The sequence below is a fragment of the Elgaria multicarinata genome, chromosome 4, assembly GCF_023053635.1.
Source record: "Elgaria multicarinata webbii isolate HBS135686 ecotype San Diego chromosome 4, rElgMul1.1.pri, whole genome shotgun sequence".
Classification (NCBI taxonomy): domain Eukaryota; kingdom Metazoa; phylum Chordata; class Lepidosauria; order Squamata; family Anguidae; genus Elgaria; species Elgaria multicarinata.
This window is the reverse complement of record NC_086174.1, coordinates 80,642,271-80,786,449: the sequence shown is the minus strand read 5'-3', so window position 1 is coordinate 80,786,449 and position 144,179 is coordinate 80,642,271.

Genomic DNA, 144,179 nt, shown 5'->3' with positions numbered 1-144,179 from the left:
CATGCATAAGTTATCTACATACTAGTCACATCCAGGCTGGACTACTGCAATGTGCTAATCGTGGGGCTGCCTTTGAAGGCAGTCCAGAAACCCTAGCTGGTGAAGAATGTGCCCCTCCTAGTGTTGGTGGGAGTGAGAACATAAGATCATATAATGCCTACACTGTGTCAACTGCACTGGTTACCAGTTCATTTCTGAGCTCAATTTAAAGTGTTGGTTTTGACCTTTAAAGCCTTTAAACGGTTTGGGACCAAACTACTTGAAAGACCACCTTCATCCATATTAACCTGCACTTTAAGATCTCTCAATTGCCCACCTGTGAGATTAGTTAGGCAGGCAGCCACACAAGAGAGGGCCTTTTCTGCAGTGGCCCCATAGCTCTGGAATTAGTTGCCATTGGGGGTCCGGCAGGCCCCATCATTGCAGTCTTATAAGAAGACCCTTAAAATGTACTACTTTACTCTGGTTGTCCCCTGTTTATCTTTTATCGAACTGGATTGTAGCTGCAGTTGTCTGTTGCATTTTATGCTGGTGTTTGTTGTTTTTATCATGTTTGCTGCTCTTACTGTTTTCATTGCGTTTTTACTGTTTTTATCACTGCAACGGTTTTTATAATGTGCTTTATTGTTGTGCACTGCCTTGGGTACCTGAAAGGCAGCCAAGAAATATTTAAAATAAATTAAAATAAAATAAAATAATAAAGTCAAATGACCAAATAATAAAATCCAGCCATGACCAAGGCAAATTGAATTCAAACACCAACTACCAGGAATCAAATACCAACTACCAAATAGAAATAAAATGGAATCAAATACCAACTACCAACAAAGGTCTGGGTATGTAAGTAGGTTTTTAAGAAGCACTGAAAAGATCAACAATCTTTATTCTCATTTCTGTTAAGAAAGTGCACACACTTATTTTCTGCACCCCACTGAATGGTTGCTGGAGAATGTTCAGTGATTTGAATCATACCCTTACACTCCACACGTGCCCCTTTGCACATGTGCCTCTTTTGTCAGTGAGAGCCTTGCCCAGAGTATTGTCACTGCATTGTTACAGCGCGGTTGGGACACATGGGCTGTTTCTGGCTTAAGGATCCATTTGGTTCTGGAAGCAGCAGCAGAGCCACAAGCTTGGGAGCCTGCCAAAGACAAGAATAGAGCCCTGGCTGGCTGCAGAAGGGAAAGAATAGTTGCATCTGTGCTTCCTCCACTGCTTAGATTAAAGGGAAGTCGCTCCCATGGAGCTATGGGAACATGCAAATGCCTACTGAGCTGCCAAGTCACTGCCCAGCTAGCTAACCCATGAGGAAACCTGTAAAGTTGGCCAGTCCACAGCCTGAACATTCACACCCATCAGACAAGTCAACAGGATTAGAAACCGCTTGGGCCTTTTGTTTAGATACCACATGACACCTTTTGTTTTGTATACCAGCAGCTACTATCTTCCACCGTATAGCCTTTGAGGTGTATTCAATCATCATAGCAAGGAAAGTCCCTGAGGTTTCCTTTCATTCCCCAGAATCAAGGTATGATCTGCCATGTTGTGAGTCCAGTCTCAGACCCATGGAGTCCTTCAGTGTCAGCTCCAGGTTTTGGAGGGTCCTCAGGCAAAACAACTTCAATGGGCCCCTTCCTCGGTGAGTCGACCTTCTCACTGCCATTGTCACCAGCTGCTATTGCTCCTGCTCTTCTTTTTCATCATTCATGCCGCTTGCTTGCTTGGTAGGCAGAGAGCCAGTGAACAAGTACACAGGGGCATCTCCTGCTCCTCCTTCTCACCACCAAGATTGACTAGGCCAGAGTGAAAGGCAGGTAAACAAGCAGGTTGCAGTGGTGAAGAGGAGGAGCAACTCCAGGGGGCTCTTGTCAGTGGGCTCTTGTTGAGGTGTGGGCCCTTGGCCAATGCCCAAACATGCCTACCCTTGACACCAGCCCTGGAGTCTTTTGTACTCTTTGTTTGAAAACCTATAACTGCCCTTGACTTTCGGCATCAACTGTTCTTTCTTTTGGCTTGGGCATCCTTCACAGTCATGTGAAGATTAAACTGGGCTTTGCATGGCCTCCAAGAATATTCCTCATGATTCTTTTCTAGCACAATCTCCCCCTCCACTGTCTCATGGTTCCAGGACCAGAGTCCTTCTGTTTCTTGCTTTGAACCACCTTGTTGCCTTGTTTGTCCAAAGAGATCCATTTCCCTCGCATACACAGAGCTTTGCCATCTGGTAAAGTGTCCTTTGAGTCCAAAGCTGGGTTCCATACAGCAGAACCTGTTAGCTATTAATTCCATTTTTGATGCCTTGCAGAGGACGGCAACCAATGTAAGAGTTGGCAGATTTCAGTTCAATATGCCCTATCCTCAGGCTCCATGGCTCAGATAGGGCGACCGTGTGTCCTCATGTGTCCTGTACTTGAAGAGCTGCCAGAGGACTGTCTTCAATTTGAAGGCTTCCTCTATTTGAAGGGCTGTTGGGTCCAATTGCAGTTTAAAAATACAAAACCATAAGAACTGCTGCCCATCAACAGTAGGCACCCAGAAAGATGACTGGGCAGGCAGGCAAGCACCCAGGTCACCTACATCAGAACCTTCCACACTAGCGTGAAATGGACAGTATGTGTTTCAATTTAAACTATAATGATCATTTCTAAATTTGGCATCTAAGCATTTAAATTAGCCTATGCAAATTATATGCACATCCATGTTGTCTTTTGTGGTGATGCATGTCCTCTTTTTTTTGGAAATTCATAAGTGGCCACTCTACCAAAGAAAGAGTCAGAATCTAATGAGTTACTGGTTGCCCCACTTCAGGAAGAACCCATGGCACCCCCTGAAATACCTTCTAGGCATGACATACCCCTCCCCTCAAACTCAAATTCTGAGGATGACTCCCTACGTTTTCCCAAGGGCATTGCTTTTTAGTTCCAGGATACTTTGGTGCAACCTGGGAGCTGTCTATATGGCTAATTTGCCCCATGGTGGCTGCACAGTGGTGCTGCGTCAGTTATACGACACAGCCACCAACTTGCAGCCACTGGGGGGCTTTTCCTCAAAGCTCCACACTTAAAAAGTCAGGGACTTACCCCAACTTTTTCCATTGAAGCAAGGTCACCACAGTCCTTACACTGTGGGGGATTCTACACGCCGTACTGAGGGCGCTTCCATGCGCCCCCAGTGCGACCCCAAAGCGATCGTGTAACTTGCCTGGAGAAGAGACGGGGAAGAGGCGTCCTTGCCGCCGCCGCCGCCACCCACCTACCTCCTCGCCGGCCGGGTCGGAGAGCTCGGCGGAAGAAGGTGGGGTGGAGAGCTTCTTCCACTCTCCACCCCGCCTTCTTCCGCCGAGCTCTCCGACCCCTCCGGCGAGGAGGTAGGTGGGTGGCGGGAAGGACACCTCTTCCTCGTCTCGTCTCCAGGCAAGTTACACGATCGCTTTGGGGCCGCACTGGGGGTGCATAGAAGCGCTCTCAGTACGGCGTGTAGAATCCTCCCGTGTGACTTCACTTCGGCGTTGAGCTGGGGGCATCCCTGGGCAGATGGTGATCACTGATAAGTCGCTGGAAGCTGGGCATAGGGTGGACCCAATGAGTTGAATGGCTGCTGGAAGGCTCACTCTCCCTTCTGCCATGGGGATTTCCTGCCCCCACCCTGCAGGAGTGAAACCATGGAGGTTTCTCTGAAGGAGCAGCAAAGTGGTGGCAAAGCGGTGCCGTGAAGGCAGCTTCCAGGATTCTTTTGCACTAGTCACGTTATAACTTGCAATGCAGTCCCACATACGTTTACGAAAAGTACGTCCCACTGTGTTGAAAGAGATTTATTTATACCCTTGCAATTATGCAAAGGATTGCAGCCCCAGCCTGCAAAAGAGCTTCCTGAAACAAAGTCTTAGGACTGTCACAGAGTGCAGATTAATCACCATTTTATGATTGTCATATAATACCCTTTTGCCAACAAGGTCTTTTCTTTTCTCCAACCCCCGCCCCCCTACACACACACCATCTAGCGTGAGAAAGAGTTCTGTAAAACTTAAATGCTACCTCACATTTGAATGTTAGTTGTTCCTAATAATGGCCTTGTGCTACTTTTGCCATGTAAAAAAGAAACAAGAGAATCTAGTGAGATTATTTGTCTGGCATGAGAAAACTAAACGGGGGTTTAGTGTTATAAGAAATATGATTAATGCATTGGTTAGATCCACACTAGTGTTTTTTTATCAGTGCTGGAACGCACTGATTATGGTTGGGTCATATTACACATTCTTTATACCACTTTTCTAGTGCTCTTTCAAACTTTTTATTCCATATTATCCAAAATACTGCAACAGATGTCATTGTGCGTGCTACGAGGCATACATGCGCGAGAGAGATATAGTGGCACCAAGATGGGATTGTATTAATATGCCACGAAGCTCTGGCAATTGTTTCTTGAACAGCAGTATCAAAACCACCTCTTTACAAGACCATCCAAATTCCTTTCACTGTCCAAGAAGTATAGCACAGAAGATGGCCATGCCTTGCTCTCGGCTTATAGCCTAAGATGTGAGTTCAGCTTTGAGGGCTGGATGATTGAATGGCAAACTGCATTGTAGGTAGCACACGGTCCCAGGCAGACTGAGAATTCTGTAGCCATAGGCAGCATTAGACAAATTCATGGAGGCAAGAATATGAACGACACTTAGCTAATAAGATCAGAGCATCCATTGAAGTGTACTTTAGATTGCAAGAAGCCAGAAGTGAATCACGTGGAGCTGATTATTACTACCCTGTGCTCTCATTTCCTCTGAAGCAACTGCAGTCAGCCACACTACAAGCCACGGTGTAGAAAGGACTTCAGGCTGTTTTCAAAAGCAATGTGTGAATATTGTGTGCTGGAATCACACCCCTCCAGCTGGGGTGGGGGTGGAGAGAGAGAGAGAGAGAGAGAGGCAGAGTTGGGTAGAGATGATAGTTTCTTGCTGGAGTTGACAGAATTTGGCAGTACATCCTGGAAGGGAGTGCCGGCTCCAGGTTTTGGAGGGCCCTTGGGCAAGACTCTTCCGGTGGGCCTTCTCCCTCAGTGAGCCCACCTTTTTGCCACCAGTGTGACCAGCCACTATTGCTCCTCATCCCCTTTCTTCTTTCTTTAAAAAGATTGTATTAGTTTTCAAAACAAAATCAATAGAGAAAAAAAGAAAGGATAAAAATAAAATAAAATAAATAGTAATACATTGAATTAAAATCAAATTATTGACAAAGGGTAGTACATTTAGCCTCTATTCATATTTTACAGACCAAGCCGTACATGGAATCCATGGGCTGCTTAGACATGTTCTTTATAATTCTCCTGTATGACAAGCTTATACTTTTCCAGAATTTGAGGAAAGGCTTTGAGAAATACTGCTCTGTATGCTCCTGACCAGTATATAGAATGAAATCCTGACATGTTTGATAGAAGTCAGATGTTTTGACTTTGACTTTAGCCAGTTTCAGTTGGTGTGTCCATTTTTCCTCATCCTCTTTCCCATCCTTTGTTTCACTTCCGTACTTGACAGGTAGAGATCCAGTGAGCAAGGAGCCGGTGGCAGCTCCTCCTCCGCCTCACCACCACCATTGTCCAGGCCAGAGGAAAGTGAGCAAGCAGAATGAGGAGGTGCAGCTCCAGGGGAACTTGTCAGTCGGCCATGCTGGGTTTGGGCCCTCGACTGGTGCCCAGCCATGACTACACTGGTCACCAGCCTGCTGGAATAGCTGCCAAAATGGTTTTCTAGGGATGTCTTCTCTTGTAGAAATGTTCATTGACCTCCACTCATGTATATTTGAAAATAAAACACAACTTGCAAAGACACCATGTATCCAGTGCTGTCTTTGTGCAAAGGAATCCAAACCTGGGTAGTGCTGCAGCTGAAACTTCGCATTGCTCAGGGAAGAAGGATGCGTGAAGCAATATTTTTTATTTTAAAATTCTCCCCCTTTTTTTTAAACACTGTGGGTGGTTTCCAATGCCAGTTCAACTTAGAACAGAGTGAAATGATGTACATTAGACTAACATTGGATAAAGCCCATTGAATACAAACCCATATTAATGAAGTTTGCCAAAAAATCTGGATCTCTTCACATGTCAGCACTAGCTCATAATCCAACATGGGCAGGCTCGCTTCAGTGCTTTTCCTGGGGCTGCCATTACAGTTCCGCGAAAGTCACTTCAGGCTGAAATGTGGTAATGAATAATTAGGACATTTGGATTTCTCGTGACACCAAGGCTCATGTACTATTTGACATCGAAATACCTGTGAGAGAGAACAAAGGCATTCCTGGAGCTGTATCATAAACTGAAGAATGTTTACAAGAACAATAGGTGAAGGGCTAGTCACCTTGTAAATTTAAGACACAGGAAATAACCAGGGATGTATAAGAGGGTGCTTTGTATCCAGGAATGGAAGGAGCGCACTCTCTCCAGGTTGCCAGTAAGCAAAGAGTGATCTAATTAAAACATCAGCTTAACATGTGATTTCTGTTTTCTAAAAAGTATATTAAGGAAGCCACGTATAAGAAAAGTTGTTATTCTGCCATTTTTGTGTTTATCTGTGTTTTAATGTATTATTATTATTATTATTATTATTATTATTATTATTATTATTATTATCATCATCATCATCATCAAGGTTTTATCTATTTTAAAGTTGTTGTTGTTACATTTATATTAGGGGTGTGCACGGACCCTCCGCTCCGCCCCGCGGGCCGATCCGAAATTTTCGGATCGGCCCGCTCCGCTCCGCCCATACGCCGCTCCTCTTTGCTGCGGAGCTCCGGCTCCGAATTGGAGCTCCGCGGTGGAGGGGAGTGGTGCCAGGTAAGGCCGGGAGAGGAGGGCGGGGGGGGGGTTACCGGGCCCTGCCACCGTCGCCGCCCGTGCGGCGACAGTGGCAGAACCCGGTAAGGGACCAAGGGGGAGGGGGGCCTTACCTGCCTCCATCCACGGTCCGTCGGCTTCTTCAATTGAGCCTGCGGTTCAACCAGGCAGTCTGGGCCACAAGTGCAGCCCAGACTTCCTGGTTGAACTGCGGGCTCAATTGAAGAAGCCAATGGACCGCGGACGGAGGCAGGTAAGGGAGAGGAGGGCGGGGGGGTTACCGGGCCCTGCTGGCAGGGCCCGGTAAACCCCACTTACCTTTCCGGCGGAGCTCCGGATCGAGGCGAAGGATCCGCCTTCACCTCGATCCTCTTCGCCACGCTCCGCCGGCCCCCCAATCCTCTTCGCCTCCGCCTTAAGGGGAGGCGAAGCACCCCGCTCCGCTTCTAATTCGCTGGTCCGATTAGAAGCGGAGCACATCCCTAATTTATATCCCATTTATATTATATCCAAGGAGCACAAAGTTGCTTACATGTAGGGATGTGCACTGCTTTGGGCCTGAACCCAGAATCTGAACCAAAGTGGGCTGGTTCAGCCCACTTTGGTCTGAATCCAGATTAGGACCAGATTGGGCTGAGGTGGTCTGGAGTGGAGCAGATCAAGTCCAAAGTGCTTTGGGCCATTTCAGCCCAATCCAGGGCAATGGTAAACCCCTACCTCTGCCTGCCCGCAGAACCTACCTCTCCTATCCAGCATCCACCAATCCTCGATAAGTGTCACCATTTTAAACAAAGATGGGTGCTCCGTCATTTCCTAGATCTAAGGTTGAAAGCCACGGTGGCCATAAAGAGCCATTTCCAATCTTTATTTAAAAAGGCAACTCTCATAGAGGGCGGGCTGCTGCCGGATGGGTCAGGTAAATCCTGTGGACGTTGGCAATGGTTCAGGGTTTGGGGTGAGTGGGAAGGCGCCTTGTGTCTGGCTTTCCTGGAAGCCCACCAAGCATCTTGCTTTGGATCTCGATCCGAGACAGATCAGCCTGGACACAAAGTGGCCTGAGTCAGATCGGGGCCAGTTTGGGAACTCATCTCCGTTTGATCCTCACAACCTTGTGATGTAGGTTAGGCTGAGACTCAGTGACTGGCCCAAAGTCACCTACAGTGTGCTTCATGGCCAAGTGAAGACTAGAACCCAGATCTTCTGAGTCCCAGTCCCACACTTCAGCCACTACTCCACACTGACTGATTGTTAGCTGCCTTGAGCACCATAAGAAGAAGAATTATATCAATATCTACTTGTTTTTGATGTTTTGAGGTAGAAGACGGATTGAAATAGTGATTACTGTCCAGAAGAGGTTTGTCAAATATGTTATACTTACCAAAAATGACAGAAAACATTTATGCCGACAGCTTACAATCTAAAATCAAGATGTGGAAAGTTATGGTGGTGATGAGAGACATGAAGTTGTGTAGTATATGAAAGGAACACATTGCACACAGAGAGATCTGTGAGTCACTCACATTCATACCATAGAACAGAGGCGATGACCCAGAAAGCAATATAAGGAACTGATTATATTTTCATTTTCTGTAATCTCCATCTCTGGCACTACTTCCTTATTTTGTTACCCGTAACAAAAGCATTCCAGATCTCTAAATCATAGGTTAGAGGTCCATTCCAATCTGGGTTTAGGCCCAGTTTGGGAGCTGAAACAACCTCGGTTACCCTGAGCCCTGACTTCATGGCACCAAGTTGGTGACGCTGTGATGCCAAACCCTGCAGTATCGCTGCTATCTGGGGACAGCGAGTTATCTAAATGAAGGGAGGCAGCGCAAGGTTTCCAGCCACTTGACTCACCAAGCCCACCCCTCCCCCGGCTTCTGGCGATCAAAGGGAGGTCACCTTCAGCTGGGAATGCACCCTGGCATGGTGTCGGAGCGAAGACGGACAGCAGAAGAGCCGTGCTGACCTCGCTCCGGCAGGAAAAGTCGGGGTAAGTCCCTGATTTTTCCAATGCGCATGATTGTCTCTTTGCCCTGCAGTGTCAGCAAATTGGTGGCTGCATCATATAACTGACACAGTGCCAATTCAGAGCCACCATGGGGCAAAGACATTGTTTAGACAGCCCCCTGGTGGTTCATATATGCTGAAGGAGAGAACCGGATAAGGATAGTACAATAAAGAACACACACCACCAACCCCACCCCGTAGCCCCTTCCTTACAGTAAGGTAAGCATGGAAGCCCTGCAGCCTGAATAATGTCTTTAAAATTCTCAACATCCCTGCGAAAGAGGCCCCAAAATGATGGTCTCTTTCACAGGGAAACAAAGAGATTCAAAAAGGGCGGCTGAGGAGGGGGGATTGGTGCAGCACTAGCTGCAATCCTATTGTCCCCGGGACAGCACCCCAAAGCCATGGGAGGTTTTGGCTCTCCTTCCCCCTGGGCCAGAAGAGAGAGGCTGACCTTCAGAGAGGGAGATTTGACCTTCTGAGAGATTACGGAAAGGTCCTTAGCCAGTGCTCCTTCAACATTGGAACTCTGATGTCTGAGAGGGCAAAAGGGAAGTGTTCCAGGAGACACTGTGGGATCCAAAGTCCTCTTGTTTCCTCAACATGCCCTCACAAGAAGGGGGCTGGTGAAGTTTATTCTCCCGCCCCAGCCAACTGGAATCAATGGGAGGATTTTTTTTATTTTTAAGTAGCTCCCAAAGTGGTGGAGGTCCTCTCTCTCCTTCCTCATGCATTGCTCTACCTGTGAGGTGGAAGCCATTTACTGTAGGACACACTGGAAGCTGTAGGAAGCCAGGTACATATTCACTGTATAAAAATACCATTCCACTGTCCTGGCAGTGAGGTCTAGTTTCTGTTCAGTATCTTCTATTCAAATCAATACTGTTCCAGCAGGCATTGTGCCAGAAGAATCCTCCAAATGCAACTGAACCTGAACTGCTTGTATTCATTTTAGATCATAAAAGAACAATCAATCATTGGTTGAATGTTACATTCTCAGGGTGTGAGTGGCCTTGGAGAAGTGGCCATCGGTGTAATCCTATCATTAAAGAGGTGCTGTTGATTAAAAATAAAACTCTTAAAAAGGCTATTTAATGATATTTGATGTGTTATCTTTTTTTTCTTTTCTTTGTTTGGCATGTTGCATGAGTATTGTGGTAGATGCAAACTCTTTGAGATAAATGTAAATTCTAAGGTAGATGCTGCCTGTGGAACTCTATTCCTTTTTGAACTGGAATCCACCAAAAATTACAAAAGAGATTTTGAAGTCTGAGGCAGAAATGCCAAAATGGCACTCCCATCATAACAGTGGTGGTGATAGTAGTAGTTTCTATTGTTACTACCAAGAATAAAATTAATAGTGCTCTGCCAAAAATTTTGACAATTTTTGGCATTTCATGGCAGGGGGCAATGAAAATTCAGGCGAAAGAGGTTGGGAGGGGTGAGATTTTTGGAGAAATTTCTCCTTGGGGAAGGGGGGACAAGTTTTCCACATACCTTTTTAAATGAAGCCAGTTGTTAAGGGAGTCTTCTTTCTTTCTTTCTTTCTTTCTTTCTTTCCTTCCTTCCTTCCTTCCTTCCTTCCTTCCTTCCTTCCTTCTTTCTTAACACCCTGGCATTTTCAGGAGCCCAAGAATGATTACTGGATGGTTATTGGAGAGAGCGAGGTCACATGGTCTCCAATAGGCATTCAATAAGAACTGCTGGGCTCCTCCAAATGCTGTCCTCTACAGCCGAGCCTATAGCAGCCTTCTGGGGTGGGGGGGGGGAAGATTAAGATTCTGGAAATAGGGTGAGGGAAAGGGTTAAATCTCTCCTCCTGCAGTGTCACTTAGGGTGACCAACTGTCAGGATTTCCCCAGATTTGTCCTGGTTTTTGTTCTTTCCATGGTGTCAGGGGGGATTTTCTATAATTTTCAAACATGTCCTGGAATGACACACCTTCCCCTTTAAGGCTGCCATTAGCATGGCAAGAGGGAATGACATGCTTTCTTGAGGCACATCATTCCCCCACCCCGAGCTCTAATTGAGGTCTTAAAGGGGAAAGTGGGTCATTCGTGGACATTATAGAAAAGGCCCCAATTGGAGTGGATGGTGGTGGTGCAGAATGAAATCCTTTCCCCTCCTCCACTCCAATCGGGTTCTTTAAGGTGGCGAGGGAATAACGTACTTTCTGTAGGACTCAGAAAGCTGCTTCCCCACACACACACTAGGTGTCCTCTTTTTTGGTTTCCCAAATATGGTCACCCTAGTACTATGACTGTTGTGGTTGTTTATTATGTTATAAAAAATAAAGAAATGGTTTTATATAAGTGTAAGTTCCTTTTTTAATATTTAGTATATTATTATAGTAGTTGTGTGCCTTTGCTACTCATTGGTTACTATCATTTACTTTCTGTGAACCACCCAGAGAGCTTCGGCTGTTGGGCAGTACAAAAATGTAATAAATAAATAAATGTGACCGAGGCCACGCCCCCTTGAGGGCTGGACATGTTGAGTTGGCACCACCTTGGGGGTGGGCATGTTGGGGTGGCCACACCTCCTGAGGACGGCCATTTTGTCCTCCTTTTTGGTTTCCAAAATATGGTCACCCTAGTGTCACTGCTCTGATTTAAATGGGAGTCCCTCAAGGATGCTTTAGAGATTTTTTAAAAAGTGAAGGAGATCTTGTATAAAGCATTTGTTTTGGCCAATTGAGGCTGTCACTCAGAGAAAGAAGGAAGGGTAGCTCTGAAATATTTTTCAATTTCCAAAACATAGTCAAAGTTGTCCTATATGGGAAAACAGAAATACACAAAGGAAGGCTTAATGGGTAGATTAAACACACACACATATATACTAGTATCTTCAGGTTTTTTTCCTCCCCTGCACTAGCTCTTAATTTTGCAATGCTGAATGGAGTTTCACAACCCTATAATAGTTATTTATGTCACACAAGTTCAGCAAAGCTGTTTTTATGGTGTGCCTATCTCCCATCTATGGAAGGTGAAAACCCCATGAGGAAGTCTGGTAGTCAGATTTCTGGAATCATTTAACTGGCTCAATTAAAATCCTTACCACAAACAATGGCATTTCATCTCCAGGCATTTCCACACACATGTAACAGTGTACGGAACACATGCCTTGAACATGGCAACAAAACAACAGACATTGGGTCACCCTTCCTTTTGAATGACTGGCTTGTGGTTTATGACACAGTTTAAAAACACCATAATGGGCGTGCCAATGTCCTTCTTCTAGCAAAGCAAAAGAAAAGGCAATTGACTTTAAGAGGAGTTCCAGATGAGAACAGCCTGCTTCATTCACAGGAGTTTATGGGGTGGGTAGGGGATAGTCTAAATGTTGTTGTCTCCTACCATGTTTTTCTACCACTTTTTCCATCTGCACAATGTCTTCTGGTTGCTAGTACAAGGAGCCCTCTTTCTGGAGCACCCTAAGACATTGGGCAGTATCCAATGGTAGTCCTACATAGACTGTGTCTTCAAAGGGGTCTACTCTTTGTAGGTGTACCTGCCCTGTGTGACAAACCAGTCCATTTGGGGAAGAGTTCTAGTTCAATAGCAGAGCAGATGCTTTGATGTCCCAAGTTTAATCCTGGACATCTCAAGGTAAAACCGGAGGGAACCGCCTTTCAGAAATCCTGCAGAACCACTCTGCCGATCAGGCTACACAATACTGAGCTAGAGGGACTATATATACAGATTTGCTTAAAAAGTGACTAATGATCCACTACTTAAAAATATATATTGAGTGGCAGACCTAATGTCCACATTTTTCCTGAAACAGAGGTGAAAAATAGGTTTTAGTGATAATCAGGACTGGAAGGCGTTCAGCTGAGAATCTGAACAAAATTCTTAAGGAAATCAGGTATGAAAAAGCATAACTATTAACTAAAATATATATTTGACATCAGCTTCTACAAACAGACAATTAGAACATTGCCATTAAAAAAACCCTATTTCTAATATTTTACTTTGGTTTTCAAATAAAGGATGTAGGATGAATCTACTTAATTGTCCAGCCTAACTCTCTAAAAGCATTGGCCAAGCTAGAGCTGTTAAACATGTATAGGAATATGGAACAGTCATAACTACAGCTGTTAAACATGTATAGGAATTGGAATAGTCATAACTAGAGCTGTTAAACATGTATAGGAATATGGAATAGTCATAACTAGAGCTGTTAAACATGTAGAGGTTGTGGAAGAGTCAATCTTGCATCTGTGAAGGAAAGTAACATTTAGGAAATACAAGAATTTTTAGGGTATCAGTATGTATGACAACAGAGATGATACATCAGAGACAGATACTAGATTTCAAAAGGCTTTCAAGAACTCCCTAACCTTATTGAGCAGTCAAAGAACATAATGCACTTATAGTATTTATTGCTGGGATGTTGAAAGTGTACCTGATGTTTTTTTAGAAGTTGCTATAAAAGAATGAAGAATGAATCTTTCAGCTCCTATTAAGCATCACAGCCAGAAAATGCCCAACTTACTGTCAGAGACAACATACTATGGTAACATATCGTGGGGGGGGGGGGGGGTAAACAATATATAGCCATCTTCTTCTGCTGGGATGTTTAGCTGACTTTTGTTGAATATTGTATTGTGAACCACCCAAAGAGCTTCGGCTATTGTGTGGTATAAAAATGTAATGTATAAATAAATAAATAAATCTAGCAAGACATTTCTTCACTTTTATGTTCTCACAGAGATAAGCAAGAAGCATATCAAGTAAGTCATTCTTCATTCCCAGAAGTGTTACATGTACTTATTTAAACACATACTTCCATACATTATAGACAAACTTTTGCCATAATTATATTTTGAACGCTATGTTGTGTAGTGAAAGAATGAGTAGCAGAACACAATGTCCCAGGCTGAATTTTTCTTTGACTTCAGTATCTGTTTCTGAGTCATGGCCTGATGCATTCATCATCCGGAATGTGTGACAGGTCAAGTGGGAAGATGTTGGGCTAGCCATTCCCCAGCCAGGGGACATGCATCAGCCATGTCCCCTGGCTAACATGTGATTGGATCCCTTTGAAAGGGACCACCTTCTATGCACATAGGGTTTCCTCCCATGGGCTGAGAACCCTGATCCACCAGGGGTCCTGTCCCCATTTGGAAATCCGATTCTAGTAGAAGGTGTCCCCATGCAGACTGTGTTGCTCATGCTTTCTGCAGGAAGTAGGAGCACATGCATGGTCATTGGGGGGCAAGGTTAGCCCCACACATTCCAGCATGCCTGTGGGTACCAAATGCCTGATAGGGCTAGGCTTTCAAGGAGTTGAATGCATTTGCACAGCTGTGGCCCAATTTACTGGATTTTTCTGGTTTTACACCTTTTGGCAACTTGGATGATGCACACAAATGGAGGCAGGAGAGAAGATGTGCCACTCCACCACACTGCACCCCTTTCTGGTGCCAAATTGCACCCCTTCCTACCATCATGTGTCTCCTTCCCCTTACCTTTGCCACCGCCATGTCAGCTCTTCTGGTTGTGGGGCTCTCATGAGATCTCAGCTGGGTCTCATGGGAGAAGTGCTAGCCAAATCTCATGAAAGTGAGTCAAGCTAACCAAGATAGGGGGAGTTATAGCCATTTTATATTTCCCATGATAGTCAATGGGAAGCATGAAGCCTTGGTTTTCCAAACCTTGACTCACTTTCAGTACGAAGTCAAAGTTAGGGTGACCATACGAAAAGGAGGACAGGGCTCCTGTAGCTTTAATAGTTGTATTGAAAAGGGAATTTCAGTAGGTGTCATTTGTATATATGGAAAACCTGGTGAAATTTCCTCTTCATCACAATAGTTAAAGCTGCAGGTGCCCTGCCCTCTTTTAAATCTGGTCACAGTATAGCTGCAGTATAGCTCCTGCAGCTTTAACTGGTGTGATGAAGAGGAAATTTCACCAGGTTCTCCATATATACAAATGACACCTGCCGAAATTCCCTTTTCTATGAAACTGTTAAAGATACAGGATACCTGTCCTCCTTTTCATATTTATTTATTTATTCTGTCCAATAGCCGGAGCTCTCTGGGCGGTTCACAAAAATTAAAAACATTCAAAGTGTAAAACAACAGTATAAAACCATACTATAAAATACAATATAAAAGCTCAACCAGATAAAAACAGCAGCAATGCAAAATTACAAATTTAAAACATCAAGTTAAAATTTATTTATAGACTGTTAAAATGCTGGGAGAATCAAAAGGTCTTCACCTGGCGTCTAAAAGCATATAATGTAGGTGCCAAGCGAACCTCCTTAGAGAGCTCATTCCACAGCCGGGGTGCCACAGCAGAGAAGGCCCTCCTCCTGGTAGCCACCTGCCTCACTTCCTTTGGCAGGGGCTCACGGAAAAGGACCCCTGAGGATGACCTTAGAGTCCGGGCAGGTACATATGGGAGGAGGCGTTCCTTCAGATAACCTGGCCCCAAGCCATTTAGGGCTTAAAATGTTAATACCAGCACTTTGAATCAGGCCCGGACCTGGACTGGCAGCCAATGAAGCTGGAAAAGGACTGGTGTGATGTGGTCTCGTCGGCCAGTCCCTGTTAGTAAATGTGCTGCCCTGTTTTGTACCAGTTGAAGTTTCTGGACCATTTTCAAAGGCAGCCCCACGTATAACGCATTGCAGTAACCCAAACGAGAGGTTATCAGAGCATGGATAACTGTAGCTAGGCTATCTCTGTCCAGATAAGGGTGCAGCTGGTATAACAGCCTAAGCTGATAAAAGGTGCTCTTTGCCGCTGAGTTCACCTGTGCCTCAAGTGACAGTTCTGGATCCAAGAGCACCCCCAAACTACAGACCTGATCCTTCAGGCCACCCTAGTCAAAGTGGACCGAGTCTGAGCAGCAGTGGGCTGTTTTCCAAAGTGCCAAAAGGAGCCTGAGTCAAAGTGAAAGGGTTGTTGGTGCACATCTCTAGCAAAAAGAGATATGTCAAGGTTCAAACGTGACTTTGCCAGCTGCCCTGGAAAACTTGTTCCTTAATCCCAAGCATGCTGGAGAGAGCTGGCGGTCACCATGTCATGCTCTGATGCATTCTTCTGTACTATTACATCACATATTAGTCCCCAGTAGCGCTGAGCTGAATATTTTGATTCTCCCATTTTTAGCAGTTTGGGGGGGGGGGCAAAATGAAAAGTTTTGTGAAAGGGGCTGAGGAAGTGAGTATTACGAATATATATTGTTCCCCTTGGGGAGGAGGACAGGATTTCTGCTTATTTTTTAAGTGGAGGCAGTGACTGAGAGATCTTTCTATTTATTTTTTAAACTTTAGAAATGCCCCCTGCACTTGCAGCAGCCTGGGAATGGGTTTAATAACACCAACAGCATGTTCGCATTTCAGCCAAGATTATGTTCCTTCTTCTTGGTATTCTCACCTTCTCTCCATCTACGAACTTTTGAATAGGGCTGTGGGGGGCTGTGGGGAGGGACCCACCCAACCCACCCAACCCACCCCCAATCCACCTTGGAGGCTGATCCAAAGCCCCCGAAGCAGCCCCGATCCACCTCAGGGCTGCCTCGGGAGTTCCCGATCTGCCTCGGCGCCAAAGCCGAGGTGAAATTCAGGCCCTCGAAGGCAACTCAGAGTTTTCTGGGTGCTGGCTGCGCAGCCGGGCTGTGCAGCCGGCACCCAGAAAACAATCTCCACTTACCTGGTGCCTCCGCCGTCTGCCGCCGCTGACAGTGAAAGGGAGTAGGCCACGTGGTAACTTCAAATCATGCGGCCTACTCCCTTTAATTTCTGGCGGCGGCACCAGAAGCTGCCAGAAGAAAGATGGCAGCGGCGACAACGGGGACAGCAGGTAAGGAGACTGGGGTGGGTGGGGGCTGAAGTGACTCCGAAGCGCCATGGTGGCCCGAAGCTTCGGAGCCAATTGGCTTTGGCTTCGGGCCTCTTCGGCCTTCGCCCAAACTGCCTCAGATCCTGTTCAGAATGGTCTGAACCACCCTGATCCGCTTCGGATTCAGGGTTCGAATCCGAGGCGATGCACAGCCCTACTTTTGAACCTGTTCTAATTTGTGTGAGCTGTGCTTGTTTATCTTCTTTGTTTCTGTTGTTTTAATACCCTGGTTCAGCCTTCCCCAACCTGGTGTGCTCCAGATATTTTGGACTACAAATCCTATAATGCCAGACCATTGGCCATGCTAACTAGAGCCAATGGAAGTTGTAGTCCCCAGCAACTAGAGGGTGCTAGGTTGGAGAAGGTGGTGTTAGTTTTAAAAGCCTCACCGCCCTACTGCTGAAGAGTGAAATGTGGTTTCTAAATGTGCGTATTCCCCATGAAAATTAAATATATCCCCCCCAACTCCACCAAAGATGAAGTGTTTGTGTGTAAAAAATATGAAGGGAAGCCTGAATTATTTAATGGCATGCTCAAAATCCAAGAGACTAAAGAAAGCTGGTTTCTCCTTGGAGGAGCTTGAAGTTACGTAGGCATACGGATAAAATTTCTATGATTTTTGGCCTCTCCTTGTCAGCTGATTTTTATCCAACTTGTCCCCCCACCCACCCCCCAAAAATGTACTCTGTCCTTAGCCTTGTTCCTCAAACCATAGTTCCTCGAAATACTGCATGTTGAACACTTGCTAATGAGAACTAATGTTGAAATATAGATGAAAGAAATTAGCATTGGCTCATAGACAAAAAAGGGAACACTCCCTTTGGCTCCTAAGGAGTGGTGCATTTGCCAAACATTTAACTCTTGAGGGCCTTTTCAGAATGCAAATACTTAAAGCCAAGAGGATCAATAGAAAGACACAGACAGTTCCACAGAGGACAAGGTCAGAAAAGCCTAGATGGCAAATGAGATAATGAGAAGAATTTTTCATCTGGGTTCTGAATTTTTAGAATAAAAGCCATAATAGGCCATTTCAGTCTAAAGTTGGCAGTTGAAGCCTATGCTAAATATTTAATTGATGCTGCTGACAAACAGATTAGAGTTGCACATGCTTCTTTCCCATTTTATTGATTACCATATTTGAAGCTGTTAGGATAATGTTGCCTAAGCGTTGTGTTTGGTTGGGTTTATTCTTCCTTCTTCTGATGCATGTACGTAGCTGGATTCTCTGGCTAAAGAACATAAGAAGAACCATGCTGGGTCAGACCAAGAGTCCATCTAGTCCAGCACTATGTTCATACAAAGGCCAACCAGCTGTTGACCAGGATCCCACAAACAGGACACACGTGCAACAGCACCCATTTTCAACAAGTACCTTTGCCTACCCAGATGAGTTTTAAACCTAAGAATTGTAATATGCTGTGATTGTTATTTTAATATTGTGTTGGTTTTATATGCTCTTTTAACTAGTTTTATGTATTATATTGTATATAATGTTGTTCCCCGCCTCGATCCAGAGTGATCCAGAGGGTAATATTATTATTACCTCACACATTGAAAGAACATGGTAGTGGGTCATGGGGTCATACTGTTTACCCCACCTCTTCTTGCTATGTGTGAGTTCAGTGGCCATGTGAAGTAATAGAAAGTAATTCAGCAGTAACATAGGAAGAAATTGTAACCATGGCCAAAACTGGGGAATAAAAAGTTCTTCACATGTTGCCTAAAAGCCAATGAAGTACTAGATATCCCGGGAAGAAAATTTCACAGCGGGAGCACCATCACCAAAAGGGCCCCTATCCCTGTTCATTGCTTCCTTTACTTCAAGGTGAGTGAGTGTCTCCCAGAGTTTGAAGAGGACCTTGACTAATGGGTGGATTGATATTGCAGCTGTAGTTATGCAACCCCTCACCCCATGCCTTGGTTTAGTGTTTTCATCTAGTCTGCTTTGGTCTACTAGGGTTTTGGTCTGTTGCCAGAAAATCAAAAGTCCTCAGATCTTTCCTTCATAAGCCAGACTTCTGGAACTAGGTGCTCCCAAGATACATTGGACTACAAGTCCCATTTCTCTGAGCCAGAATAGCCACCAGGTTGGAGAAGGCTGTTCTACATCATCAGTCAACAGACAGATTTCATGCTGAACTCTGCACCCAAAGCCATCAAGAACTGCTGGAATCCTCAGGCTAGACTCCCATTTGTCCCACCAGGCTGTGCTCTCTCCTGGCTGTGCTCAGTTCCATTTCAGGAGTTGGAAATCCTGCAATTCTGGATCACTTTTCATGAGTTCCCCTTGACAGTTTACCAAACTCTCCTCCCAGTGAGTGTTCTGGCAATTGCTACTTTGAATCTTTGATTTCATAATTGGGCCCTCTGTGCATGTAGGCCTCACAGCATTTTATGATTAAAAGGACATAAACATGAAGGACTTAGTAATTAAGCTTGATGTATATGCAACATTCATGAAACAGGCTTTTTTTTAAGCATTAGTAATTCCATTTTTGAAGGCTACTCCTTCCATAAAGTTCAGGACCAAGCTACATCTTACTTTGGCCAGATCTACACTTTGTGTCAAATCATTATTAATGTGGAATAAAAAGCAGGATATAGCACTATGAAAGCAGTATGTGTAATGTGTGATCCTGTGAGCCCTGACTTCACTACACCACTGAACACAACCAGTACTGACAATGGGCTGGGGGGAAGGATGTTATGCTGGTTAGGCTAGATTCTGCCTGACATGGTATCTGTCATAATTCCAAGCCCTCCTACCTAGATGTGACATGATAAAGAGGTCTGCTGTGCAATCCACAAAAAGCTTTATTCAGTAAATAGACACCTCTTCACAGCTGAAGGGAGCGTGAATGCTGGAGGCTGTCTTCTAAGCTTAATTAGCTTAACAAAGCAAGTCAGTTGCCTATCAACAAATGGATGGTTTCCCACTGTGCCTGACAGGCTCTTACTGGACCCCTCCTTCAGGGAGGCTGTTCTAGCCATAACCTCTGCTATGTGTCAAGTCTAGTGGACCATCTCCCACCTCCTCTCAACTCCACCTGCTTGACCCTGTAATGGATTCTGGGATTTATCAATTCCAACGCTCCCTCACCCTCCAACAAAGACTGAGCTCCTGGTATGGGTGTGGGGGAGAGATGGGGGAAGATGATACCTGAGCCTGGGCCTCTTCTTCATTAAGACCCTGGGAAGATTTCTCCTTGACCCCTGGAGAGTCTTGGGGAATTTCCTCTTCCACTTTGTGTCTTGGCTGTTCTTCTTCAGCCTCTGAATCTGATTCGGGGTCCATACTAGGAAGACCAAGCCTGATCCTGACATTGTCCTACCCTGCCCCATTCAACTTTGAGAACCGATAATAATAGGTTTGGCTGAGAAAGGATGGCTTGTGCAAGCCCACCAAGTGAGCATCATAGCTGAGAAGGGACTTGAAACAGGATTTTCCACTGTCCCCATCCAGCCCCAAAGCTCTAGTCAGACATTTCAACAATCCCTTGAACCTATCTTCAACACCTTTCTATATTTCTCATTTTGCATGCTTTCCCAGAGCCCATTAGGGGATTTGGAAATCCATTCCAAAGATAATGGTAAAAGAATAATAATTACTACTCCAACTAATTTCAGTATTTCTTAATCACAATTCAATAGACAACTTCACGATGAGTTTCCATAGTAACCTCACTGACTTCTTCATTAGCATGGCCTATATTTGTCAATGCTTAAACATTTGAGGCCAGTCTCTGGGGAGAAATTCTCATTTGTGAGGCTCCTGCACTGATTTTGAGTTACATTATTTCTGTTAAAAAGAAGCAGAAGCAGATTTAGCATTTTGATTAGTTTGCAGTATAATTCATGAACCAATTAAGTCACCATATCCAGACATACTGAGAGCCAGGGAATTCAATTAGTAAATGAGCATGATGTTTTAAAGTTTGTTTGTTTGTTTGTATGCTTATTTATTTAAACCTTGGCCTTAGCATCTGATGCAAAATAATAATAATAATAATAACAATAATAATAATAATAAAAACAATGTGTTTCCTACTGGCAACACGGGGCTTTCTCCTCTGTTGCCCTCAAACTAGGGAATGCAGTCTTTCTAAAGCTACAACTGGCTGCCACTCTCTTGGCCTTTAGAAAGGGTGTGAAGATGCAACTTTTCAATTTAGCCTTTTAAAATGTGTGGCTTTGATGTTTTTACTGTTCTCGTTTTTATTGTTTTAAGGTTTTATTGTTTTATATTGTTGTACACTGCCTTGTCAGCTTTTTTATCAGAAATGATAATATAGAAATGTTAATAATAAATATAAAAAATAATAGATGACCCATCTATAATAGATAAAAGAAAATCAGTTTAACCACTGAATCAGAAACTTTGGCACGTGTTACGGTGTTTGGGGGAAACTATCCAGTTTGCAAAGTGCCATCCAAATGCAATCTTGTTTGGGATAGCAGATGGTCAGTGTATTATAACTTTATTTTTATGTGTGTGTGTGTTTAGTTTGTGATTTTAGGCCATTGTTTTGAGCCACTTTGCACATCTGGGATATGAATGTATTCGTTATCGTCGTAAAATCATTCAATTAAAAATAATGCAATATGTCAGGAATGCTTCAAGGTAGTACATAAGGCAGTCTTCTCAATTTGGTGCCCTCTAAATGTTTTGGACTTCAACTTCTATCAGCCCTAGCCAGCACGGCCAATAGTCAGGAATGCTGGTAACTGTAGTCCAAAACTTCTGGAGATTGGGGAAACTGATTAAACTGAGTCAAACTGAGGCTCCCACTGGAGAGTTTGGTCTTGATCATTTGTAGGTAAGATGTGTGAGTTGAAGGAGAAATGTTAATTATATAGAGGTGATAAAGAACATTAGGCACCAATGGATACTGGAATCCAGTAGCTCTTGAATACTCACAGTTTGCTTTTCTAACCAAAGTCCCAAGATTATTTTTCATTGACATTCAGAAGAGCTTTATTTTGTTTTTAATGCATATCATAATAATTGTGTTTGCAATTCCTCTTGTGCAACATTTATTCATGGAACATTCTGTTTGAGGCATTCAGAATTTTGCAAAGGAAGTAACCTTGAAACTGACCCAGTTCTTCACTGTACTGTATGTAATGACACATCAAATGAGAAAAGGGAAAAGAAGGATAGCAGAGTTCTTGAGTTCCAGGAACATAAAAACATAAATGCTGTGATGTCATTTTGGAGCGCATTTCATACATCCAACAATGACATGGAAAATATGTGCATTACTCCAAGCTAGCCAACACAGCTATGTAGTTGGGTATCATTAGGTACACATTATGCATTAGCAAGTGCAATATAAAGTATAATTTTGCTTTAAGATGAGAATGTTGTATGGGTTCCAAACTTGTTTTGGAAATCTTATTCAATGTGAAATATCCTTTGTTTCATACATTAGTATATGGGAATCTTTGGGAAACTGCAGGTCTTGTGCATGTCATATACACCGTCTGGCACGATCTGGAGATGTTTATGTTTTAAGAAACATATTACTTGTGCCTATGTTTCCTCATGACCTTTATGATGACATGGAAATAGACCCTTAGGTTTGCCAGCTATGTGCTTGGTCAGGATCTCAGCACAGGGCATGCAGAGAAGTGTGCTCAACTCAGGTGGCATTCACCACTCTTCCCTGCTCCACTGCCTGATGCAGGCACTTGACCCTGCATAAGGGTGAGGTCAGCCTTGGCAGTAGACTACATGCTTTGGCCCCGGGTTCAATCCCAACCAACTGATAGGAAAGAACTTTGCCTGAAACTTTGGAGGGAGAAAAAAGGAGGAACGGGTTCTCAGGATGCAAATAATTTATTTCCACAAAGCCCAACCCGTTTCTCCTTTTTCTGGCTTCGCAAAATAAATTGTTTGCATCCTGAGAACCCATTTCTCCCTTTTTCTGACCTCGCTTGGATGTTCTCCTCCTTTTGTTTTTGAAACTCTGGAGAGTCACTGCCAGTCAGTGTTGACAATACTGGGCTAGATGGACCAATTGTCTTCCAATAATAGTATTCAAATTGTGTTTTCCAGTAAGAGCATTTAAATATTTTCCTGGTGGCTTAAGACAGATCAGGACAGAGCAAGATGGAGTTTAATCAATGTAATTGAACAATTTTATGATTAACAGATTTCTACTTACTCCAGGCCCAAGAATGTTTCAAATATATAATCTGGAAAACCACTGGTACTATTTGTCTGTTCTGTGAGCGAATTCACATGATCCACCCTTAGAAGTCGACAAAAGCAGCTTTTGGGGCCCATGAGAATTTTTGAAATTTTGTAAAATTGTTATGGGCACCACCACAAAATGGCTGCTGAGAAGGTATGGTCAAACACAACAGGAATTACTTCAGAGTAGTCCTAGATTGCCCTGTCCATCCTTGCCTCGCTCTCTCTTACACACACCACAAAGGTTTTCTACTGCCATCTCTGCCTGACTCCTCTGGATCCCTGGCTTACACGGGGCAGTGGTGCTGAGAGAGGGCAAGAAGCAAAGGGGGATAAAGAGGGAAAGGGCAGGACGACAAAGGCCTAATCTACACCAAGCAGAACATTGCACTATGAAAGCAGTATATATAAGGCAGGAGCCACACCAAGCAGGATATACTGTAACACTATGAAAGTGGTATGAAAACAGTAGATGGTATGTGACAATGGGCCCTAACAGTTGTCAGTGCACTTTAATACCACTATAAAGCACCATGAAAACTTGATGGTGCTATATTATTATTATTATTATTATTATTATTATTATTATTATTATTAATAATAATAATAATAATAATAATAATAATAATATGGCTCCTGCCTCTTATATATTGCTTTCATACTGCTTTCATAGTGAAATATCCTGCTTGGTGTAGATTAGGCCAAAGAGTGATTGGGTGGGGTGAGAAGATCACTTTCAGTCTCTTCTACCCAGCTGAACAAACTTGGAGCTCAACAGCCCCCTCCACCTGTGCCTGCCAAGTGCAAGTGCCCAGTCATACCACCTGACGAATGTGATGGGTCCCCTGAGAAATGTCTGGCTTCCTAACCCAGTGCAATTTGTATATGCAGCTGTCCTGAAGTTTTCCCCGGTGACCAAGTCGGGGTGGCATTTGTAATCAGTCTTCTGGTCCTGTGACTAAATGGGAAACCCCCTATTTGCTGCAAGCAAGTCTGATTCTGGCTAATTTCATTGGTTTTGTAGAACAGATGAAGGCCAGATTTACACCAAGCAGGATATGACACTCTGAAAACGTTTTGAAAACTGTACAGTATATGGAGCGTGTCCTGGGCCCAACAGTTGACACTACTGTTACAAATGTTTTAAAGCAATAGTGTAGATCCTGTTGAAGTCCACTTATGATGACTGCCAGAAGTCAGAGACAGCCAAAGGCATCACAACCACTAGTCCTGCTTCGCATTGCCCCCAAACAGCAGTGCAGTGTTGCTTCCAGTCCAGTTAACTCCGGGTAAATACTCTCTATGCTTCTGTCTGTGTCAAAATTCAAACAAACTCTTTTTCATTGTCTCTCTGTCACTCTCCCAACTCTGATGGATGTCACATTTCCAAGACTTCTAGGATATTAAGGACCATTAAAGCCCCTGTGTTACCTCTCTCATTGCAAATCAAGTTTATTTAGCAAAACCGTAATGAAAGGCCTGTCCATGCTAATTGAGATGGCCAAATTCACAACATCATCTCATTCTGTTCCTTATGTGAGGCATTAATAAAAGCTGAGGATCATTAATGTTATTGACTTCCTTTGCATGGGTTTACAGAACCACCCTGAATAGATTAGTAAGGCCTATACAGCCAGATCCTCAGTCATGCTGGTCCTTCCTATTCATCCGCTCAGGTTCATCCTACTAAATGCAGACGTGCGTTTTGAGTACATGTCAAGCAAGGATGTTTACAATATAGATGCCAAAGAATCAGTTGCCATTGTTTATTCAATGTAAAAGAGAACTAACTGTGAAGAACATCTGGGGTCAAGGCCTCTGCTTACCCCAAAAAAGGGTTGCCACCCTTCTAAATCAGAATGAAATCCAGAAACATTTATGAAAAAGGTTGTGGAACAGGAAGTGAAGTACCAAATGAATTGGCACTAGATATGGGGAAAGCAAGTTGCCATTTGCAAAATGGAACTAACAATAATATGAAAATTAATAATTATAAATAAGAAGTAGACACAAAGGATAATTAAAAATAAAATAAAACCAATTAAATGTCTTCGGTTAAAAATACTCACTAATTAAAAACCACTCTCATACTCAGATCAAAGGCAAAAATAACAGTATATATGTCTATTTATTTATAATTATTAATTTTCATATTATTTAAAGGTACTGCTTCTAAGGGCGTTCCTAGACGAGGCCTTAGCACCCCTTGAGAGCCGGTTTCCCTGCTGTGCTTCCACATGACGCACAGGGGAATCCGGCACTGAAGCCTCCTCTAATGCGCCATAAGCGAAGTCGCTTATGGCGCGCCTTTTTCGCAGCTCCGGCCTGAGACCTCCGTGGCTTTTTGCGGCTACTCGCTTACTCGTGAGTAGCCGCAAAAAGCCGCGGACTGGCCACAGCGCTGATCACTGTGCCCATCGGGCCAGGAGGGAGGATCCCGGGGGAGACAACGGGGGCTGGCACAGGGCGACGACGGAGGAGGGTGGAGGGCGGCATGGGAGACAACGGGGACTGGCACAGGGCGACGACGGAGGACGGTGGAGGGCTGGCACAGGGAGCGAGGGAAAGGCAGCCGGGCATGACACAGGGGGCGAGGGAAAAGCAGCCGGGCACACGAGGCTGGCACAGGGGCGAGGGGAGGCCACGCATCGGGCACGGGGGAGGAGGATGGGCGAGCGAGGGGGGAGGGGGTCATCAGGCATTGGGAGGGGGGAGATGGGGTGGGCAGGGGGCCTTAATTTTTTGTAAAAAACCCTTTACATTGCCTTCGGCTTTGGGCCGCACGTGGCCCCTTTAACCAAAAAAAAAAAAAAAAATGGCCGACGCTGCAGGGCTTGCGTCGTTCCTACGCGTCGGCCGTCTAGGAGGCTGGGCAGCGCGCTTTAAAGTTAGCACGCCATCGCCCCGCCTCCCTGCCGGCTTATCCCAGCAGGTCTAGCAAAGCCCTATATTATTGTATGTATTTGACAGTTATGTCTGAGAGGAAAGGTTCTATTTTCTAAATGTGTGTGTGAGAAATGGTGAGTGTGATACTATAAGAGCACTGGAGAACGTCAATTTGTGGCTGAAACACGTTTGATATCTGTCTGTTATATAGGAGCACTTTATATTATTCACTTTAGAGAAACATCAAATTGGCTTTTAAATTTTGAAGTTATAGAAGTTCTTTTTTTGCATCTGTATACTATTCATTGAATTTATTTATTTATACATTTGATAGTATATATTTCAACTTATTTTTGTTGTTGTTGTTGTTGTTAGACCACAACTCCCAGCATCTCCAAAACTGGCCATGCTGGCCAGGATGATGGAAGTTGTAGTCTAAAACATCTGGAGGGCAAGCACCTTATTTTAGGTTTTAAAAAACAAGCACCTAAAGAGTTTTGTGAAACTGAAATGCTTATTACTACCATTTTGGACCTGAGCTGGCCCAAAGTAGAATAATCTCACCCTGTGCTTTTTTGTTATAGGAATTTATATAACAAACTTTAGGGCTCTGATGTAACAACAATAACAAAAATTCTGTACATTTTTAGGCTTGTGTTTCATGTTGTGGCCTGAATTATCTGACAGGGCAGCTTTTTTAAATAAGAAAGAAGGGTTGTTTTTTTAAAAAACTTGCAGGTATGACGTTAATTCTAGCCTAAGTAGGTGATGGGGGCATCATGAATTATAATGTTGTGACAAAGCAAGAGCAGTATTTGCAGTCTTGCTTAGACAAGCATTGGCCAGCATGCTGGCACATGCAGTAATGCCTAGGATGAGGTAACAGTGTGTGTGATTCACCCTTGCACAACACAGCACAGCACAGCACGGAAAATGTGTGTATTTTGCGTAAAGCTGCTGCTGCTGCTGCTGCTGCTGCTGCTGTTGTTCCCTGGGCGGCAGCGCTCTTAAGATCCTTTGCATACCAGGAAAAAGGTTTAAGGGGGAGAAACGTAAAAAATCAACGGATGACCCAATCTGATTCAAATGCTTAAAGCTCTCCTTAATTAATATCTATTACTGTGCCAATTTCTGATGCCTTTGTCTTTAAAACTTACGCAGATGTAAGCATTTGTTTAATTTGTACTTTAAACATATCAAATCATCCTCCTGCGCCCCCAGTGGCCGCTCAGAGAACAACAAAAGATTTGCTCCTAAAGGGGTAGTAAAATAAGTCAGTTCTTCTGGCTAAGAAGCACAATTAAAGCAGGATGCATGGGAGTGCTTCATAGTCAAAGCAGATTATAAGCTGGAAAACTTTGGAGTCCTTTGCACGCAATTCACAGTGATTGCACAGTATAACGCTGGTGTGATGAAGCAATCAAGGGGAAGCAGGTTCAGTCCATAACCTAATGATGTATTTCACATTCCTTAAACTCAGCCTTTTGGACTGTAGTTCTAGGCAATGAATGCTTTGAGAATGGGCAGAAATGGACCGGTGAAGCTTTGACACGGAGGTTCAATGCTTCAGCACTTCCACAGTAAAGCCGTTTAGCACTGCTGAGACATTCTATTAGAAGGCCAGCCTGATTTGCTCCACTCTTTTATACTTCCGCTGCTTAGCCAGGGGACTGACTATATGTTTATGACTCAGTAAAGTTTCCCAAGCCCTTCACTTTCTGGATTCAGTCTGCTTCATTCAGCCACTTCTGCTAACATACCTCCAGAGGCATTAAACTTTCCCAAGGATCATGCACATTGCAAAAAACAAAGGTAGTCATGTTGCCCATAAGAAACATTCCAAAATCTCTATTAGTGCAATGTGTTTATTAGGCCAACTCCATAGGAGTGTGCAGCAAATTTCATTAGGGTGTACACCCAGAGATTCTTTTTTTAAAAAGGCCAACATTTATTGAATACCCGATCATAAAGGACATTATTTTTATTCATTTATTACACACTGTAGACACTGATGCCCTACTCTGCATGCAGCTTACCTGACTGCAGGAGGGCCATTGCAGTTGGGGGGGGGGGATGAGGAGATGCTCCTCAAGCCCCAGTATTGGTGGGGCACTGTGGTGACACTAGCTGAAGGAGGGGTTTATGAGGCAATTGAAGTGCGGCTCCAGGCAGAGAAGCTCCTAGCAGAGCAATTTCTTTTCAGTCCTGCTGCCAGGTGCAATGGTGCTCTCTCGGAGGCAGCAGGTCTTTGGTGCAGTGGCAGAGCAGCTGGAGGACAGCCAAAGGACTATTCCTGCTGCATCTGGATCCTCCTCTGGATCCAATCCCCCCTCAATTTGGCACTTATTGCTTGAGACATTAGGTTGTGCCTGTGCACATCCAGCACACCCCTTGCACATGCCTATGGCAATGATCACCAAAATTGTGCAAGCTTTTATGATTTCCAGATCTCTTCATCAAGCAAGATGTTACAAAAAGCATTGAGGGTGGTGGGGTGGGGGGAATAGGAAAATAAGAAGGGAATAGGAAAAGGAGGAGGAGGAGGGGTGACTTGATGTTGTAGTCATGAAGTCCAAATTATCAGCGTCTTAAGATGAAATGGGGGAGGAAGGTTTGCAGACGTTCAGATTGTGAACCAGTAGGTGTTGTGGTGGTACCAGGTTTTACCTGGAATTGCCCTATTTCCTTCTTTCAAGACACAGAAATGCTGAAGTAGAAAGTTCAGGATGTTGGAGACAATCAGGCCAGGCAGCCTACAAACGCTAACCTGGTAGGGCATGGAAACAGAGAATTATATTGCATTGCACAAAATAAAAATATTTTCCTTCATAGCTGCATGGCAATATAGCAAAGAATCAACATAAACACTAATAGGGTTTTTGAAAGTCAGTTTGTTATTGTCCAGTGTGGTGTAGTGGCTAAAGTGTTGGACTGGGAGTCTAGAGATCTGGGTTCTAGTCCCCACTCAGCCATGAAAACTCCCTGGATGACTTTGGGCCAGTCACAGACTCTCAACCCAACCTACCTCACAGGGTTGTTGTTTTGGGGATAAAATGGAGAGGAGGAGGATTATGTATGCCGTCTTGGATTCCTTGGAGGGAAAAAGGCAGGCTATAAATGCAATAATAAATAAATAAATAAATAAATAAATAAATTTGCATTTGGGTGATGGATGGAAAGTGAGAATAACCTGCTGTGCTATTGTCAGTGTTGAAGATTCAACTGCCAGTCCAGTCAGCCTTTTGTACATGTAACGGGAGGGGTGTCATCTTGTTCTTTGCTTCAGGCAGCAAAATGTCTTGTGCTGACCCTGGCTGCACACCTGTATTCTTGGACAGATATAATTTCTGAAGCCCCTATAATACTTGGGCATTTACAATGAACAAAATAGTTATGTAACTGAAGGGGGGGAAATATCCTGTGACTCATCCTATCCATGAAGTAGAAATTGAGGGGAATCAGAAAAACAATGAGTTTAACATGTTGGAGCCATGTTTTAAAAGTAAAAGAGTAGTGAGATACTGCATTAGCAAGGCATTGGCATGGAAAGAGATAATTAGTATACTGAGATTCTGTTGGATTAACTGGATGGACATAGATCTGGGAAATAAAAATATTTTCCTTCTTAGCTGCATGTCAGTATAACAAAGGGCCTTGCTAGACGAGGCCTTAGCGCGCTTTGAGAGCCGGTTTCCCTGTTGTTCGTCCACATGACGCACAGGGGAATCCGGCCCCAGGCTGCACTAAAGCCTCCTCTAACGCGCCATAAGTGAAGTCGCTTATGGCGCACCTTTTCTGCAGCTCCGGCCTGAGGCCGGGGCTGCGGAACGTCTAGAGACTTCCGTGGCTTTTTGCGGCTACTCACTTACAAGTAGCCGCGAAGAGCCACGGACTTGGCACAGCACTGATACGAGCGCTGTGCCCATCGCGCCAGGGGGGGTTGATCCCAGGGGGGAGATGGGGGAGGGAAGGCTGGACCAGCAGGAGAGGGGGATAGCGGAGGGTGACACACGGGAGACGGCGAGGGGATGGCGGAGGGCGACACATGGGAGACGGCGAGGGGATGGTGGAGGGCGACGACGGGGACAGCGAGGGGATGGCAGAGGGCGAAGACGGGGACAGCGAGGGGGGCGGAGGGCGACACATGGAAGATGGCAAGGGGGGCAGAGGGGGGGCTTAAGTAAAAAAAAAACGTACCTTCTCCAGCGGCTTCGGGGCGCACGTGGCCCCTTTAAAACAAAAAAAAATGGCCGACACTGCAGGGCTTCCGTCATCCGTGCGCGTCGGCCATCTAGGAGGCTGGGTGGCGTGCGTTAAAGTTAGCGTGCCGTTGCCCCGCCTCCAGGCCGGCTGAGCCGGCCTGGTCTAGCAAGGCCCAAAGAATCAACACAAACACTAATAGGGTTTTTGAAAGACAGCTCATTATTGACCAGCTTGTAACAGCAGGGAAGTGGGAAGTTCCCACAGGCAAATTTGAAAAATCTTCGTTTTTTACTCTTGGAAAGTTTATGGATCTGTGCTCCACACAACAGGATACACAGAATAACACAAATAATTAACTGAGCCCCAGGAATATGAACAGGTAGTTTTGATTTGGTTTTGGTTTTAAATGTCTCTTAACGAGTACATCTCTGGAGTTGGCTTTTCCCTCTCTTGTCTCTGAGGGTCTAAAATAAACACATCAACGTGATTGGAAGGAATCTCAAGAAGTCGTTTACCTCAAATGAAATGTCGCCTTGCTTTCCAGCCAGAGTGGAATTAAAAATAGCTCTTGGCATGATGGGACACCAGAAATCATTGTAAGATGTTGTCTGGGCCACTGAAATGTGACCAAGCTGACTCACATTGGTTTGTGATTATAGCACTGGACATCAGAATTCTGCCACCTAGCAGGGGAGAAGAGGGTAAAAATAGCATATGTCTGCAGTACACTGGGAGGGGAGGCATATATAATTGCTGCTAGTGGTGGTTGGAAGGAGAAGTTCACTTCCCAGTCAGGATTATATAGGTTGATCTTAAGGAAAGACATTGGTGGGTGGATGGTTCTGCCTTCAAGTGGAAGTGTGGACTAGATAGTCCTTTCCAACTCTATAATTCTGTATATTGGTGACAAAATATAGCTTGTGAATGTATATATATAATTTCTTGGGTAGCCCTGGAAATCTCCCTTATCTCCGATCTGGAGGTTGTTTTACATGAATTGGGAACTCTTACATGCTTCCCCCCTTTTTTTTTTCTTTGCATATGTGGCATGTACTGTCTTTCAAATTACTTTCCTAGATGTCACTTGCTTTGTGTTATTTCTTCTGAGGTGATAGTTTGCACTATCCAAGAATTGAGTAGAAATATTCTCACATACTCATATCCCCAGCCCTTCACTTGTATACAAATGGAGGCATCCACTTTGTTGTTCAGAGGAGGGCAACCAGGATGATCAGGGGTCTGCAAAGAAAGCCTTATGAGGAGAGACTAAAAGAACTGGGCATGTTTAGCCTGGAGAAGACAAGAGTGAGGGGAGACATGATAGCACTCTTCAAGTACTTAAAAGGTTGTCACACAGAGAAGGGCCAGGATCTCTTCTCGATCATCCCAGAGTGCAGGACACAGAATAATGGCCTCAAGTTACAGGAAGCCAGATTCCGGCTGGACATCAGGAAAAACTTCTTGACTGTTAGAGCAGTATGACAATGGAACCAATTACCTAGGGAGGTTGTGGTCTCTCCCACACTAGAGGCCTTCTGTCAGGTATGCTTTAGGGTGGATTCCTGCATCAACCAGGGGGTTGGACTCGATGGCCTTATAGGCTCCTTCCAACTCTACTATTCTATGATTCTATGATTCTAGTATGGGAATGTGGGCATGCAAGAAATGGATGTCTTAAGCAGGGATTACCGTTTAGACCTGCGCTTGAAGCTGAAATTAAAATGCATTTGTGTTGCCTTTCTTGAACACACATGCATATCTATACACAAGTGTGGATCTTCCTGTTAAAAATTGACAAATCTGTCAATCTCAGTTTCTCATTTTCCCAATCTTATTTTGGGTTAGTCTCAAACTTTAAGAATTTCTCCAGTCATAAATTCAGTTCATCCCGAAGTTTGAGATTTCTTTTTTAAAAATTTGCATGAAATTTCATAAGCATTTTCCTCCACGTTTCACCTAATACATACACGTGAACCACCCAGAGAGCTTCGACTATTGGGCGGTATAAAAATGTAATAAATAAATAAATAATTTTTTGCCTAATATGCACATCTTTTGCAAGCAATCTTACTAACATAAGGCAATTATTCAACATTGTTTTCTGAAATATATGCTTTTTTCTATGCATTTTTTGGTTTGTAGAACTGCATTGCAACATTCAGAAAAGAGAAATTTGTGAAGAATGACTGAATTTTGGTTTGCATATTGGTTTGAAAGGGTGAAATTAGGTATGTTCACAATGAAATGCAAACTGAACAGATTTCTTTTCCAGCCCTGCTGCCCGTATGACATTTTATCATGATCAGCACTAAGGCCCTCAGACACATCTGTGATTCTATGTCATCCTTGCTTCTGCCTCGTAACTGCACTGGGCTGATGCTCCCAGAAAAGCATCCAATCAGAATGTGCCCTTGATTCTTCAAGCCAGTACAACAAAACCAGACAGAGCTGGAAAGATCATGGAGAAATATCATTGGTCTCTATCCAGTGTTTATTAATTTGCTGTTGGCATGTAGGAAAGCAAATCAGCGCTCACATATCCTCAGCCAAGGTGCAAGCTAATCTCTTCCTATTTATATTTATAAATGTAATTCGAACGGTCACATGGTTTCCCTTTAAATAACTCTGGACAAGAACTAAGAGTTCAGTTCTGCTACAGGGTTTCATGTCATCACAAGAATGTAGCGCAAAGCTATCATGTGCTGGTGGGGGCTAGTGCAAACTTTGTGATGGACATACCTGCATCCACCTCTAGATAGCCACCTCTTGCATATCCATTCTTTTATCACACTAAATGGCCACCTCAATTCCCAGGTGCCGAGTTATGATGGGTATAAAGCCAAAACAGGGCTACTGAGGAACAAGAGGAAAGTATCTGCATGCTCAGGAGAACTGGATTCCAAAATAAGCTCAACCATAAGCTCAAGCCTTGAGCAAGTCCCAATCTGTCAGCCTCTATCCTGCAGAATTAAAGGAGAACATTAATTCTTTACCTTGCTCGAGGCATATTGGAAGAGTAACGGAGATCTAAAAAGGTTTGCAGTCTAAAAATATTTTGCAAAACAGCATCCCCACAACCTGGTGCCCTGCAGATGTTCTGGATCACAAACCCCATCATCCCCAGCCTTGGCTGGGGATGATGGGAGTTATAGCCCAACTTATCTGGAAGGATGCTGTAAAATGCTATATGTACAATACTGAGGTCCCCACCCTCTTTTTGTCATAGCTACTTTTATCTTTGAGGAAATAAGTGGGTTTATGTAATAGTAATTTCCCCTTCTTCCTTAGAGGCAAAAAATAAAAATAAAATAGCATACAAAGTGGGCAAGGAGGGAGCGTGAACATTTCATCACTTGGATTGGTTAATTTGCCCAGCTGAAACTCTCAGTAATTATAAAGGCAAGAACAAGCTGAGCCGCAGGCTGGACCATAAATGGCTGTTCCATTTCCGAATGGTCGGATCTGATTTATGCACTCTGACTGGAGTAAATCCTCATAAAAGAAACACCCACGGAAGCACACACATACAACAGAGAACAGCAGAGTGGGATGGATGGATGTTGTGCCCTCTAGCATGGGCCGAGATCAAGGGAGCTCTGCAGTGGTTTTGGCTTCAGATTCAGAATTTAGACGGGTGCTAAATGAGGAGAGCGGGCAACTGAAGCTTTGCAGCCAGGAGTAATGCAAAAGCCCCGGCACAAAACATTACCTAGCACAACAGCAACAACTTGTGGGAACCGATGTGCCAATGACTTATTAATAACTCAGAGCTAGCTGGCTTCTATTTGTGCCCTTTGCATACAAGGAAATGGCGTGAATTATGGCCAGTGCTGTTTGTTTGTAAGAGAGGCAAGCCATCCATCTCTGACAATAGCCCGTCCCATCCTATTAGTGAGCCCTGAATCTGTCATTATCTCTTTTATTACCTACTCACACTGGATTCTTTTTTCTTTTGCACATGCCCCACAGCTGGGAAGGCTTTGCTGTGTTCCTTTCTGTAGCAAGATGCTATCGCACAACAATGCTAAGAAATGGGTGTGACCAAATGCAAAGGAGGCCAGGAGTGAATTCTGGCTGGTGCGGCTTCTCATACAAGAGTGAGAGAAACTGCATCTGCTACAATTCTCTGTTCCACCCAACTCTTTAAGTCAGAGTCACCCTGTCATCCTTTGAGCTGGATGACATTTTGGAGGTGGGTGCCAGAAATGCTACTTGATATAACGGCGATGTTGCTGCACATATAAAATTGGCATTTGTCTAGTTGTGCTTTTTTCTAAAACCCACATGTTGTCAGCTGCCCAGTCAAACATTCAAATATTTACAGCATGTGTACTAGGGAATTGTGCCAATTGCACCATTACACCAAGGCCCTTCCGCACTGATCTAGCGAACATGATCGGTCAGCCTTTCCCAATCTCATGCCCTTCAGATGTTTTAGATTATGATTCCCAGCATTCCTGATCCTCAGCCATGCTGGTTGGGGATTATGGGAGCAGGGCTAGATCTACACTACCGCTTTATAGCAGTATTGATGTGCACTGGTAACTGTTGGGGCACATTCCGCATTTCGTATACCCCGTTCATGGTGTTATTTGCTGCTTTTTATTCCACATTATCCAAAATACTACAACGAATGTCCTTGTACATCCTATGAGGTATAAATGAGCAAGAGGGATCTAGCGTTACCATGATGGGACTGTAATGATTTGACACAAGGTGTAGATTTAGCCCTGTAGTCCAACATATTCTCTAGGTTGGGGGTGGCTGCAGTTCATTCCTAGATAGTCCTGAATTCTTGGGCATGGTGACCACAGTGGCACTGTGATGGTACTCTGTGTGTGTGTGTGTGTGTGTCTTCCTGAACCCTCCATCCCAGTTCAGGTTCAGAGATGCCTGCACTTACAGCACATGGCCTGATAAGAGATGCTAAGACATGTGGCTTAATTGGGAGTGGAGAGGATAAAGAAAGCTTTCTGGAGAAAGCTGCAGGACTTAGGCTGCTCATTCTTGCATGCGGGATGAACCTTGCTACAATAGAGCTTGGTCTGCTGTGTAAGCCTCCCTCAATCCCACCATTACTGTCAGATATTTCCAAAGAGCAATAATAATAATAAAAAGTAGGTTACCACTTACCTAAGGGTGTTCATGCCCATCTGAAATAACTCTCAGTATTTGACTGGTCAACTAACCAGCAACCCAATCCTATGCATTCATGAAATAGATCTGGGAAATTCTATCCCAAATCAGTACAATCCCAAATCATTTCCCACAGTTTTTCCATGAGCCTGTTCTGACAACACGCTAAGCCATGGTTAGGCTGCTAATCCTTTTGCAGCAAATGGTTAGTAAGCATGTTTAAACCGTGGTTATGTAGCCACCATGATTAGGAATGGTTCACACGACACACTAAGCCATCATGTTTAGCTCAAAATGCTTAACCACTGTGGTTCAGTGTGTCATCTGAACAGGATCCATATGTGATAGCTAAGAGCATTTTCCATTTGAATAAACTGTATAACTGGAAACTGAGTTAGTTTTAACTTCATAGAGTTCTGTTGACATTGAGAAGGGATGCAACATTGGACTGCAGCCCACAACCCAGTTGCTGTGGAGTAAGTAAGTCGTAAATTGCATCCTTTGTGACTGAATCAGTACTTTCATTCCAGTATTACATCGCCTTGTTGTTGTTTTAAAAAAATATCATTAGCATTTCTTTTAACATCATCCACATATTACCTGGTATAGTGCAATAATGGGCCAAGTCCACTGATTCTGATTTGTTAGCAGATGCAGAATGCTTAGAACGTACTGAAAGAGGCCCCGGAGTGTTTTACTGAATGAATGTTTGTTTCTCTGATTATTCAACCAAGTATTCAGCAGTAAAGTTCGCATGTACTTTAGGCTTAGGTGAAATGAATTATATAGGGGGAGTAAGCAGGCGGTTGTGTAGAGGAACAGCTAATGCGTCACATTCTTATTCACAGACTTGTATTGCCTTGGCACCTGGGGAAAATATCAGAGCAATGCACTAAAGGAGAAGTAGGAAAAGGAGAAGTTTAAATACTGATTCATCCACAAATCCAATTCAGTTTTTCTGCTGACGGAACTGCTTCCATCAGCGGAACCGGAAGAAGGGCAATTTCCCCCGCAGCCCTCTGCAGCCCTCAAAATCTGCTCCAGGGTTTGGAGGTGTGGGGTGCTGGGGGGGGGGGAGAAGGAGAGAGAGAGGGGAGAAATCCTGTTGCATGAACAGACCTCCACTCATACAATGTTGGTTTCCCCCAATACGTATTTCTGAAGAGAAGTCAACAGAGAATTAGTGCTGAACCGAAATGACCAGTGTGTGTGTGTGGCTGGTTTCACAAAACCTTTTGCTAACCATGGAAAGCCCCTCCCCTCAATTATCTCCCCGATCCTTCATGCCATGGTCAAACACGGGACAGTATCCAATACTGGCAGTCTGCCAGCTCAAAACACGTTGTGCTCGTTGGAATGGCCACAAGTGCAACAGAAAAGTGGTGCTTGCTAGAACAACCAAAGACTTCACCCAAAATTACCACTTGCGGAATGGACATGTGAGTGGAGCTCCTTTCCAGGACTTCCACTGACTTGTCTCATTCCAGAAGAAATAGTTTCAGATAATTTTGGTTGCACTAGCAAGCACTACTTTTCCATTGTGCTAGTAATCATCCAACAGCAGTCTTGGATACTGCCCAGTAGATAAAAAATGTCTGTTTCCCCTAAAGTGCCATTTGCTGGTTTAAAGGCGGCAATGCACAGTGCGATCCCTCCCCAGTGTGATCCCCTGGGCAAAGTGCTTATCAAGAGAAGGGACAAGATCACATTGTTCATGTTTTGGTGAGTTTTAAATTAATCTATTTTTACAAGAAGTGGGTTACATTTCAGAGGAAACTTCATCCCCTCCAGAACAGCAAGTGTCACATCAAAAATGGAACCCTACGAATATCTCAGCACAGCAATCCAAAACAGGAGAGCAGGTGATATATGAAAAGAAAAGGCAAGCAGGGTGGGGCGGGGGACCCCAGATTCAAAATATCCACAATTTGAATACAGCTATTGTAGGCTAAACAGCATTGACATTATGCTTTCACTTGTCACAAAGGATGTACTGGATTTATTGCTCTCCATTGTGTTCTGCCCATTGTGTGACTGAACAGCTCTGACTGAAGTCAGCAAGATTCCATCATGCTGTCAACAAAGCAGGGGTCAGATGACAGAATGAGACTTTTTTGTTCGACAGGCTATTCTGCAAATACACCCTGAACCTTTTATTCATATTGTCGTCCATATATACAACCACTATACAAAGCATTTGTTAAATTTTGCATATAGGGCATGAGAAAAATAATATTGCAAACTTATTTGCCCTCATGCACATTTATTATGGCATCAGCTTTCACAGAATATGGTCCATTTCATCGAAGGCCTGAAGTGTTATCCAGAGTTTCAGGTATATACATATAGTACACATGGTTGGGGGTGATTATAAACAATGAGTATACAGGGAAATTAAATGCAGAAAGCACTGACAGTGACAATCACATTATCAATGGTGACCTTTCACAAACCTCCACCTCCTCCTCCTCCTCTTCCTCCTCCTCCTCTTCTTCTTCTTCTTCTTCTTCTTCTTCTTCTTCTTCTTCTTCTTCTTCTTCTTCTTCTATACCACCCCTTAGCCAAAGCTCTCTGGGTGGTTTACAAAAGATTAAAACATTAAAAACGATATGCAAAATTTAAAACCACAAAAACATGAAACAGAGAGTATACAAAAAGAGAACATACATCTAAAAACAACTTTGAGCTGTCGGCCAAAACAGATCTGGAATTGATTAAAACTCATCACAAGCTGCTAAATACTTGGGAAAAGAGAAAAGTCTTGACCTGGTACCGAAAACATAACAATGTTGGTGTCAGGCGGGCCTCATCAGGGAGATCGTTCCACAATTGGGGGGCCACCACAGAGAAGGCCCTCTCCCTTGTTGCCATCTTCCAAGCCTCCCAGTTGTTGCTGATAACTCAAACAATCATGGCACTAGGTAAGTGGGGTTTAGTTGTGATTCTGTAACCTGTATGTTGTGCATTTGGGGTGAGGAAATATAGAAATCAAAATTATGCTGGGTTCCTCCCTCACCCACCCCAGAACGCTCCACTGGGAAATAATCAGTGTGCATATAATGCGTGCATGCACACAACTGCGGCACAAGATTAAGCTGATTTGCATCTCATTGATCTCAGTGGGAGAGAGAAATTGGAATGACGCATAATCACAAGTCATCCCAGGTTACTAACCGTCTCATTGAGGATTCCTGACAGGGGGCTCTAAAGCACCCCAGGTCACAGGGTTACCTGGAAAACTCTTGGAATCCTCACACTACATAATAAAACTTCCTCAAGAAGGCATAACTGGGCTTTGGTCTGTTAAAAAAACAAAATCAGGCAAAGTTAGGTAATATTAGACTCTGGACTTAAGGCCCTTACCGTGTCCCTTCTCCACACTGTTTAGAACAGGGGTGTTGAACCTCTTTCAGCCCAAGGGCCAGATTCTATTTCTGAGAAACTTTTGGGAGGGGGTGCTCATTCTATAGGTGGGTGGGGGCAAAAGGGGTGGAGCCAGAATACCCAAAACATCCAGCATATTTTTAGCTTAAAGCTTTTACTGCCAATAACTAAGCTTCAGGAGAAGTATTTGAACCTTTCAGAAAAAACTACAGAGGAACCAAGAAACTGGTCGGGGAACCCTGGCGGGCTGGGCCAAGACATGCCCAGGTTTGGCCCTCAGGCCTTAGGTTCTGCCTTAGATAGTAATATCTGTTACTTCACTTATGTCCTGCATTGACTGCAGGGCTAACCAAGAAGCAAGGCAATAAACATAGCAAATGTTCAAGCATGTTTCAGCCCAATGGGGTTCAGGCTATGGCAGGAGTGGTCAAGAGAGTAGGCAAAGGTCAATGCACAGTTAGGCAGTCAGATAAGTTGCACAGTCCAGAAGGACAGTCAAGAAGGAGTCCAAGGATCAGTAGCACAGAGCACCCATCACAGGGCAAGGTCTGGAGGCATGGTAGAAGGCACATGAGCTGGAAGAGTGGTCTTATTTCCAACACTGGCCAGGCAGACACTGCAGGCTTGTAACACCAAAGCCTGCTTCTTCACTCAGGACTCAGCTGCAATACATTATAGCTCCCTGGTCGGATTCCTACTCATGAAGAGTCACTTTCTCCTGAGGAGTCCTTCATTGCAAATGAGCACCTTTTCTCTCGACAGCCTTACTGGTCTGTCATTTGAGGCGACAATGCTCCTAGGGGCCAGGTGTTGTTCAGCCTCTGCCTCAGAGGCAGAGTCCCCATCCCCTGACTTTGCAGCCATTATGACCTCTGAGGGCCCAGGCTCCTCCTGGTCTGGTGACAGTGACTGCTCTGGGATGCCCTCAATTTCTGGGATTCTTCCAGTGAGGCATGACACCTTCCTTCAATATGTGGCAAGCTTGCCCTACAGCATTTGCCTACCCCCGGCACAGTCTGCCCCATAGTCCTGCCCTGAAAGTCCTACTGTGAGCTGGTTATTAAATGTACATCCCCACTACTCTTCTGGGTTCTTCTCACACCATCAAGACTTGAAATGGGGCTTGAAATAAAAACCACATGAACTGAGGTTGGGACGTGGCCTATGGAGCTACTTAGGTCTGTGAGGCCTTGGAGCCCTCTTCAGGCACCAAAAGGAGTGGAGATATGCAGCATTTGTCCATGCAGACAGACAATATAAAGCCTCTGGATAAATCCCAAGAATCTGCCCTTCTGCCCTTGTGTGATCAACAGAGTGGTGTCTTCTTCCTGCTGCACGTCTGACTCTGGGTCATGACTCCAGCTCAGTTTTCCAATTCCAGAAACAGATGGTTGGGTCCCTGGATTGGAAAACCCGGCTTTAGCTTAGAGTAGCCATCTGACCTCTTTTACAGGTGGCAGTCCTCTGACTGAAGGTGTCCTCTGTTTGAATCAGTTTCCTGTCCATTAAGAGCTGTTTCTCATCAACTCTTAGCACCTGGATAGCAGCCTGAATAGGTGGGCACATAGTGCACTATGGTGAGATGGATTATACTGTATTTCTATTGAAATAATGATTATTTCTAACTTTCCATCTGTGCATATAAATTAGCGTATACAAGTTTAATGCAAATCAGCATCCTCTTCTGTCATCTTTTTGATGATGCTTTTTTTGCCAATTCATACGCAGCCATCTAGCTAAGGTCATCAGCCTTCTCCGAATACTGCTTCTATTGGAGGTGAGGGATGCACCTACAAAGGAGAAGGCTTTTAAGCTGATTCCTCCCCTTGAAGAGGGATCCATTCTGGCAGTGGGCAGGTACATGCCATGCAGCCCCAAGAAACCTTCCATGTATTCACCAAACAAACAGAGAGGTTCAAGCTTTGGCCAGAAATTGCTAGAAAGTTGTATAATCACTAGGAAGTTATATTTTCATATAGGTATATATATATATATATATATATATATATATATATATATATCACCATCAATGTACATGGTGCTTTTCATAGTAAAACAATAAAACAGCTGCACCCTGCAACATAGGCTTACAGTCTAATAAAATCATAAAACAATAAGAAAGGGAAGGGAATGCACCAAATAGGCACAGAGGACAATAAAAACAACAGTGTAAAAGTAAGATCAAAGTCAAGTTCTAAAAGCTTTACAAAAAAGAAAAGTTTTCAACTGAGCTTTAAAAACTATAATTGAACTCGTGGAGAGTAAATGCTCTGGAAGAGAATTCCAGGCATAAGGGGCAGCAAGCGAAAATGGATGAAGCCGAGCAAGAGAAGTAGAGACCCTTGGGCGGGTAAGAAACACGGCATTTTAAAAAAAATATTTTTATTTTCTACAATACTTAAACATACACCATTACAATTAAAGAAACAACATACTACATAAATGTTGAGTAACATCAATATCATATCTATATAACATAATCAACTTAACATATAAGTGCACCCCCCACCTCGGGATCTCATTCCTGATTCCAAAATCTCATACTTTCTTCTGCTGGTGGATTCCCACTTCCCTTAGAAAACACAAATATTAGGAACTGTTTCCAAATTCCTTCAAAATCATTTGTTTTAGCTATACCTCTTCTCCATTTAATATTACAAGTCAATTTATCATTGATAGCTATATCCCATACTTCTTTATACCATTCTTCAATACAAAAATCCCCTTGAATCTTCCAGTTCCTAGCTACAATTAATCTTGCTGCTGTCAGCAAATTTGTTATCAATTCCTTAATTTCTTTTTTACATTTTAAATCTTCAAATAGTGACAGTAATGCAACTTTTGGTGTTCGTTCTATCTTCATTCCCACAATTTCTTCAATCTCCAAAAACACCATCTTCCACAATTTTTGTACATTTTTGTACATTTTGTACATATTTGCAAACATGGCATTTGATGAGCGAAGAGCACGAGCGGGGCAGTAATGTGAACTGAGAGAAGAAAGATAGGAAGGCGCTTGACTGAGACAAGCTTTGAAAATCAACAGGAGATTATATTGGATTCTGAGGTGAATGGGAAGCCAATGAAGGGATTTCAGGAGTGGAGTGACATGATCAAAGTGATGAGCCAAGAAGATGATCTTAGCAGCAGAGTGGTGAATAGAAACCAACAAACTGATGTAAGAAGAAGGAAGGCCAGTCAAGAGAAGGTTACAATTGTCCAGCCGAGAAATAACCAAAGCGTGAACAAGAGTCTTGGCAGAAAAGTCAGACAAAAATGATCGGATCCTGGCAATATTATATAAGAAAAAACGACAGGACTTAGCTTCTGCCTCAATATGAGGAGTAAAGGAGAGTGAGGAGTCAAATATAAAACCAACCAAGACTATGAGCTTCCTCAACTGGATTAAGTGTAACATTATTAACAGTAATAGAGAGTGAAAATTGGGGAGAATGTTTGGGAGGAAAAACAAGCAATTCTGTCTTTGCCATATTAAGTTTCAAACGACGATGAAAGACATATTTCATATATATTCATGTATGTATATTAATTCTCCCCCCCTTAAAAAGATCCACTTTTTCTGTAGATGACAGAAAAGGCAGTTTTGTCCTCCCCCCACCCCCCGCCACAGGGAGTTTGAAAAACCATCATCCTTATAAACAGGATTCTTGCCAACAATTGCACATTCGTGGGGGTGAGAATACTTTCAGGCTTTTTACTTTCAGGGATAAGCCCTTAGTCTTCTGGAAATGAGTGTTTCAGTCTAATGTGCTTTCACTCTGCCTATGCTGTGTATGGGTTGTAAAGATACTGCAGCTATAAAGCAACACAGTTACTAGGTCTGGTTAGGAATGTCACCTGTGAGAGATGGGACAACAGAAAGTCCTTGAAAGGAACAGATAGGTAACAAATGTTGCAAAGTTACCAGCGCTCATTCACTGTTCCTTTCTTTTTCTCCCCATTTAGAGACAATATGCAGCCAAATATGAAGATGTAGCAAAAGAAGTATCCTCAAGATTCCAACATTGTCACAAGGAAAGCATCTAGATGAAGCACAAGTAGAAAGGAGATGACCAGACATTTGGGACTTCAACTCAAACTATTCCTGACCATTGGCCATACTGGCAGGGGCTTCTGGGAGTTGAAGTCCAAAACATCCAGAGATCTACCTTCTGCCCATCCTGATCTTCATGGCTTCTCAATTTGCACAGTTTCTTTTCCATAAGGTTAAACAGCGGAACCAATTTTTGGGCCACCCTCAGTGCCATTTCTTGGTAGAAAAGCGGGATAGAAATCAAATCAAATAAATAAACAAATAAACAAAAGATTCATTCTTATCATCCCTTTCAAAGCTTTCTTGATTATGTGTTTTGACAGGATCAGTTGTTTTTAAATAGCCACTCCTAATCTGGTGTCCTTCGGATGCCCTCCAGCTGGACTACCAATGGCAGCATCCTCATTGTAGTCCAACACATCAGGAAGGAATCTGGTTGGACAGCGCTGGTTTAAACATTGATGAGTTCTGTCCCTTTCTGTTTTTGCAATTATCTGCCATTTTTTTTTTAAAAAAGTATCAAAATACATATCGAAATGCACATTTTTATATGGCTAAACTGCTGAGAATTGTGTGGCAACGTTCAGATAAGTGCAATGTCTGCTGGAGAGCTAATGACCGATCTGCACATTAGCCTCAGAGGTACTGATTGGGTCGTTTGGGGCCGGTTTCGAAGGCACCTTGAACACTGCTGGTTCAGGCTTTTGGTTAAGCAGCAGGGTTTAAGGTGTCTTGTGCAATGCTTTTTGCTAAACCCTCCACACTAATTCTGGAGGGAGAGGCGGGTAACAAATTATTATTATTATTATTATTATTATTATTATTATTATTATTATTATTATTACCACAGTCAGACTGTCTGCAGCAGTGTTAGCGGCTCTAACCATGGTTTAAAGCGTTGTGTGTGACAGTACGGCTTGTGGTTAGTGCTAATCCCAGAGAACCACAGTTTTGCTAACCGTAGTGCCTGAAGTGTCGTCTGAATAGGCCCTTTATATAGGAATCCACAAAGACTGAATTCCACACCCTTTCCCAGTATATAAATTATGACTGTTTGGTTTAGCAATGGCTTTCCTTGATAGCTTTTTGTGCAGAGCAGATTGCCAATTATAACTCATGTTATAAAGTTCTACAAAAATCAGCACTAAGAGTTAAGAGCATCTCACTAATTGCCCCAGTCCTGCTCTTGAAGTACAACTCACACTGCAATGATCTGTCGATTCCCACGCTGTGGTACTTAGCCGGACACTGTAATTGCTAATGCCGACTTTCATAGAGGTTTGTAATGAGCTCTATTTCCAAGTGGGAATATAGTAATTTACTTTGAATGCTTTCACAAACCATCTGCAAAAAACAACAAAAAACAGCATGAGAATAATGAATTCACAAAGACATCTTGAAAGTAATCAAGATTTCCACTACATACAGCATTTTAAAAAATTTCAGAGATTTGTCTATTACCTTTAAATTGCAATGTTTCACAGATCATTTCCGTAAATGTTTCTCACTGCTTAAAATAAAACATATTACTGCTTCATTAAGCTAACACTCTTACAAATGTGCAATATATTTGAGACCAAATCACCAATTATCACATAGTTTTTGCAATCATTATGTAGTCATACTTTATTAGTTAGTATTTTCTAGCATTTTTTCATGTTAAAATGTCGTACAATTCTCATTTTATTTATCCTTACCAATAACCTTCATTAACCACTGTGAATGTGAAAACAAAAGATAATTAAAGCAACGTAAGATGCCAAACCATGTTAAATGATATTGTTCCTAGTTATGTTGATGATTATAGTTTAGATATACTCACAATAACACTATCAATAGTCTAGGATGAGCAAAGGTATTATTGTGGTTCAATTTATACATTTATTTATGACTGATTATGTCTTTTCTTCATGGTGAAGCTTTCTGTGCTGGTAAATATGTCCAGATTTATATCTAATGAAATCCTGATGAATGAGAAAATTCCTTGGAGGATTGCAGACTGAATTTTTAAAAATCTGTGCTGTTCTGTGTACTTTATTTGACAACATTTCCATGGAGGACAAGTTGGGATACTGGTTTACACTTTTATAAAGTCCAAAGGAAATCTTCCAGTGCAATCTTATATCTGCCGGTCTACTCAGAAGTTAGACCCACTGAGTTCAATGGAGCTTACTCCAAGGTAAGAGGGGATAGGATTGCACCCCTCTGCATGTAACTGAAGCTGCAACCCTACAGCCATTTACCTCTGAGTATGCCCAATTAAACTCAATGGGCTTTACCTCTGAGTAGACAAGTATATGATTGCTTTGTTAGCTATGAGTCACTCCTCCCCTTTTTTCTTTTCTGAAGCTAATATTTTATTTTTATAATCTGCAAAGCACTCTGAGGTATAATAAAGAATACTTTATAAATTAATAGTCAAATGCATGTAGCATCTTACCAACCCAGAAAATCTGTATAAGTTCCTTAAATGAATCGCATTTCATACTGTCTAAAGACCATTATTCCTGAATTATGTAATTGGAATTTATGGCTTACTTTCCTATTTATCTAAGTCAAACTGTGGGGTAAAATGAACAAATGTGAATTAAAGGTAATAAAATAGCACTTAATCCTCTGGCTGAAAAGCACAGCTGGAATCCTTCAGGTAAATTTGGTACATTTGGTCCTGAAATAATAATAATAATAATAATAATAATAATAATAATAATAATAGAGAATTACCGAGAAGTTCTACTAATATACCAGGGCAACATTTCTAGATCATCCATAAAATTATAGATGTGTAATACTGATTTCAGTTTTATTCAGATATTTCCCAAAGTTTTTAAAAAATGGTTTACATATTAGAAATACTTGAGATGTAGAAGAATCTAAAAATAAATAATCCAGAGAGAATATCTGGACTGAGAGATGGATCTGAGTTCCACTTCCTCTACTTACCTTGAACAATATACACAAAACACTCTCATACAACTTGTAAATATTCCTCAAAATGCCTCCTAACATTCCTCAAAATGCATTCCTCAAAATGCCTCCTAACCAGAGGTCCACTCTCTTCTCCTTAGGACGCAAACAAACAGTTAGGAGCAAGGACTGGTCTGAAATATGCCCCAGCACAGCAAGCATGATAACACTCTTCACCTGTCATGTGAACAAAGAATGGCTTCCATTTTCAAAGCTGTTGGGAATTTAATAGGAAATGCTAGTATCAAGGAGCTGGGTTGGATATATTCTCCCCACAGAAGCATGTGGGTGGGTGGGATTTACTCTACAGCATAAGTGCCTCGTCCTTACTTTCAAATTCCTTAGTGGCTTTGCCTTACTTTATCCTGAGAAATCTCTATCTGCGACCTTCACTTCTCCAGCTGTACCAGAGCCCTGCTGGATCAGACCGAGGGTCCATCTAGTCCAGCACTCTGTTCACACAGTGGCCAACCAGCCATCGGCCAGGGATGAACAAGCAGGACATAGTGCAACAGCACCTTCCCACCCATGTTCCCCAGCAACCGATGCACACAGGCTTACTGCCTCAAATACTGGAGACAGCACACAACCATCAGGGCTAGTAGCCACTGATAGGCTTTGCCTCCAGGAATTTATCCAACCCCTTTTTAAAGCCATCCAAATTGGTGGCAACCCAAAGGTCTCCTGCTCCCTCTAACGACTCCACACTTTCTCCCTTGCTGCCCCTATATGTCTGGAACTGCCTCCCCAAATTCCTGAATGATGGGCATCTTTTTTACTTCCTTCAAGTCTCTCCTCAAAACTCACCTTTCCTGAGAAGCCTCTGACACACAGCCCTAGTTTCCATGGCCTGGTGGAACACAGCCTCTAACTATTTCTAAGCACATGCAATGGGAACAACCACATACTACTTACCATATCCACTCCTGCCTTCCCTTCCCTTCCGTGTCAAATTTTAGACTGTAACCTCCTCAGGGCAGAGGCCTGTGCTTTGTGAAGTGCTATGAACACTGATGGCACTATAGAAATAATAAAGAATAATAATGCAAGGACTCTCCAGATCTACACCAAGCAGGATATGACACTTTGAAAACAGTTTGAAAACATATACTGTATGGCGTGTGTCCTGGGCCCCAACAGTTGTCACTACTGTCATATAAACCATTTCAAAGCTGTAGTGTAGATCCTGCCTGAGCCCTACTCGGGAACATAATTAACAAACTGATGAAGCCAGTCCCATGTATGCATTGCATAGGTTCATTGCAAGCTATGCGTACAGAGGTTATTATTATTATTATTATTATTATTTATTTATATAGCACCATCAATGTACATGGTGCTGTACAGATAACACAGTAAATAGCAAGACCCTGCCGCATAGGCTTACAATCTAATAAAGTTGTAGTAAACAGTAAGGAGGGAAGGAGAATGCAAACAGGCACATGAGTGTGTACTTTGGGGTAACACTAAATAGGTGAGGCTTTCAAACAGAGTTTGGAAATTCAGGGATATTTCCTATTGAAAAATCCCAAACAACCCCCAAAGGATTGCTTAGGAAATAATACCAGCTGGCTGCAGGAGCAAGATAAGAGGGAAGAAAACCAAATTGCTTTAATAGGAAACCTTTCACACTTGAAAGCCCAGGCAGCTTTTCTTTTCAATTTGCCATCTCAAGCAGGGGTCAATGAGGGTCCTTAAAAGAGAATTAAGAATAGATATTTCTTCCATTTGTTCTTGCCCTGGGTTCACACTGTGTGATATTACTGCAGTAAGGGAATATTACTATGCTCTATAATGTTTTCCAGGCTATTGATTATAACAACCCGCTTTATGAGTGATGTTCCTGGAGGACTCCCTCTCAAGTAGTCTTGCTATACTGTATATGATATAAGCAAGTCTCCTGTTATTAAAATTGCTGCTGCTGTGCTCTTCCACTCTGGAGGCTGTCACACTTACTCAAGTTTATAGACAGAAATAATCGAGGTTTCCAAGTCATGAGAGAAAGGACATGTCCACACCTGCCAGATATCCCAGGGTCATCTCTAGGTCATCGCTGTGTGTCCATATGATGCACAGGGGACCCAGGGCGACTAGGGACTTTCCTGGGGATATCTGGGACTGCGGATTATCTATTTCCACAGTCCCAGGACCATCCCGAGGAGCACGGGTGGTGTGGCCGTCGCTCCCAGGTTGTCCCTTCTTCCCCATAAGTAGCGGGGCTGGGCATGGAGCTGCATGGGAAGGCTCTGTGCTCATGTGGGGGGGGGCAGCAATTTCACCATCCCTGGGATGGCAGTGGGGGGGGTGGATGCAGAGTTTGGCGGGGGGTTAACTTACTTTTTCGACACGCATGCAGGCACGACTCCTCTTTTTTAAAAATGGCATGAACAACGTCCCTCTTCCCTTCCAGGACGTCGCACAGCCGTATAGATGCTGAGGGAGGATCGCAGAAGCAGGAAAGTCCATGATCCTGCCCCTGCCGCTACACCCTTAGGTTTAGACATGCCCAGAGAGACTCCCAGGCAGCAGACAGCAATATAGCTTCCTCAGATCCAAGGTCTGTTTAGGTCTGCCTCCTCACTGCAATCAGCTCCACACCTCTTATAAGATGCATATTGGGTGTGATTCTGGTAAGGGTGAGCACATTTGCACCTCAGTGCTTTCCATGGGAAAGCTGCTACATGTGTAAATTCCTACTAAAATTCACAGGACTTCAAAGTGGATCACTTTGGTTTGGCCATGCCATGTTCACACATACCACCCTAGCATGTATGATGGCAACTATCTACCTCAGAGCTCCAGGATCTACAACTGATTCTCTTGCTTTGGGCTAGTTCACGTCTATTATTAATTCTACATTTTCAGTTTGAATCAAGGTTATATTGCCAAATATAAGTGCACTTGAGTAGAATTAAATAAGAAAACATTTAATTTTTTAAATTAAAAATTAAAGGGGATAAAGGTATCATATTGCCTGCCCTGGGGCAATATTGTTTTCTACTAGACGGTCTCTCCATAGCAAACCTTCCTGGTCCATAATTGAATGCTGATCCAACACGGAGACATCTGCCAACTCTCATGTCTCTATGACTGGAAAGGACTATTACACAAACATGGATAATTAAAAGTATTCTCTGTTCCAGGGGTATCAGATTACTGATTATTGAAGAACAGATTTGGAATTGTTAAGTACTGTTCTCCTAGGATGGAAAAGAAGTCACACATTTTCTTCAATCTTGTAATAAATTAACTATTCCTTTTACCTCCTGAAAAATCCTTTCTCTTCTCTAAACTCAAGCAGTATATATACATAGAGCTTTTCTACGTAAGGCATTTGTTGTGCACTTCTGATTCCTTACTCACAATTGTTTGCAGGGTTTTTTAGACATATTTGTTGATCTTCCAATTTTGCTGCTATTTCCTAAGAGCACTTTCCCGGGGGCATTAAGATCCGGGGAAATGGAGTATTATTTCTGAAAGTGAAAGAAATAGCATTTTCCTACTTGTGTAAGTCTGATATTTTGCTATAGCACAATGCCACCTAGAGGTTATGTACTGGAAAAGCATGAAATTAAAAGTTCTTTGCGTATAACTGGGATCTCAGTTCTGCTATGACACTGAAAGTAAATACAGTGATTAACAGCCCTGTGCAGAAAATCTTAATTGTCAATGATGGTATGACTAAATTTATTGTATCATGATGGCTGCTATGATTGGATCAGTGTTTCTTCCATCTTATGTTTTCCATCCTATCTATGTTGTGTTTCCTCCTACTGGTGTAATAGCTAATTGTATGAATAATAGCACAAGGTTGTTGTTGTTTTCCATTTTCCATTTCTCCACACAATCACATGAGCCAACTTATATGCTCACTGGCCCCCAAGTAGGCACATGCATGATCAGCACTGGTTTCACAATCCAACAGAGATGACTTGGAGGCACCATTGCTATGAACTGAATGGTCTTTACACTTAGTCACCATGATTCTTGCAATTACATCAGCTGGAAAAAGGAGTTTATAACTACTGGGCATGGAACTACGTACTTCCACTTTCTGTAAGCAACAGGGCTAACGAATCGGACAGATCTGCCAAAGCCTGCAGGCATTTCTGGTTTTCTTTTTTGATTTATACTGAGAAGTTGTCTAGGAGTCTCTAGGGAAGAAAACAGCTTTCATAACAGGCAGTCACTATATCAGCATCTGTTTAGAATTAAATAACATCTCAACTGATGCCCCCCAAAGACTACTGGAACTATCTGTATTTTGCTACAAAATACAACTTTGGAATGAGCTCCCTAGAGAGGTTTGCCTGGCACCCACAGACGTGCGCAGCACATTTCATTAGGGGGTGCACTCAGGGAATTTTATTTATTTTTAAGGTGAACATTGATTGAATACTCAATCATAAAGGACATTATTTTTATTCATTTATTTATTAAACACCACATTTGGCTTGCCTAACCTCAGGAGGGCCATTGCAGGTGAGGGGGATGAGGAGACACTTTGTGGGGCTTTGTGGTGACACTGGCTAGAGGAGGGGCTTACGAGGTGGTATAAGCCTTCGGGGTGCCTCCTCCTGGCCTCTTTGAAGTGTGGCTCCCGGCAGAGCGATTCCTTTTCACTTCTGCTGCAGGGAGCAACAGCTCTTTAGCATGGTGGCAGAGCAGCCAGTGGACCATTCCCACTGCATCTGGATCCCCCTCTGGATCCCTACTCAATGTCCGTCAATTTGGCGCTTATTACTTGAGACATTAGGGTGTGCTTGGGCACACCCCGTACACCCCTTGTGCATGCCTATGCTGGCACTTATATTATCCTCTTTTAGACGCCACATGAAGACCTTTTTATTTCCCCAGTATTTTAACATTGTATCATCTTAGTCTTTTAACTTTCCTGTTTTAAATCTGTATTTTAAATCTCTGTATTGCTGCTCGGTTTTATTCTGCTTTTACTTTTATATTGCACTTTTATATTGTGTTTTTACATTGTGGTTTAAGTTTTATACTTTAAATTGTACTTATGGTTTTGATTTTTGTGAACTGCCCAGGCAGCTTCGACTATTGGGCAGAATAGAAATGCAGTAAATAAATAAATAAAACAAGATAGTTGCATGTTTTGAAAGATTCCTTTGATCTCCTTTGATCTAAGGACCTCTGCCAGATTTTCACCAATTCTTCCCCACACTTTTCTTCTTTTTGGTGTAAGCCCAGTGAAACCCAACGTTCTCGACTCCTTAACAAAGAGTTCACACATCTTGTGAGAATTAAAACAAAGTGAAGCAACTAGTTGGCTAACCACTTGATTCAAACCACATGTACTTAGAAGTTGGTCCTCTTGGTTTCAGTGAAGATTACTTCAAAACAAGGGTGCTTAAAATTACAGCATTACAGACCAGTCCTAACTTGCTATTTGATAACTGTGCATGGAATTGCACTCTTTAGAATCAATCCCCACTGAGCACAATGAAACATGTAAACATGCCCAGAATCGGCCTCAGTGGAGCAGCTAGATAATTTTAGACACATGTTCCCCGCCCCCACCATACTTTAGACAGCCATGTTGTATTACTTCAGTTATGAAGCACACAGCTATATCTCTATCCCCTACTCACAACTGCTTTACAGGTGCTTCTACATTTGTGGTATGTTAAGAATGTTTTCCAACCCTGATTAAAGAAATGCTCTGAGCACAGGTAGTTTTGCATTTTTAGCTCACTTAAATCTTAACACCACCATGGTTACAGGAATAAAATGGGAGTTTGCTTCTGCTACCCTCATCACTTGCCACTTTCTGGGTGGTCATTGGGGGTAGGGGTGGACTGCATGCCCTGGACTTTGGCCCCAAGGTCCTGCCCTAGTTACACCACTGATTGAGATGTAAATGTATTTTTGAAAGAATAAGGTAGTGATCTTATAACTATTTACCTGGGAATGACTCCATTAAACTCAATGGGACTTACTTCAGAGTACACATGTATAGGATTGCGCTGTGATACTCAAGTCAGAGTCACTGATTTTCCAATATGGTTAAACAGTTCCTCACAAAATTGTAGCAATCCATGACTCAGTTTGCTCAATACTGAGTTTCAAATTGATGTGATGTGTGTAAGCTTTTCTACAATGAGGCATTTATTGTGCACCCCACATTCCCTATCATGGTTGTTTATGGTTCTTTAAACGATGTTGTGACCCTCCAGTTTCATTTGTGCTTTTAAACAACACTTCCAGGGAGGTGACTTAGAGCAGGGGAAACACAGTATTTTTTGTGAAAGCGAAAGAAAACACTTTTTTCACTTGTGCAATTGCACTATTCCCCTATACCACAGTGCCACCTAGAGGCTATCTAGTGGGAAATCAGGAAAAGCTCTGACAAAACCGAAAGTAGATACAGTGCTTTAACAGCCTTGTGTAGAAAAGCTCCTCGTGTGTGCTTTAAATCTCAAAGGGGTTTTTTTTTTTTTAGCCCTAATAAGGAGAACTCTGTGAATTTTGGTAATTTCAAAACCAATCTGAAGCAAAATTTTCACCCATCTCTAGTCTGAAAGTAGACTCCTCATCCTATCATCTCAAACTGCTGTGACAGCAGCCTTCAAAAACAAACAAAACTACACATCTTTTCAGTCACGGAAAACTACCATGAACAAGCAAAGGAGCAAGCTGAACAGCTAATGTGTCCAACTTTTTAACCTTAAGAAATATTGCAATATTCCCTGCCATAGTACTGCACGTTGGGTTGTCTTTGGTCCAGCTGGGATATTAGTGCTTCAGGTGGAAGGAAGCTTCAATGACACTTCAATTGAGCTTGACTGGACAGCAGCCCTTGGGGGAAGCGTGAGGGACATACATTAAGCCACCTGATCCAGCCGAGAGATTTAGAATATCAATCGTTTTCAGCTTGCCTGGTAATTGCTGGGCAGCAGGCCATATTTTGGGAGCTGGTAAAGCAACCTCTCTAAATATGAAAGCAGAAGGAAAATAGAATCAGCTGTTGGAGTGGTAAAGCCTTTTCCATGTGATGATTGTTTGGCAAATCTTCCTGCCGTTCAATTATAAACTACAGTAGAGGAACATAGGGAGGGGGGTGGAGGAAAGGGGTTTTTTGAGGGAGGCTCGCAGTAAGCCAAATCCCATCTTTACATAACAAGCACAACCGGCTGTTGGAAAACCCTTTGAAGTGAAGCGTTCATCAAATCAAAGTGAAATGAATAATGTCAGCTGACGTTCTCATGCTTTGGTGCATTAACTTGTAGTACAGAAAATTTTCCATCTCAATATTGCTGGCTCATGATCACTTCAAGGAATACAGGAGAAACAAGAGACTGATTGAGACTGAATAATCGCTGTGATGACAGGAACCAAATCCCCCCAACCTCCCTAGATCTACTAGCATTGCCTTATATTTTCAATAAAACAGGAAGAGGGGCAGCACAAAACACTCATTAGCTTAACTGGATTCCAAGTGTAAAGAAAAATTAGATGTGAACAATGCAGTTTAGACGATATTTTAAGAAACGATACTGGAGGAATTCCATCTTTATGCCTTACAATATGAAATGACCTGATCCACCCATCTCCTTGGGCTATTGTGAGGATTGGAGCATAGATACTCATCAAATTTCACACCTCTCCAAATATTGCCATGCAGTTTTGGGGCTCAGAAATGGAGCCAAGTGTGTTCAGGCATGCATCTGTCTCAGTTAAAATTTGTTTGGAAATTTGTACTTTGAGATAAAATATATTTTGAAATGCAAATTTTAAGAGAAAATATATTAAAAACATTAAACCGCATATTTAGGTACAAACTTTCAGGAGGATTTTTTTAAAAATAATAATCACAGATTAATGCATAAACAAGACAGAAAGGACAGAGGAGTGAACTGATGCAAAAGTGACACGGGACAGGAGCAGACTGATTCATCAGCCCCTCATTCTAAGAACTGTTTTTTCCAATGGTGTAGAGAGTATGCCTATGTATACCAATTGCTGGAGAATATGACCAGGAGAGCGCCATTGCACTTATATCCTACATGTGGACTTCCGAGAGGCAGCTGTTTGGCCACGGTGCAAACTGCAAACAGAATGCTAGACTAGATAGACCTATGGTCTGATCTAGCATGGTTCTTCTTATGCAGGGGCTATAGCTCAGTGGGTAGAGCGTGTGCTTTGCATGCAGAAGGTCCCAGGTTCAATCCCCGGCATCTCTGGGTAGGGCAGGAAAAACTCCTGCCTGAAATGCTGTAGAGCTGTGGCCAGCTCTGGCCTAGGTGGACCAGTGGTCTGGCTCATTATCAGGCAGCCTTCTATGTACTTATGTTCTTAAATGTAAAGTGTCTTTAAACATGAATGCAATGATCCAATACACACAACAATTAATTGAAAGCACTGAAAAGAAAACAGGAAAGGACACTGAGCCGTAATGGCATGTTTAACATGGCTGGTGAACTGGGTTTGTCTTGCTGGATCAAATCTTGTGCCAATCTACTATATGGGGAACTATTCAAAAGTATTGTATGGGATCCAGAATACGGCCAGTTGATCCTGTATGAGATATACAGTATGCCCAGCTTCCCTTTCAAACAAGAATTATATACCTGTCAGTGCTCAGCTTGACATTTCTTTTCCTCTTAATAAAATCTGGGTGTCATCATCTCTTTCCCACCCCAGGCACAATGTAGCCCCAAAGATCAGCTAAATCCAACTGCTAAGCGAATGGAGTTACACTGGCTCAGGACTGAATTCTATCCATTTGTGTTATATGTTATAATAAAACAATTACTTATTCATTCTTTAATCGACTTCCGAGAAAAGAAGATTTTGAAAAGGAGGTTAAGTTTAAGGATCTCAGATTAGAACACAAGCATGAAGCTAATCTGTCTGGGAAAATAGTTAGCTAGCTCTCTCTCTCTCCCCCCTCCCCCCACCCCCCACCCCCCGCTGTTTAAATCTATGCTCAAATTGAATGTGCATCCTATTGTGGAGCAAAGCAGAACAGTTTAATTGATGGCAACCTGATAAACAACTAACAGGAAACTTGTGAAAGTTCTTTCATATCTGAAAAACCTGGAGTGTTGAACTTCTTTCAGCCCGAGGGCAGAATTACATTTCAAAAAAATCTCTTGGGGCCACATTCCCGTGGTGGTGGTGGGGAAATGAGGTGGAGCTTAAGGTAAAAAGGGGCGGAGTCCAAAAATAGCAGCATATTTTAGCTTACAGCTCTTACTGCCTTTTAGAATGGGGAAACAATTCTAAACCTAAATTCTAACCCTAAACCAGGAAACCATCAAACCACCAGTGGTCAGGGGAAAGGAGAAGGGACCAGAATAAGGGGCATGGCTATCGGGGGACCCTGCCCCCAATAGGCTGTATTGAGGTCAGATTTGGCCCATGGGCCTGAAGTTCTCAACCCCTGTGACAGATTTTAAGGGCACAATCCTATCCATATTTAGACAGGGGGGGGGGAGTCCTACAACACCCAGCATAACAACAACAACAACAACAACAACAACAACTTATTTCTTACCCACCTCTCCATTCTGATCGAGACGGGGAACAACAGTAAATATAAAATACATACAACTGAATTAAAACATAATATACATTGTTAAAACATCCTAAAAACATTTTAAAATCACCCTAAAGGAATGTTTAGGAAGCATGACTGGTTGGAGAATGCTGGGACTTGCAGGAATTGTTTCTGTCTAAACATGCATAGCATTGCAACCTGAATTATTTTAAACATGCCCTTCCCAGCTCTCCAAGCAGTGAGAAAGGGTGCAGTGCTTACCCAAGGCTGGCTTCCTCCAAAAGGAGGTCACTGAAGACTTATTGGTGTTTTGTAATATTTATGTTTATCTACAGATATCCAGGTTGAGCATAGCTGGGGGCACAGCTTAAACATTCCAGCAAACAGCACAAGCCCATGGCTCCCATATCTCTGGGGAGTCATCCATTCCTCTAAGATGCCCACAAAGGTAGTGCTCTGTAGGGTTCTGCACATGCACACATGCAAGGGCTAAAACTGTATAGAGGGGTGGGAGGGGCACACAAGCCCTGCCCCAAATGTCCCAGGGCATGTGAGCTGCTCTAAAAACTTTTATGAATGGAAGGGATCTTTGTGCTTCTCTCAAACACACGTCAGGCTTTAGTGGTAAGTACATGAAAGTTTTCAGAAGAGCCATACATGTGGGCTCATTGGTGGCACAGCTTGCACACATGCTTAATTAATTACATTTATATCCCACCCTTTTTCCTCCAAGGGAATCAAGATGGCACACACAAGCCGCCTCCTCTCCACTTTATCCTCACAACAACAAGCCTATGAGGCAGGTTAGGCAAACAGTCTGTGACTGGCCCAGAGTCACCCTGTGAGCTTCCATGTCTGAGTGAGGACTAGTACCCAGATCTCCCAACTCCCAGCCCAATACTGTAACCACCCTGCATTAATGTGGGGCCAAGAGACATTCAGAAGAAGGAAGGTGGCAGCTGGCTGGAAGCTAATGTTTCACTTTAAAAGTGGTCCCAGTCACCTCCCCAAACATTAATTAAATAAAAATATCACAGGAATCTGCAGGGCAGTTAGCAGATACCATGTTCCTTACCCAGTGCTAGAGTTGTCATCATCTTCAGTACCCATTCATATTGTATAGCAGCCTTCCCCAATCTTGGACTTCCAGATGTGTTGGACTACAGTTTCCCTCTTCTCCAACCAGCATGGCTATTATGTCGGCTGGGGAAGTGGGGAATCAAAGCCCAACATACACGGATAGTATCAGGTTGGAGAAAGCTGTTCTATTGTGTATGTAACTTTGAGGCTTTACCTGAAGGGACAGCAGCCTGAAACTCTTCCACTAATCCAGCTCATGGAAGCATCCCACCTTCCCTCCTCTGCATTTGCGAATCCAGATGCACACAGGATGTGTGTAGAAAACATCACCTATGGCAACAGAACTTGCCACTAGTCTATATTAGTGGTGGCTGTCAAACCATTGTTCCGTTCTTAATGTAGCCCTCCAGGAAAGTTGGACTAGGACTTTAATGGTTTTTCAGATATTTTTGTGCAATTTAAGCTAAGCATGCTGCACATGCCAGCTTTTTTTTAAAGATTTATCTCCCAGTTCTATGTGGCATAGTAAAAATTATTGGGTTGGATCCAGATTTAGCCGTGGGAGTTAATTTACTCAAAAATCATTCAAGTTCCATTGACTTCAATGGGCCTGCTCTAGGTATGACTAAATCTGGATCCATCCCATTCTGTGGACCTTTTTCTCATGCAGTTTCCTTCTCTCCATAGAACACAGGGTCCGTTATTTGTAAATGCACGTATACAACACCCTGCGTTTACATTTCGTGCTACATGATTTGAAAAGGATACATTGGAGGGATTGTCTACGGAACAAAGAGAATACTTGTTCCAGCTTCCTGGGGCTTCCTGTGTGCTCTCAGATGGCTTGGAAGATATGCAAAATATAACCAAGGGAGAAGAACAAAATGCTCTTAGCTCCTGAAAGGGCACTGCCCAACTTCCACTTTCGCCTGGCTCATTTGGTCACATCTGGCACACTCTTTCTCCAGGGGCCTCCTAAGGTTTTGGCCTCAGGAAGTCACAGAAGCAGAGATTCAGCAAATGTACAAAACTCAAAGAATCAGGGTATACCATTAGGGAGATGCACTGTATTTCGATTGACATTCAAATATTTGTTTATAAGTGTGCATCTCTATATATACACACATTGCTCCCTTTTGTCTCTGTCCTGTTTTGTCCTCTTTTGGGGTGATGTGTTTCCTCTCTTTCTTTCTTTTTGGCAATGCATAAGTAGCCACCCTAGTAAGATCGTGAAGTTTACATTTCATAAAGACTACAGGGAAGCCCCTGGAGAAGCAAAGCATAAATCCAAATAAAGAATGTGCCCCATAATAATAGTAACTGAGAACCAACGAGTTCTCAGAAAAGTTGTGTGGAAGGAAGGAGTTGTGGGAAATACCAATTAGGGAACAGAAATCAGGAGCACTGAAGCAGCAGCCATTTTATCTGTACTTTAAGTTTCACAATATTAAGTAAAGTTCCCTTGTTCCAGGGGCTGCCTTGATGGTGCCACACTGATGCCATGCTCCCCCTAAACCCCACAATTTTCCTCCTGTGGCGTTGCGCTGGGTAATCCCCATGCCAAGGAGGGAGAGTGGGGTTTCCAGCAGTCATCCGAGTACTGGAGCAGCCCGCTCTCTTCCTGGCTTCTGGCGATCAATCATCACTCATAATTCACTAGGAACCCACCCACCCCAGATTAGCCACAGAACAAGGTCAGACGGCGGAAGAGCTATGCTGACCTCACTCAAGCAAGAAAAGTTTGGGTATGTCCCCGACTTTTCAGCTGCGGCTCTTTGCCCTGGGGTAGCTCCAAATCATTGGCTGCATCATATAACCAACGCTGTGCGGATTCGGAGCTACCCCAGGGCAAAGTCAACATATAGACAGCCCCACACCAGTCTACTGTTTGCGTCATGCTATAAGATTTGTAGCAGCAAATTACAAGTCCTATTTACAATTCAGATTAGATATCTCTCTATATACTAGGCTAAAAAGCAAGTCAAAATCAAACTCCAGTTTACTGTGAAGTCTTTATAACCAGTATCTAGTTTTGCAAAACAGGTTCATTTTTCACAAGTTGTAGCCATGAATACTACAGCACAGTACCTGTGGTTAATCAGACATCTAATACTAGAGTTAATATATTTGTAACACATTTCAGACAGACTTACCTCTATCCATATTTTTTGTTATACAACCATTGTAACATGCAGATGAAAGGCATTATATTAGCCTTTCTATACAGCTATACATTTTTTCCAGGGTTAGAAAGTTGTGGGCTAAACGAATATATCCTCCCCAACCCCCGCTGCCGTTTATGTGAAAATAAATAGTATCCAGGGATGGCATCTTGGCTATTTGCAATCCATTGGAACATGCATATTAGAAGAAAATACATTATTTATGAAATGTGTGGCTTAAGGTGAAAAACTTTAAATTGAGTTTAGTAAGTTTTGCAATTTTGGGTTATGCTCAACACAAGCTAAAAATATGATGAATTATTCAGAACAGAAAACCCGCCAGTGGGAATAACTGCAAAGCAGATATGGAAGCTGAAATGTGCTTTCATATTATTAAAAAAAATCTTTTAAAAAATTAAACAGCAGTGTTGAACTCTGTTATATTTAATTTCCCCCTTTCTCTTTAAAATGGTAGCTGAGTGATAGGCAGCAGTTAGTTCTTTTCATTAGGGCCATTGTAAAGGGATAATATAAGGCCGCATTCTGTCGCCCTCATCAAGGAAAGGCGATTGAGCATGGTTTCCATCTGGTGTGTGTGGACACAATCTAGCTCTTAAAGCAGTGGTGCTGAACTTCAGGCCCAGAGGCCAAATCCAGACCAGTGTTCTGGTGTTGCCCAGAAGTAGGGTGACCCTATGGAAAGGAGGACAGGGCTGCTGTATCTTTAACAGTTGTATAGAAAAGGGAATTTCAGCAGGTGTCATTTGTATGCATGCAGCACCTGGTGAAATTCCCTCTTCCTCACAACAGTTAAAGCTGCAGGAGCCCTGCCTTCTTGACCATAAAAGAGGGCAGGGCTACCGCAGCTTTAACTGTTGTGATGAAAAGGGAATTTCACCAGTTGCTGCATGCATACAAATGATGTCATTGATGACATCCAGCTTTAAGCTACACAAGAAAAGAGGTGGTCTGCAATGTTAGTCTAACTTAAGTCCTGTTTCAGTGGGACTACACTAAGTAGGACTAAGGCTGGATACAACCCAAGAAGTTATCTTTGATATTAAGAAAGAAAGAAAGAAAGAAAGAAAGAAAGAGCTAGACCCATACTAGGAAGGTCTGTGACGACAACCTAAAGGAAGAGGCAAGACCACACAATGCCCAAATCAGCTCTGACCTTCCAAATGTTGCGATACCAGAATTTTTCTTTGCCAACTTCAATTTTGCTCCTATGGAAAGGATGCACCAAGAATATGCCAAGGGAAGTTACTCTGAATAAAAGTAGCCCTGACAGTTGTCTTGACATTTTGAGCATTCCCAATTGGCTTTCCATACAGGAAAAGGGAGGAGAGACTTTAGCGTGTCCTAGGAGAATCTTGACCATCTGCCCAAATGTCAAAGTAACTGGCAAACATACTTAAGTAAGGATACAAGCCAATGCCAGAACAAGATGTACTAGAGTGTAACTACAACAAATTTAATTTACCAACCTACCTAGGAAGCTGAGTCAGACCCATCTATTGAATCAGACCGTAGATCTATCAAGCTCAGTATTGTCACACCAGGCTTACCCAACCTGGGCCCTGTCTACACGCCGTACTGAAGGCGCATGCATGCGCCCCCAGTACGACCCCAAAACGATGGTGTAGACGGCAGCCCAGAAGAGACGGAGGAGGAGGCGGCTGGGGAACCGGCTGCCTCCTTGCCGCCCCCGCTGCCTCCCCACCGGCCTCCTGCTGCCGGGGTAAGAGCGACCCGGGTCTGAGAGCTCGCCAGAAGCGGAAGCCAAGCTCTCAGACCCGGGTCGCTCTTACCCCGGCAGCAGGAGGCCGGCGGGGAGGTGGCGACAGCAAGGACATGTCCGGGTCCCCAGCTGCCGCCTCCTCCGTCTCTTCTGGGCTGCCGTCTACACCATCGTTTTGGGGTCGTACTGGGGGCGCATGCATGCGCCTTCAGCATGGCGTGTAGACAGGGCCCAGGTGCCTTCCAGATCTGTTGGATGGCAAATCCCATAGTTCCTTGCTGGATGGCTTTAAATTATAGGAGTTGCAGGCCAGCACATCTGGAGGGCACCCAATTGGGGAAGGCTGGTCTACCCGGACTGCCAGAAGTACTGCAAACTTCCAGGCAGAGGTCTTTCCTCGCTTGACTCTCTGAGCTCCACTAACTGGAGATGCTGATCTGCTAGCAACACGTATGTGCACAATACAGGAGCTATGGCTCCTTTACATAGCCACTACCTCCCCTACACCAACCTTCACTTCAAATGTAGTGCTCCCCAAATCCCCACCTTTCCTCCAGAAGTTCACATCCCTCCCAATAATACTTCTGTCCTTCCTAAAGTAGTGTCCTATAATGGCTTCCAATCAATGTCATCTTGCCACAGGACGCAGCTCAGTACCAGAATGCCTCAGCTTGGCCTAGTGCACATTGCTTTAAGGGCTAATTCACACTGGATGATGCCCCCTTCCAGACAAATGGCTGAGGAGCATGCAGGGTCACATCAGGTTCATCACGTGTTCATAGCACGCAGGATCACCATCAGATTCATAGCTCATGCATATATGGGGGCACCATATATACAAGCAGGCTATAATATACAAACCCAGATGTAGGTACATGTTTACACAGCAGGCTGAGCTGCACATGCTTTGCTCAAGAATGTGCAATCACATCACAAGAACATAGGAAACTGCCTTATCCTGAGCCAGATCATTTGTCCATTTAGCCCAGTATTGCCAACACTGACTGACAGTGGCTCTTCAGGGCTTGAGGCAGCAAGTTTCCCAAGCCTGACTGGAGATGCCGGGGATTGAACTTGGGACCTTCTTCATGCAAAGCAGGAACTCTACTGATGAGCCACAGTTCCTCAGGAGGGGAAAGAAGAGGGAGGCGGACCAAACCCCAATCTCACTATTGATCTATCCTATTATCAAGCATATCACTGAGATGATGCACAAGGGATATGCATGTGAAAGGCTGCTACCACATCTGTGTGGGTGTCACCAGAAGAAGGCTTCCTATCACTACCAATAAAAAATTACTGTGCAGACATCCTGCCTTTTCCTCCTTTCATGGAAAGAAGAAAAATAGAAGAAGCAGTGGGAAAACAAAGGAGGGTTATGCATGGAAGATGTCGTCTGGACCCCCTGCAAAATTCCTTGAATGAGATGAATGCTGTCATGCCTCTCTGAAGGGCTCATCTTCAGAGGATAGCCTGGAGGCCCCAAAGCCAAGCAGTGCAGAGAAGTTGTCTGCGTCGAGGGACCTGGAAGAAGATCAGGGGATCATGGGCCCTCCGGGAGGTCCTTCCCCTCAAGACATAGGTAGCTCCCTCTTGGTCTCAGAGACAAACCCTGAGTGGCCACCTCGTCCCAGGGAGTGCAGGCATCTAAAAGTTCAGGCTCAGCTGACTGCCAGATGCAGAAGTCCCTGCCTAAAGCATAAGGAATCCTCATAAGTAAAGGTATACTCATGAGCAATTCCTCAGGTGGAAGTGATGCCCTGCAGCTGTGCTCTGGATGGGGGCTCTGAAGGTTCAAGCCTAAAGCCTTCAGTTATTGACACAGAGTTTGTGCAGTGCTCTCAGGTGCCTACCTGATATTTCCCCTAAAGCCTAGCTCTTCTCTGTAATTTCCTGTGTTTGGACTTGGGGCTGTCTACTGACCTGACTAATTCCCTTGAGCTATGTCTTTGCACCACAGTGTGCAGGACAGCTGTATGATAAAAGCACCATCTGGAAGCACCCGTGGTCTCCTGCTAGCTGTAGGCTTTTATTGCAACTGCAAAATTCTTGGTGGATCCTTAACCACTATTATGTGTTTCTAAATGTTTGCCTAGATAGCTGCACTCATCTCCTTTATGGTCTTTTGTTGCCCCACCTGTGCCCCATGAGTCTTTCCAGCACTCTGCTGCCAAAGTCATTAATGTCACAAGCCCCTTGTCTTTACTTTCAAAGCTCTATGTAGCCTTGGGGGACCTCCCGCCACCCTTATCTCTTCACTCTTCTGCCCCAATACATTGCTGCCTGTGATTTTTACCCACAGCTTTCTGCTCCTTCAAAAGATTCCACTCTTTCTCCCTTCTTGCCCCATATGTCTGGAAGTGCCTCCCAGAGCACCTGTGTGATGCCACCTCTCTTAAAATCCATCTTTTCTGTGGGGACTTCGGTATAAGAGCCAGGGTAAAACCTGACATATGCCCTACTTAAAGTTGACCCCTTGAAATGAATGGGACTTAAATTAAATCCCCTTCATTTCAATGGGTCTACTCTAAGTAGGACTTGGATCAGATGTTGCCCCTAGTTCCCATGCCCTACTGCAACTAAGGGCAGAATTCAACCGGATGCTAATAGAAATCTGGACATCTTCCCTGAGAGAAAGAGAGGGGGGGGTTAAATTACACTGCAAGCCACCACACATCTAATCACAGAAAGCCAACTTTCTTGAATTCCAACAAAGAATTAGGTCACACATTCAGGGAAGATGCTAGAGTCTGTTTCATATTATCATTCTTTGAATCACTACTTCTGTCATTTTGTTTAATATTTTATAAACACTCTTGAAATGGGCTGACATTCAGCATGGAATCATAAATCTTTTAAGATGCCACTCCACCCCCCACTCCCTGTTAACTCCTTTCCAATGGTAGATGAGCTTTTTATTTATTTTTAAACTAGTTGGTTTTTGTTTGAGTTTTACTCACATTTCAAACAAGAATACTCCTTGTCATATCCATTTGGAGGACAGGGGAAAGAACTAGAGGGTAATAACCTATCTAAAATTTATCTGTGTGCCCCAGGGAAGGGAAGACACTTCTGACTGGTAATTGAAAGCATCCATCCCCAAAACAACAGATTGGTTGGGCTTTCTTCTCCTGAGGGGGAAAATATTTTGGAAAGAAAGCATGACAATTGTCTTAGAAACTGAAAATTAAGCCATAACTGCATTTTACAAAGTGTTGATGTGTCAAACTCATTTTATTTTTATTTGTAACTTGACCCATCAAAAGTTTCGATTTCTCAGAGTTAGAAGGAGAATAAAACTTGAATGGTAAAAACGTTTTCCAATTGTTGAAGGAATCTGTGAAGCAGAGGAATCCAGTGGTATCCATCCACCAATAGAATAGTATTCATATAAGCAGTAAACAAGTGGGCAGTGTTTATTTATTTATGGCATTTCTATACTGCCCAATAGCTGAAGCTTTCTGTGTGGTTCACAAAAGGAGTGGATTCCCCTTCACCAGATCTGGCATGGGGGATTGGTAGATCATCCGGGTGATTATTTGTGGGTGCAGGACAGAAGAAGGGAAGAAAAATTCCACTTTCGATGTCACTCCAAGTTTTATCGACAACGGCTGTAGATATATACAGAAAACAATAAGAGCTATTTCTTTGACTATGTTCTAGTTTCAACTTTTCCGAGAGGTGCTTCTTCTTTTTTTAATCGTAGTGATTTGATCATTTCAAGACTCTCTTTAATACTGCCACGCTTATATCCAAGACAAATGATTTTATATTATATTATTTATATTATATTATTGAATGATATTATAATGATATTATATAATTAAAGGCTCAATTCAAACTAGCTTATTAATACCCCCCTAATAAAATATATTTCTTGATTTTGGATATTCCCTTTACTGGATTCCCATAACCAAAATCCAATAAAGGTAGTCAAGCTTATGTCCCACTGAAATCAACAGGACAACTGAGGCCATAGCTAGACCTAAGGTTTATCCCTGGATCATCCAGGGGTCAAACCTGTTCATCTAGGTGACACACAGGGGATCCAGTGCTCAGGCAGGGGCGAACCCTGGATGATCCCAGGATAAACCTTAGGTCTAGCTGTGGCCTTGGTTGAGACTAATTTATGTCCCATTAATTTTAATGGGACTTGAACGTGACAAACTTTCTTTGGACTTGGACCTACTTCTGGAATCACCTCCAAGGAACAGTACACTCTTCTGCCCAATATATGTGAAATCATTTATTACTAACTTCTTTAGCAAACCCTTTTTATCTTCTCTTATTCCCTAATCAAAGCAAATTTGATATGAAAGTGCATTGACATACCATTGTGTGTTACGTTTGCTTCTTTTTTGCAAACTGCTAAAATCTGCATTTGTTTTAAGCTAGTTAAGGACACAATCCTATGGGGATGTCCGTAAGCCTCCATACTCGGAGGCTTACGGCCACCTGAAGCAGAGTGGGAGGAGTGGCGGAAGTGATCTTTGCCTCCATGCACCTCCTTCTCTGCATTTCAGCTTGACGGGCTTTTTCACCCATCTAGCTGAGATGTCAAGGAAGGAGAGGGAAGGAGGCTGACGAGGCCATAGGATTCCTCATCAATCCCCTCCCCCAGAACCACCCTCTTTCCTTCCTCTCCTTTTGCCAGCTCGGACAGGCAGCCGGCATGGTTCTCTCCATGCTGGCTGTGAAGGGGAGTGGGGAGGAGCTTGGATCCTGTGTCGGACCTCAGAGCAGTGTCTCCAACCTCAGATTCATGAATATGAACTATCCTATGCACAGACCCCTCCAGACACTGTTTGGAAGTCATAGGTTTGCTCTCCTGAGAACCTTTTCACACTTTTTATGTTTTTAGGTGTACACCTTATATGAAGTATGGATACAGCAAACACAGGTATTATGCTGCTACACTTGTCAGGGAGTTGGAATTGAATGAATCAAGCTCCTTGTCAAAACCAAGTTTGCTGCTGCATAATGTGTGAAATAGTCTTCATATTTTGAGATGTGTAAGGTCCTCCTGAGTTTATTCAACTTTCCATTTCATTTGATGCTTTTATCAGTGACATTTACCAAAATGTAAATGCTCATACGTTTCTACAAAACTGGCAAGGTCCATTGGCTTTGAATAATTAAAATATTCATTATGTTTCCTTCTTAAATGTTGAAAACCAGTTCTGAGGGTGCTGTGTCATGACTTTTTGTTTTGAGCTAAGTCAGCATTGGTAGTAGAGCTATGCAGAAAAGCAATGTCTAATGCTGTGAAATGAGAGTTTGAAGCAAAGACACAATTAGGCATGGGGCAGGTTCAGTACTTCCTTGTCAGATTAGAGCCCCAATAAGACGGGATGTTCCTACAGAATTCAGACACATCTGAATAGGTCAGGACCTGGGCCTGGGCAAGCCATAGGTAAGTCAACGAAGTAGGTACAGTGGCCAACAAAGGAGGCTGGGTAGCCACTAATGAATAGCCAAAATAGTTAACAGATATGCAATATCCATGCATCACACAAAAAAGAGGACACTGGTTTACATAACATTTGCACATGATAATTTATATGTATAGATGCAAATTTAGAAATAATTGTTTTAACTTAGATAGATATAGAATACATTTCACCATAATGGAGAAGACAGTGACCAAGTGTGCTGTGTTTTTACTTGCTCAGTCTGCTGTCAGGTACTGTTGATAGGCAATTCCAAGGCTCAGCTCTTCCTTCTGATGGTTATCTTACACTGGATGTGGACTGAACATCCCTTCAATCAAGGGATGCCTTAAAAATACAGGACAGTCCTCTGGCAGCTCTTCAAATAGAGCACTGTCCTCTATAAAAGAGGATTCTTGGATACCTCATGAGTCTAAAACATCTCACCAGAAACAGTAATTGATAAACCAGGTAAAAATCCAGGTAAAGCAGTTCAAGGTAAACTGAGCATGGAAGGCAGGAACACAGAACTGAAACTGCTGATCTACCTGCTTGTAGCCTCTTCCTGTTGGATCTAATTGCCATGATGACACTTCCCACACAAAGGTTCATAGGACAGCTGGAAGAAGATTTTAGAGATTTTGTTGTATCAAGCCGTATACAAGTATTAATAATAAATGAATCCAAAGAGGTCAGGGGTAGCAATGCAGATCTCCAGGGTTCACATGGCATACAATCTCCATTCTAGGCCTGTGGGGCAAAACTTGTTTTTAAATTATTTATTTATTGCATTTTATACCACCCAATAGCCAAAGCTCCCAATTAGATTTTTTAAATAGAAGTATCCTTAGTGTTGTTGTTGTTGTTGTTTTTTGGGGGGGGGAATCAGAAATATTGCAGATTTGGTTCAGCACTATTTAATTCCAAATGTAATTTTAATTCATATTTGTGGGGGCATATCTCCAATTTTGAAGAAACCCCAAATCCACTGATATTCAAACACATAGGTTGGGTTCACACATCATGCTCACCCATGGTAGGTGGCAAGCTACTCTGGGTAGATGGTTATGCGAACAGCCTACTGTGCTCCCATCAGATGATCAGGCAAACAAGCTACACACTAGGGCTGTGCACAAACCCCCCAATCTGCTTCGGAGCCCAATCCAGACCTCCCAAATCAGCCCCAATCTGCCTCAGACCGATCTGGACCTCCCCGATCCGCATCAGAGCTGGATCTGAGGCAAGATTCTGACCTCCGAATTGCGATTTGGATGCTTTTCTCCATTGGGAGAAATAACCTATATCTTTTTCATTTTTCAAGATAGCAACATGAACTTTTCTGAGCTTACAGATGGATTCATGGTTGTCATCTGTGGAAATTTTGATAATGATCTGTTGACAGGTTTTGTTGCAATTAATTTTTTAAAATTGGATTTTTCAGGTAATTCAAAGTGCTATAACATTTTCATTTTTCAAGGTATCAACATGAATCTCATTGAGCTTATAGATGGGTTCATGGTTGCACCTGTGGAAATTTTGAGAATGATCTGTTCACAGGTTTTGTCACAATTAATTTTAAAAAATTGGATTTTTCAAAGGAACAGTTCAAGCAGTCTCCCTTAGCAAAGAGAGAAGGTCTGTGTGAAGATCAGATACTATCCATTGAAGGGAAAATCTCCCCTTCAGTGATCTTTTGTGTTGTAAAAGCTGGGCTAACAGAGCCTGAGGGTGTTCCTATTCAAACTCCAATTAGCAGTGAAGGATGGTAAGTTAGGGACTAGGTAGGTACAGCACAGAGAATGTAGCTAGTGGCTACGCAAAGCAGAAGAACGTAATACTGGATGCCTGTGCAAGTGCTTCACACAGGCAGTCACAGATGCAGTCAGAACCAGGAGTCAGTCATGAGGAGCGCAGAAGTCAGCGAGCCCAAGATTGTCTCTATTTTCAATCGTGCAGCCTAAAAATGCAAACCGACCCAGCAAGGCGGGCACAGTGGTGCCAAAACCATAGACAGTGAGAGATGCTTTGCTTTGGCATCTCCTTAATTGGAGGATAGGTAGGTATAAGGATGGATACATTTATATTTATAATATATGTGTTTGTGTGCTGTTTTGCCAAGACAAATTGTGTGCTTGTGTACACAGCCTGCGTAACACAAGCAGCCCACCAACACACACACACACACACACACACAGAGAGAGAGAGGGGGATAGAATTATTATGTGTGTGTATATATATATATATATATATATATATATATATATATATATATATATGGTTTTTTTTAACAAACAAGAATGACTGAACACACAGAGAGAGAGGGAGAGACAGGCAGGCAGATAGACAGACAGACAGGATAAGATAAAAATTATATATTTAGAAAGACACTCAAACAAACACAAAGGACACCTGGCTGGAACAAGGGATGGTGGGAAGGGAAGAAAACAAACACACATGGAACAGAACAAACAAACTGAAGTTTATATAATAAAGAGCAGAATAAAATTAAATGCTGAAGAGAGAGAGGGAGAACAGGGGACGTTAAAGAAAGAAGACCTAAGCAAAAATCCACCAAACACCTCCTAAATGCAACCACAACACACAGAGCTCCAAAAGCTGTACGCCGCCCTGAGATCTTAGTGATATAGGGCGGGATATAAATTTTATAAATAAATAAATCCTGTCTTTCTCCTTCTAAGTCTCTACCCACAAAGACACAAGGACGAAATATCTCTGCTGATCTCTCCCTCGTTAAGCCCTCCTCCACCATTGTGATTGGTGGCTGCTGGACACTTGAGCAGGATTGGGGGATACAGTGCTAGAGGCTTCAGGACGATTGGCAGGTCAAGCTGTCAATCACTCCCCCAAAACTCCTTCTCCCCCTCCCTTTGTAAAGTTTTTTTTTAAATTAATAGCAACAGGACCACTGAACATATCTGTCTGAAAATTAACACACACGACAAACACGAGGCCATCTCTAAGTTCCCCAAGTTTCAAGTTTCTATGTTAAAAAATAAAAAAGTTATAGATGTCCCCCCCCAAAAGAAAATCTATTGGGGGGGGAAACATGGTTTGGCCTAAAATGGTGTCTGATTCTCCAAATCAATCCAAATCGACTCGGATCCATCCAAACTGCTTCGGATTGATCTGAAGATCCCCCTTCCCCACAAACCAGCTCGGATCAATGATTCAGAGGTCCAAATCACCCTGATCTGCTTTGGATTCGGGATTATGATCCGAGGCGGTGCACAGCCCTACTACACACAGTAGTTTATTTTACCCCTTTGCCCCTCCTTCTCCTGTAGTTCTCCTGCCCATCTCAGATTCCTTTGCGGTGGAAATAGAGATCATTTGAGAGGAGCTGAGCAGAGGCAGCATTTTTGTCCATTCTTGCCAAGCAGCTCTGTAGGTGATCTCCATAACCCTCACTGGCACAACAGACAACACACTAACCCACCATAGATAAAATAACCCCTACTGAAGACCCATGGGTTCTAAGGGTGGCTTATTTGGTGGAAATAACCCACCATGGAGGCAGAGGGAGGGGCATCCCACTAACCCATCATGGATTTTTCCATAAAAAAACCCATCATGGGTTAGCGTGTTGTGTGAACCCAGTCACTGAGCCTGTTCACAAGCGCATGGAGGGTAGATGAGTATGGGAACTGTGAAGTGGAGAGCAGGATGCAAACCACTATAAGGGGCCCATCACATGACCATGGAACTATATGGTGCCGCTTGCATATTATTTTGGGAAGCTTTGAGCTGGCCTAGTAAAAGTATTGCCCTAATATGGATTTTGGAACTATATGCCAATGTTGCCAATAGTATACGATAACAATTAATGGCTATCCAGAGGACCTGCATTTACATCACAGAATTCTTCACAGCTCAGCCAGCAAGAGCTCTTTGTTTTATCTTGGTACTTAATACTGAATGGAAAGCAGCACAAACACTTCTTCTTCTTTGCCATTTGCAGTAGTAAAATCCCTGCTGAGCCGCTATTGTGCACAATGCAATAATACAATACAAAAGGTCAAGTAGGAGTCAGCAGCAAGCTGGAATTACACGTGAGGCATGACAGGTTATAGGAAACGTGCCCACACATCACAGTCATTTCTGCTATTGGAGACCTACTGTCTGTCTCTCTTCACTTCCTCGAGCAAAAGGAAGCATCATTGAAACAAATGCCATCCTTTTGTCTTATTTCATGATTTCTACTCCATATGTAACCATGTCATCTCTGTTCAAATTACGACATTTAACTGGAAAGGAGGGGGATGATGGGGGGGATGGCAGGGAACAAAGCAAATGATATGGATCCACCAAAGATTCAGAACTGCTATAACTGCTGCTTGACAAATCTCCCATTCTTGGCCCAAAGAATTTAGGTGACAAATTCTCAGGCCATCAGGTTGGGTTTTGAACCCACAATTCAGAGATAGTCAGTCGTACATGACTGAGATCCAGCGATCTAGATGTCACGGGACTGGAGAGCTGAAGGGCAATGTATTCTGACCCAGAAGCACAGTTTGTGACATTGCACAACATCATTACTGATCATGGAGCATGTCTCTACAGGCACCAACTCTAGTTTCCAATTTCCTGGCTTTGTGGAAACAAACCACCGTGAGATGGCCTTAACACTAGTCTTAAACCAGTTGGGTGTTTTGTTTTGTTTTGTATCGTTGAAGATAGATATATGATAGATAGATAGATGATGGATAGATAGATAGGCTGATGAACATGTCATTGGCTGTGTTACTGGCCTGAAATAAAGAGCCAATGTGGTATTTTATTTATTTATTGCATTTTTATACCACCAAATGGCCTGAAGTACAATTCAAAGAATAAAACAAACAACAGTATAAAACACAATATAAAAGTACAATATAAAAGCACAAGCAGGATAAAACCAAGCAGCAATGCAGATTTAAAATACTGATTTAAAACATCAAAGTTAAAAGACTAAAGTGTTAAAATACTGGGGGGGGGGAAGGTCTTCACCTGGTGTTGAAAAGAGTATAATGTAGGTGACAGATGAACCTTTCACAGCTGGGGTGCCACAGCAGAGAAGACCCTCCTCCTGGTAGCCACCTGCCTCACTTCCTTTGGCAAGGGCTCATGGAGAAGGACCCCTGAAGATGATCTTATGGTCTGGGCAAGTACATATGGGAGGAGGCATTCCTTCAGATAACATGACCACCCATGCTGTTTAGGGCTTTGAATGGTAATACCAGCACTTTGAATTGGGACCAGACCTGGACTGGCAGCCAGTGAAGCTGGAAAATGACTGGTGTGATGTGTTCTCATTGGCCAGTCCCTGTTAACATAAGAACATAAGAAGAGCCATGCTGGTTCAGATCAAGGGCCCATCTAGTCCAGCACTCCATTCACACAGTGGCCAACCAGCTGTCAACCAGGGACCCACAAGTGGGACACAGGTGCAACAACACCCTCCCAACCATGTTTCCCAGCAACTGGTGTATATACACTTACTGCCTCTGATCCTGGAGGTAGTACACAGCCACTGATATCCTTCTCCACCAGAAATTTATCCAACCCCCCTTTAAGCCATCCAAATTGATGGCCATCACTACATCTTGTGGTAGTGAATTCCATAGTTTAACTATGCGCAGTGTGGAGAAGTGTTGTGCAGTGGTTAGAGCAGGCCTGGCTCTCCTAAGGCACCCATCAATCCTTCTAGAGTTCCCCAGATGGCCCCAATCCCCTTTCCCCAACCACTCATCATTTGGTGGTTTCCTGACCTTTCTCCAATGTCTTTCCCCATTGAAAAGGTCAGAATACCCCTCCTAAGACATTGTTACTGCCACAAAGAGCTTTAAGCTAAAATATGCTACCCCCTTTGTCTTCAAGACAGTAGAGACAGCCCTACTCTCTACTGGAATGTGCCCCCCTCCCACCGAGAGCATCTCTGAAATGGAATTTGGCTCTCAGCCTGAAAGAAGTTCACCTGGATTTAGGGCATCATTATGATTGAGGAGATGCGGGTTTAAAACTCCCATTCAACCCGGAAAAGTCACTGGCTGGCCTTGGACCAGTCACTGTCCCTTGGTGAAGGGGAGAACCATTTATGCAGCCCTCCTTGGAGGAAAGGTGGTCTATGAATTAGGGATGTGCTCCGCTCCGATTAGGAGCGTAGAAGCAGTAGCGGATTGGCCTGCTCCGCCTTACCCAGAGGCGGAGTAGGAGCGGACCGCGGACCCCCTAGAAGCAAGGCGAAGAGAAGCGGCCATTTTTCGGAGCTCCGAGTTCAGGCGGAGCGCTCCGGTCGCCATCTTGAAAACATTTCGCCATAGGATTGCATTGCGGCAAATAATCGCGCATAACTACGTTGTTTTTGAAGCTATCATTCTGAAAATTCTTGTGCACAGAGAGTCGTGGATGGGGGTCATTTTGAGACCACTCTCACCTCTCTGCATCGTACGGGTCGCGGGCTATATTTTTGTGAAAATCGGGTCAACCGCGCGGCTCAAACTGCGTTTCCGGCTTTTCGCCCATAGGATTGCATTGAGGGAAAGAATCGGGGATAACTGGGGGGGGGTTTAAGCTATCATTCTGAAAATTCTTGTGCACAGAGAGTCGTGGATGGGGGTCATTTTGAGACCACTCTCACCTCTCTGCATCGTACGGGTCGCGGGCTATATTTTTGTGAAAATCGGGTCAACCGCGCGGCTCAAACTGCGTTTCCGGCTTTTCGCCCATAGGATTGCATTGAGGGAAAGAATCGGGGATAACTGGGGGGGGTTTAAGCTATCATTCTGAAAATTCTTGTGCACAGAGAGTCGTGGATGGGGGTCATTTTGAGACCACTCTCACCTCTCTGCATCGTACGGGTCACGGGCTATATTTTTGTGAAAATCGGGTCAACCGCGCGGCTCAAACTGCGTTTCCGGCTTTTCGCCCATAGAATTGCATTGAGGGAAAGAATCGGGGATAACTGGGGGGGGGGGTTAAGCTATCATTCTGAAAATTCTTGTGCACAGAGAGTCGTGGATGGGGGTCATTTTGAGACCACTCTCACCTCTCTGCATCGTACGGGTCACGGGCTATATTTTTGTGAAAATCGGGTCAACCGCGCGGCTCAAACTGCGTTTCCGGCTTTTCGCCCATAGGATTGCATTGAGGGAAAGAATCGGGGATAACTGGGGGGGGGTTTAAGCTATCATTCTGAAAATTCCTGTGCACAGAGAGTCGTGGATGGGGGTCATTTTGAGACCACTCTCACCTCTCTGCATCGTACGGGTCGCGGGCTATATTTTTGTGAAAATCGGGTCAACCGCGCGGCTCAAACTGCGTTTCCGGCTTTTCGCCCATAGGATTGCATTGAGGGAAAGAATCGGGGATAACTGGGGGGGGGGGTTAAGCTATCATTCTGAAAATTCCTGTGCACAGAGAGTCGTGGATGGGGGTCATTTTGAGACCACTCTCACCTCTCTGCATCGTACGGGTCGCGGGCTATATTTTTGTGAAAATCGGGTCAACCGCGCGGCTCAAACTGCGTTTCCGGCTTTTCGCCCATAGGATTGCATTGAGGGAAAGAATCGGGGATAACTGGGGGGGGGTTAAGCTATCATTCTGAAAATTCTTGTGCACAGAGAGTCGTGGATGGGGGTCATTTTGAGACCACTCTCAACTTTCTGCATCGTACGGGTCGCGGGCTATATTTTTGTGAAAATCGGGTCAACCGCGCGGCTCAAACTGCGTTTTTGGCTTTTCGCCCATAGGATTGCATTGAGGGAAAGAATCGGGGATAACTGGGGGGGTGGTTAAGCTATCATTCTGAAAATTCTTGTGCTCAGAGAGTCGTGGATGGGGGTCATTTTGATTTTTTTGGATGGTTTTGATTTTTTTTTTTTTAATTTTTATTCATTTTATTCATTATTCATTTTCAACACTATATAAACATAGATAAACATTTCCAAAATATAACTGAAACTAACACAATAAGAAAAAAATACATCAAATATCTGCTGCATACATATTGAATAATTGTTGAGTACAAATATCAAAAACTATTACATACACATACAACATCTTCATTCTTAACATAAATGTGCACCCCCCACCTCGGGATCATTCTTGAGTCCAAAATCTAATCATTTCTTCTGCTGGTGGTTTCCCACTTCCCTTAGTAAACACGAACACTAGGAACTGTTTCCAGATTCCTTCGAACTCATTTATTTTAGTTACGCCTTTTCTCCACTTAATATTACATGTCAGTTTATCATTAATGGCTATGTCCCATACTACTTTATACCATTCCTCAATAGAATATTCCCCTTGGATCTTCCAGTTCCTAGCTATCATCAATCGTGCTGCAACCAACAAACTCGATATCAGCTCTATAGTTCCTTTTCCACACTTTATATCTTCAAATAGTGACAGCAATGCTATTTTTGGTGTTTGTTCTATTTTCATTCCCACTATTTCTTCAATTTCTGAAAACACCATCTTCCATAATCTTTGTACATATTTGCATTGCCACCACATATGTAAATACGTTCCTTTTTCACCACATCCTCTCCAACAATTTGCTGAATGTTGATCACTTATCTTATTCAATCTAACCGGGGTTAGGTACCACCTCCATAAAATTTTAAAATAATTCTCCTTTATTCTTACTGATAAACTTCTCAACACTCTTTGTTTCCATAGTCCCTCCCAGCTCTGTCGCCCTATTTGTATCTTCAAATCTGATTCCCAAATCATTTTCTCTGTATTCTCTCTAAACTCCTTCTCTAACAATATTTTATATATTTCACTCATTAATCCTTTTGAAACTATACTACTTCCTTTTCCTTTCTCCTTACTTACTACTAATTCTTCAAACCTCGTCATCTTTCTGCACATTCTATTATCTTTAATCCACTTTTTATTCCATTGCTCTAATTGACCATATTCTAGCCAAGATAGCTTCTTCTCCTTTAACAAATTTTCCATATCTTCTCTTATTTTAATATCTCTTACCCAATCCTTTAATTTTATTTTATTTTTCTCTTTTAATATTTTACATAATCTACCCTTTAGATCCTCTGGGAAATTCTTTAACATTATTATCGGTGCTAAGGGAGAGTTGCTCGGAAGCAGCTTCCCTTTAAATTTACTCCAAATTTCCCATTGAGTCCTCAGGAGTGGATTATCTATACTTCCAACCCACTTTCTTCCTCCATCTTTAAAAAAAACATTCTCCAGATTCATCTCTACCTTACTTATAATTTTTTCTTCCATCCAATATAAATCTCCTACTCCCATAATTGCTTCTACAACATGTCTTAATCTATTTGCTACGTAGTATAATTTTATGTTTGGGAGACCCATTCCCCCCTTTTTTTGGCTTAGGTACCAATTATTTTTATTCACTCTTGCTCTCTTTTCTCCATTACAATATTTATTAATAATATTTTGCCAACTTTTTGTCTCGGTTTCTGATATTTTTATAGGTAACATCCTAAATACAAAATTAATTTTAGCTAATATCTTCATTTTTATCAAAGCTATTCTCCCAAACCACGATAAATTTAATCTTTTATATTTTTCCAATTTCTCTAGTACCTCCTTCTTTAACCTCGTTAAATTTTCCCTTTCTAAATTCTCTAGATTTTTTGTAATTTTAATTCCCAAATATTTAATCTCGTTCTTAACTTTCAATTCCATTCCCTTAACTTCCCAATCCTTTTCTTCCCTCTTAGTATAGTTAAACAACATCATCTCTGATTTAGACCAATTTATTTTTAACCCTGTAATTTCCTCAAATTCCCTCAACTGATATTTAATTCTTTCTAATTTTCTTAATGGATTCTTAATGGTCAATAAAGTATCATCCGCAAACATGTTTAGCTTTATTTCCCTTACCTCTCCAATTCCTTCTAATTCTTTATCCTCCCTTAGTGCCTTCGCCAAAACTTCCATAACCATTACAAAAAGGACCGGCAAGAGCGGACATCCTTGTCTTGTTCCTCTGGCTAGTCGTATCTTTTCAGTAAGTCCGTCATTTACCACCACTACCGCCGTATTTTGGGAATATAGCTGTTCTATTACATTTTTAAATTTATTTCCAAATCCCAATTTATCTATAATACTCTTTAGTGCCTGCCAGCTCACACAATCAAAAGCTTTAAAAATATCTAATGCCATAATACCTGCCTTAATATTTGCTTTTTTTATTACATTTATTACATTTAAAACTCTACCCACTAAATTATGCATATGTCTTCCTACCACAAACCCACATTGATCTGCTCCTATATATTCTGCCAAAAATTTATTTAATCGTTTGGCCATAATAGATGTAAAAATTTTAGCATCCTGATTTATTAAAGAAATAGGTCTATAAGAATCGGGATTAGTCAAATCTTTATCTGGTTTTGGGATCAGAATTATCACTGAATGTTCCCATGATTCAGGTATCTTCTCTCCTGATAATATCCTATTATAAAGTTCCATTAATTTTGGAACTAGACAATCTTTGAAGACCTTATAATATTCTGGACCCAAACCATCTGCTCCTGGTGATTTACCCACTTTTAACTTATCAATAACCTCTTCAACTTCTCTTTGAGTTATTACTGACTCCATTAACTCCTTATATTCTGATTTTATTTCCTTCTTTATAAACCTTCCAATATACTCCTCCACCTTTTCTTGTTGAATTTCTTTACCCTTGTACAATTCCTGATAAAATTCCTGAAAAATTTTTATTTTAGCTTTCATTGCATGACAATAATTCCCTCGGCTATCTTTCAACGTTTCTATCCCATTCCTCCCTTTTTCTTTTTGTGTGAGCTTGGCAAGCAACCTCGAGTTCTTATCACTATTTTCAAAATATTCCCTTTTCATATACATTAAATTCTTTTGAATCTCTTCTATATTTAAATTTTCTAATTGTTTCTTCTTAGCTTGTATTTCCACTAATTTATATTTATCTTTACTTCGCCAATATCTTTCCTCCAAGTTTTTAATTTCTATCTCTAACTTTTCCTGTTCTGCACGTTGTTGTCTTTTTAAACTACATGTTTCTCTAATACAGATTCCTCTTGCTACAGCCTTCATGGTGTCCCAAATGACTGACCCAGCTGTTCCTCCTTTTTCATTAATTTCCCATGACTCCGACAGTTCCTTCCGAATTTTATCTACTATTTTATTGTATTTCAATATCTTTGTGTTCAACTTCCATCTATATGCCTCTTTATAATCTTTCTTAACTGTAAATTCTAAACTTAACAAGGCATGATCAGTTACTTTTATTACCCCCATTTCCATTTTACAAATCCTCGTTGCAAAGTCTTTTGAAACAAATATATGATCTATCCTGGAGTATGTATGATGAACTGGGGAAAAATATGAGAATCCAGGCCTATTCCCGTTAAGTAAGCGCCACGAATCTAAATAATCATTTCCTTTTATTAATTTATTCAATATAGTCATATTGTTTCTCTTTTCAACATTAGTGGGATTTGACCTGTCTCTTTTATTATCCATAACCATATTAAAATCCCCCGCTAATATAACATACCCCTCCTTAAATTCTTCTATTTCTTTAAACAACTTTATAAAAAACTCTCTATGCCTCTCATTTGGGGCATAAACATTAATCAAAGTATAGACCTTTCCCTCAATTTTACCTTTTAACATAAGATATCTACCCTTATCATCCTTTTTTACCTCTTCTAATGTAAACCCACTTTTTTTTGAAATCAAAGTGGCCACTCCATTTTTTTTTGATGTCCCTAATGACTTTTCATAATAGGCTAGCCACTTTAATTTTATCATATTCGAATTCTCGGAGCCTTGGTGTGTCTCTTGGATCATTATAATATCTGATCCCTCTTTATTAAGCATTTGTTCTATTCTCTTCCTTTTCACGACTGCCCCTAAACCTTTAACATTGAGTGTTGATACCTTTATCTTTTTATCCATAATCACCCTTTTGAAATCTCTTCCGATCCCTTGTGCTCAGCAGTTCAAACTTGCTTACATAAAAACACAAACTCCATACATAAAACCCCCACCCTCCTACCCCAATCCCTCCTCCCCTACCTTCCCCCCCTCCCCACCCCCCCACTCTAATCCCCCCCCCATATCCCCGTGAGTCTAGTACTCCAGCCATCTACTTTAAAGGGGGAGGGGGGAGGCAGTGCTGTGCCTGGCCGGCAGGTTTCTATATTAGCATTTTTATTTGCAATTATCTCCAAACATAATTAACAATTCTCTTACTCTCCAGATGTCCCAGCCTCATTCCCTCCCCCACCCACTCCAGCCCCATCTGCTTCCCCATCCAGACCCAGCCTCTTCAGCAAATCTTTACCTTGATCCAATGAGGTTACTCTGTGTTCCCTCCTCCCATATGTAAATCTTAAAAAAAACCGGGTAACCCCATGCATAAGGAATTTCATTCTTCATTAATGTTTCCATTATTAGTTTAAGACTACTTCTCCAATTTAATGTACGTTGAGAAAGATCATTGTAAATTTACACTGGTTTGCCTTTATATTATATCTGATTCTTAAATCTCAATTCTTTCATAATTTGCTCTTTTTTATAATAATTACCAAATTTCACCAAAATGTCTCTTGCCCCTTTGTGGTTTTGCCCCCCCACACGATGGACTCGATCCGGATCCAATCCGTCTATTGATATATCGGCATCAGCTCCTTGAACCAGTTCACGATGATTTCTCTAAGATCTTCTCCCTGCGACTCCTTTAGCTGCTTTATTCAAAAAGTAGATCTACTAGATTAATCTTCCGAGGCAATCGATCACAGTACCCATTCTTTAAATTGTATATTAGTTGATTTCTCAAAAGCCTCTTATTCCTTCTGGTCCAAGTCCGCTTTAGCCTCTATCTTTTTGATCTTATCCGAATTTTCCACCTTTTTTATCCGCTAAATACACAATTAATGTCTAAATTCACTCATATGCTGATCCATTTTTTAAAAATATAACAATGTTATTTTCAGCTATAATGGGCCTGATCTCCATCAACGAGGGAGGGTAACTACCACTTTCTCCTCCTTCAGTCATATTTTTTCTTTATTTGGTATTGTATCCAAAGGGACTGGGTCTTTATCTTCCTCCTCTTGCTCAACTCCAGGGGCTGTCCTTTCCAGGAGGGAGAGGCATGCCAAATTATGATTTGAAAGTTCCTTTTTTTTTTATAATTTGAAGGTTTCTTATTTTTTTTTTCTTCTTTTTTTCTTTTTTCTTTTTTTTTTTCTTTTTCTTTTTCTTTTTTTGTATATTAAGCTTTGCCCAACTTTTGATCTTTCTTTTAATGTTAGGCATGAGACTCTTCTGGGTAGGGCATAAATCTTAGAGTGTAACTCGCTTCCTTAGCAACTTATGCTGGCTTCTCTGTTATATATCAAACACTTTTTCTTTCTTCATGAGGGGGGGGGAATATCCAGTTCACAACAGCATTCACTAGAGGGGATCAGTTTAATCATTCGCAGCCTCTCAGCTTCCCACATCTCCCTCACCGAATGCCGAATGCAGCTTCTTCCACCTTCTCTCCCCCCCTTCTCACCACGCCAATAAATCCAATCAACAACTTCCACCTTACAAAGCCAGCATTTCAATCTTTCCCATGTGAGATAAGAATGAAAGGTTATAACACAAATCAATGTCCAGCAAGCATAAATTCCTTCTTTTTAAACTGCGTCAGTGTTACTTTCGGTTTCGATAGTGTTGCCGTTTATACAGACATTGTATTAAATATCAATCATCTCACCTCCCTTCTTCAAATCTCTCAGCTTTTCCAGCTCCTGTGACTTTTATAATCATTTTCTGTCGTTTGCTCAAAGATTTATGCCCATTAGAAGAGAGATAATTGCTTTTTCCGGCAAACGCCGCTTAGAGCCTCAGAAGAAACCCGCCATTGCTCAGGCGGCCAGCTCCGCCCCCGGGGTCATTTTGAGACCACTCTCAACTTTCTGCATCGTACGGGTCGCGGGCTAGAAGTTTTTAAAAAATCGGCGGGAAAAATACCTTTTTCAAAGGGCTGAGGGGCAGAGTCAGCTCCCGGTCATGATGATCCCAAAGTTGGAGGAGGGCATAGGCAAAACAGGTAACTTGGGATTCTGGGAAACTTCTCTTTCTTCATCTGAACGGGCTTTTCCCCGTGTTTTTTAACACACCTCGCAGGGATGTTGTGTGTGGGGTGCCCGATTTTCAAAAATTCGCCAAAAATCAGGGGATGATGGGATTGCTTTGAAACTTGGCGTGCGTGTGTATATCCCCATGAGGTGTCATGGTGCCAAACATGAGGTTTCTAACTTGAACAGAAAAAAAGTTGTATAATTTTTTAGCTTTCAATGCAAGCCTATGGGGGGGGGAAACGGAGCTCCGGATCCGGATCCGGAGCTCCGGGCGGAGCGGAGTGGAAGTGGGCGGAGCGGGGGCGGGGCGGAGCGGCCCAATCCGAAAAATGGCGGATCTGCAAGTGAAGCGGAGCGGGGGGTCCGTGCACACCCCTACTATGAATGTAATCAATAAATAATGCAGTTATAAAAATATCCTGTCTTAAACATGGAAAGTACACATTTGACTCATTGAGCTGAATGCAGTGGGCTGCCTGACTAGTTTGGCCATGTTTTCAGAAGCGCTATCAGAAGATAAGCAGAGCACCATTATCACAACTTAGTCACTACCATTTTCAGCACGGTTGCTATAGCATTGTTATTACACAGCTCTTCCAACAAAACAACATTTTGTTGCTGGATAGCTATGCATATAATTCCTGTCACTAGTGCACATATTATATCAACGAGGTCATTAAAATTCTCACTGGTGGGCGGTGCAGTAACTGAGTTTAAAACATTCCCATTGATGGGAAATATCCAAGCTCATATTCTGCTAGATGAAGTAATATGCATTTGTGTCATGACAGCTCATGCTCAATACTGACACAAACTAAACACTTATGTAAGTCATCAAGAAACAGAATGTATCGTCTCTCCTAAGCGAATGCAAGTCCTTATAGGCATGACTGCAAAACATTTGACTAATATGGGATGTTTTTTGGGGAGGGGGGTCCTATTTATAGCCATGTCTCTCCTACAAACCCTGTGGTTGCATTATGTACATGTCTCAGGTCTTAGAATAAACCAGTAAGATCATTCACTACCAGTGCCATGTTTTTGAGGGTCCTTGGGCAAGATACACTCAATGGTCCGCTTCCTTCAATGAGTCTACCTTCCCACCCCTTTGGAATGAGCTACTATCGCTCCTCATCCTCTTTCTCATCATTGCGACCACTTGCTTGCTTGACAGGCAGAAAGCCAGTGCACAAGTAGGCAGTGGTAGCTACTGCTCCTCCGTCTCACTACCACCAGACCAGACCAAGAGGCAAGTGAAGAAGCAGGCTGCAATGATGGAGAGGAGGAACAAGTCCAGGGGGCTCGTGCCAGTGAGCCCCTGCTATGGTATGGTTCCTTCGCTGGTGCTCCACCATGTCTACCCTAACCTGTTCACTACAATCTCCATTTTGTAGAAAGGAAACTGAAATTTGAAACAGATGACTTGTCTTGAGACCATGCACCAGATTTGTGGCTGAATTGGGAATTTAATCTATGGATATATCTATACAACAATTTACATGGGTTTCATGCTGCTTTCCAGGGTTCTTTTCTTCCCCAAAGAACCCTGAAAATTGTATTTTGGTAAGGATTGTAAGGGTACCTGGAAGGAGGCAATGATTGTTAAAACAGCTTTAATGTTTAGCATTGCTATAGTTTCAAATTCAACAACCCATCTAATAGATTCATGGGGTAGGGGGAATCCTGCTCTGTACATAAGCTCAACCCATAATTTGTATTTCTGAAACTTCAGTTGCCTGCAAAATAAATCAAATGTTGATAGGTTCTTCCCCACGCAATTTCCCATCAACCGAATGTTCTTTTTTTAATGTCCCTATTTTTTTTTAAAAAAAAAAAACTTATTTCTTGTTGACAGATCTCATACTTCTTTTGAATTGTACAGTCCGGTTAGTATGTATTAGAAAGAATTGGAATACTAATATAGAATAAACAAATGAAAATGATATGAAGGTTTATACATGTTCAACTCAATCCCAGGCATATTTATTCAGAAATAGGTGTGCTGGAGAAATTCGAGACAGACTAAAGTAAGTTCAGTTCCCTAAGAATCCAACCTGTAGACTCAGTTGTGGACCGGCCTACCACGGACTTCCAGATATAAATCATAGAATCATAGAATCATAGAATAGTAGAGTTGGAAGGGGCCTAAAAGGCCATCGAGTCCAACGCCCTGCTCAATGCAGGAATCCACTCTACAGCATACTTGACTGTAGTATGACCCTACAGCATACTTTTACTTTCCCGAAATTTAAGCAAATTCATTTGCAGGAAAATATGCATGTTCCTGCTGAGACATATGCCATATTGGAAAATATACATGTGGAAAAGTTGAATCAAATGGGGAACAATACACTAAAAGTTATGTACTAATATAAATTATGTAAATTGTTGCAAACTGTCTTACAGAATTATTTGCATATTTTTCCGCATAATGGAGGGAGGAGGAATTTGAATCCTTGTGTGAATGGATGCCAGAACAAATGACTCTGCACAATCCACAAAACACAAACTGAACAGATTTTACCCAATCCATACATCCTGTGTTCATAAATGTGCACAGGATTGCAGCCTTAAAGAACCAAGCTAACAATTATGCTGAATCACTTGACATCCTAAAATTGTTTAGTCAATTTTTCTGCCTTTTCTCCTGATTGAGCTGCCATAGAGCCTGGAATTGCCTACACCAAAGGTGCAGAACTGGAAATCCTCAGCCCAAATCCAGACAGCCACAGCCTCTTCCCTTGACTATTGACCCTTCAGTGGTTTCCTAACTTTTGTGCAGCTTTTCTCCCATTCTGAAATATTGAAACTCCTCGCCGAATTCTTAGATTCTTAAGGCTGCCAAGAATTGTTCAAGAATATTTTTTTAATGTAAAGGATGTGACCTATGCTGAGCTATAATCTTTGTCAAAAAGGCTTTAGTGTAGATAGTCAGTTATACCTATAGGTCCAGATATGGTCCCTAGAACATTCCATCTGCACCCTTCTTCATAGTGCATGTAATGTTTAGCATATCTTCCTGGGACTTGAGAAATTAATGTTTGCAACTCCATCCTAAAGCCTCTTATGACATCTCTTGTACTGTTCTTATACTGACAACTAAACAAGAGGGCTAACAAACATGGATCTGCTAGTTAATACTGCTTAGAAGCTGAAATAAAGAAATGGAAGCTGGCACCAGCACTGACCTCATTTCAGCGCCAAGTTAAAACATGGCTTTTAACAAAGCCTTTGATGGCTAAATTCACCAAGGCTGCACTTAGTTTTAATTGTGTATATTGTTTCTATTGCTTTTAAATGCTATACTGGTTTTGGCTTGATTAATGGTTTAATTAGGTTTTAGTTGTGTATATTTATTGTTTTATACTGTTTGTATGAATTTATCTGTACGCTTCCCTGAGATTCTGGTGATATAGGGCGGGATACAAATGTTTTAATAAATAAATAAATAAACTAGAGCTGTATGCAAATGACCTCTTGAAATTCTCTGCCCTATTTCCGGGCAGAGAAATTGTGGGGAATTTCTCCAGCTGGAAGAATTATTCTCTTGAGAGTTTCTCACAGGTAGGACTCACCACTGGCAAAGGTTGTAGCACAGCTTCTTTTTCGCTAAGGGTTTTTTTTGTGTGTGGTGGTGGGGACACTGCCATTGCTGCCCCCTATTTTGCATTGTCCACAATTCCCCCCCCCCCAAACTAGCACCATTCCAGGGTATTGTGGGGGAGGAGTGGAAGGCAAAACTCACTCCAAAATGGTGAAGGAATTTGGGGAAATTCTACAAAGTGGTCTTTTATTTCCAGGGGTGGGAAGAAAAGAAAAATCTCAGAGCTTTTCTGAGAAAAATGTCTTCTGAGAAATTTTGGCTCTAGTTGTTGTTCTTTAAAATTCAGCATCTTTCCTAGGCTATTACAAATGTTACATTTCTGAGGCAAATTGTGGATACGTCTTGTCTCTAATGCAGATGCAGGAGATGACTGGACAATGATAGATGAGGTATTCATGCAACCCCCTTGGGCAGCTCATACCTCAGGTAAGCACAAGAACCCTGACCACAGCCCATGAGAATTTCTTTGCAATTTCTTCTCCTTCTGATTTCTTTTTGAAAGCAATTTCTTTTCTATCAACTTGAATGAGAATAGTCCCAAATAATGTGGGAGAATTTTTTTGGCACAGCACTAGAAATTACTTGAGCTTGATAGATGGCTATATTTGTGGAATTATGCTGCTTTAAATCAAATCATACTGATGTAACCTGGAGGGAGTTGAGGATATGGTGCAAGGATGTAGTCAGAAACAGAGAAAATTCAATATTGCCTTAGAACGCAGTGTCCATGTCAGATTCAAGTCAGAACTCCTCATATGATGCAATAATTACCCTACTTGCTTTAAACATAAAAGTCTTCAACTTATGAATCAACCCTAAAAAAATCTGTGATTACTAATGGCTTTGATAGCTCTAGCTGCTCCTATATTTGGTTTCTCCACAGCCGGAGATCTGTGTCATGTGCCTGGGTGTCTTCCAAACACCACCTACTTCCACTGAATTAGATGCCATGAGATCCCACCCAGAGGAGTCACTCCTCCCTTGAAAACAATTACTAATTCTCTGCAAGAAACAACCAGGATACTGTTGCAGGGCCACAGGAAGGACTGATAACATCACGTGGGTGCAACATTCCTTTGTGTCGACAGACGCAAGTGGGATGTTCCCGTTCAAGATCTACAGAGCAGGGGAAGTGGGCCTTGAAAACACAATGTACATTGAAACTGGCTTTGGGCTAAAGATCTCCTGGTATTATTACTCCTGCTTGGTGATGCTCATTCCATCTGCAGCAGCATTTGCTTGATGTACTTCCCTTCTTTGTTGCAGAGGAAAAGGCAGACACAATCAAATGAAGAGCATTATACCATATTATGTCGTTGAATGGGTTTCAGAAAACGTATGCACGTGTGTTTTGAAGCTATAAGATTTAATTGGTTTAGTCAGCAGGGTTAGTTGATTCTGGATGAGCCGTTTTTAATTCGCAAGGGCAAATGTTAATTGGTAGGAATCAAAAAAGGGCACACTTGCTTATTTGTGGGGGCAATTTTGATTCTGCTGGGTTACTGTGAAAAGTTACTGTAAGCTTGTACACACCAGTTGCTGAGGAACATGGGCAGGAGGGTGCTGTTGCATTTGTGTCCTGCTGTGGGTTCCCAGTCGAAAGCTGGTTAGCCACTGTGTGAACAGAATGCTGGACTAGATGGATCCTCGGTTTGATTCAGCATGGCTCTTCTTATGTTCTTACGAACAGCTTCAAATAGAGGAGTATCCTCTATAAAGCAAGACACATGGCCACCCTACACGGCTACCCTACACAGCCACCCTACACGGCTTCTGCTTTCTTATGCCTGCTTGGGATTGCAAACACACACACACACACACACACACCAAAAGCAAATCAGGGAGGCTGTCAAGTGCAGACAGGGCACATTAAATGCTTCCCACCAGCACTGGGCTCTCTCCAGGGTGGAGAGAGCCCACCAAGCACTGGGCTCTCTCCAGGCCATGGATGCCAAACTCTTACACCAGCCCTGCCTGTTTGCTTCTAGTCGGGCTTTTTTGTGTATTTGTAAATAAAATACATGAATAATTTGTAATTTTTTTCCAAAAAACACAATTGGGCTCATCTACACCAAGCAGGATATTCCACACTATGAAAGTGGTATGAAAGCGGTATATAAAAGGCAGGATCCACACCAAGCAGGATATAGCAGTATGAAAGTGGCATATGGTATGGGTGAATGAGCCCCAACAGTTTTCAGTGCACTTCAATAGCACTATAAAGCAGTAGTGTGGCTCCTGCCTTTTATATACCACTTTCATAGTGGAATATCCGGCTTGGTGTAGATGAACCCATAGACTTTTTTGCCCAAATGCTGTAGTTGGAAATTCTCACTGCTCAGAATTGGAGAAACACAGCATACATTCACATACATGTGCATGGACATAGACATATTTTGCATCTGCATTCTCCATTAGTTTAATATTTACTATAAAACAGCTTAAAGTTCACATAAATCTACTTTTGATCTTCCCAAAATAAACAGTGCTTAATCAGCACAGGCTTTACTGTGAAGAAAGATATTATATGCCCAGCAGTATAAGACTGAAAGGGCTAGACCCCTGGGAGCAATTCTAAAAACATGAATCAAGTTCAACTCTCAAGAATCTGCTGCAGATTTACATCCAGGTTACGTCATTGTGTTCTAGCTCAAATATTAAGAGAACATTGCATAATTGGCTCTCTGTTGAATGAACGCAGGGCCAAGAAATATATGCCATACCTGTGAAATTATTCTTTAATTTTACAAAACAAAATTGGCACTTTTCTCAGTTCAAAATCATATGTATATATTCTGTGCTATAAGTAAAAGTAATTGCCTTGCTGGTTTCCAAAACACCCATAATGTGTCATGGATTTCTTCATTGTCTTAACCACATGTAGGCAACCTGGTGCCTTCCAGATCTTTTGGACTACAGGTCCCATAATCCCTAGCCATTGGCTATGCTGGCTAGGGATTATGGGTGATGTAGACCAAAATATATGGAGGTGCATGTCTATGCAAAAGTTCCATTCTACTTGCAGCTGCGCTTAAGTCATGTTCTCAGGAAATATTAGACACTGAAATGGCCTTTTCTGAGTAAGCAGAGGAACAATCTGAGGTGCGCTCCCCACCTTTACAAGAATTGTGTCATGGTGCTTCAAATCCCATCATGTTGATTCCAAATGAAGCAAAGTTGGTTTTAAGAAACTGCTTATTACCTCCTAGCTTGAAGCAAATATTCTTCAAATTGGAGAGGGTTCAGAGGAGGGCAACGAGGATGATCAGGGGTAGGAGAGACTGAAAGAACTGGTCATGTTTAGCCTGGAGAAGAGAAGACTGAGGGGAGACAAGATAGCACTCTTCAAGTACATAAAAGGTTGTCACACAGAGGAAGGCCAGGATCTCTTCTCAATCATCCCAGAGTGCAGGACATGGGATAATGGACTCAAGTAACAGGAAGCCAGATTTCAGCTGGACATCAGGAAAAACTTCCTGACAGTTAGAGCAGTACGACTATGACAATGGAACCAATTACCTAGGGAGGTCGTGGGCTCTCCCACACTAGGAGGGGATCTACACAGCGTCGTGAAGGCAATTGCGTGCACCTGCAGTGCGCCCCGAAACTCATTGTGTAGATCCTGCCCAGAAGAGACGGAGGAGGAGGAGGAGGCGGCAGCCCCACATCACCCCTCGCGGGGACGGGGCGAAAAGTTTTTGGGCTTGGCGGCTTTGCCGCCGCCCCGCCTTCTTCCGCCGAGCTCTCCGACCCGGGTGGCTCTTTCGCCGGCAGCAGGAGGCCGGCAGGGAGGTGGGTGGCGGCTGCAGCAAGGACGCGGCCGGATTCCCCAGCGAAGCCACCGAGCCCAGAAACTTTTCGCCCCGTCCCCGCAAGGGGCGATGCGGGGCCGCCGCCGCTGCCTCCTCCTCTGTCTCTTCTGAGCAGGATCTACACAATGAGTTTCGGGGCGCACTGCAGGCTCACGCAAGCGCCTTCACGATGCTGTGTAGATCCCCTCTAAAAGAACTCAAGATGCAGCTGGACAGCCATCTGCCAGGTATGCTTTAAGGTGGATTCCTGCATTGAACATAGGGTTGGACTCGATGGCCTTATAGGTCCCTTCCAACCCAACTATTCTGTGATTCTTCAACTCTAGGACCCTCAAAAAATCATATCTGTACATCAGCCTTCTCCAACCAGATGTTTTGTATGACAACTGCCAACATTCCTAAGCATTGGCTATGCTAGCTGCTGTTGATAGAAGCTGAAATCCAACCTATCTGGAGAGCACCAGGTTTAGCAATGCTGCATGTACAGCAGTATGTGCAGTCTAGGTAGGATGGGATTGTGTCTAACGACCCCAACAACTTACCACATGACATGACAAACTGAATTTCCCTCTTTGACACAACTGTTGAAGGTGTAGGAGAAGCCCCATCCTCTTTTGCATCTGGCCACCCTACTGAAGAATATAGGAAGCTTACTGATCCGTAGTCAGAGCCTTGGTCCACCTCGCCCAGTCTCTTGTTGATACTGACTAGCAGCAGCTCTCCCAGGTTTCCAGCAGGAATCTTCCCTAGTCCTACTTGGAGAAGCCGGGGATTGAACCTGGGACCTTCTGCATGCAAAACACGTGCTCTACCAGTGAACCACCTTTCCACTACTATCACTTGTCAGGGGTACATCTTCAGAATCCTCAAGAGTCCAGTTAGGCTGCTTTTCCCAAGCTCACTCACCAGGCAGATAGGCAGGCAACTATACATGCAGCTACTGCTGCACAGCTGCTGGGTTTTTGACAGGAGTATTCTGCATTTTTTGTTCTACTGCTCTTTAACCAAAGTAGACCTTTCGCCCACAGATTTATTCTCATGGCTCAGCAGCAGCTACTGCTTTTGTTCATTCAATTCTCTCCCCCAACATCCCCCTGCACACATATAACAATCAAGCGCGGGGATCATAAAGTTGTGCTGTCATCATGGATGACAGGATCTCATTAACACAAAGTGGAAGCTGTCAAATAGAGGGGGACATTGGCATTCACACAGTTTCTTTATAACTTGGTTGCTTATTCATTCCTCTTATTATCGCACCATCAATGCACTTGGCATTTTTCACCTTAAAATAAGAAGCAACGGGGCGGGGGGAGGTCCCAGCTCCAAGGAGCTTACAATTCAGGATGGGCTGAATTTGTCAGTTTGGCTTTCTGCTGCATTTTAAAACCTTGAATTCTTTCTCTCCTGAATATGTACAACTTTGATAATTTTGGTAAATTCTAATCAAAAAACAAACTGAATTGAAATTCTCCCCCATCTGCACCGGTTAAATTCAATGCTATTCCCAGCACAGAGAGAACCATGTTGCACCAGCCCACTATAGATGAAGAGTAAGGGTGAGTGAACTCACCTGCTCTTGCCGCAGTGGGTGCTCACCCTGCTGCAGCCCACCCCACCCAGCAAGCACTCACTAGCTGCCCATCCATGCACCAAAATTGTGCACTTCTCCTTTCTGCATAAAAAGGCCCCACTAGCACGGAGTGGGGAGTGCACAATTTATGGAGGCTCCCAAAATTGTGCAATTCCCCCCCCCCTTGTGTCAATGGCAGCCACCACTGATGCAAGAAGGGGAAGTGACTGGTTTTGGTGCATGGGTGGGGGGCTGCTGAGGGTTCGTTGGGGCCTCATGGTTGCTCGGGCAGAGGTCCTCACTCGTGTTGGGAGCACCCAACTGGGTCTGGGGGGATTGGATGTGGGGGGTGGGGGTCTGCCAGACTCCTGAATCCAGTCAGGCACTTGCAACATCCCTAATTAGAAGCTTGTCAGAAGAAGAAAAAAGAGATGGCAACCCTAATTCTGCACTTCTATGGTTGAATACACAGGATACAAACCCAGACCTTTAAGAGCTAAGCACTCAGAGGTATGCACCTGGATGGTTGAATCTGTCCATTTTGCTTTATCCCAGGGTCGGATTTTCTTAATCTCAAGTTCTTTTTGCCCTGAATAATGGTGAACGTTGTGAATTTGCAGAAATTCTGATCAAATCCAAAATGAAATGAAATTCCCAGCCATCCCTCCTTAATTACGATTCACATTTTGACAGGGAGAAAGCAACAACAACAAAAGAAGGAAGGGAGTTAAGGCAGAGCAAAGGGTAAGAAGGGATGAATGTGAACAAGTGCCGACATATCCGGATAGGCTTCCTTTTGCCTGGGGACAAGCTGTACTCCTTGTATACCGGATGCACTGGGCACATTTCGTATTGTCCTCTATAAGGGCCTTTCCAAGCCACTAAATCCTTTTAGAGGGGCCTTGACAATAGCTCCAGCCCAGTGCCAACAGCCGGTTCCTGTCCCGTGTAAGGAGCATTGTGGTTGGGGACCGGCGTGCGTGTTGGAGGCATGCTGCAAGCATATTCATAACACTGTTAGTTGTCTTCTGGGGATGTTCTGAGAGATGTGTGTTAAAACCCCAAATGGAGCAATCACACAAGATGAAAGGAAATCCCAAAGAGGTGGGAAAACAGGGTCACAGAATGGCACAGCATTCATTCCTCTATGTGGGGGAAGAAGGGAAGGAAGCAGCATTGCTACCATTGAAGGGGGTTCAAGGGCTAAATGAGCACTCTCACTACAGTGGTGACGTGGGAGTGTTCGGCCTCTTTATGGAATTGACTGCTCTAGGCTGTCAAAGAAGCAAGACAACAACAACAGAAGGTGCAATCCAATACTTTTTCTTTATAGGTTTGGTGAACTTGTTACAAATATGAATAATAGCCATCTTTAGCTATTCCTACTCTGCTAATATTCCTCCCTTTGCTCCATATAGACAATTCTCCTCAAGTTAGATGTTAAGCCATAACATCTTTTACTTTAAGTTTAGAAGCAATAGTTTCAAAATGGTCATTGTGATGCTTTGAGCACAACTCATTAAAAGAAAATGTACCGTTGCTTCACAGTGCCATGTTCAGGTTCATGGCGAAGGAATTCTTGGGAATGTCTCTCCCCCAGGCTGTTTATATATTTTGGGGTTACACTTTACTATCCAGCTGAATATTCGCAAGCTGAATATGAGCCAACAGTGCGATATGGCTGCAAGAAAGGCAAATGCTATTTTGGGCTGCATTAATAGAAGTATAGCTTCCAAATCACGTGAGGTACTGGTTCCTCTCTATTCGGCCCTGGTTAGGCCTCATCTAGAGTATTGCGTCCAGTTCTGGGCTCCACAATTCAAGAAGGACGCAGACAAGCTGGAGTGTGTTCAGAGGAGGGCAACCAGGATGATCAGGGGTCTAGAAACAAAGCCCTATGAAGAGAGACTGAAAGAACTGGGCATGTTTAGCCTGGAGAAGAGAAGATTGAGGGGAGACATGATAGCACTCTTCAAATACTTAAAAGGTTGTCACACAGAGGAGGGCTAGGATTTCTTCTCGATCCTCCCAGAGTGCAGGACACGGAATAATGGGCTCAAGTTAAAGGAAGCCAGATACCGGCTGGACATCAGGAAAAACTTCCTGACTGTTAGAGCAGTGCGACGGTGGAATCAGTTACCTAGGGAGGTTGTGGGCTCTCCCACACTAGAGGCATTCAAGATGCAGCTGGACAACCATCTGTCAGGGATGCTTTAGGGTGGATTCCTGCATTGAGCAGGGGGTTGGACTAGATGGCCTTGTAGGCCCCTTCGAACTCTGCTATTCTATGAAAGCAAAAGCCAAGCCCAAACAAAAGTAGCAGGTCTTCATTATTGATTTTGTTGCTTTTTATGTTCTTACTTGTCATTATAATTGTAGTTCTTAAATAAATAATGCAGGTTGCGACAGTCAAGCACCTTATCATAGAGCATAGGATGGGGGCAAATGGGGTAGTTTTTGGCAAGTACCCAGCTGTGTGGGAAGGAACTGCTTATCCAGGAGCAGTGCTCACTTGGCTGGAAGAACATTTTAAATGAACCAACCATGTGTCATGAGAGGTGGTAGTATGGTTGTCCCCCGCCCCATGGAATTTGCTTTCCTTCAACAATAAACGTTCTGCTGACCAGAAGCCATATGGAGAAGCTGGTCACAAATAAGTGGTTGCCACATGCCTTGGAGGACATCTGAATAGTGTATTTGGCAACATCGCTGTAGCATTTAATGTACCATAGGTCAGTGTTAGAGCACCTGCTTTGCATGCAGAAGGCCCAAGGTCCAATCTTTGGCACCTGCAGGTCAGGTTATGAAAGAATCTTGCCTGAAAACCTGGAAAACTACTGCCAGTCTGTGTTGACAATACTGGACTAATGGGACCAATGATTTGTGTCAGCATAAGGCAGCACCCTATGTTCCAAAATGAAATTACTTCTCCTAAGCAATCAGGTCAAAGTGAGGTTACAGCTTTTTTTGTTTTGTTTTATGGAGCACTAGATCTCTTGATGATATCACAGGGCTGGACCAATCAGTGCTGTGCACATCAGCCATACGCTGTAAACTTGTGGAACAATTCCCCCACCCCACCCCACCCCACCCCACCGCCCTGCCAGAGCTCAATCTAGGGGAGGTAGTGTTGTTTGAATGCAGATTGAGATCACTGATTTAAACAACGTTGTGTCAGCTTTTTCCTAAATATATTTAATGTTGCCGAAAGAAAGTAAGTTAAAGCACCATTTCCTTCAACTTTCTTTATGGTCTGCACTAATTCTGATTATTGTTTGCATATAACTAATTTAGAAACAGAAATAGTATATGAGGTTCTTTTCATATTCTGTTACGTCATTTGACATTTTAGTGTTGTCTCCTGAAAGGCAAAATCAATAAAGGAGTGTTTTTATTACTGTGCAGCTCATATTAAGGATATAAGCAGTGCTGTGACACTCAAAGACTAATGGCTACTTCTGTAGCACTCATTATAAAGGCGTTAACTACAGAGCTGTCACAAGTAGCTGTTGTGAGCATTCATTTCAGTTACAACAGATCAATAAGACTTGACAAGCCCACTGCTAAAATATCACAGAACTGGGTCTAATGGAGGAAAAAGGACTTCCTTTGTGCTTGTCAGGGCCAGATCTGTGTTGCCGTCACTGCCTGGCCAGCTGACGCTACAGCACACTCTTCCCCCTCAAGCAAGCAACCATCCTTTTCTCTTCCTTTTCCTCACTCAGGCATTAATCCAAAGGAGTCTTTGCTCATCTCAGAGGATACTGGGAATTGTTGGCCTGTGGAAGCAGCACTAGAACTATTTTAGAATGAAAAGGTAGTGCTGCACCTGCATGGGGGCTCTTGCTTGTCTCTCTGAAAAACGGACTGGAATCAGTGCTATCATCTGATCCTCCACTTTTCCACACTGAGAGGGGCCAAGACAGGGGTCAGCGTTCAGAAGGGCCAGTGAGAGGGAGGGAGGGCAGCAGGTGAGACAGCTATTCCATTCTTCTCTCACAAGGGGGAATGGGGAGCACTTCTTCAAATGGGTGTGAGGGATGAGGTAGCTCAGCCGGGGGCCAGGGAGGCTCTGCTTATACAAAGGGGGGATTGGAAAAGGGGAAGTGGTAGCCTTGGAAGATAGTGAAATGTCTGGCTTGAAAAGCAGAAGATGGTCAACTTGAGAACAGTGGAAGGTGTGGAGCCTTATTGATTGGAAGCAGGCCACTGATGCTTTCTTTGGAGGAATTTAGTCCTGTTTACTTCTGAGTCAACATGAATCACATGTTGGCCCCACCCACCACTGGAGTGTGGCCCTCAAGACCTTTCCCAGAGGGGAATTCGGCCCTCAGGTTGGAAAAGGTTCCCCTGCTCCATAAGTTCAAGCTGGCCCACTGAAAGATATGCCTGCATGGTCAAATGTGATGGCAAACAAGTGCTGTGGAAGAACAATAATCAGTAATGGGATTTGATAAGAGGCCTTTTGGGGATGAGACTTGCAGGCTTAGCCCAGCTCCCTTATCAAAGTATTGCCCCAGCAAGTGCAGGACTGTGTGGGGTGGGGGTTGCTGCTGCTGCTGCTGCTGCTGCTGCTGTTTGTCTTATGTTCTGAGATAGGGAACTACTGCTACTTACGTGCACATCAGCCATACATACATTCCTGAGTATACTTCTAAGGCAGAACTTGTAAAGTTCTTTTTACTCTACATTTTACTGCCTTTAAACTCCATGAGAACTTCGGCTATTGGGCGGAATAAAAATGTAATAAATAAATAAAAATAAATAAATAAATGTGCCTTTACATTACATTACCACACCCCACCCCACCCCGATCCGCTCTGCACCCAATCTGCAAATTCCGGATCGGGTCTGCTCCACCCTGCGTCGATCCGCCTATGGTCCGCTCCGCTCCGGAGCTCTGGATCTGAATCAGATTTCCGTAGCTGCGGTGGTGACAGTGGCGGCAGGTAAGGCCCCCACCTCCTCCCCCCTGTGTCCGTCGTGGTCTGGCGGTGGCTTCAACTGAGCCCGAGGACTCAAACCGGAAGACCAGGCCGCGGCTTCCAGTTTAAGTCCTTGAGCTCAGTTGAAGCCGCTGCCAGAACATGACGGACTCAGGTAAGACCCTTCCCCCTTACCTGGCTCCGCTGTTCTCGCCGCACAGACTGTGGTGGTGGTGCCAGGTAAAGCCCTCCCTCCCTCCTCCCCCCTTACCTGCGTCCATCGCATTTTGGCAGCAGCTTCACTTGAGGCCAAGGCTCAAAGTGGAAGGGCAGGCTGCAGTTGCGGCCTGGTCTTCTGGTTTGAGTCCTCGGGCTCAGGTGAAGCCGCTGCTGGAACGCGACAGACTCAGGTAAGACCCTTCCCCCTTACCTGGCTCTGCCACCATCCCCACACGGGCTGCAGCAGCACCAGGTAAGCCCCCACTTACCTTTTTTTCAGAGCTCCAGATCGAGGTGAAGGATCCGCTTGGTCTCGATCCTCTTCACCTCGATCCACAGCCCCCCCGACCCGCTTCGTCTCCACCTTTGTCCGAGGCAAATCAGGCCACCTCGCTATTGCTTCTATGCTCCGAAGCGAAGCGGAGCACAGCTCTACTTTACATGTGAGGAAAACATCTTAGTCCAAAAGAACAGCTTCCACATTCCTTTTTTAACTGAATAATCATAATGAAGCCGTTTTCAAGACAGCATGTAACTAAGAAATCTAGGTGAGCTATTTCGTAAAACACAGTTTCAATCTTAATACTCAACCCACTAGGCCACTCTAATTTAAACAAAGGGATAGGTTTTGTTTATAATATAAAGGAAGACAGAAATAACATAAAATAGGAAAATACTAGCTTACTTAGGCAGATGACTTTTTTCATCACTTGGTTAAAATGGAACTGATTTGGTAAAGAACAAGCAAATGCTTCTGAACCCCCCCTCACTGCCCATTTTAAAGAGACACTTAAAACTGTTTTGTCCCAGCAGGCATTCTTTAGTTAATGGCATCAGGCCTTTTAGGATCTATGGTAGCTGGTGCTGCATCATTGCTCTTCTGTAAGTGCAGGAAGTCTGATCCAGATCAGGACCTAGCATGGGGGGTGGCGGGGGAGAGGATCTTTAACCTTCATCTCCCACCTCTGCAGTCCTAATCCAGATTGAGGCCCTGCACCTGCAATTTATACTGCCAAATAGTGATCCATTGCTTAAAGTTCCAAGTGGGTAGCAAGCAGCTATGTCTTTAACACAATGTCTGCTTTAGCCCTTAGAATGCAGTAAATGCATGCTGGCACTACATTTTAGAATGCATACACTGCATTCTAAACTGTATGCAACTGTTAGAATGCATATACTGTATTCTACACTGTATGCCATAAATGCTTGGGGAGGGAGATACAGTTTATAAGGTTATGCGAGGGTTACTTAACCCTTAAATAACCCATGGTGGTCAAGTTTGGATGACATGCCACAACTTCATCAGGGGTTGCATATTCATAATGGCAGCTTCACAAACCGTGGCTCATCAGTGGGCCTGGCATGTTGTGGAAACTGCCCCTCCTCTCTGTGGCTGGGTTCAAACATAATGCTGAACCATGATGGTTTCTTTTCTGGTGGAATCCATGCCATGATAGGTTTGTGGGTCATCTGTGGGATGTTTCCACCACCAACAATGGATTAATCCACCCAAACACCATACTCTGAGAACCACACTCTACAGAATAGGCATAGTGACACAAACACCTCTCTCTCTCTCTCTCTCTCTCTCTCTCTCTCTCTCTCTCTCTCACACACACACACACACACACACACACACACACACACACACACACGCCTGGTTTTGACATCAGAGATGTTTCTGTGAGATAAGAAAAGCAAAGCTACTACTACGCAGCTAACCACCAGATTTATCACAAGGAGAAACATCGGATAGTTCAGTTCACAGAGTCAGGGTCCAACTGATACAATATTATGTCAGACAATTATGTGGGAAAGTCAGGCTCAGAACACTTTCACTTTTATAAAATGTGGGATGAGGGAGGGGGAATATTAGCCAATAAAGGGAAAAAATAGATGCAAGAGTTTGTAATATCTAATCAACTGTGATTGCTTCCTGTGCAAAAGTCAGCTGTGCTTCCACACAATAGCCAAGCTGTTCAGCTTCCTGGCGCCATCCCAAGGTCACTGCTTTTCTATTGTTGCTTCTGTCTTATGGAAAATTCCTGTGGAAGCTTTTTTAATTTTTTGTATATATGCTCAATATTTTCAGTGGGGGAGAAAAGATCTCTAGTCTTGACTGCCTCTTGTGGTCTGAAAGTTCATGATTAAAAGATAGTTTTAAAAAAAACTTATATGCATTCGGCATCTCTTGGGGAGGGGAGGCACAAGGCATTCGTTTTTTTAACTTGCAGATGTGAAGTCAAATTGATGCAGCTCTGAAGTTGCTAATTATGGAAAGTGAGAGGCAGAACTTGAAACATACAAAATAAATGTGCCTACCTAGAAAGAAATTAAATGGAAAATGCATTAGGTGTTCCCTAGTGATGAATGAACATCAGCTAAATGGATATGCACTTTCTCTAACATAAAGAAGACTGCAGTCCACACTTTGGGGAAGTATGGAGCCATAACACAGTGAGGAGGGGGCATAGCTCACTGTGATAGAGGTCCCAGGTTCGATTCCCGGCTTCTCCAGGTAGGGGGAGGATAAGAATCCCACCTGAAACCCCAGAGAGCTGCTGCCCATCAGTGTTGACAATACTGGGCTAGAAGAACCAATGGTTTGACTTAGTATGTTCTCATTGCTTACATCAAAATCAAAATGGTATTTTATTGAAATCAGTTTTATTCAGAATTTTTTTAGATTTCATATTCCTTTATTCATATCCTTTATTATGCTGTAAGAGCCTTGGGAAGACTATGGTCATGGAAGGCAAGAGATGTATTAAAATAAACAAATAAATAGAATTCTGTGTAATAAAATTCCTCTTGTAATTATCAGGAACTGTGGACTATTATCATGATAAACTGATAAGATTAGACTCATCTCAACTTTGGCGTGGTTTTACTAAATTTCATGATACTGATCCAGCTTTAATTGTTGGGGGGGTGTTCCACGTAACTAGGAAACAAACTATTCATTATACTCAAATGCAAATAATGATGCCCTGGAAGTTTATTTTGCTCTATTTTTAATGAAAACTAGTCTCAGGAGGCTGCCATTTTGAATGAAGGAGGCGCAAGAGAAGGACTGCTTATAGCATTCCCTGTTGTTTTTCTGCTCAAACTCAGACCCCTGAGTTGCTTTCCTCCTGTGCGGTTCCAGATGTATATTTACAAAGGTAATTATGCATCTGGTATCTTGTGGGGAGGGAATATTTGGGAGGGTTGAGTGGAAAAGCACCTGGCAGAGAAAAGGTTACGTTCCTGTCACTCCTCCTGGGCAATCTCCTGGGCCTACAATTTCATTTAAACACATACACACAGAGAGAGAGAGAACCAATAACCCTATTAGAGTTTCTTCTAGCTAGCATCTTTTGCCCCTAATGGTGGTGAAAGAGGATGCACATTTCTATTTGCATCAGATACATTTGTAAAACCCAGTAGGGATTCTATGAGCATCATGATATGCATCCATAACACATCAGTTATGCACACGGTTGTTCAAGGCTAAATCTACACTACTGCTTTGTAGCATATTGAATCGCAATGGTAACTGCTGGGGCACAATCCACATTCCGCTTCCATGGTGTTATACAGGGTGACCTTATGGAAAAGGAGGCCAGGGCTCCTGTATCTTTCACATGCATAGAAAAGGGAATTTCAGCAGGTATCATTTGCAGCCGATCTACACCAAGCAGGATATAACACTTTTAAAACAGAATGAAAACTGTATTTGTAATGTGTCCTGGGCCTGAACAGTTGTCATAACCATTCTAAACCATTATAAGCAGTAGTGTAGATCCTGACCTGGTGAAATTCCCTCTTCATCACAACAGTTAAAGCTGCGGGAGCCCTGCCCTCTTCTGTATCTGGTCACCCTATGTTATATCCTGCTTTTTATTCCACATTCGTAATGATTTGACACAAAGTGTAGATCTGGCCCAACTCTTGCTAGATTCAAGAAAATATACTTAAGTTCTACATTATGTACATAATTTTTGGAGAACATCTCAAATTTCCCATTTAACTGATTTCTAACCATATACGTGTGTGTGTAGGACTAATTCAGAGAACCAGTTATTATGTGATGCGGTATACTTCAGATACAAAAACGTCTAAAATCAGGATGTTTGTGGTTATCTATTGTTGCAGAGAAGCTTAGCCAATAGTTCTGATAGATTTATGTACACAAGTGTGTGTTTATTAGCTAAAGTATCCATTTTGTTCCAGAAAAGGCTGCAAGAATGAGAAACAGCCCTGGATGGCAGCCGAGGGGCTATTCCCTAATTACTTATGTGTGTCATTTACTGATTAAATTAAAGAGGATTACTGACATGGGAACTCTGGATACATGCCAATGCCTTCCTGACCACCAAGTCTCTCTACCCCAGTCGGGTAACCCAGAAGGCTAACTTCAAATTGGCCAGTCCAGAGCCTTGGCAGGAAACATGGTCCCATCCTCAGTCCAGCCCAGATCCTTTTCCATCGTTGGATTTAACATCTATTATTACCCTTGAATGCAAGCACCCAGCTGCCTTTCTCCAGTTGTGGGATGCAGTGTGGACAGACTCACCATTGCACACCTCAAGGATCAATTGGGGCCTTGCTTGGGTCTCAAATCCATCCCTTGTCATCCTTCCAAGCACTGTCCCTGTTAATTTGCATACCCTGTGGTGAAGCATCTACTGTGGCTCTCTATTTGGCTTCCATACATGGCACCAACACTTGTCCCTGTGTAGAGACATGCCTTGCAGGACATTGTTGCACTTCTTATGAGTTGCTTACTTGCAATCCAGTGGACAAGTGGGAGTCCAGGGCATTGTGATGAGGCTGTCCCAGAGTCCAGAGCCAAGCACAAACACCTACAAACTCATGGTCTTAATCCATGGTCTTGCCTCATTCCCTCCCCTTTCTTTGTGTTTGTGATTTTCTTTAGAGCAGTTGGGTCCAAGGAGAGGACTTGTTTTTAGGCTCTGTGTCCCTAATGACAACCTAGCCAACCTTTTGGTCTTTCCATCATCACCTTGAGCTTAAGAGTCCAGACATTTGGCTGTTCCTGGACAACTTGGTACTCAAGGGTGCCCAGATACATGGGTTGATGACCCCATGTTAAGTTCACAACTCAAAGCCTGTGGACTAGAAGGTTTGTGAGTTTACAAGTGTTCATGACCAACTGGGGAATGAGGTTTTTTGTGTTACCCTTACTCAGAAACAAGGTAAATACACTCACTGGCTCTATTTCTTTCTCTTTCCCCTGAAATTTCCCTTTTCTTCTGCTTCTCTTGTGACCAGCCTTAAATTCCTATCAACACTTGATTTTCCCAGCATACAGCCCCCCAAGCCCTGCTTCACCATTTCCTTAGCACCCTCCCTGCTTCTTATTTGGCAAACACTAATTCCCTGCCTCTGTCTTTCCTTGTCCCTATTATTGTTATTGGCAATACTACAAAGGTTGAAGTGATGGCAGATACTCACTAAGAGTTCTTCTTTTCTGTAAAGTACTTCGTGCTAAAATAAAACCTGTATTTATCAGCCTTGATCATTGTTCTTGAGCTAATTTTCTGTTGAAGTACAGCACATAAAATTGTATCCAACATTAGCCCTACTTAGAGTAGACCAATTGAAATGAATGGGACATATGTTAGATTAACATTGGATACAACCCATAACGCTTCTGGGGAAAATCCCTGTAATTGCAGGTCTATTGGACACATATGTATATGCATGAGCTTGCACATGTGTGAATGCACTAACTAGGGCTGGGCACCACCACCCTGAACTGCTTCGGGGCCTGATCCAGACCTTCCGGATCGGGCCTGAACCGCTTCGGGTCGATCCGACCCTCCCCCGATCTGGATGGCCAGAGCAAGATTCAGCCCCTATTTTCCCGCCTTCCCCACTTACTTGCCTCCATGACGGATGCAAAATGGGGGGCGAATAGGTCCCCCTCCCCCCTTACCTGGCTTCGCCTCCCCCCACTTACATGCATCCGGAGCTTCGGAATGGTCCGAATCGCTTTGGACCGTTCCGAACCACTTCGCACCAATCCGGACCTCCCCCGAACTGCTTCGGAACCAGGCTTCAGAGGTTCAGACCGGCCCGCTCCACTTCAGATTCAGGGATCCGAAATGGAGCAGAACACAGCCCTAGCACTAACACTATGACCCTGTTCAGACAATACACTAAGACATGGTGGTTAAGCACTTTGACCTAAACATTATGGCTTAGTGTGCCATATGAACCATGACTTAGGCCATGGCTAGACCTACCAGGTCTAGTGCGATGGAGGAGGGAGGAACTCACAATATGGTTATTGCAAGATCTCCCCCTCTGTCTACACGTAGCATGTGACATCCTAGGAGGAAGAGGATGTTGCACCCACCTTTTTTTTTAAAAAAAAAAGGGGGGGTGGCACACACAAGTGCTCAAGTGCAAAATGTGAGTTGTTTTTTTAAAAGAAATAAATTTCCCCGCCTCACCCCCAATGGGAACAGAGCTCCTGAGGAGGTCTGTGCCCCATGCCTTGCTCCCGGCTCCTCGTGGTTACAACCTGCAACACCCAGCCACATGGAAAAACCACAACAGAAGTGTAGGGTGATATCCCAAGCCAGGGGAGAGATCATCCCTCCCTACTCCAGGGATGCCCTGTGCATCATGTGGGCGATCCCCAAGATATTGCCCCATCTGGCTATGCCTTTATTGTGTTATGTGAACCATTCCTAACCATGGTGGCTACATAACCATTGTTTAAACACGCTTACTAACCATTTGTTGAAAAAGGGTTAGTAGCCTAACCATGGCTTGGCGTATTGTCTGAACAGGCCCTGTGTATCACATGGTAAAAATATCTCCTTATTGAGGGGTAAGGTGAGGAATATTTTCACAAGTTACGTCAAACTAGTTTTTGCATTGGTTTCATCTCCAAATTAAAAACAAACGAACTGACTTAAAATGTAAATTCCATTTACAAATAGCTCCCTTCCATTTTCTGTGCTACATTAACAGCAATCATCAACACCCATTCCACATAAAAAGCATTTGTAGAATCATTAATGAAAGGGCTCTAAATAGTTCTTAGGACAAAAAAGGGGGTGAACAGTCTTCTAGGACTCTGCTGGGAATAATTTGCATTACAATAATTTGTTGAGAGAGATTTTCTTTTTCTCATGATCTTAAGCCACTATAATTCTTTTTCCTGCTTCCTCCTACCTTCAGAATACTTGCTGAGACTGTTTGCCCCTCCAAAATACCACACTGTGCCAGTGCAGAAATGATCTGTCACTCTTAAGATTTGAGCAATTTACTGTAAAGAGCAGAGAAAACCATATACTGCGCAGATTTTAAATTAGACGCTTTGCTGGTTTTCATGCATAGATTTCAATGAACGGAAAACGGTTTCTAAGTATAGATATTTATGTACAAAAAGAAGCTGGGAGAGTGGATTTCTCCCACGTTAGCAAAGGTCATTGCATGTATCGCTCTGATCCCAAGCCAAAAGCCTGGGAGCCCAGCACCACATTGTAGAGCCTTCGTTATATTTGTGGAACCTTCACATCCCATTGTAGTCACCCTACAGTCACTTTTGGGCAGGAGAAGAGGGTGAGAACTGCAGAGTTCTAGACTGGGGTCAAGAACCATATCTGGCGGTTTTCCCTCACAAGATTGTCCCTCACACGCAGGACCAGTGTCAAGGGTAAGCATGGTTGGGCCTCTGCCAAGCACCCACGCTCCAGAAGGCCTGCTGACAAGAACCCCCTGGAGTTGCTCCTCCTCTTCACCATGGCAAACCACTTATTCACCTGCCTCTCGCTCTGGTCCCAGACAACAGTGGTGATGAAAAGGAGGAGCAGTAAAGGCCACTATCTACTAGCTCACAGGCTTCCTACCTGTCAAACAAGCAAGTGGTGCCAATGATGAGGGAGAGGATGAGGAGCAATGGCAGTTGGTGTCAATGGTAGTGTCGTGTCCCTCACCTCACTGCAGGGCATATTGAGGGTGTCTTGCCCAAACCTGGAGCTGGCCTGCTCACCCGATTAACCATCGGTGGAGAGCAGGGTTGTGTCTCATGGCCCTATCCCTGCCATCACATCCCTGCCACCTCCCAGCTAGCCATGCATTGGGGAGCATGTCTTTAGAGGAGAGCCTATCTTGCACACACAGGCTCCCCCTGAGATTGAGAAGCCTGTACAAGCAGGGTCGCACATCATGGTGGAGGGACCTACACGTAAAGAGCAAGTTCCCCTCTACGGACCAACATAGGGATGGTTGGGACACACCAGCAGGGCTAGTGGACATAGCTGTGCTCTCCTCCACTAACACCCAAATAAGGCTACAGTTATGAATATACATTTCTCACCCAGAAAGCATTTAGTGCAGTATTGTTTGAATATTGGTCTTTTTCAACTCTGTGTGTGTGTGTGTTTAAAATTCATTCTCAGAGCTACTAAATGGAAAAAAATAATTTCTGAGCATTTCATAGAAGGTATGGAGAGGGGGTTGGGGGGTCTGCCTGAGTATGTGTGGTCTAGCATAGTAGGCCTTCTCTTTTTGCACCACTACTGGGTGGCATCCCACTAATATGCTACAGTGGAGAATGCATCACCCATCTACCCACTACGACAGGGACATTCAGAGAAGCTCATTCTGAATTTGTGTGGCTTAGTCAGAAGATCCCTAGCTGGGAATCCAAGCTCATGACATCAGAGAGAACAAAGTGTCTTCAGCTGCTGTAGTGTAGGCTGGGTTTTTATGTGTCATAGACTATCATGTGCTGATTGCTCTATCATAAGTGTTTATTGCTTCTTCTTTTTTGATGGTGGTGGTGGTGGTGGTGACAAGAGCAACCTAAAACTTTGGTCCTGTTGAGAGACAGTGATTCTATTCACAGCATCTCTCTTTCCCACAGTGAACACCTCGTGGATATAAAAGAACAACACAGAAGACAGTTCAGCAGTGCTAATGAGTCATGCAGACTGGCTGGTGCACTTTTGAATTTGTAAATGTGAGTGGGAGAAGTCTTTTTTCTTTTCATTGGAGTCCAAACTGGCATACAAGACTTAACCATACGGTAGAATTACTAGAAAGCAGGAGGCCGGGTACTATCAAAAACAGGAGTGGTTCTGAAGCTTTTGCGGGTGGGTGGGGAGGTTGGGTTGTTTGTTAGTTCTTTCAGTCCATAGTCCAATGCCAGCCTGGGGAAACAATGCCTTCCAAACTGAGATGGAAGAAAACTGGTTCACTGGGTATTAAGGCTTCTTTGATGATGGGATGCCAGTGGTGGGAAGAGGTTTCCTCCACTATGTTGCTCTATATCAATTGTGCTGAACCAGAAGAAGGTTGGGGGAGCAGAGGGTGATGATGTCTGTGGGCATGACCACACCCACAGGCATTACCACCCTACCCACTCCACACTTTTGCCTTTCTCCATGGTGAGAGTTCAGAACAATTTGGGTGACTTTAAAAGGGGGTTGGATAAATTCCTGGAGGAGAAGGCTATCAATGGCTACTAATTCTCATTTATTTTTATTTATTTATTTATTACATTTCTATACCGCCCAATAGCCGAAGCTCTCTGGGCGGTTCACAAAAATTAAAACCATAATAAAACTATGTGCTACCTCTGGTATCTGAGACAGTAAGCCTATGTAACCAGTTGCTGAGGAACATGGGCAAAAGGGTGCTGTTGCACTTGTGTCCTGCTTGTGGGTTCCTGATCAACAGCTGGTTGGCCACTGTGTGAATGGAGTGCTGGATTAAATGGTCCCTTGGCCTGATCCAGCATGGCTCTTCTTATGTTCATGGAAAAAGATAACATGGAGGAAAGGATGGCCTAGTGGCTTTATGTGGAATCCCCATGGGGACACCATGCAAAGTCATCCAGCCAGTGCTGGGAAGAGCAGCAGCTCTTCCTAGTACTGGTTGAGTCCCCCACCACCCACATCCTCACTGTTATTCCCTCCAATTGGGAGGGGGATCAGTCTGAAGGGGAATGCCCATGTTATCTCTGATCTTAGCAGGGATGCCTCCAGGGGGAATTCCTTCACCAAGACCCACCCCTGGAGGAACCCAAGGGGGCACCGCAGGCTGAACATGGAATGCCTGCAGGCACCACTAGGTTCGTGGGCTGGAGGTTCCACATTCCTGCTCTTTATGGTGGCAATCAGACCTGGAAGTCATAATTGATCACATGGATTTGAGCAGACCATGTGAAACATTCCTACCTGGGGGTATGTTTTTGACAAGGGACAGGGCATGTAATCAACTCCAATAATTTGGCAAATACTTTACAACTTGTACTGCTACTATGTGGAAGCAAGTTTTGTTTGTTTTGAGATATGCTCATCTTTTGAAACAGCCATAGACAGTAAGGTTGTATGTACCATGCTCACTTTCCCAATTGCATAAGAGAGGAGCAGTATTGCACCCTTGGGCCTTGCCCCCACAGCTGACAAGCCCACTGGTCACCTGACTCCAATGGTTGCATGTACCGTACTAATGAGAATGGTGTTACACATGTAACAGCTCTTCTTTATCATCAGGAACCTTGGACATACATACACATGGCCCTTTCAAAATGGCCTCCCAGACCTAATCCAGATGTTTTGAACTTCAGCACCCATGAGCTAAAGCCAGAATGGTCAATGATAAGGAATTCTGGGAGTTGAAGTCCAACACGTCTGGATGACATCAGACTGGGAAAGGCTGACCTAAAAGGCCTGTTTCTGGCCTGGTAGGAGGTGCCAACTGTCAGAAGCTTGCTATGACTGCCACAGATGATATAGGCCATAAATCTCCTTTATGGTGGAAGTTTCACACTTCCGGGACCTCTTTGAATAGACTCTTCTTCTCTACTGACTGTTAATAGTTTTCCCGCCAGGCTGCAGCTGACCTCGCAATTCCCTCCCCCCACCATCATTATTTCTACAGCAGTAGAGTAATCTGTGGTTGGGTTGGAATTCAAGCAGCAGAGGAGTGGGAAGGGAGCGGGAGAGAGTGTGACTCCTCTCAGCCATAGCACTTACGCAGCTTTTCTTCTCATTTGTGCCTATTTTATTTTATTTATTTTATTTATTTTATTTACAATATTTGTATACCACTCCACATCCAAAAGATTTCTGAGGGGTACACTGGAAGAATGGACTTATATAGTATTTAAAAAAAACAAAAAACACAACTGAACAACTAGAAAGGACCCTCCTGATTCTCTGTTGTTATTTTAAAACACACAAATAGCAGTATTTTACAACTACCATATAATTAGGGATTGCTTTTGGAAGTCAAAAATAAACCCTTTAATTATATGCAGAGTTAGCACAATATAATCGTGGCAATGTCATTTGGAATGGAAGGAAAAAGTCTGTAGATTATCTGTACAGCTACTGTACTTTTGTGCTCACCCCTTGAGGAATATATTTGAGAGTGGGGAAAGGGAACAGTTGTCATTCCCAGATGTGATCATCATTTCTTACTTTCACAGTAAGAGTGAATAGAAAAAACTCTAGAACACATGCAAATGAGCAGTAGATCCATCCTACAATTGGAATCCACCAGGGGAAGAGCCTTCAGCATGGTGGCGCCCCTCCTGTGGAATTCCCTGCCTCTGGAGATCAGGCAGGCGCCAACCTTGTACTCCTTTCGGCGCCTCCTGGAAACATCTTTAGTCCAAGAAGACTTTCCTTAATATGCAGCCTTGAATCTCTGTTTTTGCTTCTTTTAAATTTTGTTTTAACTGTTTTATTCTGTTTTTATTTTCATTTTATCTTGTCCACCGCTCCGAAATTTTTCAGTGGGGAGCGATATATAAATATTCTAAATAAATAAATAAATAAATAAATAACAGTATTTTATTGAAATTGTTTTCAGGTGTTTGTGTCATTTTAAAATTTTGTATATTTAAATTTTATGCCTTATTTAATCTTGTGAATTGTTGTGAAATGCCCAGAGAGCTTCAGCTATTAGGCAGCATAGAAACAACAACAATAACAACTTAACTTTCCTATTTTGAAGCTAGATAACATGTATTGTGTATCAATAGGTAGAACTAAGTGAGACACACAGGAAGTTAGATGGAAGAGGAAGTCAGGGACACAGACTTTGATTGAAGGAATACTCGCCCAATCAGGAGGTGACACAGCAGGCAGTGACTCAGCACTCTCAGGAGTCAGTCAGGGCTGGAGAGAAGTTAGTTAGAAGCTATGTTTGTTTGAGGCAATAAAAGTTTTATTTTTATATAATACTACATTCCCCATTTGCAACAAACCTATCTTTGAAACATGGTGTCAGAAGTCTAACAGGACCCATTTACAACAACAAGAAAAAACAGCTTGAGATATGCAAAACTCTTGGGTTTAGTACAACTTCTACTCTGCAACAGCTAGTAAAAGGACTGGATGATTACTGCATACCTAAACAAAATGAAACAATGGAACGATATCAATTCTTTATGAGGCAGCAGGGGTCTGAAGAGAGACTGGATGCTTATGTTACTGCACTAAGGACTTTGGCAACAACCTGTAATTTTGGGGCTGTCACAGACTCCCTCATCAGAGACAGAATTGTCTGTGGGACCACAGACCAACATCTCCGTGAGAGGCTGTTGCAGGAGCCAGATTTAACACTGACTCGTTGTATGGAGATTGCTAGGGCAGATGAAGCTACTAAAGAGAGGCTTAGGACATTAGAAGGCACCCATGAGGTGCAGGTGCATGCAGTCCAACACCAGTCAAGTCCGTATAATGAGCAGGGCCGGCAGCCTCAGAGACGACTGCCTAAAATACAGTGTATGTTCTGTGGGAAACAACACGAAAAGAGAAAAGAAAGGTGCCCAGCATATGGACAGAAGTGTAAAGGTTGTGGCAAACCCAACCATTTCCAAAGTCAGTGCAAGAGTGAGAAGAAACCTAATAGGCTGGCTGTGAGAACAATACAGAATGAAAGTGATGAGTCTGAAAACTGTGAGGATGTTTTAAGCCTCACTTTGGGTCCAGTGAATCATGATGCCCACATAGTGGGGAATACAGGGAAGAAGGTAACCTACCCCACCGCATTGTTTGCCACTATGTTGTTGAACAAACACCCAGTTCATTTCCAACTGGATTGTGGAGCCACCTGCAATGTGCTGTCATTAGCTCTAATAGACAAGAAAACAGATCTGGAACCATGTGGCCAATTGCTCATTATGTACAATAGCAGTACCCTGAAACCTGTGGGGAAGTGCAGGCTAAAGATTCGCAATCCAAAGAATAATAGACTCTATCGCTTAGAGTTCATCATCGTGGAAGGGAATGCCCACAGACCACTGCTAGGAAGCAAAGCAGTCCAAGCTATGCAATTGATTCACGTGCAACATAAGAACATCCTGAATGCTGTACAAGCCAGTGAGCAGAACCAGTCCAGGATTTGGACTATGGAGAAAATACTGAAAGGTTTTGGGGATGTTTTTGAAGGGGAAGGATATTTGGCAGGGAAATTGAAACTTGAGGTAGATCCTTCAGTAGAACCAGTAAAGATCCCTAAAAGGAGAGTTCCTATGGCACTGGCAGAACCACTGAAGAAGGAACTAGCAAGCCTTCAAAGCAAAGGCATAATTGCTCCAGTAGAGACTAGCACAGAATGGATCAGCAGCTTGGTCATTGTACGGAAACCCTCTGGAAAACTCCATATTTGTATTGATCCTAAACCTTTAAATAAGGCATTAAAACGCAGTCATTATCCCCTGCCAACCATTGACGATGTTCTATGTGACCTATCACGAGCCAAGGTTTTTTCAGTGTTTGATGTGAAAAATGGATTTTAGCACATAGAACTGGATAAGGAATCTAGCTACCTGACCACATTTGCAACCCCTTTTGGCAGATACCGCTGGTTATGAATGCCAATGGGCATCAGCCCTGCCCCAGAAGTGTTTCAACGCAGGTTGAATCAAGAGCTAGAGAACATCCCAGGCCTGAAGATAATCGCAGATGATATCCTAATTGTGGGAGAAGGAGATACGATAATAGAAGCAACAAGGGATCATGACAAAAAGTTGTGCCATTTTCTGGAGAGGTGCAGAGAGAGGAACATCAAATTGAATCAGGATAAGGCCAGATTAAGACTGAAAGAAGTACCTTACATTGGCCACCTGCTGACTGCAGATGGGTTGAAGGTGGACCCTGGAAAAGTTAAGGCAATCCAAGAGATGCCACGACCCGAGGATGTGAAAGGTGTGCAAAAATTCTTAGGCATGGTAAACTACCTGGCGAAGTTTTGTAAAGGGTTAGCAGCTGACTGTGAGCCACTCAGACAGTTGACACACAAAGAAGTAGAATGGGAATGGTCAGAGAGTCATCAGCAAGCATTTCATAAAATTAAGGATACTATATCCAAGACCCCTGTACTGAAGTACTACAGCCCAGGAGAACAGCTAGTCCTACAATGTGATGCCTCACAAAAGGGGCTTGGAGCGGCCCTTTTACAAAAACAACAACCAATTGCTTTTGCCAGTAGAGCACTGTCAGAAACAGAGAGAGGTTATGCACAAATTGAAAAAGAACTGTTAGCTGTCCTTTTTGGGATGGAACGTTTCCACCAGCTCACTTTTGGACAGACAGTACATGTCCAATCTGACCACAAGCCACTGCAAACCATTGTGCGGAAACCATTATTGAGTGCCCCAAAGAGGCTTCAAAGGATGTTGATGAGATTGCAAAAGTATGATGTACAGATCCAATATCATCCAGGCAAGCACCTGGTAATGGCAGACACATTAAGCAGAGCATATCTCTCAGAGCCCAGTGAAGATGGTTCAGTTGAAAAGGACATAGAGTCAATAAATATGCTGCAATATCTACCCATTTCACGGCTACGCCTACAAGCAATACAGGAAGGCACAGAGCAGGATACTCAGAGCCAGAGACCAAACATCAGCTACCAGTGGAAGCTACACCCTATTTCTCAATGAGAGAGGAGCTCAGTGTGCAAGATGGAATTCTCTTTAGGGCAAACAGAGCTATCATCCCAGAGGCAATGCGCTTGGACATAATGAAAAGGATACACTCCTCACATATGGGAATTGAGAGCGAGAGAATGCGTATATTGGCCTGGCATGAATGATCAGCTGAAAACTTACATGGCACAATGTGAGATCTGCAATTCTCTAGGTGACAGACAGCAAAAAGAAACACTCCACCCACATGAGATTCCAAGGAGGCCTTGGGAAAAGGTAGGAGTAGACTTATTCAAGTTGCAAGACAAAGACTACCTCATAACGGTGGACTACTATTCCAATTTCTGGGAGATAGACTCCTTGCTAGATACCCGATCTCGAATAATTATCAGAAACACTTTGCCCGTTATGGAATACCCGATGTTTTATTTTCAGACAATGGCCCTCAGTTTGTGTCTGAAGAATTTAGGGCCTTCAGAGCACAGTGGGAATTTGATCATCAGACATCTTCACCGGCCTATCCCCAGAGCAATGGGAAAGCTGAGTCAGCTGTCAAGACAGCAAAGCGTATTTTGGTCAAAGCCAAGAAAGCTGGGACAGATCCATATCTAGCTGTCTTAGACCACAGGAACACCCCATCACAAGGCTTGGATGCGAGTCCAGCTCAGAGTCTCATGGGTCGAAGAACTAAGACCTTACTTCCAATGCGAGGAAATTTGCTGCAGCCAGAAATCCATAACAGACGAGCTGACACTCTAGCAGAACAAAAATCTAGACAGGCCCATTATTATAATAAGTCAGCCAAATATCTACCTGATCTACACAGTGGTGAGCAAGTCTGGATTCAGCCAGCAGGGCAAGAGAACAAGGAATGGCGAAAGGCAGAAGTACAAAGACAAGTGAACACACGGTCATTTGAGGTGGTGACACCAGAGGGTCAAGTCTTCAGAAGAAACCGTAGACATCTGCGGAGGAGCAGCCAACTAGTATCAAATGCAGGTGTGCAGAACCACAACCAAGAACAGCAATTCCAGGAGGAGAGAGCACCCACTTCACAGTCTGGCCTCCTGGCAAGAGGTCATTCGGAATCCCCTGCCAGAGAGACTGGGGAGATAGTTGAAATGTCCTCATATCCTAGGGATACCCATGATACCACATCACCCCAGAGAAACTACATCTCCTATAGCAAATCAAGTAAGAACTCGAGCAGGTCGCCTGGTACAGAAGCCACACCATCTACAAGACTATGTTTAACTTTTTTAGGGGGTAAATGGGAGTTGTAATGTATTGTTGGTTAAAATAAAAAAAGGAAAGATGTATCAATAGGTAGAACTAAGTGAGACACACAGGAAGTTAGATGGAAGAGGAAGTCAGGGACACAGACTTTGATTGAAGGAATACTCGCCCAATCAGGAGGTGACACAGGAGTCAGTCAGGGCTGGAGAGAAGTTAGTTAGAAGCTATGTTTGTTTGAGGCAATAAAAGTTTTATTTTTATATAATACTACATTCCCCATTTGCAACAAACCTATCTTTGAAACACATTGGGTTACTACATTTATCATCCTTTCTTATTTGTGTGCTTGTTTGGTTTAGTTCAGCCATGAAAGGGTTCCTCAGGGCTGTTAATAATTGAGGCTAATCTTTTCAACTGCTTATCCAGTTGTAACTCTTTGACATGAAATCAATATAATTACCTAATTATCTTTGATTTGCAGAGAGAATAATGGATTCACATTTTTCTTCAAAAGGGATTTTTTTTAAAAAAAAAACCACATATCTCCTGCTCTCTGGACCAGTTTTCCAGTTCAAAGAGAAGTAGAAATAAGTGGAGTCTTTGTGAAGAAAGTTTCAAGGGCCAACTTATGCTTCTTTTTACAGATTGTCTGAACTTTAACACAGCCTGTTTCTAATGCTGATCAAAGTGGGTCTAAGATTTTCTATTGAGTTTGTTTTGTGTGAGAGAGCACTACGTGTTCCTGCTGCACAGACCAGTTCATCAGAAAGACACATCAAACACCAGGTCCAGAGTTCTGAGTTCCTTTGCAAGTATGGATCAGGACTCCCTCAAGCTGAAAGGAATGGGTTGTGAGCGAGACATCAAAGCTTCCACACCCATAATGAATCAAGGCAGTTCTCAGTCTTTTTCTATCAGGCTTTTACAGTAACAGTGCTTTATGAATGGCATCTTTTATCTCTAGAATACGTCACTAAAATCCGCTGAACACAGTACAAGTTATGAAGCGTAGGATTTGTGTCATCCTGTAATGATTTAATTTAATTTCATCTCATCTCATCTCATCTCTCTCTCTCTCACACACACACACACACACACACCTGGATAAAGAATGAATTCTGGAACTTCTGCTTGTTTACATTACAAAAAAACATGTCATGACCAGATCTTACAGTGCACCTATTCCCAAACTTTTTAAAAAAACCTTATTGTAGATACGGAAGCAAGATATGGTTACTGAGAATTCAGTCAAAATCTCTGTTCAGCCATCAACTCAAAGGGACCCCTCATCTTCTGTTTCCCCCACCAACACCTGACAAATGGGGAAGATTACATTTCTCAAGAGGTTGAAAAGTTGTTCATTCTTATGACAAAGATGCTTAACAAAATCACCAGGAAGGTTCGGTATGTTTTCATTTTAAAATAGAAGTAATAAAGCACCATCAGTCTACATCAGAGGTGCAAAACTTCAGGCCTGGGGCCAAATTTGGCCCTAATGAGGTCCCAGCTTGGCCCTTTGGGGTTCCCCACACCCCCTTTCCCCTGCCCCACCCCTTTTCCCTTGATCATTTGGTGGTTTCCCAGTTTTTATGCAGTTTTTTCCCCATTCTAAAAGGTAGCAATGCCTCTCCTCCTAAGGCTTAGTTACTGGCAGTAAGAGCATTAAGTGAAAATATGGTGGTATTTTTATTATTTTGATCCCATCCCTTAGAGCTTCTCCAAAATGGAATTGGCCCTCAGGCTGACACCTCTAGTCTACATGGTGATTTGCAGACTGGTGTCTTGTGGCAATTTGTAAAACTATATGCTATATTTAACTGAACAGTCCATCAGCCACATGCATTATAGAACTGCACCGTAGCTGCTTGCACAGAGTAAGAAGATACGCAGTTTTTAATTGGCTGAAACTGCTGCATGATGCAACAGGTGAGGATAGGAAGTGTTCATGTAGATCTGATGAACACGTAGACCTTGATCAGAGAAATCTTGCACAGATGTTACATCAAAGAAAACTAGGGATGAGCGAATCTGTCTGTTTCATTTTCTATAACATTCACATTTTCCAAGAATCAGTTTGTTCCATCCCATTTCCACATCATTTTAGCAAATGCTTTTTAAAGTCCATATGAAAACATGTATGCATTTTTATGCACATTTTTGGAAATAAATAATCATGACCTATCCCTATGCCTTTTAGACACAATCATATGCTTCGGGGCAGAAGGAGCAACAGAAAACAGAGTACGCCCTGCTGGATATGCCGGCACAATTCAAGGCACAGCTTATCCAAAAACATCACATATAGCTTGTTTACAAGCAAAATTCGACCATTGCAGAGCCCTAAAAGGGTCAAATAGTGCGACAGATGCCATTTCTTCTCTCTCAAAAGATTAATTGGGAAGCATGCGAAGGGCAGCAGAGGATGCAACAGTGGGTGGGAGTTGCCTTCTAGAGAGAGGCAATCTCCAAACAAATCCAAAATTCCTGTGTGTCATTTACCTGTTTTTTATCCATAACTATTGCACAATAGTCCACAGAATTATATCTGCTATATAATTCCCTTGTCATATGCCTTTTAAAAATCTGATTATACACTGTAGCCACCATATTTTGTTTGTCAACAAATTTGTCAATGAAAGAGTTTGTAGGCTTGGCAAAATATCTGTTTTACAGAACAGCCCCCTTTCGTCCCTTCCTCTCTAATGACACTAAGCAAAATTTAAACTGGGCAGAAACCCAGTAAAATCATTAGAGTTTTATTAGACAGGAATGAAACAAGCTACCTGGAAGAACTATATGTCTTCATGCTTTCTTTTATTGTTATCAGTAGAAATGTAGGAGAAAAGGGGGCTATCAGATAAAATAGAGGGGGCCTTCTCAGTGGTTGCTCCAGTGCTCTGGAACTCTCTTCCCAGGGAAGCTAGACCGGCTCCCTCCTTGATGTGCTTTAGGAGGCAGACAAAGACTTTCTTGTTTCAGCAGGCCTTTGGCGAATAATCGGGACCTCTATCTGTGCCAAGGACTTTTAAAACTGTCGTTTTAAAAGTTTAAATGTTTTAATATTGGAATATATTTAATATATTTTTAACTTTGTATATTTCTATTTATAGGTTTTAAATGTATATGTTTTGAATTTTGTAATGCCGCCTTGAGGCCCAGCTTTGGACAAAAGGTGGGATATAATAATAATAATAATAATAATAATAATAATAATAATAATAATAGTTTCAGTACTATTAATCTTTTTAAAAATGAAATGGTATGCAATCATCCCACTCAATCCTAACTACATCAGGGATCCCCATCCTAGTTCACCCCAATCTGGCCAATATGCATTTCTCTTTGGACTATAACTAACATCAGCAAAAGGGAACTGACCACCTATAGAAATGCACTCATTTTTCTCTGTTCTTGTAATATGTGGTACTTCTGTTTAACCTGATCCCCAGAGGCTTTATTATAACAAACAACATTTTGCAATACCTCAAAACATGCCAATTTTTCAAATTTCAGAATTCACATTTAAATGGGGCATTTGACATTTGAATCCTTGCTTTCAGATTTGACCTTGACATGTGACTGTCGATTAGATAAATGCATGAGTAATGTTAATATAAAATTATTGTGTCAGTTGTCAGATACCATCGAATGCCAGTTGCTGCTGCATGTCCACTCACAGATAAGGTAAAATATTGATGGTTGCACGACAGATACTGTCAACTGCTGATGTCTAGTGCTTTTCAGTTGTCAACTATTTACAGATACATGTCAGATACTTATTATGTGAGCCCCTCTGAGAACATTTTGTTAAGGGGATACATATTAATAAAATAAAATAAAAATAAATAAACAAATAAATGAAACAGCTACTAGGGCCCTTTCTACACCTAAGGGTTATCCCAAGAAAATGGAGGGATTGTCCCTGCTTGCTCCTGGGATCCCCTGTGTGTTATTTGGACATACAGGGATGATCCCAGGATGATCCTGGGGGAAAAGGCAGGTATAGAAATGGCCACGGTGTCTGCTGTCAAAAGTAATCAAATGCTGAGTGTTATGGCGCGCCGCTTGTTATATATACCGTCAAGTATTGTAATAAGGAATATTTTCATTGTGTACTATTTTTATTATTATTTCAAAACATAACAAACACAAAATACTAAAAGTAAGACAGATAAAAAAAGCATTAAAAACTTATAAAATTAAGATGGACTTCCGATTTTCTCCACAGCAAAAATACGTAACAAAATTTTCTCTTGCTCTATAATTACAAAAGTCAAAATTCCCCTCTTTCATTTATCTTAAAGTTTTCTTCTTATTCATTGAATCATATTTTCAAGTCTGTATTTTTAATGTTTGGCGAGAAAAAATGAAAACATGAACAATTAAATTATTCATGAATAAGAGGTGGGTGTTCAGAAGTCGTGAACCTCTGATGAGTTTTAAAGGTATGCAGTAAGGGAGTGCAATGTGTACTTCATAGCAAATATACTTATACCTCATTCTAACTACATTAGTGCCCTTTTAAAATGAACATAAATCGCCTGGTTGTTGGCAAAGTGGCAATAATGTGCTCCTCTGTTAACTGTGGAGGCGGGGGCAGAAGTTCTCACCATTCATCTCCCACTGATTTTATGAGATGACTACTTTCAAGCCGTGCATGCCTGCTCCTGCATTCAGGTGTGAACTGGCTTGAAAGAGGACTTTCCATATCCAGCGGCCACACACGAGATGCCCAACAAAGTCCATAACAAGTTTGCCTACATCTCTGAATCATGCCTGAGTCACCTGTCCATCTGCCAAGAACATTCAGTCTTCTCTACGGAGAATGAGCAAACTCCTTGGTTTACACAACGAGATTAACCTAGAGGAAAGGTAAAGTACTGTGTTTGTGCCAATCTGGGCTGCCAGTTTATTCAAGCGCCCATGCCTAGCAACAGCTTGGAGATGGCGCAAAATTCATTGCGGTCTTTTTAACCTCTAGAATAACAGCAAAGTTCTAAGAGGCCAAAGCTCTGCTGAGCCGATGACTGCAGGTAGATTACAACTAGCTGTTGATCCTACTCCTGGTGGCTAATGGTGCTAAAACCAAACAATATTAATAATGCCCTATATGTAGCACAAACAAGTGGGCCAACTAAAGCCATCTGTTCCCTTTCTTCAAATGTAGTCAACATTGTTAATAGTCCTCTATGTTTCTCTACATATTTGTTAGGGAAGCCCCTTGATTTGTAAGGAATAATCTTCAGATTCAACAGCAGGTTCAGCATACATTCCTGACTTTGTATCAAACACACAGTCCTTTTGCAGAGAAAGATGTGTTGCTTATCACTTTCTATATACTTTCGTTTCCATTTAGGAATTTGAGCAACCTACCAAGAAAGTATGTTTGGTCAAACAACATTAAATTAATTACATTATGTGCAACCCAAGTGAAAATGCATTAACTCAGTTAATGAAAATGTGAAAATATATAGACTCAGTTAATGAAACACCTGAAAATTCAACATTGGTAATTTAGATGGCTGACTTTTTTTTCCTTCCAAGAAAAAATAAGGCCTAAATTAGCACTGTGCCAAATTTCTCGATCTCTTTCTTTTCAACCATGTTGGCAGGAGCGGCAAAAGATAAATTGCACCCAAAAAATTGTGGGAAGGGGGTGAGAATTTTGGGAGAAATTTCTCAATGTACAGAGTTTCAGGGCTTACCTTACTGTAAGGAGGTGGCAGTGTGTGCACTCTTCTTCTGCTTCTTGTTAAAATGACTTTACCAATAATGTTCTGTACGGCACCATGAAAACTTGATGGCGCTATATAAAAAATTATTATTATTATTATTATTATTATTATTATTAATAATAATAATAATAATAATAATAATATTAAAACAAAACCAAAATGGCCTTTCAGACACTGAGCTGTCAGCAGCATAAGTCTTCTGGTGGGAAGGGGTTCAGAAAAATCAAGCAGCCTGGACAGAGGCTGTAAGGAAAGAATGGGATCTACACCAAGTAGGATATAACACCATGAAAGTGGTTGAAAACAATATATGGAGTGTGTCTGGGCCCCAACAGTTGTCAGTGCACTTCAATACCATTATAAAGCAGTCGTGTAGATCCTGCCATAAACAGTTAAAGAAAGAGCAGCCCCCAACCCCTCAGCCACCTCCTTACAGCAAAGGTAAGCACTGAAGCCCTGCACTCTGAGAAATGTCACTGTCCAAAATTCTCAACATCCCTGCAAAAGAGGCTGAAAAATGATGATCGCTTTCGTAGGGAAACAAAGAGGTGTGCAAAAGGGCAGTTGGGGGGTTGGCACAGCACTAGTCTAAATATAAACATGGTGTCTGTTTCAGCTTGGCAGCTGTGCTAGTCTGGGATGGTGGCAGTGGTGGTACTCAAAGCCTGTTCGCAATATGGGGGGAAATGTTTAAGCTTATTTCGGTTGGACAAGAACAAAGCAAGGCAGCATCTCTGCCCAGTGACCTGCAACTAACTTGGTGAATGAGCAAGTCTTGGGGATTTCCATTAGCAGAATGCTCCATTTTGTGCTCCTTTGGCTTGGATCCCTGAACCAGACTGTGATTTTTTTTCCCTCTTGGCACAAAAATTTGTGTACGTTTTCGTGCACTTTTCCCAACCGTACATATCAATTGCACAAACATGCCGCTGATTAAAGCATGCTTGTGCACATTTTTCTAAAGGATACATTCTTGTTTGTGCATTTTTCAAATGTATGCATTTTTAATGCATTTTATTGTTGTTGTTCCATAAATCGCATCACAAGCTCAGAACTATGCTAAATTCAACCGGAGATTGCATTCAGGTCCACGTTGCAAATTGGGTAAATTCTGGTCAAAACCAACTGAAACAAATTTCTCATACATCTCAACGTCAGCCTACAGATAGGGGCTCACCTGGTTGCATGCTCCTCCATATAAAAATTCCATCCAGATAAAACAACAACAACTAGGAGTCAGGAAGAAGAGTTCTAGCATAGCCTGCTTCCTGATATGCTTGCTACATACCCATATTTAATAGAGAGCAATCAGTCATGTGGGCCTCTGCCTACAGTCTGATATGATCTTGGACTATAATACTTCAGGCTACAAGTGTGAGCTTTCTATATTTAAACATTTCCCATGAAAAAAGATTCTGAGTACATATAAAACCATCATGATATACAGAAGATTTCAGCCTGACATTTCTCTCTGCCAAGCTTTTTATAAGTGAGGAGGAATTCTTTTTCCTAGGGAAACCCATATGCATCCTACATTGGTACAGTCCTGGGGGAAAAAAATTATTCTGACCCCACTCCTACCAAAGACTTCCTGAACTGAGAAACAAGCTGCACTCGCACTCGCACTCATACACATACACACACACACACACACACACACACACACACACACACACACACACTTCCTTGGAGCATTTTGATGACTTCAAAATGTTTTCTTTATTGATACATTGTAAGCCGCTCCGAGAGCCTTTTGGCTGAGGTGCGGGATAAAAATACTCTAAATAAATAAATAAATAAATAAACAGGGGTGCACAATATTTTCCTCCCCAAGGAGCACACCTGGTGTTGCTGGGGTGTCTGGGGCTATATATGCATGCCAACATAGACACGCACACACATACACAGGAGTCGGAGAGGCTTTAAGTTTTCCCCCTTCTCAATAATCCTGCTCTAAGAACACTGGGAGGGGAGTGCTTTGTCCTAAAGAGACACCTCACATGCTATTCTTCTTTCCCTAGATATAATTGGATGCCTGGTTCATTTAGCAGAATCTCTAATACCTATTTCTGTGAAACAGGATATACATCAACGTGCCTACTGAATGAGTTTGAGAACTTACAACATAATAATCTGTTGCCAGAGCCAATCACTTACCTAACCTGATTAGGAGTAAATAGATGGATGAAGGCAGATCTAATCAGACTATAAATAAAGGGTGTGTCATTATTTTAGTTAAGCCACCCACATGGCTAGATAGTTACGTTGCAGGGATCACAGCTGTTCAGGGACCCTGCACAGCAGGTCATGGATTTCTGGCAGAGATACTGTTCCCAGGTCTGCATATTTTCCATTCTCTGAGAGCACTGTCATAGCAAGTGATACATCTGTGACCTGAAACGATAATCTTAAAACTAGCGGACTATGGTTGTGCCATATTTTTGCATGGGCCAGGTCTCTCATCCATGTCCAAAGCAGCTAAATGTGTGAACCAACTGGTTCTATTGAAAACTAGGGGTGTGCACGGATCCCCCCGCTCTGCCCCGCGGGCCGATCCGAAAATTTCAGATCGGCCCGCTCCACTCTGCGCCGCTCCACCCATACTCCGCTCCTCTTTGCCGCGGAGCTCCGGCTCCGAATCGGAGCTCCGCAGTGGAGGGGAGTAGTGCCAGGTAAGGCCGGGAGAGGAGGGCGGGGGGGTTACTGGGCCCTGCCGCCATCGCCGCCCGTGTGGCAATGGCGGCAGAGCCCGGTAAGGGACCAAGGGGGAGGGGGGCCTTACCTGCCTCCGTCCGCAGTCCGTCGGGTTCTTCAATTGAGCCTGCGGTTCAACCAGGAAGTCTAGGCCGCACTTGCGGCCCAGACTTCCTGGTTGAACCACGGGCTCAATCGAAGAAGCCGAGGGACCGCGGACGGAGGCAGGTAAGGGAGAGGAGGGGGGTTTACCGGGCCCTGCCGCTGTCGCCGCATGGGCGACAGCGACAGCGGCAGGGCCCAGTAAACCCCACTTACCTTTCCAGCGGCGCTCCGGATCGAGGCGAAGGATCCGCCTTCACCTCAATCCTCTTTGCCACGCTCCGCCAGCCCCCCAATCCTCTTCGCCTCTGCCTTAAGGGGAGGCGAAGCACCCCACTCCACTTCTAATTCGCCGGTCCGATTAGAAGCGGAGCACATCACTATTGAAAACCACTGTCTTTGGCCCAATACATTCGTTACTACCCATGGGAAAAGCAGAGACATGTAGGAAGATCCCATGCTAGGCTAGCATCAGAGGTCAGATCGTGAAGCTAACATAAGTATGATTCTTCCTATACGATCCTGTCCTTCTGGCAGAATTTCAACATTTTAATATTGTCAGAACATAAGTGGAGCCATGGAGAAACTGCAGCTGTCGCTCCTGCAGGATAAGTGCCGGGTCTTTCAGGTGGTGTGGAAGTTCTTTCTGTGTTGTCTGATGATCTTCAAGTGCTTATTCCTACCTGCAAGTCACCATTTAATGTTGTGATCATTGAGCGAGAAGCATGCATGTATGAACCAGCTCGTGGGGGTGGGGTGTTTTTTCCTCCAGTTAAAAAGCAGAGGAACAGATTGTACAGTGGTTAACATGACTCCTTCTGCATGCAGTTTTGGTGGTTGTGGATGCGAGAATAGTAAATCGTTGTTGTTTTGTTTTCAGTGATGTTCAGAAAGAGCTCTGTCTTTTCATATAATCAGTAACCTTTGTCTCCTGGTAAGTGATCCTTAGACTCTTTCTGTCAACTGCATAGCAAAGTATCAATCTGATTTCATTTTTCCCCAATCCCAGAAGCTTCTCTGTGGCTAAGACGTTCATTTCACAACACTCTCCCTTGCCATTGCAAATGAAATCCATTGTCTTTTGGTATGCATTTAGTAGAGGACAGCTTTCATCATGTATGATATTGAGGCATAATGAATTAACTGTTCACTGTCCCCTTGAATACAGCCCAACCTCCTAACTGTTTTAGCTTCCCTTGGGCTACAAGGAAATCTGTCATAGGCCTGTATTAGGAGCTGTATACAAACTTGCAATTAAATCATTTAAGATAGGAACACTTGTGTAGAGTTGACATAAGACAGCACATTGCCTAAATAGACACAGCTCACAGAGGAATGTACACAATGTGAGGTCATTATGTCTGTAATTCGTAGTTAATTAAATCATCTCCAGAATAGATGGTTTTAAAGAAATAAATAGTTACATAATAAGTCGTGTTACAAATATGGCTCCTTTAGAACAGAGGATATACTGAAGAACTGAAAGGAATTTAAAGGTCTTCTCAGGCTTAGATATCAGAGGAAACCACCAAGATTATCCTTTCCCTAATTTTGGGAAACCATCCTACTTTACTTCATTCCTGCTGAACAGAAAGAATGTCAATTTAAAAATTAAACAGCAACAGCAGTTTAATATTCTTTAAGTGAAACCTACTAGAGAAAGACTGCAATCCTATATGCACCTACCCGGATGTAACTCAGAGGATGTAACTTTAGGAGTGATGCAAGACAAGACCCATCTGTATCATCTACGCCAACTTTTCTGTAACAGTTTGGCCACATTTTCCACCTGATGCTAATTGAAAAACGTACGGTGCAATCCCATGCATGTTTACTCTTAAGTCGCACTGTGTTCATTGTCCAATAGCCAGATGCCAAAGGGGACACCTGATGAAATTTCCTCTTAACAACTATTAAAGGTGCTGGAGTCTTGTCTTAGCATCTGGTCACCCAAGTTCAGTGGGTCTTACTCCTTAGGAAGTATGTTAAGGTTTGCAGCATTAGTCTCCAACGTAATGTTAATAGTAAAATAAATAGTTTCTAAACAACCTGTTGAGGTATATCATAATTCATTTGTGACTGTTCCGTTTGGTGCCACCAATTTGAGCTTTCGTAAAGTTTACAGATAGGATTTCAAATTCACTCCAACACCACAAGGCGACACTTTGAGCTACAATCCTATGCAAACTGACCTAAAAATAAGCCCCATTGAACACAATGGGACAGGGATGTTACATAAGTACATACGAGGAGCCCTGCTGGATCAGACCAAGGGTCCATCTACTCCAGCATTCTGTTCACCCAGTGGCCAACCAGCTGTTGTATCCCACAAGCCGGATACAAGTGCCAATAGCACCCTCTTACCTATGTTCCCCAGCAATTGCCACCTCTGCTACTGGAGGTAGTACGTAGCCATCAGGACGAGTAGCCACTGATAGCCTTCCCCTCCAGGACCTTTTTTTGGACCTCTTTTGGACTAAGGCCCAATTTCCATTTCAGAGAAATTCTCAGGGGAGGCATTCCAGTCATGGGTGGGGCCAAACTCAAAAGGGGCAGGGCCAAATGCCAGCACATTTTACCTTAAAGCTCTTATTGCCAGTAACTGAGTTTTAGGAGAGGCATTTTGACCTTTTAGAATGGAGAGAGAGAGAAAACTACACAACAGCCTGGAAACCACCAAGCAGCCAGTGTTTGGGGAAAGGGGTTGAAGCCATCTCGGAAGTACGGAAGCCTGATTGGGACCCCAGGCAGGCCACATTTGGCTCCCAGGCCTGAGGTCCTGGACTCCTGCAGTAGGTAATTAGTACAGATTAATCCTGTATAGGGTTGCATGGTGACGCTTCTTAACACCCCCAGATCTGTGCCCATTGTCTGCACTGGCTTCATACATGTTCATATACTTAAGCACCAAGAAAAGAACATCTTGGTGGACTGTTTGGGGGGGGGGTATGGAATGAGACAGTGAGGCAGTTTTTCAGTTGTCTGTGGGGTGATTTAATTGTCTGGGATTGCCTGTGAATGTGTGACATGAGCAAAGGCCTTCTCAAGATGGCTTGTGTGGGCAAGGCTGCTTTGTCCCGGCATGTTAGTTACCTCATTCGCTAAAGAAAAACTACCACCCACACAGCAGGGCTCCAGCAACAGCAGAACCCAATCTTTGTCAAGCTGCTTAAGAGACTTGGGCTACCTTGGAGGTAACCCCTTCCAAAATAAGATCTTTCCAACCAGGCTTTACCTTATCACTGATTAAATGACTATATATATATAGCTCCACTGGACAAGCTGTGACTTGGAAATCCCCTCGGTTGAGGAGACACTGTCCTGACACATTGATTCTCTTTCTTGGGGCATAGGATGGTGACTCATCAGGACATGTGAGCATCATTCTAAATTTGGGTGTCTAGTGTTGTGCAGCTATTTTCAAGGGCCCAGAGTATGTAAGGAAAAGCAGGGGTTTAGTCTAATTGGTTTAGAGCTGAACTTCATAACACCACCGGCAACTTCTAAAACTGCAGCCACCTCATTTGCTTAAGAAGAAGGGGCGGGGGGGGGGGGATCCCTGCCCTCAAGATACACTTTGAAGTCGGGAAGTGGCAAGACTTTCTAGTCCCCCTCCCCCCACCTCTTTTCTTCCTGTGTTTACCTTGTTCGCCTTGCTACACTAGGACATTTCATTCCCATGAGATCTAGTTATTATTCACCAGCAGAGCTTCATACCTCTACCTGGGAAAATAAATTCACTGTGTGATGGAGATTCCGGGACAACTTGTGTATTCAAAGTTTACATAGCTTTTTTATTTTTATTTTCTTCCTTTAATGCCAAAGAAAATATATTCATTAAGCCATGGTTAATTTTTTTTGTAAAAAAATAAAATAAAATAAATGCTTTTGGTGGCTTGGATTTTTGCCTTAAGAGGCTTCCAAGTCAAACATTGTCTAAAATTCCTGTTCTTTAGTCAAGACCAAACAGGTGGTCTCCAGCAAATAGTAATAGACCAAATGGATAAACTGCATGAAGAACAAAAATCAGTGTCAGTGTACCGGGACTGATTGCACAGATGAATGGACCAAACATGATAGGAACGTGCTCATGCATACTACTGATTTCTACAAAATAGGGCAGAAGGGGAACCCTTGCTGGAGTATTTGGAGTAATTTGGAGTATATCAATCATGCAGCTATTTCTCATGAAGTATAGAACTGTGCAAGTTCAAGCACTTTCATAATATAGCCTCTACTATATATTCCATTAGATTCCAGTTATATACACAACACAGGACTAATCTTAGGGGTCGTTCACATAGTGTGTTACATGGTGACATGTATGTATGAATGAGCCGTCACAAATGAAACATCCCAGAGAGCTTTTGTCTTTTCTCAAACACAGTGCTTTTCTGTGGAATCTGTTCTCACATTGTGTTACACAAGTCATCAAGTGCTGATTAATCCAGTTATGAGAAACCAAGGGATAAAAACTGGGGTGTGTATATGGAGGACTCGCAGCACATTCTTCAGCTTTCTTGACTGTGCATGGACGTCAAAGGAAGGGAGCAAATAGTTCAGCTGTGAAATGTGTTGGGATCTGTCCTCTCCCAGCTAGAGGAGAAGGCTATCAATGGCTGCTAGCCCTGATGACCATATCTTATTTGCTAGTATTTGAAGTAGTGCATTTCTCTATACCAGTTGCTCAGAAACTTGAGCAGGAAGGTGCTATTGCTCTCATGTTCTCCTTGTAGGCTTCCCATTGGCCCATAGGCATCTGGTTGGCCACTCTGGGAACAGAAAGCTGGACTAGGTAGGCCTTTGGTCTGAACCAGCAAGGCTCTTCTTATGTTCTTACGAGGAGGAGGAGGAGGCATCTGTGGTAGGGAGTAAACAGACAGCAGATAGGGGAGGGTGGCAAGACTGATAGGTGAACCAGTATTCATTTGTTGGTATGCATGTTTGTCTTTTCCATTGTGAAGCATGAGGAAAACTGTGGTAGATTGTCCCAAGTGATGTACAAGCTTATGTAAACCAGCCCATAGAATCAGAGTGCTCATAGTGACCTCAAGATTATCAAATGCAGTAGACTAACTAAACTCAAATTCCCACAAGTTTCAAGTCATGTTTATCCTACACAATCTATTGCTATCTAAACAATGCACAGAAAAGGGGAATGTGTTTACCAGAGCTACATGAATAACATAAGGATTAATTTACTGAAACTATCCAGAACTGAGGCAAGTGACCCAATCCACACACCACAGGTAAAAGCAACTTGTTCTTTGCAGGATCACTACCAGCCTATCCAACTGAAGAGAAAGTTCCTTCTCAGCTCCAAACAAGGAAATTAATCCTAGCTGCTCTAGATTAGAGGATCTGCTTGATTCACATTTAATGTGAACCTAATACTTCTGGAATCCATAACAAACAGAAACATAGTTATCCTTCAGTGTTTACACTCCTCCTAATTTTCTGATAAGAACATTATTATTATTATTTATTGCATTTGTATACTGCCCCATAGCCGAAGCTCTCTGGGTGGTTTACATAAGAAGAGCCCTGCTGGATCAGACCAAGGGTCCATCTAGTCCCGCACTCTGTTCACACAGTGGCCAACCAGCCATTGGCCAGGGATGAACAAACAGGACATGGTGCAACAGCACCCTCCCACCCATGTTCCCCAGCAACTGGTGCACACAGGACTACTGCCTCAAATACTGGAGATAGCACACAACCATCAGGACTAGTAGCCATTGATAGTCTTCTCCAGGAATTTATCCAACCCCTTTTTGAAGCCATCCGATTTGGTGGCAATCACTACAACTTGTGGTAGTGAATTCCATAATTTAACTGTGCGCCGTGTGAAGAAGTACTTCCTTTTATTTGTCCTGAATCTCCCACCAATCAGTTAAAAATGTATGCAGAAATAGGTCTGTTAGGCAAACATGTGCACAAAAATGCATATATTAACAAAAATAACAAAACACATTATAGTAGGAGAAATTGCTCGCAAAAGAAATGCATATGGAGAAATGTGCTCCAAAATTTGTACAAATTTTTGAGCAGACATTTATTCCCCACCACCGCACTCAGACTGATGCAGAAATGGGTGGAAATGAACTTTGGAAAAATGAGAAATTGAAACTGACCGGTCTCTCCATCCCTACTCTAAATGTTCTGATTGTGAAATACAACCCATACAAGAAATAAAATCTAAGATATAATGCTCATGTCTCTTGGACTGCAGCCTAATATTGACTCGTTTACCATTTTGTGTTGCGGGCAATGATGGCATGTTGTCCTTGCAATGCTAGCATAATATTATGATTTGTGAGAAGACAGAATTCAATTTGTCCCCAAGAGCCATTTCACATCTAACCTGGAATTGCTATCCAGTGTGCAGTCCCTGAAGAGTGTACCTTTATGCTGCACGATTTTGGAAAGACATGTTCATTGTATCCACACACACCGCTTTTAAACCTACTCTATAAATATGAAGTGATTTGGCCAGTGTCAACCATTGCAGTCTGAAATGCAAAAAGCAGCGTTACATAACATTGCTAAGTGTTGCAAAATAAACCACCACTAAAACGTCAGGAGGTATTTGAGATAGGAAGAGTGTAAAGAGTTCTGTCTGGGAATTTAAAAAAAAAAAGAAAGTTCCATTTAGGAATTCAGCTGCAGCATAAATTATGTAATTTCCTTCTTAAGTATTCACAAGCATCACCTTTGAAAAAGATGGTAAACAAAGAATTGGGAGGGAAAGGTGAAAGGCACGCTTTGCGGCAAGCCTGCCCTTACAACATCTTATAAAACCCCTCACCTCTGTTTATTATCTGTAGCTCGTGTCAGCAAATGCATAGCAACATGTGCCCTTATCAGTCTTTAGTGCTGTGCAAGCAGAAATGTACAGAACACCAGAGAGTTGCATGCTACAAAGATTATGACGTAAAGGTAAATAATAAAAAAGAAAGTGTATTAGCTTTGGCTTGCTACATGATAGCAGAGTGACTGCATATAACGAATAATATAGCACCCGTCTGGTGATTGGAATATCACACGTGGAACCTGTAACACAATGTTATGCTGTGTCTCTGGGGTGTGACTGTGCCTCCTTATCTGATTCTTGTGCTCTGGGTCCCCTGTCCCCAGTGACCTCTTTCCTCACCCTCTCTTACCTCAGGGGAGGCTGGTGGCTCTGATTTTAGTGGGGCAGTGAATCGATAGCAGATTTCAGACAGAACCAGACAGAACTCTCAAAGAGGTGTCCAAGGTTGTGAACCTATTTTGAAGATAAGCTTCAGCACCTTGGATAGCTCCTTTGGAGTTCTGGCTGGTTCTGACTAAAACCCAGAATGGATTCATAGCCCCATTGAAATCAGAGACACCAGCTTACATTGCTTACACTCTTCTTTCTGGTTTCTCCTTCTCTACTCCAACTCCTGCTACTTCTGTTTTCTGTGGGTTGATTTTAATGGGGTTTTTTGTGGGGGTGGCTCCTGCAATGAGGGGGCAGAACGGCTGACTGCCCCCTCTCTTCTGTATTTACTGCATGTTCCCCCCTCTCCCCATTCCTCTATACCCGGTGTGAGTGATGCACACAGTTTTTTGGGAGGGTGTGGCAGCTGGCCCTGTCTTCTTATTGGTTTTACTTAACTAATTGCAGAGTTTGCTCAAGTGTACAAACACCTCTGTCTTGCGTCTCAGTGGAGCCATTTTGGCTGCAAATATGTCAGCACAGCCCACCGAAATTTAGCATTAGAGGGTGTGATAAATAATATAATAACAAATTCTCAGTCTCGTATCAATTCTGAATGATCTTGTTTGCCAAAAGCTACCTCAACTGCATTATTCGCAAGAGGTCATATAAAGCAAGCATATACAAATTTCTGACTTCTAAACATTTATCATCAGCCTTCTATGGTGTCTAGGCAGGCTGTGCCTAGGAGCTGGTTTTACATTTTTCTTCAGATCTGTAATATTTCTGTTTCAGCATTTGGGTGCCCAAGTATAGTTCCTACTATCTATTGTAACCTTTATATCTACTCTGTCCTGTCCTGTTACTTCCTGTGGTGTTTTTAAATGCCCATGTATATAAATCCAAAGGAGTAAACATCCCACTGTCCATAAACATCCGCCATTTTGATATATGTGCAGTGGCAGGTTTTACAGCTGTGCATGAGTATGTGGGTGCATTAACAAACAAAACATGGCAAATTGCATATAGGATTCTTTGAAGCACAGAAGGAACGGGGAAGATGACATGACTCCTGAAGTGGAGAAGTCATCACTCTGTTTTGTAATGATTGATACCCACTCCAAAAGAGCATCCTTTGCGGCTATATTTCTGTTCTAGAGCAATGGGGGCTCGTGTCACTTTGCAGGAACTGCAGCTTTATTATCCTAGCACAGAGTTATGCTTTTGAGGCATAGCATGACATTTCTGAGCTGGAATGTAGGTGAAACTTACTTTAATTTATTTGTATTCCATCCAGTAGCTATAAATTTGCCAATAAGATATTACATTCTTTTGGCCCACTTGCGCACTCCAAACAGCTGAGAAGCTGGATGACAAATGACAACTTGATATTGGGCCCAGAGTAACATAGTCAATATGGGAAGCAAACTGTTTCTTCCAATAAAAATGTGTGCATTTAGCTTTTAACATTTTTATCTGTTGCCATTAAGCTGATTGGTAAGGGTATTCAAAACAGCAGCCTCACAACGGTATGTCTTATGTTATTTGGTAGCCTGTGTAAAACAAGCTGTAGACAGAGATGTACATATATGTATGGGTCTGCCTTATTCTATATCGAACCTTTGGCCCAGAGGTGTCCATGTGTCCTCTTTTATAGAGGACGGTTCTCTGTTTGAAGGGCTCTCCAATCCAAGTCTTGTTTAAACCATTAGAAGGGATAGCTGGGCCTTGAAGGTGTCCATCAACAGTTAGCATCTGGACTGCAGAGACTGAACTGGCACATGGGTCACCTGGTCACAACCTTCCACATTAAGGTGAGATGTACTGTATGTATATTTAAATTATAGTAATTATTTCTTTAAAAATTCATCTATACATATAAATTAGCATATGTGATTTTTATGCAAATCAAGGTCTTCTTTTTTGGTGATCAGTTTCCTCTGTTTTGGTGATCCCTAAGTGGCCACCCTATGAGACAACCCACAGTCTTATTGTCTGCATGCATTATTGGCTTTCTAGAATGCAGCTTCCAGTGTTTTGGCACTGCCCTGTTGCCTTTTGCTCCACCCTTTTTTGCCTTAGGCCACACCCACCACTGGAATGCAGCCTTTGAGAGCATCTCCAAAATTGAATTCATCTCTTGGGCTGGTGTTGGGAAGTAGTTTTAAAAGGCATGAGTTGAATTACCAGCAATATTTGGAAGATATCTTTGTTCATCTCTTGTCAGCTCTGTACCTGTGTTCTTCATAAAGAAAATTGTGTCCTTTTCTAGTGCAGACAATTTTTCATGAATATTTTATTTGCTCTGAGGAAAACAGTGTCCCTTATTTACTACAAATGTATTGGTATTTTAAAACTACACAACGGTATACAATTCCAAGTAACTGAATCTATAACGAAGACTTACAAAGCCAGCTGTCTTGCGGACATAATTAAAGTAATATACATGACTATTTAATGCAGGAATTTAGGTCACTATAAGCCACATGATTGAATACTGCATAATTAGAATCTAAATCACTACAGTGAGTGTTGCTATGCTGTCACAATCCTTGCTAATAAGCATACTGTTTACTATACTGACAGGAGCAGAATTCATGCAGCCATTAACCCACTAATTTTGAGACACAAAAGCCTCTGGGAAACTGTGGCATTTTTCAAAATCCAGTAATCAAGACTGATTCCTCAAAAACAAGAAAACATAATCAGGATCAACAGAGTAAATTACAGACAATCTATTAAACTAGAAAATGGGCCTTTCCCCCCCCCCCCAAGATAATGGCAATGTTTCATTTTCTTAACAATATCATGGTTGCTCTGTAGAACAACAATCAAACAGATACACTCAAAGACGTCTCCCGTCTGTAATTTTATGTTACTTGTGGAGGGGTTTCAACAGCACCCTCCCACCCATTTTGAGAGAGGGAGAAAAATGTCTCCCTATCCACATTCTCCATACCATGTGTAATTTTGTACACCTCCATCATGTCTCCCCTTAGCCTCCTTTTTTCCAAGCTAAATAATCCCAGCTGCTGTATCCTTCCCTCATAGGGGAGATGCTCCAGCCCCTTCATCATTTTAGTTGCCCTTTTCTGCGCATTTTTAGGTGTGGTGATCAGAACTGTACAGTATTCCAAGTGTGGTCGCACACACTAAGTCTCATTAGAACGAGAGCATATCACATAACAGGTCTTAATTGCCCACTCAATAACAAACCGCCCCAAAATATTTTGTATTGCAATAGGAATCATTCTGCTCACAACAGTTTAATGTTGCTGGGAAAATCCCTTCTGCCCCAGCCTCTGTGCAAGTTGCAACCAAGATCAAAGGCAACAGGGAAGTCTGAGGGGGTGGCAGATGACATCACCATCCCTGCTAATCAAAACATAATGACGTTGGCGCCACTACACCACTACACATATGGTTGCAAGAAGCCATGCAGAAGAGTTTTGTGTGGCTTCTGTGTGATGACAGTAAAACAAGAACAAGCCTTCAGTTTAGACAGACTCTGTAGGGATGTACAAATTGTGTTAAAATACTTCTGTCTGTGTTTTATAGATTTTCAGGAGCCTTGCCTTCTATTGTCTGTCTACCTATGGAACCAGATCTTCTTCTTTTTTCCAGATTTGTGCACGTGTGAAAATAAGCAAATTACCCCCAAATGTGCATTTTCATGTTTTAGCCTATGGGGAAAATGTGCATCTTGGGCAGTTTTTTTAATACGTTTTTTTCTACAACAAAATTTGTGCAAAATTCCCAAAGGTTAGAAAAATGGTCCACAAATCCACAGAATCTGCCCAACAGGAGGAGAGCCAGTCAGCTACAGAATCTGTGGGTTGGATTTATTAGAATCTGAAGTCATTTGGTTCCGTTGCACATTTCTCCAACATCCCTAAGGCTCTGTGCAAAGAAAAAAAAATCCTTGTCTGTGATGCATCTTTTACAAAGAGAGAGCTTTACAACTAATTCATACATTATCTTCAACACTATTTGTGACATCCATCAACTCATGATGCAAAAGACCTAGTCATGTGAGCTGTATAACCTTTGAGGAAACACTCATCATAACTGAGATCAACCTCTATAATGAAGGAGCACTTTGAAACTAAAAGCTGTTATCACGTGAGCTTCCTCTTCCTCCTCTGTCAGTAGACCACCGTCATGCTAAATGCTGGCCCTCAGGCTAACTTGGCATCCAAGGCTTTTGGAGTGGTTACCCCAAATGCCGTGGAAAAAGAAAAGCTGTACCACCCAGAATGCCTTCTTCTACACAACTCTTAAAAATAATGGTGTCCTGACCCGATTATTCTTTCAGCTAGGATATAAATACCTGCCTTGGTGCAAACTGATGGACAAATTTGTTAGTCTTGAGTCATTTTGTTGCTCACATGCAACAAAATTACAAAAGTGAGAGTTGTCAGTCAGACTCAATTGGGCTAAATCATTTTTTGGGCTCAAAAACTTCAGCTTGCCCATGAAGAATGACTTTACAAAAGCTGAAGCTCTAAATTTGTGATAGTGTTCCGGTCTGCAAGTTGTTCCTGTGATGAAAAACAGTAAGGCTTCCCTCACATGTACCCCTGACTGGATTGGTTGCTTGCCACCACCTCTGTTCGCACTGTTCAAGGTCTGGGTAAAGACTTTCACCCGTATAGTTCCTCTGTGTGTTTAGTGTACCTCACAGTTGATGCTTATGTAAGTTGCCTGGTATGCTAAGCTTGCCATCAGAGGAACCTCATGTGAGGTTTTCACCAGGGCCCCAAGTGCCATGTCCAGTGCTAGGTTGGGGGCCCCATGCACATATAAAGGCTGACATGCACCAGCAATCTATATGAGGGGAGGGAGTAGAAGAAAACTATCTCCCCCTCCCCTCCCCCAGTGATCCTGATACAGATCGGTCTTTCCTCACTGTTAGTAGTTGGTGGGTGGGTGGGTGGTGGTGGAAGTATATTAGTATATCTGGGGGAGGGAGTGGAGAGTATAGGTGGACACTCGTGCTCTTCCCTCCTCTGATGCCATGTTTCTCGCCTGCCCAAGGGTCTCTACTTCCCTTGCTCGGCTTCGTCCATTTTCTTCTGCTGCCCCTTATGCCTGGAACGCTCTTCCAGAACATTTGAGAACTACAAGTTCAACCGCAGCTTTTAAAGCTCAGCTAAAAACTTTTCTTTTTCCTAAAGCTTTTAAAACTTGATTTTGTTCTGACTTTTATACTGTTAGTTTTACCCTACCCAGTGCCTGTTTGCATTCTCTTCCCCTCCTTATTGTTTTATTATGATTTTATTAGAATGTAAGCCTATGCGGCAGGGTCTTGCTATTTACTGTTTTACTCTGTACAGCACCATGTACATTGATGGTGCTATATAAATAAATAAATAAATAAATAAATAAATAAATAATAATAGGTGGAAGGGCATTCAGCCATTGTGGCGGGGTCAGGACACCTTTGGGGGACTGCAATAAAGGCTTTGGGGGGCACAGATCATGTCCCCCTGCTTTACATGGACTTTGAATGGTAAGAAAATAGTTATGGAGCAATTCTGCTGGTTGAGATATATATATTTTAAGGGGTCTAAGAGTAGAATATCTTATAGCCTTCTTCCATTTGGCTGTAGGGCCACTCTGCTTCCAGGAATCTCAGCAAAACACATAGCACCAGGAAGGAAAATATGAAGAGAGCAGGCTACTATTGCTGCATAATTTCTTGCTGATTCAGAGAATATGTACTCAGCAGCTTCAATGTCCCGTAGTGCAGGAGGGCAACTCTTAATGTACCTTTGGGTTTGGGGTTTGTTTGTTTTTGTTTTTCATGGCTGGGTGGCATATGTATTTGGCAACATCCCTTGCTTTGGGGGGTCTTTACTATAACTGTAAGCATGTTCTCAAAGAAAACGACAACAAAGAACTCATTTCCCAATCTCATGACAGCTAAGAAATGAAAGCTGCATCTAAAAGTGAAAAGGAGCTGTATTTATCATGATACCTTCAGATTACAAAGGATTTGAATTACTCCATTTTCAGATTGTCATCAGGCTTGAGTGCCAATGTAATTGAGCAGATGTGATTTAGCAGAGTTCAGCTTGGCAGATGTAGGTCCAAGTGGGTGGTCTTGGGAAACTCTCTATGGATCTTCAGTCACTGTCAGCCTCCATCTGTACAAACAGGAATCATAATGGCCACCTAGAATGGGCATGTCTGAGATAAGGGCCATTCTACCACATGTGGGCAAATTCTGGGGGCCTAGGGGCCAATTTCTCTTCTCCCCCCCCCCCCCCGGAATTGACTGGGGCTGCACTCCTCCTGCCTCCCCCGGCACAACACTGTGAAATTTGGTGCAGAAATTTGGTGGCATTGCAGCAGCAAACAAGTGAAGATGTTTCATTAAATCAAGGCATTTGGAGGGAACATACCTTGTTCTGAATCAAAATTGCTGCTTTTTTGCTGCCACACTCCGAGATTTTGGTGGCAAATTGCTGTTGTTTTTTGCAACTGCCAGGGCAATTTAGTAGTGGGGATGTAAAAAAAAAAAAAAAAAAGCAGCCAAGAGGGCTACATGCAGCTTATAGGCTGTAACTTGCCCACTACTGCTTTACACAATGGTACCTCAATCCTACAGTTCCAGCACAGTGGCTGTTGCTATGCTGTTGCTTGCAACAGTGCAAGTCCCATCAGTATTCTGTACTCACTCAGCGGCAACACAATACCTGAGACCAACAACATTGAAGAAGAAAAAACATTGAAGAAGAGCCATTTCTACAGGATCCATTGCAACAGTGCAGGTACAAGATCCGTCAAATTCCAACTATGTATGGAAAGTTCTAATCAGCAGGCAGCAGTGATATAACTGCACATATGACAGCACTTCACCCTAAACAATAGTCAGGGATAGGTACAGGCAAAGGAGCACCCCACTTTTGGGGCATTCACAGCCTTGATGCTGTACTCTAGGGGGGTAACCTGGTGTCCTCCAGCTATTTCAGGCTATAACTGCCATAAGCTTCAGCCAGCAGGGCCAATGATCAGGAATTGTAGCTCAAAACATCCAGAAGATACCAGGTATCGTGACTAGGCCTGTTCACCTTAGGCTGGGGGAAAGAGCTTCAGGCGATAAATCAGAATCAGATTCTGAAGCAGAAGAGGCAGTGCCAGAAAGATTCCAGTGTATACGGGGAATGGAAGAGGAGACTCTCATGGGCTCTTCACCAGCTGGGAATACACTTTCTCCAGGCTTTATCTCTGAAAACACAGCCTGTGGGAAATCAGTATTCTTTCAAGGGGAAGGGCACTGAAAGGCTAGCCGATCCTAGAGTATGCCACAGACTAAAACAGGCAGAGCTAAAGGAATGTGAGAGAAGGTCAGCCCAGCTAGCATCTCACCAACAGCTTCTCCAGAACCAGTCTCCCTGAAGTTAAAGCATTCTGGGGAAAGACTTCCCATTCTTCTTGAAAGGACAATTGTCTCGCTTAGTTTGCATACTGTAGTTTTGCCTAGAGGAAATTTCCTAGAGGTTGGACTCTCTTCAGGTGGGAAGAGATGTTTATTGCCTGATTAAAACTTTGTGGATTATGTGGTAGACCTCTTTATTGTTTCCCAGTAAGGTGGGAGGTTTTGGGAAGCATGACACTAGGGCCATCGCTAGACCTAAGGTTTATCCCTGGATCATCCAGGGGTCAAACCTGTTCATCTAGGTGACACACAGGGGATCCAGTGCTCAGGCAGGGGTGAACCCTGGATGATCCCAGGATAAACCTTAGGTCTAGCTGTGGCCAAAGTTGCCTAGGACCTAGGAGGATGTGTCCTGGGTGACACACCCCTTTCTCTTTATTCCACCTAGGGATGTATGGATTTTGTAAAATCCATGCTTCCCATGTTTCACGGATTGTCAGGTGCCTTTCGTTCTGTTGTCTGCTCATTGGCAGAAATGGATTTTTTTTCCAATTTCCCAAAATTGTGGTTTTTGCACAAATTTACACTTGCAAAAATGACCCACCCACCCGCGCTGTGCATTTTCATGCTTTAGCCTATGGGGGAAATGCATATTTTCAGCTTGAGATTTTTTTTAACAAAAATATTTCTCTAGACTAAATTTGTGTAAAATTCCAGAAAGTAAAAAAAAAGAAAAAAAGAAAAACTGATCTGGAATTCTACAGAATCCATGCAACTTGGGAGAAACCAGTCTGCTGTGGAATCCACAGGTTGGATTCATAGAAATCTGAACTCATTTGATCCCATTGTAGATTTCTACGACATCCCTAATTCCACCCTCACTAAACTGATGCAAGGGAAATTCCCACGCTAACCCTCACCAAAGCCTGACTCTGCAAATCCTCTCCTGTCGTCACAGACTAGCCCAGCTGCAATATCCTTACCGGATAAAGGACACTGAGAGCAGATATTTCAGTGTTCATCATCAGCCTGCAAAAAACCCCAGCAGATTCTGGGATTAAACAAAGGTCAATAAAGGTTGGGTGTGAAGGACTCATGTGGGCGTCTGCTTGTAGAAAGACTGGTGTCACAATACCAGAGTCTCCTGCTATACATGGTTCCTCCTATTCAGGTTTTTTAAAATAATCAAAACAGGAAAAAGAGTGACGGGATCATTCACAAAGAGATCTAGTACCTGTGGGAGTAGGACGCTCAAAAAGCATTAAAAAAAACACCAGTGTTGAACAGAGTCAAGAAATTTGAATCAGGTAGATGCACTGAACAATATGATTGATGCTTCCTATTTTTGAATTTCACAGAGTTTATCTATAAATTGTCATATACTGAGTCAGATCCTTGGCTCATTGAGCCCAATATCGTAGATCCTGACTGGCAGCAGCTCTCCAGGGTTTCAGGCAGGGGTCTACCTGAAGATGCTGAAGATTGAAGCTGGGACTTTCTGCATGCAAAGCAGATGCTCTACCACTGAGCTATGGCCCCTTCTACCTCATGTGCATCCCCCTGAAAGTCTACATGGGCTTGTCTAGTTCCAGAGGTGTACATAGTATTATCCAGTTTGAGACTCACAACAAGCCTGTGAAAACGTTTAGACTAAAATATTACCCAGACCTTTTCTTTTCTTTTCTTTTCTTTTCTTTTAAGAACATAAGAAGTGCTATGCTGGATCAGACCAAGGGTCCATCTAGTCCAGCACTCTGTTCACACAGCGGCCAACCAGCCATCAGCCAGGGACCAACGAGCAGGACATGGTACAACAGCACCTTTCCACCCATGTTCCCAGCAACTGGTGCACACAGGCCTGCTCAAACAACACACAAAGCCATGGTTAGGCCACTAACCATTTCACAGCAAATGGTTAGTGAAAGTGTTTAAACCCTGGTTATGTAGCCACCATGGTTAGAAATTGTTCACATGACACACCAAGTCATGGTTCGCATGATACACTAAGTTATATTGTTTAGCTCAAAATGCTTAACCACTGTGGTTAGTGTGTCATCTAAACAGGGTCAAACGAGTCACACTGAGTTTTGAGGTGAAATATGGAGAACCTTCCCAAGCTCAAATTTTGCTGATTTGCACATTCCTAGCCACAGAGCAGACTACTCATTACATTTTCATCACCTCTTTCCTCGAAAGAGCTCAAAGTGGCATTTAGTCCTCAAAGCACTTCTGTGAGGTAGATTAGGCTCGAGATAGTGACCCATGCAAGGACAAGCAGAGAATTTCATAGACCTGTCTTTTTTGACGGCTTGAGGACTGTGACATTTGTTGTGCTAAAACATGGTGTTAAACTCTTTGTAGCTATTGTTTCTGAGGCAGGGTGTCTTCAGACATCCTTTTTAGGTGGGCTCACTTGAAATGCAGTACATGGATGAGACAAACTTGTGTAGAAACACCTGTACACTCATCAGACAGCCACCCCTGACAGACAATGTACTTGGGACAAACTCAAACTCAGAGGCAAATCTCCAAAGTAAAAAATGCTGCCACATTCCTACCTCAGCACACATTTTCCTACTGCCGCCTCCAACTTTAATTCATGCACATGCCCCCCTTCACAGGTGATCCCCACTTGCATTGGAGTGAGTTAAGCTGCAATCTTATATAACCATTGCCCAGAGAACAAACCCCATTGAACTCAGTGGGACTTAATTCTGAGTAGACATGTAAAAGATTGTGCTGTTCAGCTGACTGGGATCTTGCTGGGAGTTGGGGGGTGGGAGTTACCAAATGCATGGCAGGGGGACCTGTACGTTCCACCATATTAGAATGGCTGTGTTATTTACCACTTAGTCTCTGGCCACAGGGTTGGGAAAAGTATCTCCCTTGTGGTTGTGGTTGTATGTGTAGGGCAGAATCTAATTCATGAGTAATTTAGGAAGGGAAAAATAAAGAAATCAATTAGATAAATTGTTTGCACAATTTTATGCCTCTTTGATTTATGAGCGGGCAGTATGTTTAACAGGGAGGACTGCTTAGAACTGGCTGACTTAATTATCAGCAAAGAGTCAATCTTGACAGGAGCAAATGAGCAGAGACATTTCCCCTGGCTGTGCACTGTGTGCACTTGTACAAAACATCTGTGAGCAAGCAAACCCATAGATTCAAGGAATAGTTAGAGTGCAAGAGAATGACAGAATTTATTCCCAAGCCGTGGTTTCCATTTCCCATTTGATACTCACACTGATGTAATCACTCATATTTTTCTAGTGTTTTATTTTTGTTTTGTTTTCTACATGGCTGATTTTGGAATGGTCAGAAAGTGTTTGGCAATATTTAGTATTTAAGGTCCTGTTTAAATAAATTAAATTAAAAATGCTTTCTACTCCATAGATATAGGCATGCATGGTACAGTCTTAAATAATAACCCAGAATATAAGTTCTATATAGAATACCCTTTAAAATATGATTTTTTTAAAGAAAGAACGTATAAATATACAAAAATCAATCTCCCCAATCAATATTTCCCCTTCCTTATCTTTCTTCTAAGCAAGAAACAAGGTAATTTCTGGGAAAATATGATGAACAGAGCTAGTCTACTATAAATAAATTACAAATATATTTGTTCAGAAAAAGGTGTCCAGAATTAACCTAAAACTTACTTGGATTTTTTGTCTAGCCTTAACTGATGAGTTACTTCTTGTCCATGGCTAAGATGTGCCAGACTTTTATCAGGCCACCATTTTTCAGCAATAAAATATGATTGGCAATTGGAACCCAAAGACATCCAAAAGAGTTGGTCTAAAGAAGAGGAATTCATAAAATCAGGGGTGTGAAACAGAGCAATCAAAAGTCCAAGATAATTGTCTGACAGACTAGTAAGGCTACTATCCAGATACACAGACAGAGGAATCCTAACCCCCAGATCTGCCACCGGTGTGAGTGAGTGTGAGTGTGTGTGGGGGGGAGAGGTTTATAGCATGGGGCAGAGGGTTTCCTTGTGGTAATAAAGAGTACTGCCCATGTGGGGCTCTGTCCACTCAGATAGACAATTCCATCAGCAAAAGGCTCTGCAGGTGGAAACCTATCACTGGTGGTACCCCACTGGCAAGCACAAGGCCCCAAAATGGTGTGTTCTGGAGGCAGGCAAGAATGGAGCCAACGTTGAAACTGCTGGATCCAAAGTAGTTCCCTTTCCCTCGGGAGGAGCCTGGGTCAGGCCCCTCACCTACGTCAGCCTGGAACTAGTGTCGCTAACTAACCTACCTCTTCTCCAATCTGGTTTCCTCCAGATGTGTCAGACTAGAACTCCAACATTTCCACTGAGCATGGCCATGCTGGCTGGGGTTTATGGGAGTTCTGGCCCACCCATCTGGAAGGTACCAGGTTGGGGAAGGCTGACGTAGGAAATTATAATGTAAACTATGCTTTGTTCATATTTATTTATATTATGCTCATAATCCACCTTCCTGCAATAGGCTCTGCAGAGCAGCGAGACATCAAAAGTGCAAGAATAATCATCTGCGAGATGCTTCTTTCATATCACTGAGTTTTCCACTTCATCCGTCTTTGTTGGTGTTCATGTGTCTTTTACAATATGTCATTTTTCATGCATTTGAAAGGTCGGAGTTCCACATCTGATAGCGGTGCATCAAAAGGAAAGTGCACAACATGTCCACGTATTTGAAGCTTAACAATAGCTCAGTGGGCACACTGGATGTATTTCCACCCCCTTAGGAGGTGGTGGCTTATGCACTCAAATGCAAATCTTAACCACAACAAAAATAATGCCGGCTGCTGAATGAAACCTCTCTCTCTGGCCTCACACAATGCATGTCCCTCTGGGCCACAGATCTATTGTTCTTGTCCTTTAATTAATGACAATACACCCAATTCATGGAGTTAACCCCTGTGGTTAAAATCAAATGTACCCCCCTGTAAACTTTGTTGATCAGGACATCTTCTCAACCACTTAGACTCTGCTAAAGTAAGTTTGTGTGTAGGAAGTCATGATGACATCCAGTGGCAATTAATGCCTTTGGCACAGCACTACCTATAATGGCCATTGGCTTCAATGGCTTTAAAAGTGGATAAGACAAATTCATGGATAAAAAGCCTATTTATTATTATTATTATTTATTTATATAGCACCATCAATGTACATGGTGCTGTACAGAGTAAAACAGTAAATAGCAAGACAGCCCAGATACTTAAATGGTACCTCCTGGCTCAGAGGCAGTATACCTCTGACCCTGTTCAGATGACACGCTAAGCCATGGTGGTTAAGCATTTTGAGCTAAACATTATGGTTTAGCATGTCATGTGAACCATGACTTAGTGTGTCATGTGAACCATTCCTAACCATGGTGGCTACAGAACCATGGTTTAAACATACTCACTAACCCTTTGCTGCAAAGGGGTTAGCAGCCTAACCATGATTTAGCATGTTGTCTGAACAAGCCCCCTGAGTAGCAGATGCTAGCAGAGCTTGAGTTCCTGCTGCTGGGCTTCCTGGGAAGCCTAATGCCACTCCCAGAAGACATAGCAGGGCTAAGATTATATGAGATTCTACACCCCCTGAATAAGTAGTGCTCAGCATTTATATATTGTGACAATCATTTTAACAGAAATGCAATACATCTCACTATAGTGGGGAAAACTGGGAGAAGGTACATGGTCCTCTGTCTACTGTCCTGGGACTGTCAACTATGGATGGGCAACTTCAAGGCCCAGCTCTCCCTCCTCACAATTTTCTTTAAAGGATACTTGAAATGGGCAGCTCTTCAAATAGAGGACACCTTCAGATAGAGGACTGTCCCCTGGCAGCCCTTCAAATGGATCTCCTCCTTCCATTAAGGCCATGCTTGATGAGACAATTACTCTGTCACTCATTTTCACCATTCACCAATGTCACTCTTGACCAAGTGAGTGATAGGTCAGTGGCGTCTCAACTATCCAAACACCAAGATTCATTTGCTGTTGGGTCAGACCAAAGCCCCATTGAGTCCAGCTTCCTGTTTCTCACAATGCCTTTGGGAAGCTCACAAATGGGGCATGGAGACACATGCTTTCTTATCATTGCAAGTCTTGGGGAACCGCAGAGCCAAATGTCCGTTCTTGTGATATTTCATGAGATACAAGCTCAAAAGTTAATAACTGTGAAATTCGACCAGAAAGACTTCCTCTTTTCTTGCTCCCCACTGTTGCCAGGGGCCCTTTTATTGAAAATAATAAAAACTTCCCTGATATAATCAACATCTGAAAATAAATTTAACTCCCAACTTTCTAAATGCAGCACTTCTTCTGCTTTGACATGTAAAAGGAGTCATGGGGAGTGCAATTCCCAAATGCATTGGAAGAACACATACTGTCACGTGCAATACGTAGAATGCCATTGCCATCTATATAACCTTGTTTACAATAGTCCTGTCCTCTCCATGGCAGTAGCATTTTTTCTTTTACAATTTGTATTTTATCCCTTACTGACATTAATATGAATTTCCATGACCACATAAATGTATTTCTGATGTGATTGTAGCCAATTGATGAAATTAATTTTTTCTGATTGATATTTATACTAGTATGTCATGTCAGAAGGAGGCTGCCAGCTTGGCGAGAATTGAATTAGATGGATGTGCATGACAATTGAAAACCTGCGGATGTTAGACTAGAACCAGTTTTCTGCATTGCTGTCTTGGCTTTTAATACCCAGAGGAAGCTGGCAGTTTCCTCCAGGGATGTAGGTTTTGAGATCACCTCCGTCGATTTTCTGGCCATGTGATTATGCCAGAATAAATGTGTTAGTCTTTAAGGTACCTCAAGACTCCCCTCTGGAAAGAGTTTAGTTGGGCTCTTTCTACACCTCCCAGCATTACAGGAGGGAATGGGGAGGCTCTCATGGTATCCTGAACATGAGAGCCTCCCCCAGCATGCACATGCGGCATGCAACATCCTGCGAGGAAGCAGGGATGTCATGTGTGCTGTGTTGTTGTTGTTTTAGCAGCGGGGCCAGTCACAGAAGAATGAGACCCCACTCCATCAAAAATGTAAGTATTTTTTTTTAAAAAAAAATCCCCCCTGAAATCGTGGGCCTTACTTCCCACACCATCCCTTGGATGGCAAAAATGCACACACACACCCTCCCGTGATGGGCACGGAGCCATGCGGTGTGGCTCCATGCCCATTTCTGCTGCCACGCTTACTCGCGAATATGCAGGCACCAGGCAGGACAGGTGCCCACACCTCCTGTGGTCTCGGGCTGGTCCCAGGACCGCTGGAAGAATTAGGTTTTCCCAGGGTTTCTTTATCCCTAGGAATACCCATGTCCATGCCCCCCCACCCCCGGGAGTTCCTGTGCATCATTTGGACACACAGGAAGTACCCAGTGACAACCCCTGGGGGAAAAGGCCAGTGTAGAAATGGCCTAGTCACTAGTCACTGTTGGGAGAAGAAGGTGTTAACTGGGGATGGGTGAACAAGCAAAGTTTATGATTCACCAAGATTTACCAAAAAATGCTTGCTGCTTGTCTATCCACACTTTGCCCTTGTGTTTGTGTTCACTACTGATTTTGCGTAAGCAGGGAAATTGTGCAATACAAAGATTGCACAACCCACCCACCCCAAATTTGTACAAATTTCCAAAGTTTCACAAATTTTCCCTCCCCCCAGACTAAAGTGTGGGTGATATTAAAAAGTGCGCCTTTAAAAAAAAATCAAAAATATATATGCACATATCGAACAGGAGCACGTGTTCAAGACTTTGTGGTTACTTTCAGCAGACTCCTGCTCCTTCTTGCAAACAGGGCATGCTCACATGAAATTCCCATGCATCCCGAGTATCAAGCTGAAGCTTTGTTTGTACCATAGTTCTAATGCTGCCAGCAGAATCTGTAGTTAACTGAATTGGGTGTGTATATTACTAATGCTGCAGATGGTGATGCAAGGTCAGCTTGTAATTATTGAGAGAAAGGCAGGCTAAGAACAGGGTCAGAGTGAAAAGAGACAGAGACAGAACTGAGCTTGCCTACTTTGGTGTTAAGCGATACCCCCTCCACCTATGCCCAATCTGCACAATTGTAAATAAATGGGGGGGGGGAGATTATGATTTGCCAGTCAAGGCTGGCCCTCCTTTGAGGCAGGGTGAATCCCCCACCTCATGCGGCAGAGCAGGGGAAGTGGCAAATGGTGTGCTCCCCACTCCTTCCAGGAGGACCCACCCACCCCATCCCTGACTCTACATCAGGTGTTTTGCCTATGGAGAATGCTTAGTTTTTGTTGAAGTCCAGGGATGCAACCTATGATCAGGTGGTTGGAGGGGTTGAGATCTGCGAGCAGGGAAGAGGGCAAACCCCATGGTTTAATCTGTGTTTAATTTGCACCTCCCATTTCAAAAAGCAGCAGTTTACCCTCATGTTAACTTTCACACTGCTTGCTTGCCAGGTCAAAAGCAGCAACCGGGACTTTGCTCAGGGAATAAAACCATCCAGGCCAAAGAAGTTTACTTGTGTCAATTGCCTAAACGCTAAAATAGTTCTTGGTACTTGTTATAACTGCTCTGTTGTCTGGGAGCACAGTAAAAACACCTGTAAGAGGAAAATCCCAGGGTGGCCATTTTAGTTTGTTGCAAGAAAAACACAATCTTTCACCATAAACGTATGCCATGATAAATCTGTTCATCATTAAAATGCCGCAAGACACTTCTGTTTTTGAAAGGGAACGTGCCCCTTATGCTAATCTTACTAATATGTGACAGGTGACATTATAATTCTTCTCCCTTGCACCTCAGAAAGAGTATATGAGATTAATGTTAGATATGTACAGACAGATGGAGGCATGCAATGACTACAAGATTTGACTCACACCCCTTTCTAGCATTTTGGAAAAGCGTTCAGTTCTGCTCAGTCCAATTTAGAGGCCTGAGTGTTTCAACTCAGGTAGGGAAACTGAGTGAGAGTCAGAATTCTGAGAATTTGTGCCTCCCATCAACTACCATGGACATTTAAAAAAAAGTTATAACATTTTTCTGTTAGTCAAAGTGGATGACATTTGCAAATGTAGTAACCCCTTAGACAAGATTACGCCTGCCAAATTTGGGCAAAAGAGGTGCAGCGCACCTTCATATTTTAATTTGGTTTAAAAGGAACTGCCAATACCATTTTTTTATTTCTTGGCAGACTGGACGAAACTTGCAGAGTTAGTTGCTCCTTCTAAGGGAATTAAGCCTTCCATGTTACAGATGAATAGGTGCAGGGATTCTTGTGCAAGAGCAAGCCCTGATATTTTAAGAGTATCCAAAAAAGGACATGCTTACCTAACTATGTTCCTTGTGGGCCATTCTTCTGAAAGTGACAGGCAGCATAAAAGGAGGCCTCGATAAGAGAACTGCAAAGTTTCAGAAAGATAAGTGCAACAGTTTATTTGGAAGGGGAATTTTCCATTTTGAGGAGGGGGGCACTCAACATAAAGGTATTTCAAGGCAAGAAACTTGCAAAGTTTCAGGCAGATGGGTGCAGGGGTTGCTAGGGAGCTGTGATTACTGATCTTGAGCAGCCCATCCAGCTGGGTCCCCACCACCACCCAAAATCATCTCCCCAAACCTTTTCCATCCATTAGGGAAAAGAAGCAAGTACCAAACCCTTTTCCTCCCTGGGTGGAAGAGCAGGCTGCTTAGGGAGGGTGAAATTTTGAGTGGTAAATGACTGGCAGGGAAAGGGTTAAGTATCCTCTCTCTAACTGTAGCCTTAGAAGCTGCTATTGGTAATTGGCTTTGGGGTGTTGTTTTTTTAGGGTGGTGGTGGTGAAGTCAGAGAAAAGTCACATGTGATTGTGTGCAAGTCTAGCCTGGCTGTCTGCGGCATGTGCCATTCTGAAGTGATTCCAGATCTCATCACAAACACATTAAAGGCCATGGCAGATTTCATTTGGAAAATGCTGAGTATCAGTGTTTAACTGTCGAACTACTTATCTCAAATAAGCTTTCTCAATTCATAGGAAATAAAGGCATAAACAATAACAATAGTCTGTGTTGGAAAGTTGGACAAAGTGCAGATATACATGGTACAATCTGAGTTATAAACCAGTTTATGTAAAATTCACATACTGCCCTTCCTGTAAGTCATTATCTTTCACCTCTAACACACCTCTACAACAGCAACAGAGATCTTGTTCTCTGTTATTCTCTGTATAAATGTTCACACAGTGCGCAACCCACAAACAGGATATAAGTGCAACAGTACCCTTACCCATGTTCCCCAGCAACTGGTGTACATAGGCATACTGCCCCTGATACTGGAGGTAGCACATAGCTATCAGGACAGTAGCCATGATAGTCTTCGGCCACAGCTAGACCTAAGGTTTATCCTGGGATCATCCAGGGTTCGCCCCTGCTTGAGCACTGGATCCCCTGTGTGTCACCTAGATGAACAGGTTTGACCCCTGGAAGATCCAGGGATAAACCTTAGGTCTAACTATGGCCTTCTTCTCCAGGAATCTATCCAACCCCCTGTTAAAGCCATCCAAATTGGTGGCCGTCACTACATCTTGCAGTAGCAAATCCCATAGTTTAACTATGCACTGTGTGAAGAAGCTCCTTCGTTTTATCTGTTCTGAATCTCCCACCAATCAGCTGCACAGGATGACCCCGCATTCTAGTATTATGACGGAGGAAGAAAAATCTACATTCTCTACACCATGCATAATTTTGTCCACCTCTATCAGGCCTCCCCTTAGCCTCCTTTTTTCCAAGCTTAACAATCCCAGCTGTTGTAACCTTCCCTTGTAGCGGAGATGCTCCAGCCCCTTAATCATTTGAGTTGTCCTTCAGTTGCCCTTTTCTGCACTTTTTCCAGCTCTACAATGCCATTTTTTAGGTGTGGTGACCAGAACCGTGTACAATATTCTAAGTGTGGTCGCACCACAGATTTGTATAATGGCAGTATGATACTGGCAGTTTTATTCTGAATTCCTTTCCTATTTATCCCTAGCGTGGATTTTGCTCCCCTTTCACTCTCCTGCCACGATGGGGTCAATGGTTGTGTGGTGTTGGCAGTGGTGGCAAGAGAATGAGAGGGGAGCGCTATGGGCCATTGTGCTGCCATCCCACCCTCCTCAGCTGCTGCTGCCACTACGCAAAGGTGGAAAATCCAAGTCAAGTCAGCTGGCGGATGTTGCATCGGAGTCTGGGGGGCGAGCTGGTAAAAACGGCAGGCAGCAGGCAGAAGCACAGGCAAACAGA